At 46.3% G+C, this 125,166-nt stretch overlaps 5 protein-coding genes and 1 long non-coding RNA gene across 12 annotated transcripts; 3 read left to right on the top strand and 3 right to left on the bottom strand.

Annotated features, from left to right (window-relative positions):
* Positions 1–34,512: 34,512 nt before the first annotated feature.
* Positions 34,513–41,017, top strand: NRGN (neurogranin). 2 transcript variants are annotated; one of them, XM_080816796.1, is made up of 4 exons: positions 34,632–34,673; positions 39,294–39,520; positions 39,777–39,794; positions 40,200–41,017. In XM_080816796.1, the coding sequence occupies exons 1-2, from the start codon at positions 34,659–34,661 to the stop codon at positions 39,513–39,515; spliced, it is 237 nt and encodes a 78-aa protein (XP_080672922.1). In that variant the 5' UTR covers positions 34,632–34,658; the 3' UTR covers positions 39,516–39,520; positions 39,777–39,794; positions 40,200–41,017. The 2 variants fall into 2 exon arrangements, with proteins under 2 accessions (XP_080672921.1, XP_080672922.1); XM_080816795.1 differs by lacking the exon at positions 39,777–39,794 and having other exon boundaries at positions 34,513–34,673; positions 40,183–41,017.
* Positions 41,018–41,281: 264 nt separating this feature from the next.
* Positions 41,282–46,165, bottom strand: VSIG2 (V-set and immunoglobulin domain containing 2). Its single transcript, XM_080816448.1, has 7 exons — positions 45,942–46,165; positions 45,231–45,394; positions 44,414–44,621; positions 43,449–43,607; positions 42,419–42,538; positions 42,159–42,303; positions 41,282–41,465 (listed from the first exon to the last, which is right to left on the bottom strand). Exons 1-7 carry the CDS (start codon positions 46,000–46,002, stop codon positions 41,333–41,335), a joined length of 990 nt encoding a protein of 329 aa, XP_080672574.1. The 5' UTR covers positions 46,003–46,165; the 3' UTR covers positions 41,282–41,332.
* A 1,016-nt stretch (positions 46,166–47,181) lies between these two features.
* Positions 47,182–56,108, bottom strand: LOC308350660 (endothelial cell-selective adhesion molecule-like). Of its 3 annotated transcripts, none has more exons than XM_080816169.1 (7): positions 55,893–56,108; positions 52,282–52,394; positions 50,757–50,958; positions 50,340–50,495; positions 48,623–48,745; positions 48,231–48,357; positions 47,182–47,993 (listed from the first exon to the last, which is right to left on the bottom strand). In XM_080816169.1, exons 1-7 carry the CDS (start codon positions 55,960–55,962, stop codon positions 47,678–47,680), a joined length of 1,107 nt encoding a protein of 368 aa, XP_080672295.1. In that variant the 5' UTR covers positions 55,963–56,108; the 3' UTR covers positions 47,182–47,677. The 3 variants fall into 3 exon arrangements, with proteins under 3 accessions (XP_080672295.1, XP_080672294.1, XP_080672296.1); XM_080816168.1 differs by having other exon boundaries at positions 52,207–52,394; positions 55,893–56,106; XM_080816170.1 differs by lacking the exon at positions 55,893–56,108 and adding an exon at positions 54,982–55,172 and having other exon boundaries at positions 52,207–52,394.
* A 4,030-nt stretch (positions 56,109–60,138) lies between these two features.
* Positions 60,139–91,768, bottom strand: MSANTD2 (Myb/SANT DNA binding domain containing 2). Of its 3 annotated transcripts, none has more exons than XM_080816694.1 (4): positions 91,237–91,768; positions 67,798–67,897; positions 66,124–66,184; positions 60,139–61,675 (listed from the first exon to the last, which is right to left on the bottom strand). In XM_080816694.1, exons 1-4 carry the CDS (start codon positions 91,744–91,746, stop codon positions 60,823–60,825), a joined length of 1,524 nt encoding a protein of 507 aa, XP_080672820.1. In that variant the 5' UTR covers positions 91,747–91,768; the 3' UTR covers positions 60,139–60,822. The 3 variants fall into 3 exon arrangements, with proteins under 3 accessions (XP_080672820.1, XP_080672819.1, XP_080672821.1); XM_080816693.1 differs by having other exon boundaries at positions 67,798–68,053; positions 91,237–91,765; XM_080816695.1 differs by lacking the exons at positions 60,139–61,675; positions 66,124–66,184; positions 67,798–67,897 and adding an exon at positions 71,076–71,914 and having other exon boundaries at positions 91,237–91,767.
* Positions 82,757–83,610, top strand: LOC308351900 (endothelial cell-selective adhesion molecule-like; the record flags this gene model as incomplete). Its single annotated transcript, XM_080817854.1, has 3 exons — positions 82,757–82,923; positions 83,181–83,206; positions 83,405–83,610. 3 exons carry the CDS (start codon positions 82,757–82,759, stop codon positions 83,608–83,610), a joined length of 399 nt encoding a protein of 132 aa, XP_080673980.1.
* Positions 91,769–91,804: 36 nt separating the features above from the next.
* On the top strand, positions 91,805–108,162 carry LOC308351217. 2 transcript variants are annotated; one of them, XR_013967562.1, is made up of 5 exons: positions 91,805–91,953; positions 93,547–93,711; positions 95,504–95,556; positions 96,547–96,645; positions 107,264–108,162. It is a non-coding gene; the product is annotated as an uncharacterized lncRNA (long non-coding RNA). The 2 variants fall into 2 exon arrangements; XR_013967563.1 differs by lacking the exons at positions 91,805–91,953; positions 107,264–108,162 and adding exons at positions 100,609–100,703; positions 103,224–104,260.
* The last annotated feature ends 17,004 nt before the right edge of the window (positions 108,163–125,166 follow it).

The following is a 125,166-nucleotide window of genomic DNA, read 5'->3' as shown; positions in this document are numbered from 1 at the left end:
AGGCAGAGAGGCAGGCAGAGAGAGAGGCGGAAGCAGGCTCCCTGCTGAGCAGAGAGCCCGATGCAGGGCTCCATCCCAGGACCCTGAGATCATGACCTGAGCTGAAGGCAGAGGCTTAACCCACTGAGCCGCCCAGGCACCCCAGTCTACAAATTTTTCACAGATCTTGCCACTCGTTACCTCTCTACTCCTTTCCCTTATCGACTTTTCTCCATGTTTCTGAACACCATCTAATGAATATATCTTGTGTACTGCCCTCTTCCTCCTACTAAAATGTATGTTCCATGAGGACAGAGGTTTGGTATTTTGTTCACTGCCTCGTTCCTCTATTACATGCAGCAGGAAAGAGTGAAATGTTTCTAGTGGCTCACACAGAAGTGGGAGGAGAAAGAAGAGATATTTATCTTCTTCCATCAAATTAGCTCTGATTGGGTAATACACCCATCCCTGGATAAATCACTGAGACCAGGGAAAAAAGGATACGCTAATTGGCTCATCAGAACCCACTCCTGGGAGTAGAGGGTCAATTTTGCCCAAAAAAACGTGGTTGAAGTTCAAAGAAGCTTGAAGTGCCTTCTAGGAGATAGAGTAATATTGTCAGGAGGAAGGGATAGGGGAAGCTGGGCAAGCAACCAACAAATAGCCACCACAATGATTTAATCACCACATGGCTTCACATTACACTGTGCTGTGGAGTCAATTATTTGCCAAAACACTAGGAAAGTATCAAAAATGACAGGAAAAACTTAAAAACAACAGATGAGGGGCTAACAAACACGGAGGGATCTGAGTCGCCCGCCACAGAAATTGCAATGGTAATGGTACTCCTTGGACTTACGCCATGAGAGCAGGGGAGTCTCCCAAGAGAAAGAGCTTTGGAGTCTAGGAGAACATGAAAAACCATGCGAGAGAGAAAGAACTGAAACCGTTTTTAAAATATATGCCAAATTTTGTTCTGTGGGAGGCTAAGTGTGAGCGTTTGTGACCCTGAGTTTTTCATAAAACATTTTTTTAAAGATTTTATTTATTTATTTGACAGAGAGAGAGATCGCAAGTAGGCAGAGAGGCAGGCAGAGAGAGAGAAAGAAGCAGGCTCCCTGCCGAGCAGAGAGCCCAATGCGCTCAAACCCAGGACCCTGAGGTAATGACCTGAGCCGAAGGCAGAGGCTTAACCCACTGAGCCACCCTGGCGCCCCTTTCATAAAACATTCTTAAGAACACCGTACCTATTTAAAAGGAATTTCTGTGGGCACCTAAACAGGACACCATCCACTTTTGTTGCTGGTCTTAGAGCAAACAACAGTGACTTCCCTAATTTCTCAGTAAAAGTAACCCAGTAGTTTCTCCATACCTCAAGCTAACTTGAGTTTTCTAATATATGGAAGCATTTCAGCAGGTATCATATTTTCTCCAAACTGGGTTTTGTCCTATGAAATTATTTCCATGTTCTTGTTTTATGGGAGAGAAGGGAGGTTATAAGAACCAAGTACTAATTTTCTACATGGAGCTCTCTTGGCCTGAGGATATTTCTAAAGAGCAGGTTAAAATATAAGACTAGGGGGGCGTCTGGGTGGCTCAGTGGGTTAAGGCTTCTGCCTTCAGCTCAGGTTGTGATCCCGGAGTCCTGGGATCGAGCCCCGCATTGGGCTCTCTGCTCGGCGGGGAAACTGCTTCTACCTCTCTCTCTCTGCCTGCCTCTCAGCCTACTTGTGATCTCTGTCAAATGAATAAATAAAATCTTAAATATATATATATATATATATATATATATATGAATAGGACCTTGGCTCTTTGCATTTAGTCCTATTTTCCCTCTCCCATCTGTAATGAACATATCTGTAATGAACATATAAGGATCCATTTTGTATAAATTTATGATGGGGATAAACTTCTATCTAATCGGAAGAGCTTTTTACAAATATAGCTACTGGGGTTGACAATCACTTACATCTGTGAAGCTCTCAGAAGAGAGTAGACATGAAAAATGCGATACTTCAGAACGTAAAAAATATTTTTGTGAGTAAAATATGCTTGGGAGTACACAATCCCTGTTGTATAGAGACAAAATATAAAAGTCTGCTGGATGGTGATGTTATTGTAACAAAAATCACAAAAGCTTCCACATTCGTTACCAAATACCTTGGCACAGGACTGTCAACACTCCACTATCAAGAGATCACCACAGGAAGGAATATGCTATCCCGGGGGGTCAGAGATCATGGAAAAGGTACGAAAGTCTGCTGTCATTCTATCCCTGAAGACACCTGTCTCAGAGGGTTCGACCAAAAACTCAGGCATTTTATTCCACTGAAATTATAGTATTAAGAAGCAAGGCTCAGTTTGATAAACCAGGCATTAAGCCAATTTTGGAAGCTGCCAGAAAGACTTGTTTTTGAAATCCTCGAGATAATTGAAAACATGCTTGCCTGGAGACGTAAGCAATTAGAAGGGGAACATGATCAGTGACTGCAGTGCTATCCCCATGATGAGTTTAGAGGCACCTGCTTTTAGATTGTTCGAGTCCCGTAGTGAAGGCTGTGGTTTGCTGCCCACGCTTCCCCCTCCCTCACCGCAGGTTTTCAGGACTAAAGGCTACTTCCGTTCTAGAAAATGCTGTCAGCATTAGGGAGCTGTTTCCCGCTTGGTTGCACCCTCCCTGGAGACAGCTTGCATCTAATGACTACAGCGGTCCAGGGACATGGCCCCTGGCCTCAGAGCGAGACCTCTGTGCAGGGCCCGCCCAGGTCTCAGCCATACCATTGGCTGAGCCTCTGTTGCAACTTTAGCCCAGTTCAACTTCCTCCTCCATCCGGTCCTGCTTCCTAACAATCCTTACAGCTATTGTTCAGTAAACTACCTCTGCTCAAACTCTCAAAACCATCAGTCTCAGAAACCATTTCCAAGGAACCTGACCTATGATAGTTAACTCGAAAGTCTCTGACATACTGGCACATATATAAACTCTTGGCTTCCTCTAATGTCATCTGTATGAAAATTCAATGATGGGCATACTAGCTGGTCAGGGGCTAATCTATAACAGAAAAATATGCATTTCTACTTCTTCTCTAAATGAATTATAATTACCAAAATTCCAAATAATGATACTACTTACTGAACTGTGTTTCCTCCAAAATTCATGTGTTGAGGCCCTAACCATCAATGTGATTATATTTGGATATGGGACCTTTGGGAGATACTTAGGTTTAGATAAAGTAATGAGAGCAGGGTCTTCATGGTGAAATTAGTGCCCTAATAAGAGGAGACCTCGGAGATATCTCTCTCTCTCCCCTCCCCACCCCCACCTTCTATCCATTATAATGGAAGAGATAATGGTGAGGACTTAGGACTCATCGATTAATTATCAGGTAGTATAATGGGAGAATATGGCAATGGTCATTTAACTGCCACTTTGAGCCTCATATCAGATTTTTCTGGGGGTAGCCTTTTCTTAACTATCGAGTATCACCCCTACCTTCCCATTAGAACCTAGCTTTCCTCTTTGATTTCTACTCTTCACCAACATAGACCAAAAGTTGAACCATCTCTAGAGATAAGTCCAGATTGGCTTAAGCCAAGTAGCACCTTCTATTATTGTTTCAGACCAGACACATGATTTAGGCCCATCGATTAGGTGAGCAGCTCTCAACTGGGGGTGATCTCACCCCCCAGGAGACTTCTGGCAATGTCTGGACCCATCTTTCTTCTCGCAATCCAAGGTGGAGAGGAACGATACTGGTATCTAACAGGTAGAAGCCAGAGATGCTTCTTAACATCCTATTGTGCTCAAGATAGACGCCCTCCTCAACAGAGAATTACAGACCAAATGTCACTGAGTTAGGCATAAAAATGTCCTGTAGCTGTAAGGGGGAACAAGCTTTAGAATAAAGCTGACGGGGGTGCCTGGGTGGCTCAGTGGGTTAAAGCCTCTGCCTTTGGCTCGGGTCATGGTCTTGGGGTCCTGGGATCGAGCCCCGCGTCAGGCTCTCTGCTCGGCGGGGAGCTTGCGTCCCCCTCTCTCTCTGCCTGCCTCTCGGCCTGCTTGTGATCTCTGTCTGTCAAATAAATAAATAAAATCTTTAAACAAGAAAAAAAGAATAAAGCTGACGTAGTAGGAAGTAGATCAAAAAGACAGAAAGACACTGTATCTGGTCACTGACCTACTTGATGACCTGCTGAAGTCCAAGGCTTTCCACTTGTATGATCCTATTAACCCCCCCTTTTTTTTTTAACTTTTTGGTAATCCCCTTTATTTCTAATAGTTTTCGGCTGTAACTGATATTCTTCTAAACGCATCACTCTTGCCTAAAAGAATAGGAAGGAGAAATGCAGACATAAAGATAAAGGGGAAAAGGGCAAAGAACTCAAGATAGGGACTGAAGAGATTAGCTTCGAGAGCCGGATAGGCAGAGAAAGACAATATGCTGCCGTCCGCCAGGGAGGGCTTTTGACCCACCAGTTGGGATTTACTGGAATTAATATTGTAGAGGATGAAAGTACATAAATCATGATCCTTTCCTCAAGGGAACATAGAGATTTATCAAAAAGATAAGACCTACAAAGAATACAGGAAAGATAGAAGAAGGATTTTTAAAATGTAACACAAAAAGCACACCCCATAAAAGAAACATCTGATAAATATGATCACATTAAAATTTAAACTTTCATATATCAAAAAACACCATAAGCAAAGTGAAAAACACAGCACAGAATGAGAGGAGATATTTGCAATTCAAAATGCATAAAATTAACAAAGGGTTAGTATCCAGAATATAACTTCTACTCGGTATAAAAACTTTGCATGGGAATGGCACACTAAATTCCTGATAGTGATTATTGTGGAGAATGGAAGAGAATAGGATTGTAGAAGGGGGCCAAAAGGATCTCAAGTACATACATGCTTTATTTCTTAAAAAAAAAAACACAAAACAAAACCTAGAGTAAGACAATGAATGAATACAAATAAGACAATTTAATAAAGCTCGGTAGTAGGAACATGCATGTTTTTTATATTAGCCTCTATTCTTACCTCTATGTTTCAGATACATTTACCAAAAAAGTTAAGAGTTCCTGCAAATCATTAAGGAAAAAAATTAGCGAAATGGGCAAATATATGAACAGAAAAGGAAATCCAGTTCCAGTAAACATATGAAAAAAAGATGCACCTCCCCCCCACTAAGGGAAACGCAGATTAAACAATGGTGAGATGCGATTTCTCATTCGGAGGTTGGCAAAACTTTAAAGTAGATGATGTACAAGCCCTTGAACTCATCCTGCTTTTGGGAATGCACGCACATTGGAGCATTAGCAAATCAACTTGTTGACGCTAAGCCTACTTGTTAATGTTTATGGAGGTTGGTATTTAATACACCATGTTTCTCCTTTGCCTGCTGATCTCTTTTAAGCTCTGACAAAAAGGCCCATTCAAGAGAAATTTCAAGGCTGGTGGAGGAGGATGGCACATGTCTCCTTCCTTCCTTTCTTTCTTTCTTTCTTTTTTCAAGATATTATTGATTTATTTGGGAGAGAGACTCAAAGCACAAGTGGGAGGAGGGGCGGAGGGAGAGGGAAGAGCAGATTCCCCGCAGAGCAGGGAACCCAACACAGAGCTCCATTCCTGGACCCCAAGATCATGACCTGAGCCAGAGGCAGATACTTAACCAACTGAGGCACCCAGGTGCCCTGGCACAGGTTCTTTTCTGTTTAACTTCTCGTTGGCTTCTGTGCCTGTAGCCATCCTTCAAGGCTGCTGCTGTCTCCCCGCAGGGCAAAGGTTCAGAAGCAACTGAACCGGAGCTTTCCAGGACTCCTGGCTGGCCTCACCGTGGGGGCTCAGAGATGCCCTCTTCCTCAGATGCCTGAGTTTCAGCTCCGGGAGGCCCTTTCATTAAGTTCCTAACTTTTAGTCATTCCGACTTCCTGTCTTTGTTCTGCAGACCTAGGAGCGGTAGCTGCTTCCCGCAATTTCTATCCCCCTAACAGCTGAGTTTTCTATTCTAGCTTTTTATGTAACAATTCTTTATACTTGATTAACAATTCTTTATATTAAATTCTATTAAAATAAGTATAGTAGTTTTTAATCCTCTGATTTATTTGACATAGAGAGAGAGAGAGACAGCAAGATAGGGAACACGAGCAGGGGGAGTGGGAGAGGAAGAAGCAGGCTCCCCACTGAGCAGAGAGCCTGATGTGGGGCTGGATCCCAGGACCCCAGGATCATGACCTGAGCCGAAGGCAGATGCCCAACAACTGAGCCACCCAGGCGCCCTCCTAATTTTATTTTTGAGTTTTATAACATTGCTGTTGTTTTTTTAAATCTTTTATTTTTTATTAACATATAACATACCCCAGGCCTCAGGGGTACAGGTCTGTGAATCACCAGGTTTACACACTTCACAGCAGCAAATGAATTTTTTTAAATGAAAACATAGTGCATTGGGAACTGGGACAAAATTAACAAGTTTTGGAAACTGGAAACCAGATTCAGCAGAATGGAAAGAGCCAAATCCCAAACCCAATGTGAGGAAGACTGAGAATGAAGACAATTTGCACCACAAAATTCATAAAAGTCGCAGAAATTGGCAATATATCAGTTAAGTTAGCACAGGATCTAGAGGTGAAAGGGAAAAGGCTAAATAAAATCGAGTAAAAGCTGTTTGAGAAGCAGGTAGATCCTTAGGTTCCTTTTCCCACCCGATGCCCCCTCCCCTATTCTAGCCGAAACCTAGAGGTTTACAGTTCAGAGAGAACAGAACAGCCTCCAGACCAGACCAGAAGCTACCAGGCCCACTGGACAGAGACACTATGCCTAAAGAGGCTGTAAGGTGACCATGTGCATACTGAATTGTGAGTCCAGAGACTTCCAGCCTTCTTTCCCAACCACCCCACCCCCAGTCCAGAAAACAGGTAGAAAGATCCTACCCTTCCACAGGAGATTGGAAGGTCCTTCTCTGAAGAATCTGACTGAAATAATTGACATTAGGAGTTCTCAACAAACAACCCTTCAAATCACTTTGACACTCAAAGCCAACAAGACTACCCACATGATAGAGAGCATGATCCAACCAGTTTTCCAGTTCTTCATTCTTGACTAAAACCATTCTTGATCAGCCAAGGATTATGAGACATAGAGGGTAGGCAAAGCCTCTAACATAGAAACAGACTTTTAAAATTAAATTAAATTAACTTTTCAGACAGACTATACAGGGAGAAGAAATCTCAAAAAATAGATATATCATGATACTCTCAGGGAGAAAGATATTACATTCCATTTTTACATTCCATTTTTAAAAAGAAGAAGCATTCAGATAATTTTTTTTAAAGATTTTATTTATTTATTTGACAGACAGAGATCACAAGTAGGCAGAGAGGCAGGCAGGGAGAGAGGAAGGGAAGCAGGCTCCCTGCTGAGCAGAGAGCCCGATGCGGGGCTTGATCCCAGGACCCTGGGATTATGACCTGAGCTGAAGGCAGAGGCTTTAACCCACTGAGCCACCCAGGTGCCACACATTCAGATAATTTTAATGAGATGCTTAGAAATATCAAATTTGGGGCACCTGGGTGGCTCAGTGGGTTAAGCCTCTGCCTTTGGCTCGGGTCATGATCTCAGGGCCCTGGGATGGAGCCCCACATTGGGCTCTCTGCTCAGCAGGGAGCTTGCTTCCCCCTTCTTTCTCTGCCTGCCTCTCTGCCTACTTGTGATCTCTCTCTCTCTCTGTGTCAAATAAATAAAATCTTTAAAAAAAAAAAAAAGAAATATCAAATTTGATGGTAGAATTTCAAAACTCAATGGAGTTTGGCAGTTCCTCAAAAACTTAAACATAGAATTGCCATATGACCCAGCAACCCCATCTCTAGGTACATAGCCAAAAGAATTAAAAACATATGTTTTCACCACAACTTGTACATAAACGTCCACAGCATTATGCATAGTAGCCCAATAGTGGAAAAGACCCAAATGTCCAACAACCAATTGGTGGGTAAAGAAGATGTGGTATATCCATACAACAGAATATTATTCTGTCATAAAAAGGAATGAAGTATTAGGGCGCCTCAGTGGCTCAGTTGGTTAAGCGTCTGAATCTTAACTTCAGCTCAGGTCATGATCTCAGAGGTCATGGGATCAAGCCCTGCGTCAGGCTCTATGCTCCAGGGGGAGTCTACTTGAGATTCTCTCCCTCTCCCTCTGCCCCTCCCCTGCTCATTCTCTCTCTCTCCCTCTCTCTCTCTCCTCTAATAAATAAATCTTTAAAACAAAAAAGAATAAAATTATATTACTACATGCTAAAACATGGATGAGCCTTAAAAGAAAATAACTATGCTAATTGAAAGAAGCCAGACACAAAAGGCCATGTGTTGTATAATTCCATTTCTATGAAATGTCCAGAATAGGTAAATCTATAAAAATAGAGAATAGGTTAATGATTTCCAGAGGATGGGAGTAGGAGGGAATTGGGATTAACTGCTAATAGGTACAGAGATGTTAGAAATGTCCTGATCGGGCCCCTGGGTGGCTGAGTGGGTTAAAGCCTCTGCCTTCGGCTCAGGTCGTGATCTCAGGGTCCTGGGATTGAGCCCCGCATCGGGATCCCTGCTCAGCGGGGAGCCTGCTTCCCCCTCTCTCTCTCTCCCTGCCTCTCTGCCTACTTGTGATCTCTGTCTGTCAAATAAATAAATAAAATCTTTAAAAAAAAAAAAAAAAGAAAGAAAGAAAGAAACGTCCTGATCTTCTTGGGATGTTAGAAATGTCCTGGAATTTGATAGTGGTGATTGTTATACAACATAGTGTATATACTAAGAATCACTGAAGCATGCACTTTAAAGTAGTGAATCGTATATTTTGAGAGGCATATCTCAATTTTAAATGGTATTAAAATAAAATTCAACAGAAGGATTGAAGGAAAAGTTTGGGTAAATCTCTGAGAAAGACAAAGACAGAAAATAGGAGAAAATTAGAAATTTAGGGGAAAAGGGAGGAGGGTAGCTCTGGCAGCTAGAGCAGCTATGCTGATTCTCACTGTAGGTCTATAGGATAGATGGACCAACTCTGTTCCACATGTTTCTCATCCTCCTTGGGCTAGTATATATATACTTCTGTCATGGTGATGAAAGCAGCTCATAAGAATATACAAAAACGGGGGCGCCTGGGTAGCTCAGTGGGTTAAGCCTCTGCCTTTGGCTCAGGTCATGATCTCAGGGTCTGGGGATAAAGCCTCACATCGGGCTCTCTGCTCAGCAGGGAGCCTGCTTCCCCCCCCAACCCCACCACCTGCCTCTCTGCCTACTTGTGATCTCTCTCTCTGTCAAATACATAAATAAAGTCTTTAAAAAAAAAAAAAAAAGAATATACAAAAACAAGTGGGAGGCACCAGGGTGGCTCAGTTTGTTAAGCATCTGCCTTCAGGCCAGGTCATGATCTCGGGGTCCTGGGATCGAGCCCCACATCAGGCTCCCTGCTCAGCAGGGAGTCTGTTTCTCCCTCTCCCTCTGCCCCTCCCCCTCCTCATGCACATACATGCGCTCTCTCACTCTCTCTCTCAAATAAATAAATAAAAATTTTTTTTTAAAAAACCCCAAAACGTGTGATTCCTCTTCAGGCCTAAGCTTGGAGCTGGCATCCTCTCACCGCCACTCACATGTCATTGGCCAAAAAAGTCACATGAGCAAGTCCAAAGACAGGAGGCAAGGAAGTACGCTCCACCCCTAATGAGGACCCAAAAGGATATGGACAGAGATAGGGATGAAGAATTGAGCTGTACTCAATCTAGCATCCCCACACTAAGCTTTTTAATAGTCACTTTATTAAACCCACCTCAGTGACATGTGAGTGTGCCACTTGTTTCCTGCTAGGCTCTAAACTGATGTAAGAATAGATATCAGGAAGGACTGAGAAAACATCTCCCAAACCAGAATTCTGATATCCTAATGCTCTCATCATTGAAAAGCACAGGACTAACCTCCCTACCAGGAGAAAATGGAATACTGATAATCTATTCTAATAATGGCATCCAGTGGCATCACAGTGACTCAACTTATCCTACAAGGTGGCAAGGAATGAAGTGCAGGTGGAGGACAATGGAAATCAAGTCACCATGGCACTTAGTCTCCATGGTGACAATCGTGATTATAAAGACGGTGGTGTTGGCTGGCTGCTTCTGATGGCTCCCCAGAGAGTAAACAGTGAAAAGGACATACTGAAAGCCTCTTAATACCCAATTCAGAACCAGGTAGACGATCAGAAAGTGTGTATGGTAGCTCTAAAGGACTCCATCTCTGAATTGATACGGGTGAAGACCAAGTCTAGACAATAACTTTAATGGTTACAGAGTTGCAACCCAATTAAATACTCAAATCCTTCAGTTTCAGTCTCTTAGACTAAGCGGAGGGTGCTGATGGGAAGCAAGTGGAACCCCAAGACATGGGATGGACACATTTATGTAGACATGATGTAGACATGTCTACACATGTCTACACATTTATGTAGACATGTCTACACATGTCTACACATTTATGTAGACATGATGATGTGATGGGACTAAGATCTTGACTGTTCAAAACTCGCTAAACCTCCCTGAATGTCCTGCAGTCCTTTTCCCACTGAATAAAAACTTTTCAGTGACCACACCAAGGAAATTCAGTTCCCCTCGGGACTCACATCCTCTACCCTCATCGCTTCCAGATCCTCGAGGAAAGTTAAAGAACAGCATAGTTCAGACTGTAAAGTACCAGTCCTAGGCCTTGAGGGGGGAGACCATACGCCAAAAGAGTTGCAGGACTTCAGGAGTCTGAGGAGCATGTATTTAAGAGGATTCTAAGTTTGTTAGACCAAGAAGAACACACCTTAACTTGATTACCTAAATTTTTGAAAATGAATGCACAACTGGGAATGAAGATTTAGCGTTATGGTTTGAGCACTTGGGAAGTGGCATTACTAGACAAGTGAGTTGGCCAAACTCAACTATAAGCTGCAGCCAGTAAGATCAAAATGTCAGAACTTCCCTGGCATATACAGATGGAGGAAGAAGTCTAAATGCTACAGAATATGAGAATGTTAAGATGAATATGTTCTATGCAACCTGTTCACCACCCCCTATCCTATTCCCCCAGAGGATACTCTATTCTTCAGAGCATTAAGAAATAGCTGAATTAAATTAATCCTAAAACCTGAAATACCCTCTTATATCACTAACCAGAGTGTGTTTATGAAAGTCAGGTAAAAAATGGAGTTTTTGTCCAAGTCCAGCGAGACCATAGATCAAGGTCAGGTTTGAGGTCTTAGAAGGCATATTTTGAAAAGATATACTCAGTAACTGGAAGAATCTTCATCGTGGTTCCCTGACCCCTACAGGGTGAGGTCTATTATGGCTAGAAGGGAAAACCAAGTAGAAGGTCCTAGAACTGCCCTACCTCAACCCACTCCCCCCCTGCCACAACAGTAATCCAAAAGCAAACCCAGCATCCTGAAAGAATTACAGAGTTAGAGCCACCATTAAAACTTGAAAGAGGCAGAGGTGTGATTCCAATCACATCTCCATTTAACTTCCTCACTGGCTCTTGCAAAAGCCAGATGGTCCTGGAGAATAGCTATAGATTATCACACACTTAATCAGTGCTGCCATTTACAGCCAACTCTGCATGTGGTTACTTTGTTGGAACAACACAACAGAGCCCTTGGAAGCTGGTATGCAGATACAAAATTAGCAAATTCTCCCCCACTCTCCATTTCTATCACCAAAACTAATCAGAAGCAATTTGACTTCATGTGGCAAGGACAACAGTATACTTTCACTGTTAATGTTCCTGCTCTTTGTCATATAGTCTTGGAGACACCTCAATTAGAATCATACTAGTCCCTTACACTCTTACCATGTTCAAGGGTTTACCACATCAGTGAAGTTCCCAAGGATCTAGTGGTCTAGCGCATGTCAAGATATACTCTCTAAAGGAAAAGACAATTGATGGCATTTACCCATTAAAAAAGAGACACACTGGGCGCCTGTTTGGCTCAGCCTTTAGGCATCTGCCTACAGCTCAGGTCCTGATCTCAGGATCCTAGGATGGAGCCCCGCATCTCGCTCCCTGCTCAGCAGGAAGCCTGCTTCTCCCTCTCCAGCTCCCCCTGCTTGTGTTCTCTCTCTCTTGCTGTCTCTCTCTGTCAAATAAGAAGATAAAATCTTTAAACAATAAAAAACAAAAATAATAAGAAATTTTAAAAAGAGGCACAATATTCGGCAGGACTCTGGATTTTAGCAGCAACCTATAGTACCTATGAGTGGGTTTCTCCTACTCATTTATCAGGAAACTCCTAATAAGGCTGTCAGTTTTGAACTACGTCTAAATAAGGAAAGAGTTTGCAACAGGTTGCTGAACAAAATACTTCCACTTTTAATTGTATAGGGCAATGCTGACTACCGGTGAGGGAATGGGGCCCATGGGGCATCCTCCACATGGATTACGTCGCACAGCTATGGTCAAGGATGGTTTCTTGAGGGAAGAAGAGGTATGGGATCGTATGCTGGAGAAGCATGAGTCCATTTCAGTCAGGGAAAACAGCTAAAAGGCTTGTGTATTTCCATTTAGCTTTGTTTCAGAAAACCCAATCTCTAGAAAAAGTATCATTTCTACATTGGAGAGGTCACATGAAGTTCAGAGTTTCCTGTCCTCTGGTGACACAGTCAGGATTAGGAATCATGGGCTTGCTTCTACCCAAGTTCCTTGAAACGCCAATGTGATAGTATGAGTGTTTTAAAGTAAGTCTTTGCCACCATCTCTGTTGATATGCCCAACACCGGGAGGTGACCCAAAATGCGGAAAATGAATGCAATACCCCTGGGTAAATCTTCACCAGGATAGTGGCTACGGCCTCTCCTACCCGATATATTTATTCAAGGATGATTTTTAAAAATTGTTTTCCATTCTATAACGACCACAGTCCCTAGAAGGGCAGACTCCTTCCTGGAACCAGCCCGTGGCTGTCTTAGAGGTGGTTTCTCTCTGGAACTTTTCCTTAAGGGTCCCCAAATCGGCCGTGAGGCCGGAGGGAAGGGGAGGAGCGGAATGGGTGCCCTGTCTGGTTCTGCCCTCCCTCTGGCGTCGGCGGGGTGGGAAATCGGCGGCACCGTGCCCCCAGCCCCCTGACCCCTCGGACTCCAGGGGAGTCCAGGGAGCAGCCAGAGAATCATGGGTCTCATCGGCGAGGCCAGCAAAAAGGAATCTTGAGACCCCAGCTGCCGCCCGTGCCCGGCACCGATGTGCCCACGCCCCCGTCTCCCGGGGAAAGAAACTGTGTCAGAAGCAGGCGTCTGCCACTCAGTCCTGTGATGGCTGAGGAGGCGGGCCAGGGCGTAGTAAATATCTGGCAGCCCCAGCAGCTTCCCCAGTGGGGATGGAGAAGCGAAGGATGCAGAGAGCATCATGGAGGCCCAGGCAGGCCCGAGCATTGTTCTCGCTCCTGCTCCCGGGGAGAAAGGAACAGGCCGCCGAACACCTGCCTGCCGCCGGCGCAGCTCCCCTCCTCCCGCGGCGGGCGTGCGGCCCCGCGCGGGGGGCCCGGCACCCGGGACTAGAGCAGCGCCGAGGCGTGGGCACAGCTGGGGGCGGCGGCGGCGGCGCGCCCACTCGGGCGGCGGCGCCCCTGGTGCGGGGAGCCGAGATGCTGCCGGGGGGAGCGGCGGGCGGCGTCATGATTTGTTGCTCCCCAACCGCACGGTTGTTAGCGGTGGTGTTTTCGTCGCCGCGGTTTAGCGCTTGGCAGCGCCTCGCCTCCCCCGGCCGTGTTCGCGGGCTCTCGGGCCCCCGGGACCTCGGCCGCCCCGGCTGGGCTCCCGCTTCCTCCTCCTCTCCCTCCGCGTCCCCCGCGCGGGTCTCCGTCCCCGGGAGCGTGCCCCCGAGGAGGGGGCCGGCTCCAGGCTAAGGTACTAATTGTATTAACGAAAATGGCAAATACACATCCTTCCCATCTGGCAGCACAAAAGGAGAGGCTGTGGGAATGCAATTACCCACTACAGGAGAGAGTAAAATATTTGTCAGGTTTAGCAATGAAATTAATATCCCCAATTACTAGAACTTCACTAATGAGATGAATACGAATTGCCTTTCCTAGTGCAAAAGGAAGAACCTGTCGCATAAAACCCTGAGTGCGGGTTTGTTTTTTTGTTTTTTGTTTTTTTTTCTTTTCTTTTTTTTTCCCCCCCTTGCAGGAATCTCTTGCCATTGAGACAGGCTTTCTCCCCGGCTGAGGATTCAGGGTTGTGAAGCTGGAGATGATGTTCTGATTGTTGGTGACGCACACCCTGACATTACAAACTGGGGTTGTGTGTAGGGGGGTACGTCCATCTGGAGCCTGTGCTCCCGGGACTCCAGAGGGCTCTGGAGAAGTCCCCAGACCTGCATGACAAGATGGCCAAGCCCCCCACGCACCCCGTGCCCACCCAGTCACTTTGGCGTCCCACCTGTGCGCCTTCCAGGTCGGCTGCAACAAATGGTTGTAGCCAGATATTTCTGTAATTTCCGACATTTTTTTTTTCCTTCATGAAATTTGTATATAGCAAAAGCTGGGTTTGCTTTAGGCAGAACATATGCTTCATATTTATTGGAATAAGTTTTCTGGTTCCTTAGCATTCTGTTCACTGATATTCCGTATGTTAAAAATATCTCACTTTTTCCCCTGATACTCAGTAGTAGGCAGCCACAGTTTTCCTCTATAGTTTTTCTTGGTAGAAACCAGAATCTGTTCTCCACCGCCCGGGGGAGTATTCTATACCTTAGGACAGGGATGACCTGATTTCCCACCCATGAAGAGAAATACGATTTTCTTACTCTCGGCCAGTCTCACAGATAAGGATATCGGGCAGCCTGATTCCAGGGAGCAAAGAGCCTGATTTTAGAAAGGAAAAAGCTAAGGCCAAACACGTTGCCTGTCACTTAGGGGTTCTGGAATTCTGATTCCTCTTGCAGGTCTGTAGTGTGTTCCGTGTAGGAAGCACAAAGAAGAGGATATGAACACTTCAACGAGTGGGGGACTCAAGGAGATTACACATAAACTCAGCAGGGGCACCCTTCCCGGGAGGGGTGGGCTATCATCCCCTTGGGACCTCACATGCTGAGCCCACAGCTATAACAAACTCTGTGATTTCCCAGAGGTCCAATGGGGAGGCCATCTTCCCCGATGAGTCCCCGGGAGCCACCAGGAACTACCATTCTGCAATGGTAAATTACAGCAGTGGTAAATTTCAGCAATGGGAAATTGATTTTTATGACAACTCCAGCAATAAGTGAATAAGTGAATAAGCCAGAACTATCCTCACTTGAAAAAGACACTTTTTGGAGTTAAGATGGTGAAATCAATATCCAAACTCATATGTGTGTGTGTGTGTGTGTACACATTATATACACACACATAATGTGTGTGTGTGTTTGAGAGAGGGGGAGAGAGAAACAGTGAAGAGACAGAGAAAGACAGCCAGAGAGAGAGAGACAGACAGACAGAGATGCAGAGAGAGACAGAGACGGAGAGAATGAGATGGTTGGGTGGGGCTGGGGGAAGAGGGAAGAACAAACCATTCCTTAGAGCAGACCCCAGTTGAACATACCCCTCATGTGCTGAGAGAGTGGATAGAGGATGGAGTTTTCAAGGCCAAGGCTATTCATCTACTGGCCCGAGCAGCCCCTCGGACACCTCCTGGGAAGACCCTTTCCCTCAAAACCCATTCACACAGATGCCTGCAACTTGTTGCCTTGTCTGAGCGAGGAAGCTGTCCAGGGCTGTCCAGATCTACGTGTCATGGCTTCGCAGGCCCACTAGCAAATTAGGTGCCCAACCTGGACCCTGACCTGTCTTCTCTGGGCCCAGCCTCAAAGAGATTCCGTAAGCAGACCAGACTCACAAACTCCTTCTGTTTCAAATATTCTTTTGTAAGCTGATGCTCTTTCATTTAAAATGCCTTTTCTAAAATAAACAGCATATTCGTTCACTCACCCAACACCTGTTTGCTGAGTCCCTGCTCTACCTGTCTCCCTGCTGGAGACACAATGGGGACATAGAGTCACAACCTCAGATCAATCTGTAAAAACCGGTTCTATCCATAATAAAGGTAAACTAATTTTTGCGTGTGGGAGAACTACATCCCGAGCTCCATCTTGGACTACCTGGAAAATAGCATTCCTTGCCTTGGCAATAGCAGTTGGAACTCCCACCTGGTCCCTAAGCAACTGCAACCGTAAGTAAGAAGTGCAGAAGCCAGTATGTGCTGCGTCCCGACTGTATGTCTGGCTGCGCTAACACTTTACATACATCTACGGGATATGGCTCTCTGAGACAGACACAATTGCTCTCATTTTACCGATAAAGCATCCAACTCTCAGAAGCCAAGTGAAGTTGCTTAAGGTCATACAGTTAGTAACTAAGCTGGAATTTGAGCCCAGGCTGCTGCCACCAAAGCCCATGTTCCTTCTAATGGTCATCAACTGACTGCCTCAGTTCGGCTTTTGGCCCAGAAAGGTGGGGCAGCTTGGAAAGGTGAGGACTGAAGATACCCTTCCACGGCTCCGATCACGGTGGGCCACGGGGCCATGGGGAAGTAAAGCGTACAGATGTATACATGATTTCTCTGTCGAAATCAAGCTCTGACAACACCAGCCACCTTCCCTGGCATGGCTTGTCGCTGTTACATGCCCAGCCACCTACCCTGGAATCCTCCAGACTGACGATATATGCAAGTTCCCAAGACTCAGCTGGAACTAAGAACCCTTTCCTTCCACGGTATTTTCTGAGGGGGATGCTGCTGAAGACAGGCAGGAGGGAGCCAGAGACTGAGTAATGAAAGAGTTGCTTATGTAATACGAAACCACCCAGTCTGGGCCACATGGACCTCTCTGGGAGTCAGGGAGCCCGAATTCCAGAGTTCTGTTCCAAGATCTACCAAGCATCGACCTGTCCCCTTGAGCAAATCGCCCACACCTTCCCCCACTTTCCCCCATGTAACCTTGATGTGGGGGGGAAGGAATGTTCTTCCTCCCATTTCCCACTGAGAGGCCCCCAGGGATGCCTGCAGCACCAGGAGCTGTGTGGCAATTTGAGAGACATCCTTTTCTTTCTAACCCCCAGCCAAAGCCTCTTGCCTCCAGATGCTAACTTTTCCACCGTACTCCGCAGCGGTGATGGCCCCATTGGTCTCTCAAATGTCTTTAGACTTATTTGACATACCTAAGATGTCTTCTCCCCCAGGGCCCCCACAAGGGTGATCATGGCTTCTAATTATCAAGCTGTGTGCAAAGGAACATCAACAGCAGCTTCAACTTAAAATGGAATGAGTCTCGGCCTGGATACCTGTTTTCTCGTCATCCCTTCTGCCACTAATGAGATCTCTGTCTTGGGAAAGTCACTTACATGTCTGGAACTCAGTTTCTTCATTTGTAACAGAAGAGGATCAAGTTGGCTGTCTCTGAGAGTCTTGGCAGTTTCCTGGTTTTGATCCCCTTACCTAGGAATCGCAATCATCTTCTACAGGTATCCTCCACTGTCCTGAAAGTTTGCCTTACGTCACTTTGCTTTTACGAAAGATGTACGGTAACGACACCTGTTTTCGCTCACTGAAAGAAATTCAAAGAGGATTTCTGCTTCTATGACAGAAGGTGAAAAGCGAAAATAGTGTTCGGGGTGTGTTTGTCCCAAAGAGGCAATGTGCACACCCGCTCCCCCAAACAGTGAGAACGGCCCCACCAGAGCTTTGACCTGTGACTGTGAGCACCTGTGCTTGATCTTGATTTATTTTGTGCATCCAAGAGGCACCCTAAGATATCAGAAAGCCCTGAGAAAGGTTATTTTGGGGGTCTGCAACCGTTAAAAATTTTTCCATATAAATTGATGGTAATTGGTTCTTCACTTTATATCATTTTGATTTAGGAATGGCTTCATAGGAACGCTCTACTTTTGGGTAGCAGGGGAAACCTTACTACCTTTTATTTCATGACCTTAGGAATGACAAAACTCCATGGGTTAATCGAAATGGACACACAGGAACATGCCCACAAATCCAGGCCCTTCCCCAGTCATGTGCTAGTTGATCCCCTAGTGTCAGCTTCTGAGAAGCACCATTCCAACCACTGCCATCAGATGTCTTCACTCCAGCTGCTGCCCATCCCACCCTGGCACCTGCTCCCCAGGACCTTTGCCCCCATCCGCTTCCTGGAGAGTTTCTTCTGCACAGCAGGTGGCTGCCCACCAGACAGCCGCTCTCTGGAAGTTAGAAGGCCAAACTGGAAGAGGACACTCGCTCCTTGCCCAGCCACCCGCATCCCAGCTTCAGGACAGCTTTGCTCTGCTCCACACGCCCTGCGTGGGTTGGCTCCTGTTGCTAGGAGAACCTGACCATTTGCATTTCCTGCTGTTTTTATTTTAGATTAGCAGCCGCACTGCTGCAAGAACACAGGGTATTTTAAGAAAGACAGAAAAGGGAAGGGTGATGGGAGCACCTAGCATGGGACCTCCTTCCCAAAGGGGGCCGAGGCACTCAGACCAAGGGGACACCCATCCCAGGTCCCCGGCCCCACCCAGGCCTTTTGCTTCCTCTCCCCTGAACAGCACCACCTCCCAGTCCTGACACCATCACGAGCACCTACTTGCCAGCCATACAGGAACAAAACAACAGCCTTCTTCCAGCACGAGATTGAGCCGTGTACTCAACCGAACGCACACAGAGCACGGGTCTCCCCATCTTTAAACAAACAGGTAAAAACACTTCTAGATTCCCATAGGGATTTCCAACTCTGTCAAAATACCTCATCTCCAAAGAGCGCACACATGTCTTCCTTTCCCTTGCTCCCTCTCTCCAGGCCTGCCTTAAAGATGGAGGCTTGGCTTTTCCTTCAGGGCCGCCCAGAAATCAGTGTTATCCATCTCCTTTAGGGTTCCCGACCCCAATTCCAATGGTGGGGGTTGGGGAGCAGGCCCCCACACACTACACCAAGTAATTCTCAGAGAGCCTGCTGGTGTCTGAGAGTTCAATTCTGACACCAACTATCCAGAGATAACATCAGGTTATCCTGTGGCTTAAAGGTTCAGTCCTACAAGACTGCTCCCCATCCCCCCACTTCAGATGTCAGTCACAAGCCCGAGGCTGACACCTTTGCTTCTGACCAACCAGCTACAGATTGGAGGCTCCAACAACCTCCTCCTTAGATTTAATGAATATGCTAGAACAGCTCACAGAACTCCTGGAAACGCTCACTTACATTTACCAGAGTATAAAAGGGTGTGATAAAGGATGTAAATCAGCAGCCAAATGAGGAGATGCATAGCGTGAGCTCGTGAACAAAGGAGCTCTGTCCTCCTGGAGCTTAGGGCCCCACTCGGCTGCATGTAGGGGCATTCTGGTTCCCCAAGCATGGAAGCTTCCCTAAAAAGAACCCAAATACTGTCCTCTTGGTTTTAATGGAGGCTTCATTATACAGTCATAATTGGCTAAGCATTGCCTATGGTCCAATTCGACCTCCAGCCCCTCTCCCCAGAGGTTGGGAGAAGGAGGCTGAAAGTTCCAACCCTTTAATTACAAGGTTGGTCCTTCTGGCAACCGGCTCCCACACTTGGGTGGGGTCCAAAAGTCACCTGTATTAGTAATGAGATACCCATTATACCCATTTCACCTTCATGGCTCTGAAATGTTTTCAGAAACTGTGCATGAAGACCAAATATATCTGATGAATACATTTTGGTCATCTGAATTATATATATATATATCTTATAAATTATATCGAACCATCCAAGATCCCCTGTTGTTTAATTAATCTCTCCCTCCCCTTCCTAAAAATAACCTGCCTCTTCTCACCCTTACTTTTGTTTCAGATCAGGAATCTATTCTCCTGTCTTACCCTCTAGACTGTTGAAGTCCCAGAGGCCAGTATCTTTGCAATTTGTTTAATCCCCTTCTTAATTCTAGATTATCTGCTCACAATAGATGCTCATTAACACTTTTAAAATGTGTTCATCCCCTCAAACAGGTATCAAGCCCTACTAGGACTTGCACACCCTAAGTAATCATGAAACATTCTCTATCATTTAGGAGCTCTTGGCCCAATGGAGGAAAACAAGTCAACAATTGTAAACAAGGTGATGAATGTTGTAATAAAGATAGGTCCAGAACGGCAACGAGTTTCCTGAGGCGGGGGGTGAGGGTGGGATATGGGCAAGGGGAGTCAGGAACGGTTTCATGGAACTTACTCTTGAAGAGGGATCAACGTCCATCATGGGAAGACCACTTCCGTTAGGAAGAGCATGTACAAAGGTTCAAAGACTAAAATAAATAAATAGGATTGAATTGAATATACAACCCAGGCACTCAACAAATGGAATCTTTCACTGGCCCAGTTCACTTCTCTGACACCCACGTCCCAGACTCATCCCCATTGGCGTCTTCCCTCAAAAAGTAACAACATTGGGGCACCTGGGTGGCTCAGCGGGTTAAGCCTCTGCCTTCAGCTCAAGTCATGGTCTCAGGGTCCTGGGATGGAGCCCCGCATCGGGCTCTCTGCTCAGCAGGGAGCCTGCTTCCCTTCCTCTCTCTCTCTGCCTGCGTCTCTGCCTACTTGTGTTCTCTGTCTGTCAAATAAATAAATAGAGTCTTAAAAAAAAAAAAAGAAAAGAAAAGTAACCATGTCTTCCTTCTCCTCAGCCACCTATTCCAGGTTGTGGGGAACAAAGTGCTGCCAGAAAGAAGATAATTATGAGAGACCAAACAAAGCTGTTCCTAGACACAAAGCCTCCTGTGAGCCACATTCCTCAGGGAAACAAGAACCTGGGTAGTTAGCTTCCTTTCAAATAGCCATCGTTATCAGAGGCTAACCCTGCCCACCTCATGTGGGACCACCAGCCGCTGAAGACCCAGCTGTCAACTCCGAAGTGGCTGACGGGACTCCATCCGAACAAAGGAGGCGCCTGGATTTTCGGTCTCTTTCTGTAAGCATCTTTGTCTGGGCAGTGGGCATGGAACCCTTGGCCAGATGGCAACATCTCCTCCCCCAAATCTGAGATTCTTGACCTTTAGCGAGACAGAGACCGCTGCAGAAATGTCTAGGGGTCTGCCAGTCTCTCCTTTTTCTTATTAACAGAAACACTGATTTTATATGGAGCTGCAACACAGTCAGTTAAAGACCGTATTTCCCAGCCTTTCCTGCAGGTGGGTGTGGACAGTAAGTTGGAGGTGAATTTCTGGGATAGCTTACTAATAGGGGGACAGAAGACTGGAGTGGATCTTTTCTGCCCCCTCTGCCCACCCCAGCTTTCTCCTGCTCCCTATCCAGAAGACAGATGCTCAGCTAAGGCTCTAGCAGCCATCTTGGGCTATGAGGTGACCTCAAAGGTAGATACCACACGCTGAGGATGCCTCTGTTGAACATCACACCAGCCCTGATGGAAATTCACTACTGCCCCGCAAAAGCCTTTTATGCGTGCACACACAGTTCTGCAACTATGCAAAACACCCTGCATCTTCGGGGTTTTGTGAACCCTGTAACCAATGCATGGACCCCAGGTTAGAAGAACCTTGCTTTAGACTCCTGGGGAGAGCCAGCTCTACCACAGTTGTTAGATCAGGACTGTTAAAATAGAGGGAGCCTAGGAGGGGGTTGTGACCACGTCCTCGGTAACCTGCAAGCCCTCTACTTCCTTCTCCAGTTCCAGCACCAATACCTCAGCTGCCTCATTCCTCTTACCAGCTCTAAATCAGGCCCCCCTCCCTCATTGCTCCTCTCCTCCCCTCACTCCCCCTCCCCACCTATTCTGCCTGGGCTCCCAATCCCACTGCAAAGTCTCAGTATACCAGCAAGGAAATTAGCATTTGTGTTGGGATAAAAAGTGACACTGCTCCGCTCTCCCTGTCATTCTGCTTTTAATTAATATTTAACCTCCGAGACTGTGCCGCAGACGGAAGTGGCAGGAGAACACAGCCAGGGCTGGCTCTCCCTCTCAGCACCGCCTCCCCGACTCCCAGCCTCACTCCCCGCACCTCAGGGCCCAGAGGGTCCAACAGGAAGTGACGATGAGGCGCACCAGTGGACACCCCCGGAGGATACCCTCGATGGTATTTTATGGATTTGCTCCCTCGGATCTCCCATCCAAACAACACTCCTGCCACAAAATGGAACTGCTACCCGGTGCCCGGAGCTAGACCCAGGCGTGGCCTGCCCAGAAGGATGAAGAGACAGGCAAGGGGGAAAGAAAAGCAATGCAAATGTGCCCCTCAACAGATTATATTTAATGCACTATTTTTAGTTGCCTTCAATCCCTCGGGGCTGTCAGGGCGGTTGCAGCCCCACTCCCCCGGGGAGAGGAAATGACAGGCATTATTACCCAGCCCAGAACACTGGTGCAGTGCGTGGTGGGTGGGGGAGGTGCTGCCTTGCCAGCTCCAAAATTTGGGAACTTTACTTCCAACGGGAAATTGAGGACACCCAGAGAGATCAGGCTCCACACAGAAGGGCCCACAGGACCCCCTCCTCCGTCTCCAGCCAGCCTGCCAGACCATCCCCAAATACGTGTCCACTGGGCCCGGACCAGGAGTGTGGGAGTCTCCTCAGTCCTCAAGTGTCTCGAAAACTAGGTTATACAACATCCCTCACTGCCAAGTTCTTCCTTCTCTCTAATCTTAGCCCTGCCTTCGGTCTAAGCCCATTTCCCCTTGCTCTGCATGCAGAGGCAAAGGAGGACAGCTGGTCGCCATCCCCCAGCCGGGGAGCCCTTCTTTGTCTTGAAGAAAATGATTCAGTTTCCACTCGGCCTTCTCCTCTCCAACCTGAGTCATCTCCAGCGCCTTTAACCTTTCCGCACATGTCATGTTTTTTCGCTGATCTCCTAGTCACTCTTCTAACCCTGCTCTGGTTACATATCCAGCTTCCTCCTTGGAACCTGAACAGAGGCGGGGCCTTCGCCAGGGAGCACCTGAAGGTGAACTTGAATGGAAGAACTTAGCGCATACTGTCTCCGAGAAGTTGTCTGATTGTCCTCGTTATCGTGCCTCTCCACAAGACCAAACCCCACTTACAGGTTTCACCCTTTCCTTCTGGAACCTCCCTCTCCCTCCTCCGCACCCAGCCAAGCCCAAAGCTCGGAAGAAGCGGCACAGACATTTTCATTGTGGTTTAGGTCTAAATGAGATGCACATATAACATTTTTTTGGCCAAGGAGTTATCCTTTGCTTTGTAAATTACCCAGTGGCATCTAAGTGATAGCTTTTACTGTTGTTGTGTGTGCCAGGCCCCTGGAGAATGCTTGCTTTTTTAACCGTAGCAATGCAAACCACAGCATTGTCTTATAATCATTCAACCCACAAACACTGACCGAGTCCTCTTCAGGCACCATGCTAGATCCTGAGATGTCAAAACGAAAGGCCAAATTCTGGCTCTACAGGCATTTGCAGCCTAGTGAGGAAGATAAGACATGAACAATTACCAGGCTGTGCGGCAGCCACTAAAAAAACCATTACATATCCTCCGGGCATAGAGAAGGAGGGACTGACCACAACTCTTTGCTGTCTATGATTACACCTTGTTAGGTTTTGGTGTGACCGTGCTTGTGACCGCCAGGACCCCGGCCAAAGGTCGGCTGAGTCTGTGTTGTCCACAAGTATTGGTCAGCAAGGCGGGCACGTACCCAAGAAGGGCTGTGCAGAACACCTGCACAGAATTTGCTATACAGATGCAGAAGAGGAGAAGGTCTCTCTTTCTTTTGTCGTTTCTGACCTGGCTGCAGCCTTCTCACCAATCTGAGGGTAAAGCTGACACAGAGAGACTCTGAGGGAACCGCAGTTGGAAAAAGGAAAGGATAGCAGTAACCTACAATAGGATTCCAAGCCCCTGGGTCCAGACACGACAACCCGGTCAAGCAGCCCACTAATTCCTTATTTTTGTTTCAGCTAGGAACTCCAGAGGAAGCAGAAGCCTGAAAAGAGCCCGCAGTACAAAGGTGGCGTCTCCTGGAGTGGGGTTGAGGGGTAGAAGGTCGTTGCCCAGTGTGCGGATTTGGGGTAATCTTTCCTGACGGCTCCATGACTCTAATAGATCGAGGAGAAACCCATCTAGGGAAGAGAGGTGTCCAGGCAATGGCATAGCTTTGGGGTTAAGTGAACTCCAGTGGAATCCTAGCAGAAGTGCCCACCAGCTCTGTGACCTTGTTCCAGTTGCTTCACCTCTCTTTCCCCACAAGGTCCTTGACTATAAAACACGGATAAAAGTAATTGCTTCCCTGGAGTATTACTAGCACTGCCTGACTTCATGTACTAAATTGGGCCTACACTCCTCGGTCAGCCTGGTCAAGAACAACTTCTTTTCTTTTGTGGAAATGTTTTTCCCCACTCTAACCAAATGGTTCTGGAGGGGACCGCCAATCATAGAATCCAGCTGGCTACCTGGTTGTGCAACAGGCTGGGTCAATTTTAGTTCTTCCTCCTCCTAGCCACAGGGATTGGTATAGGGATGGGCATGCGGCCCGAGTCTGGTTTATCAGAGACCTCTCCTAGGAATTGTTAAGTTATTATTAATGAAATTGGGATTGAAGAATGATATTTCCTCTTTAATTTCAAGACTGTAATGGCTTAAGTTCAGAGCTGCCTGCAGCCATAGTTCCAGTAGGATGAGGAGGGCAGCATTATGCAGAATGAAGCAAAGACAAGAAATTAAAAGGCAAGAGGAGAATCCTATTAATATTTTATATTCCTGGAATCGGTGTTCCTGAAGCTCCCCCTCTGTCCTTGCGGTGAACTTATGCTTATGCTAATGGAACCTGGGTTTCTATCCCTTACAACCAAAAGAGTCTTGATCAATACAATATGTGATGCCCTTGGTATAAAACAGATGACACATAATAAATGCTCCAAATAAATATTTGGCACAGAACATGCTCCAGGAAAATGATTTGAGAACTTTCAGACTTATGACATGTCCACTTTACTTTCAGGCAAATTCAAAAGTTCTTGCATTTAGGTACTGGTTTACAATAATCATAATAAGTGCCCTCCCAGGGTCCCCCAAGGTTTCTGCTTATAGGGGCAAAGCATTCCCTTGTAGGGGTTAAAAGTAATGCCCACTTTAAAGGAGACACACCTTCATTAGCCGGAGAACTGGTAGAGAACCTTCATCCTCAGGATATCTAATTAACCCTTCGGAATATCAGCTCGACTGGACAGGCCCCTCCATGTGGACCGCACGTACTGTGCAGCAAGGACGGAGGAGAGGAGAGGAGAGAAGTGTGCTCTGAAAGAGCTCTGAAGGCTGCACAAACAGAGATTCTGGATGAATATCTGCTCTGCCTTGAATCTTTCTCTTTCCAGCGCTAACCTTGGAAGGTTTTATTTTTACCGAAAGCGGGGGGGGACCTCGCTTCGCTGTATGGTCTGATACGGTTAATCCCAAGTCCCTTGAATAAACTCATATGTTGATGACTTCTCCCTACCAAACCAAACCAGTGGCCTGTTGGGTGGACGAAGGTCAGCCTGTTGCTGCCATTTATGAGGAATCAAGGGTCTAAAACCTGGAACTTTTTAAAAACCAGCACAGATCAGCCATCTCGCTAGAGATAAAATGCCTGAACCCATCCACTCCTCATCTGTCTCTGGGTTCTCGTCTCTGTCTTAAAGGAATTTTCCTTAATTGTCAGTAATTCTAATTATAGCAAACCCACACACCAGTCATGGGACAACTGAGAGGTTTGATGTGGTAGCAATGCTGTGAGGCCAGGGACAAAGGCTTTGAGCGTGACTACAGGAACTATAAATGGTCACTTAGAATCCTACAATGGTTCCTTTAATTAAGCAGAGCCAATCCAGGACAACCGATTAGGAAGTCAAGCTGCACGAGATCACGTACACTTGTGCCTGAATTACTAGCTATTTTAACTTAGAATTTTCAGGTCTGTCATCAAAGAATCCCTGGAAATAACCTGCGCATGCAGTCTTCGTCTTGTCAACGACAGGTGCCCTGATCTGCACTTGAACCTCTCTTTATTATGATGTCATATTAGGGATTCATTTGTGTAAATCACAGACAGTTTGAATGACAATGGCTTAAATATAAAGGAAGTACTTTTCCTCGTGATTTCAGTATTTGACTTGCTGCATGGTCGAAAGCTAGAGGATACCGCTCTGTATTTAAGGTCTGTATTTAAGGCAGAAAGAAGGGGGCTGGTGGTGCCAGCTGCATCTGCCTCCTCCTCTCGGGAAAGCAAAAGCTTTCCCAGAAGATTTCTCAGCAGAAATTTGCTTATATCTCATTGGCCATATCTGCCTCTTGTGACCAGCCCTAGCTGTCATAAAAACTGAAGTAGAAACAGGCTGAGACTGATTATGGCACAATGTCAGGTCCAGACCCATGACTGCTCCCAACAAAACTGCCGTTCTGTTAGCAAGCAAGAAGGGGAAATGCGTAGATATTGGCTAGGAAACCAACAGCGTCTGCCATGATGGTTTTAGTAAGATCTATACACATCCTCACATAGTATCCCAAATGTGGAACTTTTCTACTGTTATGATCTGACATATGTTTAACAAATCATAACATAGCATAGCTCCGTGACGCTCTTCCCAGTAGGAAAAAAAGCGCTCTCTCTTTTTTAAGGACTAGGCTTTATACTCTTTTGCTTCTGAGGAATAGCTACGCCATAGGATTGTGTCTACGGTATAGAACTTGGACTCCGTCTTCGAGGTATTTGTGAACACTGAACACCTGTAGGAAGACTACTAAAGACCTCAAGGCTTCAGGGTCAAAAGGACAGGATGGTTTTACCTGGCATGCCTTCTGTGTAAGCAACAGGAACATTTCCACTAACAACCCAGTCCCAAAACAGCTCATGTTCCAGCACTCCCCACTCACCCCACTCCAACACACAATCCCACGGCAGGCAAAGCAAAAATAACAAAAGTGTACCAACCCCAAATAACTACCAGTGCTTACCTCGTTAAACTTAAATGCTCCGCCCAAATTACAGAATAACAAAAGCTTGTAGTTAATAATCCTTTACTTTCAGTGCTTCGATCTGGCCAAAGAGGAAAAAAAAAAAAAATTCAAGCAAAGCAACATCACTGTCCAAGGTTAGAGGCAGGGTTAAGCTAAGTAGAGCTACTCTCATTTTTACATTAGGAAAGACATTTGAACCTACGACTAAATTCCCGTGTCATCTAATTTCAGGGGTGTGTGACATGTCTTTCATGTTGGGTGATGACTTTGAGGAAGCTTTCTCCTGCAGATGGCCTGCCACCCAGGCTTTACAATGGCTGAATTCTAGTATTTGTTCCCCCATATCCTGGCCCCAAAGGATGACAGTCTGCTAGGGAAATTCTGTCAATGTCTCCTTCCTTTGGAAGTTTATGGTTAAGAGACCTTTCCATACTAACACTTATTTTTCTCACAGAAGCTCAAATGGAAATTCAGTAGAAGATGATCTTTGGTAACACCATCTCTAGCCACATGGCTGATCTGTACTGGCTTAAGGAAAGTGAAAAGTGGTAGGCCCTTAATTCCTTATAAATGGGAGCGGCTGGCTGGTCTTCATCTACCTATCAGACCCCTGGATTGGCCTAGGAGGCAGAAAACATTAACATAGAGACTTATGCAAGAGAATTGGGATCAACCATGGTCAGATCACTCAATGAAAGAAACTTCCCCCTTAAAAAAAAATAATAACAAAACTCTCTAAGGTTATCAATGGGAAGAGAATCTCTCCATGGAACAGGGCAACAAGACCACACAATTGGACTCTCACCTGCTGAGAGACATTTCCTCGTAAGATGCCCCACAAACAGCTGCTGCCACCAAGTTGGCCTTTCCACCTTGGTCTCCCCTGAGACTGTGGATAGACCTCTTCCTTAAATATCCCCTTTCATAGCTCAGACAAAGTTGAAATGCTTAACCAAGATAAAGGAAAGAAATAATAAAACAGAAATAGAAACACTAAACTCAATAAACTGGTTTATAGGCATGGCTCCTTCCCAAGCTCTTAGGCCCTTCTCATGCTCCATTTCCCATGCTGTTCCCATAAAAGGGTCCCCTCAGCATGGACTTCCGAGGAGCACAGGGGTCTATGTCTCAGCTTCTCAGGATGGAAGGCCTAACACTGAATCTCAGAGAGGTGAAGAGCTGCCTCCCTATTTAAGGCCCACCCACCGAGTGCTTGCTGAAAACGCACCTGGCCTCTAAGAAATTAGATCATAACTAATCACAGAAATATGCACTTTTTTCTTTACCCCTTATTTCCTTTTTTTTTTTTTAAATTTTATTGATTCATTTGAGAGAGAGAGTGAGAGCATGGCAGGGGGAGGGGTAGAGGGAGAGGGAGAAGCAGGCTCCCTGCCGAGGAGGGAGCCTGATGCAGGGCTGGATCCCAGGATCCCCGGGATCACGACCTGAGCCAAAAGCAGACATCCAAGCAACTGAGCCTCCCAGTCCTCTCCACCTTGTTTCCCTGTGACGGTATTATTCATTCACCCCTTCCTCATTCAATCATTCAAACAATATTTACTGAGTATCCACTATGTCCCAGACACTGCATTAAGGCTACAGTGGTAAAGAAAATAGTCTCATCCCTTTCCTTAGGGGACTTCCAGGCTAATGGACATATACTTTAAAAATAAGTATTAAAGAATTTGTATGTTTCAAGGACACATACTTAAATGTTTATAAATGAAATGGTAATAGGGGAAATCATAAGGAATACAGGTTATATGAGTTCAGTGACATGCTGGGAATTATTGAACGTGGGTAATGGGTACAGCGGGGTTCACTATATATTACTTAATTTTTGCAAGAGTTTCAATTTCCTAAAATAAGACAAAAGGTTAAAAAAAAAAAAAGAGTACATTTCTAGATGCCAAATGAATGAGAGCCCTGGCCAGCGGATCCAGATCAAAACCAGCCCTCCAGGCTCTCAGATTAGACCTTGTGAACATGAAGAAGGGAAGGCTGGGATCCTGGCCTCATACACAGGCTCCAAGAGATGCACATTCTGAATGATTGTAAGAGGCTCTCCATCTCCTGGATGAGAGTTTATTCTTTCTGCCCTGAGGTAGACGATGACAAGGAGGATGGCCTCAGCCTCCCTTGACACATATTGCTGGTGGAATCAAGAATGTCTTTTATCTGAATGTCTGGCTGAACCACAAAAATAAGGGTCCATAAATGGACGAAGGAATCAGGTAAGAATTACACCTCATCTAAGTCTTTTTATAAAAACTAATTCAAACAGACATTTGTCTGGACCCAAATTGGGGTAGTTATTAGGTTTATGCTGGAGTTTGTCATTAAAATATTATCAAGATGGCTGTTCCCTTGTTGTAAGAATGGTTGTGTTGGTCCAATGTTTACAGATGGCATGTGTAGGCCCAGAAGGTACACACACCATCACTAGCTGTGATTCATAAGGAAAGGTGGGGAAGCAAACTGAGGAAAGGGAAGTGGAGTGGAACAAAATAAGTAGACTTTTGGGACAATTGAGGAAGAGGGAGTAAACCACATCCGAGACTTTGAACCACACCGGCCCAGAGAACAAGGGGGTAGAGGTGAAAAAAAGCAGCCTCCGGCCAGCAGGAACAGCAGGGCCTTGGGCAGGAACAAGAACACATTTGCCGCATACCTACAGGTCCTGGAGGGTTTTGAGATGTTGCCATACGTAAAATCAGGATGCTGAGCTTCAAACATAAAACCTCGTTGGGACAGGGGTCCCTGGGTGGCTCAGTCAGTTAAGCCTCCTACTCTTGATCTCAGCTCAGGTGTTGATCTCAGAGTCCTGAATTCAAGCCCACATGGGGCCTTGATCCTACTAAAAACAAAACAAAAAACATCCTTGTGAGTTGGGGGGAGGAGATTGGGATTGCTGTTCTCAGGGCCTTTCTGCACCAGGGTAGCTTAAGCACAGAGACACTAAATGCAATGCATGGCTCACATTTTCTCCTGCCTAAGATGTCCTTCTGCCCATCTCTAACCCCCTCATCCAGGAAGCCTTCCTGGATCATCCTAATTCTCAATCATTTCTCCCACACCTCAACTCCCATAACGCTTACTCTGCATCATTCATTTGCATCTATTATTTATTACTTAAATTTATTTCATATATATACACAAGTAGATACATACACACATCTATATCTACACATATATCTATATATACACGCACACGTATACATATGTACTTTCATCATCAGACTGTTGGAGCCAAGAGAGAAGAGACTATGTCTGATTTGCAAACCACTATAATGCCCACTCCCAGGAGCCCACTGCAAGGCCTAGGTGTTGCATAGAGCAGCTTAGAGGTGAAAACACAGAATTCAAAGTTAGAACTCCTGCGTTTTAGCCCTGGTTCTGCAATTCACCTGAGGGCTAATTCTAGACGAGTCATTTAACCTCTCTAGGCCTTACTTTATCCTCAGGAAAAGGGGTTAAAAATACCAATACCTTCCCATGCAATTCTCATGAGCACCAAATTAAATCATGAATTTGGTAGCACTTTAGAAAGCTCTATTCCAATGTAGAATAATGTTATTATTCTGTTCTGAGTTTTGATCTAGAGTTTTCCCTTGAATGACGATATAAGCTTGGACAAGTTCTTCAGTCGTTTTGCTCCTCCATCTGTAAATAGGAAACATAAGGCCGAAGTCACAAGTTTGTTGTAAGAATGAAATGGAAGCGCAGAGCTGATGTGGTGAGCACAACACATGACACTCAGGAGGGCTGGTTCCTTCCGCTGTCTTTCCAAGTATCTTAAACCTTCTCTGTTGTGTCCCTAGGAGTCCCCCGCACACAACAGAAGTTCCAGAAGTATTTCCTCTTCCAGGTGATGCTACTAATGATAGTGATACTGCTGATGATTGCTACCAACCCTAGGTGAAAAGCACTCAAGGGTCAGCGAATGCCCAGCAACCCCGATTTGAATGCACCCCTTGAGCCATCCATGTGCTTTCTTTCCCTCTCCTTTAGGATGGGTGGGGTAATGGTGGGAGGAGGCCTCCAGTCTGGCAGAGGCCCCTTTAAAAATGTACCCGGGCTCCTCCTCTGCCAACCAAGTTGCTAAAAATACTACTACAGCAAAAGCTGATATATTTGCAGAGAAAACTGAATTTCCTGCTACCCCCACCCCCTTCATTCACATGGGTGAAATCCTGACCTAAGAAGCCCCCGGATCAGCTCCACCAGAGGCATTGGCCTCCTACTTTCCACCCCCATCTTACCATGGAGTCCCTCTGTGGGCTTGAGCTGGGATGTTATGTTCAGAAAATGCCCACTCCAAGGAAGGGAAGCCGCAAGTATTGGCAAATAGCTTGCCATGTGCCTTGGCTTTTCTCTCTGCTTACGAGGACCAACTCTCTCCAAATCCCCCACCATCTGTCCCCAGATGGAACCGTATTGGACCCCAGAAGCTTCCCACTAATCCATCCCTTATCTTTTGTCTCAAATCTCTTCCTCTGCTGGCCTTGGCTTTGACTTTGTGCCCCTCCCCCGCCATGCTCCCTGATGGGTGCAGCCCCCGTCCCCTACATGCCCAGGTTCCCTCTCCAACCTGGCCCTCCAGAGTTCACCTCCTTTCCAGGCTGCCAGTTCCTCTCCTTCAGTAGCCATGGGGGCCGCAGAGTTTATGAAATTCGAAGAAGCACGGAGGACAGCTACAGGGCTCAAGTCCAGCTGGTTAAAGGTGACCCTCCAAAAGATGACCTTGGCACCCAGGTCCTTAGCCGGGCAGATAGTCCCTCAAGGGGAGTGTCATCTGGTACTCCTCTGCCAAGCTCCTGAGCTTTGCAGCGTGAGGCAGCCTGCTCCTTAAAGCAACCAGACCCAGACATTCCACACAGCTCCTGTCCCTTCTCCTCTCTCATCTATTTGAGCAGGGGCTCAGAATTCCACCCAGCCCAACTTGCTGGCGAACCCTCACCACCTAATCCAAAAGAGGAAGTCCTCACCAAGGAAGCATCAAGCATGCCCTTGATACATGATGGCGAAGGGGTCCACTGCCATGCATATCTTTGGATATCAGTGGGTGGCAACGGGCCCACAGTACGTGTCTCTGTGGATGTGTGAGCAGGGCTTGTTTCTGTGCCTCTGGGTCCGCGCGTGTGTCATTTAAATGAGGCTGTACATGTAGCTGCTCCTTCCTCTGGATTATTTGAGTTTGTGTCTGTCCTCTGATTCCCGACTCTGCCTTCCTCTCTGTCTACCTTTTGCTTACCTTGGAGACTGCCCATCCCCCATGGCAAGCTCAGTGGCCAGTTCTGCGTGGGCGCCTCAAGTGGGCTGTTGCTGAAATGCTTGTTTTGAGGATAGAACTGACAGTTGCCATTTCTGCTCTCCCATGGGCCCGCCAGTGTTCAGAGACGCCCTCACCCCACACAAGGGCGGCTTTTAGGAAGAGGGAAGGGCTGTGCTGCCTGTGTGGGAGTTTAGGGGTGCATGTTGTAAAGAGAACCCCCCCTTCAGCTCTGACCAGCAGGAAGAAGGGCCCAGAGGCAGCGCAGCCTGCAGAGGGATGTTGCCTAGCAACTTGGGAGACTTTACTGCAAACTCGCTAAATCCCGAATTCCTCAGCTCTAATTTGGGAAGAGAAAAGCAGAGTCCAGGCCTGATATCCATTCTGTCCCCAATTTCCTCCTTCCTTTTCTCCTCTGGATTCTAGATTTGAAGTCCAACAGGAACTGGTATAAGCTAAGGCCCCAGATGTGCCCATCATTTAGGCAAGGGGCTGAGTTACCAGGACATCCTGCCATTTGGTGGAGGTGGGGGGATAGAGCATGTGCCAGAGACAGATTGGGGAACAGATTTTCAGTTACAAGGGTGGGTGGGTCCCAAACATGCTGGGAGAGACACCCCGATACCCCAAGCCCTGGAATCCCGGCCAGCATCCAGCTCAGTTTGGGGGACCAAGCTGACTAACCCTGTTCCCACCGTGAGTGGCCACCAGAATTTCCCTCCCACTCATTTTCCCTTTGCCAAGCAAAGCCTGTAGCCCAGTCAGGTAGGAAGGAAGCACGCAACAGCCATGCTGTGACTGGCCAGGGGCTGTGGCTTCACTGCAGTGCTCTTTCAGGATCCCCTGTCCCAAGCAGAGCCACAGGACACTGTCCCCTCCTTGCTCTGTTTCTGCTCTGTTCCTCCTTGCTCAGCCTGCCTGAGCAGCCTTCCCTCCTCTGGGACCTTAGCTGACAGAGACTTTATTTTCCTCAGACGTGGCCTACTCTATCCACTTAACACAGCATGCAGCCAGCTCTTACACCCTGACAGGCTGGGGGGCCCTGGTCACCACAGATGCTGCTGCTCCACCATGCCCCTCCCATATCTCCCTTTTCCAGCCTCTCACAAAGCCCACATCCTTCCTCCACCAGGGACCCCAAAAGACAACGATTTTTTTGTATTTCCCAATATTAGGGTTTCGGGTATTTTTCTTCTTCCCAGGGACAAGGTGAGAGTAGCCAGTTTTATGTTTTATTTTGAAGCAATGGATCAAGGTTAGGGAGGCTTGCCTGGGTGGTTCAGCAGGTTGAGCAAGGGACTCTTGGTTTTGGCTCAGGTCATGAACTCGGGTGGTGGGATCAGCCCCACATCGGGCCCCCCCCCCTTAGCAAGGAGTAGGCTTGTCCCTCTCCCTCTGCTCCTCCCCACCCTTGCTCTCTCTCCACCTCTCTCTATTTCTAAAATAAATTAATTTTTAAAAAGACATTAGGGAGATTCTGGTCTGCGGAGTGGGAGGGAAGGGTATCTCTCCCAAGTTAGTATCTATGCATAAATACATACATTAGATAGATGGTAGATAGATAGATAGATAATAGGCAATGGGGACATCGCGGGTAGGGTGATTACCCACCTGTGTAGGCGGCATACCGTCTGCATTTATCTGCACAGCGTGTGTACAAGGTCTGTATAGTTATTTTTTTCAGGTTGTGTCTGTAGAGTCTGCATGTAGCAGTGCGCGGTTTAGCCAGCTGGGCAGGGCCACCTATGCACATGTGGGGCTTGTGAGCTTTTGTGTTTAATGTGTGCTCACCCCTCAGGTTCTGTACTGACAGCTTTCTTGGTTCCCTAGCAAAGCGAGGATGGGACTTCTTAAAGGCACGTCTTAGGGGGCTTTTCTTTGAGGACTGGAGGGGGTGAGGGGGGAGGAGTTAGAGGGAGCCATATTTGGGACTCTAAGTTGTGGAAGTGTGGGGAGGTGGGTGAGGGGTGCGTGGTTTTCCACATATGGGTGGGAGGGGTGTTGTGCCCAGATGTGTGTGTTTGTGCCCGGGATGTCGGGGCCTCCTTCTGCCTGCGGCGGCGTACATCTGCCTGGCAGTCTGCCGCCTCAGCAAACAAGGGGGTTGAATTTGGGAGGCTGGGGTGTAGGAGGAATGGATGGAAGTGTGTAGGCGGAGGGGTTGGGGCAGGAGCGGGAGCGAGGCGGAGGGAGCAGGGAGGGGGCGTGGTCCTCCCTGCAAAATCCCCGCCCGCCGTGCCCGAGGCTTCTCCTGATTGGCTTCTCCGCCGAAGGGCTCAGGTTACATTCGCGAGCAGAGCGGAGCGCGGGAGAGAGGACCCGAGAGCAGAGCGGCTGCTTCGGCGCTGGTCAGCGGGCACCCCAAGGCCCCAGAGTCCCCACCCAGCACCACACAGACCCCACCCCCGCCCTGCGCCAGGCTGTACCCCAGCCAAGGACCCCCAACACCAGCATGGACTGCTGCACCGTAAGTTAGAGGGCCGGGGGGACCGGCACTCAGCTTGATCTGGGGCAAGGGGCTCCCAAGAACCCCCTGGAGGGAGAGTAAGGGATGGAAGTGCATTTGAGGGTGCAGAAGACCCAGGAGCAATAAGGGGTGCCTGCTGAGACGTGGGTGGTGGGTGGTGGAAGGTACCCGCCTGACTTGGAAGCCCTAGGAAAAATGCTCCCTAACTCGCGGGGGCGTCTGGACGCCCATCCGCCAGGCAGTCCAGGTTGGACCGGGGACTCTGCAGGGCTCCGCAGCAGCGAAGCTGCAGGTTAGACGAGAAGAGGAACTTCCCCCAGAGAGACGCTGTAAACTGTAGCGAAGCTGCGGCGACTCCTTTCGGTCTCCTTTCCCCTAGCTTTCGCCTTCACCCTATTCCCCATCCCACTGCCGCCGCCGTGGGTGGGCAGACAGGATGATCTCCGTGACCCTCGTGCACTGCACAGCGCAAGGCGGGGGGTGGGGGGGACAGTCAGTTCATATTGGTTAGCTTAGGCGTGATGATGGGCAGCAGAGAGCCTAGTCAGTGTGGTTCTGGGGAGGGGTTGGCCCGTCCCCCAACGCCTTCTAGCCCCGGAGGGGGCTGGGTGAAGTGACCGCGAGAGAGCCCTGCTGGCGAGGCAAGGAAGTGTCTGCAATTTGTCAGCGCCCACACGGAGACCTGGATGCTGCGAGTGCCTGATGCCAAAGTAGGTTGCTGTTAAGGTGACTTGGGTATGAGAGCGCCTGGCCCAGGACCTGGCTCCTTGCACACTAGAGGAGTACAGTGCTCATACATATATCAAATGTGTTTATTTTTAATTTTTAATTACTATTTATTTTTAGCCCCTACATATGGAGAAAGGCTACTCCAAAGTCCTTGCATTCTTTGTCATTCAGTCAACCCAGCTAATGATACAAGAGGTTATGACTTTACCTGCTCCCCACCCTCCACCTTATGGCTTACAAAAGAAAAAAAAAAAAGAGGTTTGGAAGGAAAGAATAACCCAGTTTATAAGAGGTGAAACTTCCCTATTTCTGGGTACCAAGAGGCAGAAAGAACTTAGAGGTAAATCATTGTGGTTGTTATTATGATTTTGATTCATTAACATCAATAATATTGGTCAATTTGTGATTGTTTACCATGTGTCTGACTTTATATTTAATCATCAAAACAACCCTGTGAGGCCCCGTCCCAGATCTGCAGGGCTAAAAGACGAAGCAAGAGACAGCACCATGGTCAGGTTGTGTGGGGCGGGGGAGATAAGAAAAAAGAGAAGAGGTGACAGGGGCAGATGGCTGGGGCAGAGAGCTGGTACAAGGCTGGGACTGAGCATCTTCCTACCCCATCCCCATTCTGTGGAGGTCGACTGAGAGCTGGAAGGGACCTGGGACTTGCAGAGAACAGAGTGCATCTGGGGTCTAGAGGCAGGACTGTCTTTTTTTTTTTTTTTTTAAGTAAGGTCTATGCCCAACCCCCTCGATGTTAACCCCCTCTTGCATGAGCCAGCCAGTTACCCCAAGGCAGAGCCCTCTTTATCTTTCATTCTGGGGCTCTCCCTGCTGACCATCTGACCTGGTGTATGGTAAACACTTACTCCTGCCTTATTTCCTTCTTGCCCCTTGGTAAGGAGGCTCAAACAGAAATGAGAAAAAAACAGTTTTTTGTTTTTTGTTTTTTTTAAGACGCAGAGCTGCTGATTCAAATGTACCAGTTGCTGATTTACACAGTCACATATATATGACTTCCCTCCATTCACTTAATATGAAAAGCAAAGAGACATTTTTTTGGATCCCACTCCTTTCTTTTACTTAGTCTGGTTGACGTGGTCTGCTGAACTCATAGAAATAATTACCTGCCCTGAGGCTTCTGAATCCCATCCCAATTTGTTAGCTCTGTGGCCTTGGTTAAGTTACAAAATGTCTCTGAGGCTGTTTTTGATCTCTGAAGTGGGGATTAAGTGAGGTAATGTGTGCAAAGCACAGGGCCTAGCATATAGTAAGCAATAGGCAGGAATAATTTTCTCAAAAGATTTTATTTATTTATTTATTTGAGAGAGAGATAATGCAAGAATGGGGTGAGGAGCAGAGAGAGAAGCAGACTCCCCACTGAGCAATGAGCCCTATGCAGGGCTCAGTCCTGGGACTCCAGGATCATGACCTAAGCCAAAGGCAGATGCTTAACTGACCGAACCACCCAGGCGCCCAGGCAGGAATAATTCTTAAGGCCTTTAGGATTGGGGACCTAAAGGATTTATCCCTCTAGGCCAAGTTCCAGTTGCAGCTGAAGAAACTGAGACCCCCCACCCCCCCACCCCAAGGTGAAGTGGTATGCCCGCTTGGGACCAGAAGTCATGGTTCCTGTTTGACCCTCTAGAGCACATTTCCACCTCTGGTTCATACGGAGCTCTCAGGCTTTGGAAGACACCAGCCCAGAGCCGCGACCCTTGGATTCCATTTATTCTCTCTCTGGTTCTGCCTGTGGACAGGCCACTTAGCAGCTCTGCCCTGAGAATTCAGCTGGAGGGAGAAGGAGCTGATCTGGGGGAGGAGCGATGTGTTGGGTAGCTCTGCCTGTTGTTCCAGGTTTCCATTCTGGATCTGGCTGAGGTGGGTAGAGACAGCAGTTTGGCCAAAGCGTTGTTGGGGAAGAGACCCCTTCCTCCATAGCTGCTGGCCAAGGATAGATGGGTCAGGGATGGGTTGGATGGTTTGTTTTAAATCACTGTTCCCTAAGGATATCCCAAGAGAGGCATGAGCTCTGAGAATCAAGGAACCCAAAAGAGTCGTTTCTGATTACAGGTGGAGAATAAGAGGTCAGAGAGAGAGAGAGTGCTAAACCTGCAGAAGACAAAAAGAATGTCAGTCCTGTCCACAACCATATTGGTTCTTAATAACTCTGTTTAACTGCATTTAAATCAGTTGTGGGCATCTTGAGCACAAATGGCAGAACTGTGAAGGTCAGCATTGTGAAGTATGATTTTTAAAGCAGTAGAAGTCCTTGGGTGGGGGTGGGGGACGGATAAAGACAATGCCCAGAAGCCAGAGGGTCAGATCAAAAGAGAAATGCTTTTTAACTCCATAGTAACCGTCTGCATCCCAACCCACATTAGTGCTGTGCATAATATTAGGCAAGAAAGGGGCTCAGAGACTGAGGCCCTCTCCATTCCAGAGCCTTACCTCTAAAATCAATACCATCAAGTCCCTAACCTTTGCTTGTCTCAGCTAGGGTAGGCTGTGGGAGACAGAACCCTGAACCCTGAGGGTGGATGTGATTATTGTAAGCTGAACCATATGAAATTGAATTTTGGGTTTTTTTGGCCAACAGAACAGCTATTCATATCAACTTCTTAATTAAAAGAATCATCATAATTGCTATCATTTATTGAGCAACTAGATTGTGCCAGACAGTGGATGTATATCATACTGTTTATTCTTCCTCACAACCCACAGAGTAGATACGAAGATTTTGATTGTAGGTGAAGGAGCTGAGACAAGAAAGCATTAGGTAACAAGAGGAAGAGCTTGGCTCATTTTCTTGACTGCCTTTGCTTATCCTACAGAATAGGGGTTGAAGATATACTCTGGACTCTGACATGCTAGGGTCTAAATCTTAGGTCCACTAGTAACTACCTGTACGACTTCATGCAAGGTTTATAAACACTTGAATCATCAGTTTTATTAGAGGTAAGCTAGGATGACAATAAAAGGTGCGTCATAGCTTTGCCGGGACTAAATAAAATAATGTCTGTAAAGCATTGTGTTACTGTGCCTGGAACAAGAGAAGTACTTAATGGGTGCTATTGTCATAATGCCTTTCTTCTGGAGCACACAACACCAAGGGCTTCTTGCTCCTCCTTATCTTTCCTTTGTCCTTTTTTGGAGTGAAGCCTTTTCTCTGTAGCTTCTTCCAGACCACCTCCTCTCTGCTGTGTTTGAGTACCTCCAGGGGAGCACTGGAAAAGGAAGAATCACTGGCAAAGCAGTCTCTGGGCCTCTAGCCCTAGGTGGAGGGAGGCTGACTCACCAGGGGTTAGCCCCACCTGCACCCTAATTCCAGCTTTGAGCCAGGCCTGATGTGATCTTACCTAGGGAAGGGACTGGCTTGATCCTTCTACACCCTGTCCCAGGGAATCTTGGACTCAGAAGGGGTCCTTCTGAGCTGGAGGCACCCTCCGAGGACGTGGGAGGAGCAGCCACGTCCAGGAGTCCCTGCCGCTGTTTACTTTGCTCCTCCCAGCCCACCCTCCATCAGCTCTGCAGCTCTCCAGCTCAGCGGATGGTGATGGACCCTTCCCTCTCTTAGGGCTATTTGGCTGTCTTGTACCCCATTCCACCATGCACGACTCTTTCCTGAGTTGGAAACCCAGCTGTTCACCTGACCCTGACCCTAACTTTTTGCTTGCCTCTCTCCAGAAGGGACACACACACACACACACACACACACACAGCAGCGTGCACGGCCCTTGCTCAGCTATTTCTCCACGCCCGCAGCTCCCCTCTCTGCGCTTCCCACTCGCGCGTCGCCCTCATCCCGGGCCCCCCACGGCTCTACTCCTACCCCACCCTCGCGGGGTCTCAGCCCAGTCACCCCACGAGTACCCCCTGCCCCGCCCCCAGGAGAGCGCGTGCTCCAAGCCGGACGACGACATCCTAGACATCCCGCTGGACGATCCTGGCGCCAACGCAGCAGCTGCCAAAATCCAGGCGAGTTTCCGGGGCCACATGGCGCGGAAGAAGATAAAGAGTGGAGAGCGCGGCCGGAAGGGCCCGGGCCACGGGGGAACGGGCGGAGCTGGAGGCGCCCGGGGAGGCGCGGGCGGCGGCCCCAGCGGAGACTAGACCAGGTGAGGCGCGCGGGGCGCGGCGGGCGGCAGGTTCCCCCCTTCCCAAATCTGGGGCCTGCTGAGAGCGGCCCCACTCCCCCCACGAAGGAGCCTGAAGACTCCGGGCGGGCTGCGGGGTGGAGAGGGAGCTAAGGGTGGGGGACTCACATCCGAGACCTGGGGTGGGTGGCCGGGAGGAGGCTGAGGGCGCTGCGGGTCCCGAGAGCTCACCTGTTCCTCTCTCTCCTCCCTCCCTTCTGCCCCGCCCTGGACGAAGAACTGAGCATTTTCAAAGGTAATGAATACGACTCGGAAGCGGGTGGGAGGCCTGAGGTTGGGGGGGGGGAGAGGAAAGGACCAAATCCCCCACCATTCCTTCTGTCCGCCCTCACCCCCTCCCAGCCTGCGGGTTTTGTGATACATCAGGACGCCTGAGGCTGCGACAGGGACACACCTGGACCAACACAGAAACGCAGCCACCCGCGTTTGGCTGCACAAACCCGGCCCGAGGCTATAAACACAGTGCGGCGCACACACGCACTGGCCGCGGGCTTATTTCGGCTCAGTGGCTCGCGTGGGAGTTCTGGGTGACCAGGGCCCCCTGGCGCTCCCCGCCCCGGTGTCCTGGTTCAGGAAGGGAGAAGGAAGGGGGAGAGGAAGTCCCGGGGAGGGCAGGTGCTCAGACCTTCTCTGTCCTCAGTTGCCGAGGAGAGATGGATGCCGCGTCCCCTTCGCAGTGACGAGACTTCCCTGCAGTGTTTGTGATCCTCTCCTTCCCACCAGCCTGCCAGCTTCAGGAGCCCTCCCTGCGTCCCCAGAGACCCCCTCTCCCAGGCAGGCTCCGTCGAGGAGTCGCTAAGTCCGTGCCCTTTCAGTTAGCCCTCCAGTCTAATATGGTCCCCATTCGCCCTTCCTTCCCACCCTAGCCCCAAACCCCGCGCTCTCATATCTTCCTTCTTTTGCTTCTCGCCCACCTCTGACCGCACCCCGCATGCAGCTCTGCCTCCGCAGCCTCCGTGCACTTCCCTGCGCGCACTGCGGAGGGCGCCCTAAGCGTCGCCCAAGTACACTCACTTAAAAAAAAAAAAAAAAGAAAGAAAGAAAAGTCCTTTCGTTCTGTACTCAGATAAAGAGGGCGCTCTGCGTGTCTGTGCTGTTCGCGCCCCAGCCTAGCCCCAGAACTTTGGCTCTGGGGTGAGGATAGAGGGAAAGAGGGTTTTTATGGTGTTGAATACCTCCTGCTCCGATCGTGAGGGAAAGTACCAAGTACCTATTTCGCACCCCAGCCCACGCCTGCCTGTAATCTGCTTCCCCTCTCCAGCTCTCACGTTGTTTATGCAAACGCCGATCGCCTGGGAGGCTCGGTAGGAGGAGTCTGCCGCGGCCCCGCCCCCGCCCTGCTAGCCCCGCCCCCCGCCGGGCTCCTGGGGCTGTGGCCCGAAGGATTTTTATCTCCGTGTGTGCATGTGACCGTGCTGGGTTGGAATGTGAACAATAAAGAGGAATGTCCAAGTATTCAGAGGGTGCCGGAGGGAAGGGAATTTGCGTGCACAAGGCCATCGCCTGAAGCTTGAGCAAATTTCAGTTGATCAAACCAAGAAGTAGAGGCGAGGAGGGGGGAATAGGGGAAGAGGACCTTGTTAAAACCTACTTTCGTGGAGCCAACCAAACTTCCCACCTACAGCACCTCTAGGACTCCAAGCCCATTCCTCCTTCTGGTGATACTCTTTGTGCCGCCTAGAGGAATTTGCTATGCCGGCAGAAAGAAGAGGGAGACATTATGGTGCCCAAAGGCTTTAATTCTTGATACTCCCCCGCAAGGATGGGGGGGGATCAGACAACCATAGGGAGCTTGGACTTGGTGGTCGTCACACTGCTGGCAGAGGGTGGCCTCTCCAGGAGCCCTTTGCTGGAATCAGCTCTCACGGATGTTTGCTCAGAAATCCCAGGCGCAGTGGCATCCTCCCTGATAGAAGAAAATTTTTTTTAGTGAAGGCTGGGGGTATCCCTCAAGGGACCCCCACCAATTCTCTGGCCTAAAGACTTGAGATTTTTACTGTGCATGACAATCATCTGTGGAATTTGGGTTGAAATGAAGATTCCATGCCCCATCACGTGCGCGCGCGCGCGCGCGCGCACACACACACACACACACACACACTGCTTCAGGAGAGGTAGGAAGTAGCCAGAATCTGAATGTTTAAGAAGCTCCTGGTATTTTTTTGTCCAGATAATCTGAAGACCACACGTGGTGAAATAATGCCCTGAGCCCTCTTCTGGACCCCACGACTGACCGCTCACGTGGGTGACCAAGGCAGCTTTTCCCACAGAACTAAACTCAGTTGAAGTCTCAGGACAAATGCAACTCTTGTATATGTATATGAAAAAGCCTTAAAAACTGAAAATTCCTTTAAGTATGAGGAGGGTGAGGGAAGCCATGAACCAAGTCCTCCACCCTGTGCCTTGCTCACACGCAAGTGCACTTGCTGTACCTGCCACCCCCACCACCAAATCCCAGAGCTGAGCAGCACTCCTTACCCCCAAACAACCTGAAAGATGTCAGAGTTTGAGGGCTGAAGTCACCTACTCATAACCCAAGCCCTTTTCTCCTTTTCCCCTTTTCTGTGACACCCCTCCCCCGCCCAACCCTCCTGCTCACCGAATGTCACTACCCCCATATGTCTCCTTGGGCTTCTTCCTCCTCTCTTTCTGGAACTTTACCAGGCAGAACACAGCGACTGACAGGAACAGCACACCCAGGAGCACCCCAATCACAGCCCCAGCCGTTCGGCCTTTGGATGGGTCTAAAAGGGACACAAGAAACTCAGAGGAGCAGACCTTCCTTGCCCCTGCTCAGATGTCTCATGCAGCCTTCCCAGCCCGGGCCTGCCAGCCAGACCTCTGCCCAGCATCCCCTACCAGTCACAGAGAGGGTCAGCTCACAGGACGCACTGCCCATCTGGTTGGTGGCCACACAGCGGTAGGTTCCAGAATTGGTCAGGGAGAGATTGGTGAGAATGAGCTGGCCAGACACCTCATCTAGAGGGTAAAGAGGAAGGGTCCCATCATTCAACTCACAGGGAGCGCCTACTATGATGAAAGCATATTTCATTTCATCCTTACCACAATCCTGTCAGGAAGGGACTAATCTCCTTTATTGGGGGGACGGTGGCTGTGAGAAGGAAAGTGATCATTTGAGGTGACCCAGAAAGAAAGTGCCAAAGCCACTGCCACTTCTGTGCTCTTTCCACCCTGCAAAGCTGCCTTTTCAGGGGAGGGGGAGAGGGCACACTCATGGAATTGGAGTGAGATGCTTACTGGCTGATGGCAGGTTCCTGACTGGGATGGAGGGAAGGCTTGATTGCTAGAAACGGTATCTTCTGGGGTGGCCCAAAGCTCCCCCAAATGTTTCACTAAGCTGCTTACCCTCCCTTTAGAAGGCAGAACACACACCAGATGATCTGGGGGGCTCTCCGTATTGATAAAGGGGTACACCGGGGCTGGGGTAAGGGACAGGGCACTGGAACAAGCATGAGAAGGCTGAGAAGCCAAGGCTCTTACCCATTTATCCAGTTCCTCCCAAGACACTGACTAAATGATTCAAGCCAGTCCCCGCTACTCTGCCTCAGCTTCCTCTCTGGGAAGCTTGGAAGTGACCCTTAAGAAATCCTCAAAAGTGGGAATCATAAAAGACCCCCCATCTTCCATTGTCTTCCAACATCCCAGGAATCCATGTAACTTGAGAAATGCTTCCAGGAGCACAGAGTTACAGATGGCAAGAAGACAGGTAGGAGGGAACAATACAGACACCAGGAAAGAAGGGGGAAAGGTACAGCCTGTCTGTCTCAGACCCACAGGCACAGAACTGAGAAGTGAAGGGACATGGAGTTTAGAGATCAGATTTGCCCAGGTCCTCAGTCCCGTCTTCCCCAGTGCCCCGGGCCCTTACCTTGCACCATGCTGCCAGGAGAAGGTGTAGGGGAAGATCCAAGGCGTACCCAGTTGTACACTGGCCGGGGGGCTCCCTGGGAGGAGCTGCATTTCAGTGCAGCAGAGCCCCCCACAGAGGTCTGACCACTCTTACTGCACAAGGGACTACTAGGGGGCACTGCAAAAATCACAGAAAGTACCTTAGCCATCTTCTAGCTCCACCCCGCCTCCCCATTAAGTGCTAGATTTCCTGCTCTGGCACTCCCACCAAACAGTAGTCCACTTCTGTCCACATTCCACTGCATCCCCAGGACATGATTGCCACTACTGGAAATTCTGATTGTTAGAAAATTCTCCCTCATGTTGAGCCAGAATCTGTGTTAGTATAATAGCTACCCATTTGGTCCCAATTTCTGCTCACAAAGAGAAATGAAAAATCTCTCCTCCATAGGACAAGCCTTCAGATACTTGAAAGCAGTTGTAACACACCTCCTAAGTCCTCACTTTTCCATCTAGACATCCCCAGCCTCTTTAATAGTTCCTGTCTGCTCATCTCTGAGCAGGTTCTGGGTTGGAATGAGCTGGAAACTCTGCACAGAAGGTTGGTGCCTAGTAACAGGGGCCCTTGTTCTTGTCATGGCCACTCCCTTTCTCTGCCACTGACCTAAGGAGAGACAGAATCTGAGCTACAAATGGGACGTCCCCCCAAAGATAGGGTTGTTGGGGGGCATAACTCAGATCTTTATATGGGAAAGGCTTTCTCTCTCTTGAATCTTTTGTGACTAGGGACTGAGGGAGGAGGCCTCTCCCTCCATCTTTGTGGAGGATGGAGGACTTTGGGAAGGAGGTATTTCTCCTTGGGGTCCCCAGTGCAGTGTGTGCTTGGGGTAAAAATCAGGGGTCTGGGGTGCAGGGAGGACGTAGCCAGGCCAGTGCAACCTTTCAGGGTACACGGGTGGCTGCTGGGTCCCCAGCCTGCCTTACCAAGCACAGTAAGGTTGATTAACCCCAACCCATTGGTGTAGAAATCTGGAGGGTTGTTAACTTGGCAGAGGTAGGTTCCGGTGTCTGAGGGGTCGACATCAGTCAGTTTCAGGGTGGCCACCCCTCCTGTGGGGGGGTTCTGAAGCAGGCTGGCCCTCTTTGCCTTAGAACCAGTTGGATACAGATGGCCATTGGTGAAGTACAGAATCTGGGGAGAAGCAGAAGACACACATACGGGTCTTTTTCTGCCTGGTGTCAACTCTACAGTCCTTTTTCGAAAGCAGGTATAAGAAGGTATTAGAGGCCCCTCCTTTTATACCAGACAGGGGAGCTAATGCTCTGAAGCCAGAACAAGCAAGGTCTATCTGTCCCCCAAATACCATCCCTTCCCAAGTGCTAAATGAACTAGTTTTACTGCTTTCAGCTAAGCATGGCTCTCAATTTGCAGGGATTGGGGTAAGGGGGAGTAGATTAATGCAAATATTCCTGGAAGGGACATCATTTGATCTTACTAACAATCACCAAAGCTGAGTGTCCGTGGGCTTATTAACTGAAACTGGGATAGGAGAGTTGCTTGTAGGAGTTAGGGGAGAGAGGGAGAGAGGTTGGATATACAGAGCCATATATGGGATTCGGAGTCATGCAGACTGTGGTCCTAAGAACATCTTGAAAGAGACCACTCATTTTTTCATCCAAGCATCCTGGGTTTGCTGATCCCCAAACCCAGCCTCCCTGACCAGCACCCTCATCCTGGGTGGGCCCTCTGTTCCAGCCTCTCCCAGCCAACCCCACTCCAGCGCAACAGCTCTCAGCTCACGGGATGGGCCTCAGAGATGGGCTTCCCAGCCTGCACAAAGCTCCACTCCAGGGCGAAGTTGTCTCCCACCGACGTGCTGTAGCTGCAGGTCAGCTCTGCGGTCTTGCCCGCGGGGGTGCTCAGGGGTTCGGCGGGGACCTTCACCTCCACCGCTAGCCCGGGGCCTGCGGGACGAAGAGGGAGGGGAGGCCGGCGGGAGAAGCGCTCGCGCGGCGCCAGGCCCGGGGTTGGGGTGGAGTGGAGGCCCGGCCCCAAATCCCGGTGGGGGGTGTGGGGGTCCGGCCCAGCGCGCGGCTCCCAAGGCCCAGGGTTGGGTAGGGCCCTCCGTCCCTCCTACGGAGCTCAGCTCCCGGCCCTCAATCACTCCCTTCTCGAAACCTGAGGTTTCCGGAGGGAGGAGCACACATCTCGGCCGGGTTTTTGTGGGTAAAAGGACCGAGACTGGGCCAGGTATGAGGGTGTGTTTGTCAGGAAAAGGAAAACAATAGTCCGACGGTGGTTAAACCCTCCCGGGGAGGCCGGACTTGCCCGCCGGCTTGCGTGACTGTGTCGCCCGCCGGGTCTTCGACGCCCTCTCCCCATCCCGGCCGGCAGCACCCCCGGCCGACCCCGCGGGACTGAGCCGCCCCACCACCACCCCCCAGCCGGGAGGCCAGGCCTCTGCCCCAGTTCAGCACCCCCCCCCGCCCTCCCGCCCTCCCCCCTCCTCACCGCCCAGGGAGACGAAGCCCAGCAGGGCCCCGCAGAGGATGGGCCCAGGAAGCCGGGCCATGACCGAGTCCAGCTGTCTGGGGGGTCCGTCTGGGCGTCTGGGTCTGGGCGAGGGAAGGCAGCGCCCAAAGGGCAGCCTCCTCGTGCAGGGCAGCAGCGAGACTGGCTATCTCAGAGCAAACAAGGGGAGAGGCCGCTGCCCTCAGGTAAGGAAATGCTCCTCCCTCCTCCAGCCCCAATACTGGAATCATCCTAGCCACACTCCCTTCTTCCTTCCTCTCCCCCACCTCCACCCCCCCAGTTTCTGAAGCTGTCAGGTCTCGGGGGAAAAGAGCAGGGCTTGGGTGGGCACCCCATGGGAAGGGATCAGATATGGAGTGATCTGTAAACAAAGAGTGGCCCCGGAAGAAGAGGGAGGCATTTTAATAACCTGAGTTGGCAAATGGACATCACTACTTTGGGGTTCCGGAGTGTGCGCCCAGGCAGAAGACCCTTTCTGACCCGTTCAGAAATTCTTATCCTTCCTAGCCCTTCTTTTGTCTGAGATCCCTTCTTTGGCACCTTTATCAGGCTTGCGGAGGTACGAGTCTCCATGGAAACCACAGCCACCTCCCCACTCCCGGAGCCACTCCTTGTCTCGGCAGAGAAACTGAGTCTTGGAGGAGACCCCACCCTTGATAGGACAGGGGTGGCAGAATTGGAGAACAGGCCTGCACCCTGTCCTTCATCCAGCTTTCCCTCACTGCACTGGAGGGCAAGATGTGTTTGTTAAGGACTCAGTGGTCTGGGAGAGGGAGGAACAAATCAGGTTTCTCCCTCCTGCCCTTAAGAGGAAGCTGGAGATTGAGACCCACACCCCAAGTCTGTGAGCACCCTTAGCAGAAAGGGCACCAGGTTTCAACCCTTTCCTGCTCCGAGTGGGTCAGGGTCTTCCTGGCCTCAGACTTTTTGGGCCCTCCCCATGATACCTGAGAGCTAATGACCCTTTCATTTATTTTTAAGATTTATTTATTTTAGACAGAGAGAGAGAACGAGGAGGAGGGGCAGAGGGAGAGGAAGAGAAAATCCCTAGCAGACTCTGGAGCTCGATCTCAGGACCCTGAGATCAGGATCTGAGCCTCAACCTGCGGCACCACCCAGGTGCCCCCACAAATGACCCTTTTAATGGCTCTAGAAGAGCTGTTCCAGGAAGCTGTGTGGAAAAGCCCTCCAGGGTTTGAAAAGGCAATATGACTCGTACTTTCCATACAAACACAATGCATCTTTATTGAAATTTGCAAAATAAAAACAAAAACACACATTTCAAGTTAGTTTAAAAAATACCTTCCCTATCCCCTGTCCCAACAAAACCCAACCAAGACAGCAGGACAGGTTATATGAATGCAGGGAGCTGAAGTGGGAGTGAAGGATGCTGTTAGATAGGGAGGAGCACAGATCAAGGGAGCCTGGAGGACTCACTGACCGGCAGTCGTCACCGAGACCAGCATTCCCTGCATCATAGGGAGGACTGTGGAAGTGGGTGGGCGCTCTTCCTAATCTGAGGTCCACTTCCTCTTCTTCTACCTCCTGAATGTTTGGATCTTAACTGAGACTCAGTTTTCCCATAGTAGAGAAAGATGTGGGTGGAGGACTGGAGGTCTGGAAGGTGGTCCCCCAAGACTCAGGCCTCTGAGCTGGGGCTGACCCTTATAGGAAGGAGAGAAACCAGATGGCTTGGGTAATAAGTGGCTGGACCATCACACCAGAGACCCAGCCTGACTCTGGGCAGGCACCATTACAGGGACAGCACCCATGCGGTTCAGAGCAGAGGAAGAGACTCCACCGGGGCTGGGGGATATTGGCTGAGGTTGGGCCCCATCTGTCCTGGGCAACCTGGGTGAGGGCAGGACCTGACTGGAGAGGCTGAGCGTCGGGGTCAGTGCACCAGGCCTGGGAGGACCTTGGGGGTGCCGGAGGGCTCGTGCTGAGGTGACAGAGGAAAGGGTCCCGTTCTTGGAGATTGTGTCTGAGCCCTTGGGCCAAGGTAGGGTCCGGGGAGCAGTGGCGTCCTCCCTAGTGATCAAAGAAGTGATAAGAGGTCAGAAGCTGGAGTGGGGAAGAAGGGAGGATTTCTCCATGCTTTGTCTTATTCCCTGCTCAGACACCGTTTCACTCTCCCCTCCCTTAAAATCCCCCCAATGGAATGATGTTTCTGTCACTGCCCACCTTCCCCTTAGATGACAGCAGCGTGAACTCCCAGCCAAGGGAAACTAGGAGAACCCCACTGGGGCAGAGACCAGACACACTTACTTGATATCATTGGCCGGCTCCTCTAGGGCCTTGCTTCGCCGTTGGTACAAGAGGACCAGCCCAGCCAGCAGCCCCAGTCCAACCAGAGTGCCCACAACAGCTCCAGCAACAACCGTAGGCCCTGGCCCTGGAAAAGCCTTGGTGTCAGGGGCAGACATCCAGGGGAGACACTGGTCCCCAGCCCCTCCAATCCCTCTACCCCACTGCCACCATAAACATTTTTTTTCTTCTTCCTGTCAAGCAGTGACCAGACATTTGTAGAAACATTGACTGGGACAAGCTCTTTGTCCTGTTAACAGTGAGAGGCCTCAGCAGGAGGCCTCCTCTCCTCTTGCAACCCCACCCCCACCGGTGTCCCATCTTCTCCTTAACCACACTTACCCCTCACTGACCTGTGCTCACTTCCAAGGTCACATTGCACTGGGCACTGCCCACCTCATTGTGGGCCCTGCAGATATAGACTCCAGACATGGGACTGGAAAGGTTTGTGAGGCTTAAGGATCCACGGATGGCATCTGCGGACACAATTGGGCCATCAGTCCAGGGACCCTTTTTCCCATTGGAAAAAATTCTGTCCCTTCTGGAATGTCCTATTTGACTCTCTGGGAGACTCATCTGTCTGTTCCCTCACAGAGGTAAAAGTTGTGACAACCAGCATGCTGCTAACTCGAAGACCCTCCCCATTTCCACAGGTCAGTGTCCCTGATTGATATCTAAAAAGATTCCAAGAGGAACTGGTGCCCAGAAAAACCCAAGCACCATGTTTACTTTTATTTCCGATTGTCGGTGTGGTGAGAAAGAACACAGTAGGCTAGGAATCAGAAAACCTGACGTCCAGAATAGGACATGTGACTTTAAACAGGTTACTTGCTATCCCTGGGCCCCAACTTTTTGATCTGTAAAAGGGGTAATATGACCTCCTTGATGGTGTTGAAAGGATTATATGAAATAATCATTATTACAGTTAAAGTTTATTGGCCGCTTACTCTATGCCAGAGACTAAGTTCCTTACCTGAGCTAACTTGAGAAAATTTCACAACAAACCTATGAGCTTGAGCACTATTTAAAAAATACAAATGGGGGCGCCTGGGTGGCTCAGTGGGTTAAGCCTCTGCCTTCTGCTCAGGTCGTGATCTCAGGGTCCTGGGATCGAGCCCCGCATCAGGCTCAGCGGGGAGCCTGTTTCCACCTGTCTCTCTCTCTGCCTCTCTCTGCCTGCTGCTCTGCCTACTTGTGATCTCTGTCTGTCACATAAATAAATAAAATCTTTAAAAAAAAATAAAAAATACAAATGATTTTTGTGGCGCTGGGTGACTCAGTCGGTCAAGCAGCTGCCTTCGGCTCAGGCCATGATCCCAAGGGCCTGGGATCTAGTCCCGCATGGGGCTCCCTGCTTAGCAGAGAGTCTGCTTCTCCCTCTCCCTGCCCCTCTGCCTACTTGTGCTCTCTATCTCTCTGTCAAATAAATAAATAAAATCTTTTAAAAAAATACAAATAATTTTTATTATAAAAATGGTCAAATGAAAAGTAGAAAGAGGGACAAAATGAAATTCCACATACCCATGTAGTTTGCTAACATTTTGCTATACTTACTTCATTTCCCTCTTTTTGTGAGACACTTAAAAATAAATGCTCACCATGAGTCTCCAAAAAATAAGGGCATCGACTACATAACTATAATACCACGGCCACATCTGCTAAGTTAATAATCCTTTAAAGGAATTATCTAATACCTAATAATAATTATCTAATTATCCATATTGAAAATGTCCCAGTTGTCCCAAAACATTTTTTATAATTAGTGGGTTCAAATCAGGGCTATGACATCCCGTTTTACAAATGGAAGCACAGAGCCAAGTACAGCTAGTACACGACAGAGCTGGAATTTGAATGCAGATTATCTAGCTCAAGAGCCTCTTCAGTAACAGAAGTATACAGCATGTGAAAGCCCCCAACACAGAGCCTGCATCTGCTGGGCCCTCTTTTTCCATCCCTTCTCCCCACTCCCTGCTTCACCCCAGAACTTTGCAGCACGGCCTCCCCTTTCACCCCAGTCCTTCTAGTGCCTCTCATCTTCCCTCCCCCAGCCACAGTCTCAAGTTCCCTCACCTAAAACTGGTGCAAAGAAAACCTGGGCGGATGGGGGTGCCCGCTCCCACTGGTACTGGGCAGCTGGCTTACTCCTCGGGGACTGGCAGCTCAGGGTCACGTTGGTCCCCACACGGGGCACGCCCAGGAGACCACAGGATGGAGGAGCTGGAGGAACTGAAGCAGGGAGACAGGTTAAAAGCTCAACCCCAGGGGACAAACAGATCCCCCCCAACAAACCCACCAGCACCCCACATCTCCCCCCCCCGCCACCCCTCCCATCCCTCCACCCCCCTTACCCCCCCGCCCCCCCACCCCCGCCTTCTGTCACTCTGTCTGCCCTCCTCTAATGTTTACACTCAGCCCTTTGGGAGACAGACCTGCCTGGGCTCCCGTGGGGCTGGGGAAGGTGTTGCCAAGTGTGTGCTTCTCACTCACCCAGCACACTGAGTTCTAAAGTTTTGCTGCTGTGGCTCCTTTTGATGCCTTGGTGGTCTTGCACATTCACAGAGCAGCGGTAGGACCCAGAGTCTTTCTCCTGGAGGTCCTGCAGCCGCAGTGACACATTCTGGGAAGGCATGGAGTAGACCAGGGATACCCCACTTTTGCTTGACGTGGTCCCACTGATGTATGCCAGCACCTGGTGTGGGACACGATGCCTCCCCGTTATTCCACGTGTGCCCTGTGCCCACAGGTTCAGCTAATCCCCCTCCCCCAGACTGGCAGTCTTCAAGTGCTCCTCCCCCGTAGTCACCCCCTCTCACCTGTCCCAGCTCCCCATTCCCCCCCCCTCCGTCCCCTCTCTCTCCCTGCCCCTGGGTCCTTGATCCCCTATGCTTTGTCTCTTCATCTCCCTCTTGTGGTGTTTAGAAAGGTGGTATGAGGGGCACCTGGGTGGCTCAGTGGGTTAAGCTGCCTTCAGCTCAGGTCATGATCTCAGGGTCCTGGGATCGAGTCCCGCATCAGGCTCTCTGCTAGGCAGGGAGCCTGCTTCCTCCTCTCTCTCTCTCTCTGCCTTCCTCTCTGCCTACTTGTGATCTCTCTCTGTCAAATAAATAGAATCTTTAAAAAAAAAGGAAAGAAAGAAAGGGAAAAAAAAAGAAAGACGGTATGATGGGTGAGGGATGACGTAAACAGAAGGTATTTACGAAAGAAATTTAGATTACAGGGGGTAGGTCAAAGATTTTTTTTAAATCTTTTTATAATCTTTTTCTTGAAGATGTCCCCCCCCTTCCCCATGTATGAATTCAGGCTTCGTGAAACCTGGATGTACCCCTGCAATTTAGATTTCTCTCATATGTACTCCTGTTTATCAAATGACCTCTAGAAAATACTTTCCAGAGCCTTGGGAGGAGCCCGAGCAAATAAGGGGCTCTGAAAATGAAGTTTCATTGGCTTCCAGGTTAACCTCTGAGAAGTCTGATATCAGGAAGGAGGAGGGTAGATGTGAGGTTGGGAAAGGAGACTGCCCCTATAGGGGCAGTCTGACGGATTCGGGAAGAGAAGCGGCCTGTGACAGCGCCCAAAAGCACAAAGAAGGTGAAAACAGGAAGATGCTCAGCTTTTTCAAGTTGTGAGAAACTTGCCTTAACCCTTCCCTGGTCCTCAAACCCCAATCCTCGCTGCCCCTCCCCCAAAGCAAAGCAAAAGGCCTTTCCACTTTCCTGTGTTTTGTGTCCTGGATTTCTAGGGTAAGTTGGGGAAAAGAAAATTCTTTGGGGGCAGCCTCCAAGGTCAGAACAAAAACTGAGCTGGTGAGGAGGACCTTACTTTTTCCTGAATATTTCTTCCCCGTCCCCCATCCCTGGCCAACCCTCCCGCTCTGGCCACTTCTTCCCCAGCTCAGCCACAGCACGTAGCCTCTGGCTGAGATGCTGCCCTCCCTCACCTGGTTCAGATCCTTCCCTTCTTGCTCCAAGAACCACATCACCGTGAGCAACTCCCACCGCTGGGACGAAGATACCTGTCCTTGCACGGTGTACCACGCTGGGAGCACCACCTCTGATCCTTCTACTGCCTTCAACCTGGTGAGGCCAGAGGGCACGTGGAGCTCCAGCTGGGCCTGTGAGGGGGACGCTGAGGACAAGAGCACAGAGGCATGAGCTCGGAGGACTGGCTCCTGGCTCCTCCGCCTAAGGATCTTGCCCAGCGCAGAGGGAGGAGAGGACGACCCACCAGGGTCCCACCTCTGTAGGCCTCGAGCATTGCCCAGGGCCTGCTGACCTAGTGTCCTGCTTTGATCAGAACGTATTCTCCGTCATCTCGGCCTGCCTGTGGGTTCCTAGCAGGGGTAGGGATCAATTTCTGTGCATTTATTTGTATCCAGACGAGCAGATTTCAGAGCACCAAGAAGAGGGGGCCGATTTCCAGGGGAGGGGAGAGGAAGATCTCTAAGAGTAAGGGCATGTTGAATACTTTTAAGCTGCACTCTACGGAGCCTACTTGCTCCCTCAGTTTCCCCCGAGAGGGAGCCAAGAGGGCGTAGCGGCGCTGGTCAGGATCGCCAGCGTGCCCCGCTCCTGCTTCTCAACCCGACGGGCGGAGGGGGTTGGGAGGCCGCCGGATTAGCGATTAACCCGCGGCTTCTTCTGAACTAACAGCTCCGAGCGAGAGACCGGAGCCGCCCAGCGCTCCAGCTGACCGACTGACGGCCGCACTCCCCCGCCTCCCGCTCCGTCCCGACCCAGGGCCTGCGGAGAGTGGGGACCCAGAAAGGGGCCCTTTGGGGGGTCCAGGCGATCTGGGAGGGTCCTATGAGGTCGCAGGAAATCACCGGCAGAACTGGAACACGAACGAAGGCCCCCTGGCAGCCAAGTACAAATCTACGTGTGTTTGGCCTTCGGGAGGTGGACTGGGGTGTCGGTTTCGAGGAGAGGACAGTGGAACCAGTGCTTGCTGATGACGTCCAGAAACATTCACTTTTTGCCCTTCAGAGAGGCAATGGAGCAGCGGAATCCTAAGCCCTTGGGAGGAATAACCTTGGGCTTGGACCCGCCAGGCCCCAGGAGGCTAGCCACCGTCGCCCCTGGCCTCGGCACTCTGAGTCTGAGACGCCACCTCCGCGTGATGACCAGGCGGCCAAGGCGCGGACAGAGGCCGCACGCAGGCCGGGCTTTCCGCCCTCCTGGAGCCGGGCTGCAGGCCCCTAAGGGCCCCGGCGCGGATCCGGCCAGGATGCGAGCCACCCCCACGGCTTTCCGCCTGCGCGTCTTTCCAGAACCCCCACCCCTATTCCTTGGCCTTCTCGGCACCCCCCTATCCATTTCCTGGCGGGTCCCTGCGGGCCGGGCAGGAAATTTGTGCCCGGTGATAAGCCAGAAGACAATGACCGGGGCGCCGCTGGACCGGAGGCTCTACAGGAGAAAACAAACTCTGCCTCAAGGAGCCCGACTCCCCCCTGGGGACCGGGGCGGACCTGGCCCGCACGCGGGTCTCGGGAGGCCGGGACGACAAGAGGCCTGCGGGCGGTGCCGGATCTCCCCCGGCCTTTCTGCAGCGCACTCCCGAGAGGCCGCAAACAGTTCCCGTCGGGAAACCTGCCTGGGGCCCGGGAGACGCGCGAGCTTCCTTCGCCGCAGGTGCCCCCGGCGACCTCCCCCAGGTCCTGCATTGACTTTTTCACTGCGAAAGGTGGCGGCTGTAAAAGAGCTAGTGATGGACACACTGGGGTCTGCGCGAATGCTCCCTGTCCTACGCCCCAGTGGGAAACTAAGAGCTGAAACTAGGACACCCTAAGGCCTGGGTGTCCGCGGCAGCAGAAGCCCCTTTTCACTGGCAGGGTTCGTGGTACCACAGGCAGAGGACAACCGAGTGTCTGGGTCCGAGTGAAGGACACAGGAACAGCCCAAGAAAGGGACCCTTCTGGCCCACTCCGAGACCAAAGTGATGGGCCGGCAAGGCCCAAAGGAGCACACAAAAAATGGGCCTGCTCCCTGAGGCTACTATTTTTAGTCTCCTTTTCTCTGAGAAACTCCCCCCGCGGGCTTCTCACGCCCCAGGGGCAGCAGCGCAGGGCCACCGAGGAGCCCGGAGCTGCCGGGCCTCCCCGACAGCCCAGAGCAGCGGAGTCCAGCAGAGCTGGTGCCTGCCCCCAGCGCCCTGGGCCCCAGTGCCAGTTAACTCTTGAGGGGCTGGTGGAGGTCAGCAACCCCCTGGGCCGCCTGGTGGGGACGTTGAGCCTGGGCTGTCCTTGTGAAAACTGAGGGCCAGAGCTAGGATAGGAAGAGGAGAAGTTGCAGGAGAGGTGCAGACGCTGCCCAAGCAAAGAACTGGGACTTTTCTCCCTTGCTTGGCAAAAGCCCCAGCAGAGAGATGGGGGAGTTGGGGATAGAATGCAGAAGGGAGAGGGGTGCTGAGGTTGCCATTGGGAGAAGGCCGCCAAGAACTGAAGGGATCCGGAGCAGGCCCACCAAGCCTACAGGGACAGAAATCTGTCCAGGCTTTGGTGTGGCAGGTGGGCTGCTCGGAGTCCTCTTTGTCTAGGGACCCTAATCACTTCATGCCCCAACACCCTTGCAGAGGGTCACGCTAAAGGGGGCATGGGTTAGAGTTAGCTGGTCCCTGTCTCTGTCTCCATCACTGTGGATGAATTTCACTCTGTCTCTCTGTATCTGTGACTTCTAACCTGAGTGAAATGAGTTAAATTTGACCTTGACAAACTCACCCTTCACCCTTCTGGAGATCCTTGAAAAGAGATGGCAAGACAGCCCCAGAGGAAGACGCTTATAATGGGTTTAGTTCTTGCTGGGCCTTTACTCTCCAGATGTCACAACGGACCATCCCCAGCTCCTGAGAGCTCCTGGAAGCCTCCAACACTCCTTGAGCACTTGCTCCAAGGAAGCGCCCTTCTTCTCTGACTCTTTGAGGAAACTTCTCTCTATTTCCTTTGTCCGTTTGGCTCTGGGAACCAATGGGGGTGGTGGACCTCATTGGGGGGGGTCACAATTCTGCTCCTTTAGGCATTCTAACCCCTCCCCCATTTCCTGTGTCCCAAGTGACCTCACGGTCAAACTTTTGGGGCACCTCCCTTTATTCCCAAGGCAGGAAGCTGGAGGGGGGTAGAGGGAGGATCTGGGCTGGGGAATTGATGTGAAGTGCGTTTGCCAAGCCTGGGATCCAGGGGATTCCTGGGGTTCTTACATATCAGCTCCTGTGTGGAGTGGGGGACCTGAGGGGGCTGGAGTTAAGTCCTTAAGCTCTTTAGCCTGTGTCTCATCTAGCCGCTCAGCTCATCTGGCCCTGCTGGGTGGAGGTGGGGAGTGCTGGTGAGGAATGGTTCGCACAACTCACAGAGAGAGGTCTACCCACATAGATGCCCTGACCCTCTCTCCAACCAGGCAGAGTCCACACCCATAGTGGTAGCTGTCCGGACAGAGCGGAGATAGAAGTCAACCCCAGCCAGTGATGCCCTGGGAGGGTAGAGGGAGGAGGGAGTGTGGGGGGAGGAGGGCAAGAGTCAGAGGGGGGTGGCCCCATCCATCCAGTTCCTTCGTCAGTGCCCAAGACCACCTCCCTCAGGGTCGGATTCATCCCATTACCCATCTCAAGTTCCCTCCCGGGGCACGTTTCACTCACCGAGGGTACTCAGCCCCAGGAACAAAAACCGCAGCAAGCTGGTCGCAGGGGGCCTGGGCAGGGAAACCATGGCACTCCCTGGCCCCGACGAAGTAAGGGGCGCCGGCTCCGGGACACACCGAGCGACAGGTGCTGAGGCGGGTAGGCAGCTGGGGCGGACGCAGGAGCCGGGCCACTGACACCGAGGGCGGCTCTAGCCAGAATCTGTGCGCGTGTGTCCCGCCGGCGGGGTGGGGACCGACGGGGACAAGGGGGGCGGGGCGTACGAGGGGGCGGAGAGGTCGCGGTCTTCCCGGGCGGGGCGTGCGGGTGACCCGCCACCGGGGGGGGGGGGGGGGGCGGGGCGGCTCCCGCGCTCCGACGGCCGGATCTCGCGGCCTCCACCCTGGCAGGACGCAGGGTGGGGTCCGGTAAGTCTCGGTGCCCCCACAGCCGGCCGGAGGGCCAGGGGAAAAGGGAAGGGACCTGAACTCCCACAGTGGGGCCATACCCTTCCCCCTCCGCCGCCGGGGTGAGGGGAAGACGGGGAACCGAGGGAGGTTTGGGGGACTCTCCGACGTCCAGGAGCCGCCCGCACCCTGACACCTGAGCCGGCCGAGACTCTGGCCACCGCTCCGAGCTTGGGGGTACCGCGTCCTCTGCCTAAGCCGGGCGGCCTTCCTGATGGAGGAAAAGGGGGGCTGCGTTGTCCCGGAGCCACTGGGCTTCCGCAGGTTGTGGGGCGGAGCGGCGGGAGGGGGCCCGGTTCTCCGGAACCGGACGGGGAAGAGATGCGGCCCGGCCCGCCTCCGCCCAGCCCCGCAGGGGCCCCCGCTGACTGCTCCGGGGAAGGCCCGGAGCCGCGCCGGCCGGGGCGTGCGGGGACCGTCGGCACCTGCGGGCGCCGGAGAGGGGCTCTCAGCACGTCCTCGGAAACTCCCTAAAACCCAGGCTCCAGGTCACTGGGTCTTGTGCCTCAGCTCCCGAACAGGGAAAGGACCGGCTCAAGGAAGCCCCAGGAGCTAAGCAGGAAACTGAGGCAACAGGAGCCCGGCTCCCAGCGAAAAGAACGGCTTATGGGCCTTATGCTGATTGGGGAGGTGGGGGCGGCGGTGGGAAGGTAGGCCCGACAAAGCCCCCCGTTTCTTTATCCCCGCATCTTCGCTGCCCCCCATCCGTCGTCAGGCCGGTTCTGATCGTTTAATTCCCGGGACCAGCTCTCGTTCGCTGTGAATTTAATTTAACCGTCTCCCCCACGCCCCCCCACCTCCAGTTGGTCCAAAGGCACCTCTGCGCCCTCTGGCGGCCGCAGCTCCCCCACAGCCGGGCTCGCACCTGTTCTTGCTTCTCAGGCCAACAGCCCAAATACAGATGCTTCAAACATTGGGGCACAGCTTAACCACTTAGCAAAGGTCACCGGCGGCAGAAAGCATAACAACAAATTCTTGGCGCTGCCTGCTCTGGGTGGCAGTTGGCTGGGAAGAAAAGCAGCCAGGCCTCCGATTCCATTTATTCCACACAGTCCCGCTCTGTTTTAACACCGGGTGTGGTCCGGGTGCCTGCGTGAAACGTCTTTTTCTACAGAGTTGCCCCACACACCCTCTCGGATGCCTCTGCCTAGTGCGACTTGCCTGACTGCTCTTCAAATACCTGCCATGCAGTGGCTTCGAGAAATGCCTATGCAAACACTAGACCGCTCATGCAACCCTGGAATCCAATAGTTGGCAGCTGAGAGGCAGCAAAGGCAACAGAAACAGATAACTGCTAATCTCATACCTTACGCAAGGACCTGCAAACTTGGATTGTCAAGGAGAGAGAGAGGGGGTGTGTGTGTGTGTGTACTTGGGGGCTGTTGGTTTAGTTTTTCTATTCTGTCACACTCAAATTTTCCTTTAGTTTACGCTGCAAACCACCTCCTGTAAACATCCCTCCTTCATTTCCAGACTAGGGTGAAGTTACCCCAAATTGGTAACTCCTTCCAAGAAAGGTAGCACAAAGTCTCTTGGTTGTATCCCAGGAACGCCGAAGCATCTAATTACATGGGCTGTGCTTACTCCTACCAAGGGCTATATATTCACTCTCTGTACACGCACGCGCACACGCGCGCGCACACACACACACGCACACAGTTTTCTCACTCTCTGTAGCTAACTTCTTTGGAAAGTAGATCCCAAATAACATCTTCTCCATGTAACACAGGGGCCATCCCGTTAGGACTCTTTCACTGCCCTTACCCCAACCAAAAGATCTCCCATTCTAACTCCTATTCCAACCACTTCTTTCCACTGACCCCGCGTCAGTCAAAGTGACAGAAATTAGCAGAGCAGCTCCGTTCCTTTCTGAAAGTTTTTGCCAGAATGCCTTTTAGGATGAACACTGCTGTCTACTCTTGTGTAAAATGAGAATGTTAGCAGATAACCCGTGAGTGGCCTGGAGACTGCTTCCACAAACGGATTGAATGAGAGAGCCAAGTTCATGGCTTCCTACGTTAGGACACATGCAAGTCACTAGTGTTTCTTCCAATCGTACTTCATCTCATTTCTCAAAACATGAACATAGTGTCTCCATCCCCCTTGACTCAGTTCTAAGGCTTCATTAAGGTCCATGTTTTATCTTTAATAATGCTCAAATTAGTTACATGATACCCTGCTACCCTCTCTTCAAGATTGTTCTGGCCAAAGAAACTGGATATTCAGTTATCAGCAAGCTGCTTTCTTTCCTTTCCAAGCTTCCATCTCCCAGTGCTGTTTTGTCCTCTTGCCCCTATCGCTCACTCATCCCAAGCCGAGTGGTAAAAACACACTGGTTCTTGGATCCAGCCAGCCTTGGTCCTCTTCTCCATGCTGCTCACGGTGCTCTAGTAATGCCCCCTTCTCAGTAATGTTGGGTAGATCTGAAATACCCTCAGTAAATGGTCCCCCAGCTTAAGCAACTCAACAGCAACAGAAAGCAGGATAGAAAAAAAAATGCATGAAGCATGTTGGTTTTGGGGTTGGTTGGTGGCAAAGTTTGGGGGATGCCATATTCTACTCCTGGTAATGCTTTTTCCTGCAGCACTTATCACTGAATGTTAAGAAATTACTGCTAAAAGATGGTCAATGGAGCCTCAGCCTTTAGGTCTGTAATTCTAAGTTCCAAAGAAGAGCAAAGTCATGAGAATTTCCTAGGGCCCATACCTGTCAACTGTGCCCAGAGAGAAGAGGTGCTACACTTAAATTCCAAGAATATTTATACTCTCCCTGAACTAGCATCCACTTATATTTTTGTTTGTTTGTTTTATTAAGTAAGCTCTACACCCAATGTGGAGCGTGAACTCACAACCCTGAGATCGAGAGTCACATGCTCTACCAAGTGAGCCAGCCAGGGTCCCCAACTAGCATCCATTTTTAGCAGCTCATATCAGAAAACAGCCAACTCCTTAAACTTAGACTAAAATACGTTAAATAAGACATTAATAAAAGTCATCCCATTGATTATAAGCTCTCTAGCCATCGAAAAATAAGTATCAATCAACCAAGAGGTATCAGGATGAGAAAATCACTGATTTAAGGCCATTCGGGTTGTAGGAAGAAGACTATTTTTTTTTTATCAATATGCAATTTTATCTTCAATACTACAAAAAAAGTGGGCGAAATTATAGCTCTTACCTGGATTTGCAGTCCATCTAAAGGAGAGCACCTGAGACATGTTGGGGGAATCACTGAAGATACACCATCAAGCTAACAAGTCCGGGCCATGAGACCAAAGTGATCTTTGCCTGCCCTTCCAGTAAACTAGTTGTTAGCCAAGAGCGCTAACCTCTAAGTGGAGTGTTTGTTAGTTGATGCCAAGAAATCCCTGAAAGGTCTAAATGGGATAGCTGCCTTCCTAATGGACAGATAGGAAGCTTTATTGTGGATCACTTAAAAAAAAGTTTTTGGATGTTTCTGTTATATTTTCTGTTTTATAAACAGCATGATGACAATAATTCCCCACTTACACTCTTTGAGAGAGTGGCCCCTGCCAACTGAGCATTAAGATGAAGAATGAGAATCTCTTGCAAATTCACGTACGTAGGGTCAGAAGGAATATCCCATTTTTCAAGAAGAAATACAAAATGCAACATCCGGTGACTTTGGTGCCCTGGCAAATAATGACATTGGTCAGCGGGATGCAGAGAGTGAAGATATCCTGCTCCCTTTGTTCTGTACGTTGTGAGCAGCAGAGTCTGCATAGGGCATACCACCGGTGTGCCTATGCCCTGCTACAAAAAAGCTCAAACAGTGCTCCAAGAGGCCAAGAATTACTTTAATAATTTTTTTTTAAAAAGTTCAAATGGCAACACAACCGTAAAGTTGGTACATCACAGAAACAAAGGTCTTTGCAGGCAACACTGATTGGGAATAGCAAAACACTTGGCTGGTGAAAAAAATGAAACTCTAAATTATATACAATAGTAGCTAAGGGTGATACTGAAAAACAGTCTTATTTACTGTGACTCGCGATTTAACTTGCCATTATCTATTGCTTATTTATTCAGGGCTGTAAATAATACTTATATAGAGACATAGAGATGTGTAAAAATGAAACATTGTGAAAAAAATACAATTTTTCAATTTCATATGAAACTCAAAGTATAAGTTTTGTCCAATATGGAATGTACCTACATTTGTTTATATTAGGGCTCTAAAATCCATTTAAAAATTGTCTTTTTGTTTTTAAAAAAAGAACAGCTGACCCACCATGCAAGTTCGCTGTGTATCTTGTTTGCTCAAAATGAGCATTTTCAGGTGAGGTCTGTTTTTTCTGCCCAAAGTCTGGTATAATTCGGTTGAAGTTGTACTGGCCCGACTGTGGAAAGAGTTTCCGTGAAGAGTCTGATGGCAGCATCTGGATAAGGGGGCAGTCTCAGGAATGCAGAGTGGGTAGAGAAGAGGGAGGTAAGAGCCCAAATCCTTATGAAGGATGACGTTCAGTTGTTAAATTTTAAGGGGTATCCAATGGCTTTTTCCAGGCACTCAACTAAAGAGCCGGCGGAAAGAAAATCCCTCTCTACTTCTACGAATTTGATATAGATAGATTTGGGGGAGACTCCGGGATCCACAATACAGTTCTGGGACAAAAACCCATTAATACCAACCCAATCTTTGCTGAAGGTTTTGGTATTTGCTTGGAAATGTAAAAATAAGCATTGCTGGAGAGTCCTGACCTCAGCAATCCCGAGGTAGCAATAGATTATTCGGGTGGGTTCGATTTCCACCTGTAACGAGGCTTGCGCCGAGAGGGTCTCCAAGTCAACCCGGCCCTCCTTTCCTGGGTCCAGAGAATGTCGCTCCAGGTGTGGCGAGGGGGGCCTCTCCATACATTCTTCGTAGCCAATGGCATAAAGGCCTGGACTTTTGGGAATGCCTCCCGGTAATAAATACTGAACCACGTTCCCCCCAGTTGGTTTGGAGTGGGCAATGGGTATCCAGTCAATTTCCATGTGCAGCTCCAGGCAGCGAGCTTCACTAATGGTGATCTCTAAAAACTTGTAGTAAACATTTTTCCAGTTCATTTTCTGCACGCGGGTCATAATGATCCGTCCCTCGGGCTTCTCGGAGTTGAAGTATTCCCGCAGTCGCTTGCCAAGGGGCACCTGGGAGCTGATCTCAGCATAATGGTAACGAATATCCTCTTTCCAACGGGTGTTATAACCAATTCCAAAAATGGCCAGTTTGTTAGAAAGATGAAGCCTTGAAAAGTCCGTCCAGCTCTGAAACAGTTCCCATTTCAATTGTACTGATTCCAAAATCTGTACGATATTTTGCATGATGTCTCTCTTCCTAGAAAGGGAAATACAAAGTCAAATTCTTCAGGTGTCTAGCTCAGCACGGTGCACCAGCACTTTCTGCAATGATGCAAATGTTCTAATCTGTGCTGTCCAATATGGTGGCCATTAGCACTTAAGATGTGATCAGTGTGAGTGACATATGAAATTTTTAGTCATAATTTGAAATTATGTTTAAATAGCCATGTTGGGGCGCCTGGGTGGCTCAGGCATTAAGCATCTGCCTTCGGCTCAGGTCACGATCCCAGAGTTCTGGGAACAAGCCCAGTATTGGGCTCCTTACTCAGCAGGAAGCCTGCTTCTCTCTCTGCCCACTCCCCCTTCTAGTGCTCCCTCTATCGCAGTCTCTTTCTCTGTCAAATAAATAAATAAAATCGTATAAATAAATAAATAATTAATAAATAGCCACATGTGACTAGTGGCTACCATACTGGACAGTGCAGGCCAAGATGAACATAGTATTAAAATCTGAGAAACCCTCTTTCCTAGGAAATTTCTAGCAATTAATGATAAACTGCTTTCCATTACTTCTATAGCCTGGCTATGTTAAACTTAGTAACTATTGATATGTAAGCCCCCGGGGTTTCAGAAACCCAAATCAAGAATTTAACATTTTTTAATTTATTAATTAATTCCAGTATAGTGAACACACAGTGTTATATTGGTACAATCCTGGGACTCAACACTTCCACATAACACCCAGTGCTCCTCACGACAGGTGCACTCCTTCATCCCCGGCCCCCATTTCCCCCTCTGGGAGTCATCAGTTTGTTCTCTGTAGTTAAAGAGTCTGTTTCTTGCTTTGTCTCTCTCTTTTCCCTTTGCTTGTTTTGATTCTTAAATTCCACAGATGAGTGAAATCATATGGTATCTGTCTTTCTCTGGCTGGTTTATAAAGTGGCTATCATAATGCAAAGAATGGCTTTCCAATCTAAGTATCAAAGGCAGGCAAAGGATGCTCTATTCAAAATGGCATCCTGCATCACTTAAAATAACGAAGAGCTTAATTTCTAACCTGGAAGTTCTTAGAGTTCAGTAATTTTGGCCCATACGTGGTTGCTGTAGGAAATGCACAACCAATTATGTCTAATGGCCTGATGCAGAAACAAAACGATATTTTCTTCCAGTTGTCTGAAACTCATACTACTCCCAAATGTCGAAGAATTGTCAGTTAAGCACAGAATTAAGATCTGAGAATTCAGATGGAAAAAGTCTACATCAAGCTTAGAAGGGAAAAATGAATGAATGGGGACTACTGTAGAAAACATTTTCTAAAGGGAAGCAAAAGTATAGAAATTATTTCAATTTGGATTTGGAGAGTTAACAGAGTAAGGCTGAACGTGCTGGGAAGTTTTTGTTTCAAATGCTGCTTAACTCCTAAAATCTTAACTGATACTTTATGATAATTCATGCACTATATATGAGCATATACAATTACAAGTTTGTTTCTCAGGTATGGCAAAGACTTTGAAAGATGGAAGTCTGTTAATTGTTAACTTGGTAATAATCCATTACAGTCTACATCGGTCATAGGCTTAAGCTACAAAAATACTCAATGACCACCCTTATGTACGATCGAACGCAGGCAAAGAGAAGAGGGTGTACAGCTTCTTGGAAGGAGACAATGCTTGAAAGTTTCCTATTAAATCCTTGTATCTTCTAGGGGAAGAGTTTGGGGAACAAACTGGGGAACCTCCCACGTACTCATTCTCAGTCTGTCCTCTTACTCTCTTTGGCTTTCTCTGCAAGATGACAAAATGCTAAGATTTGTCGCCTGCTGCTTCTCGAAGCCAGAGACTGCCCTAGACTTATCTTCCACTCTTAGTTTGTCATGGAAATTCTCAAGTATTGGAGTGGCCATCTCGATAAAATCACTGCATTGCTGGAGAACTGTTCCTTCTCAGAGTACACAAAGGCACTCAGTGATCATTCATATTCAGCTTGGTGCTCAGGAGGTAAAGGTATAGGACCGTGTTTCTGCATGAATGCTGAAAGAAAAGCTCTCTTTTACAGCCACCATCCCTCCTTGTCCTGTTTTGAAATGCTACAATGATCTCAAGGACCAGGCTAAGGAGTTGGGATGGAGGGCAGAGATTTTCATCGATTCTGCTCACTGATCAACATCCCAGTGCCTGACATGAAGTAGACACTTGGTAAATAACTGTCAACTAAATGAGCAGGTTAGGTGACTCCACTTTATGGATGAAGGATGGTATATATACCATCCTTCATCCATAAAATATATATATATATATTTTTTTAAGATTTTTTTTAAAGATTTTTTTTTTTTAAAGATTATTTACTTATGCATTTGACACAGAGAGAGACAGAGAGAGAAAGCCCAAGCAAGGGGAGCAGCAGGCACAGGGGGAGGGAGAAGCAGGCTCCCCAAGGATCAGGGAGCCTGACACGGGGCTCGATCCCAGGACCCCAGAATCATGACCTGAGCCAAAGGCAGTTGCTTAACCAACTGAGCCACCCAGGCGCCCCGAAGGTTGGTACGTTTTAACTACAGGCTATGCCCGCTATCTTAGGCTCATCCCACTTATACTTAGAGGGAGAAAAACATACCCAATGCCCAGATGAAGTTATTTTATTCAGCATTGTCTTAGCCTTAAATCATCCATAAGGAATAGTTCTGAGGAAACTTGCACTGGAAAATAAATGGCCTATTAGGAACCACTTTAAAGCTTCTCACTGTGTGAGCTAAAACCTGGAGCAGAGGCAGCAAAGTGGTCCGTTTCTACGGAACCTGCTGATCTGATGTCAGCCTGGAGATCCCTGGGCCTAAGACTCATCACGTTTTCAAAACTACGGAGCACAGTAAAAATGAGACCCGGTTATTTAAATGGTTCCAGAGAAGGGTCTATTTTAGTTCCCGATTTCTGAAATTCCAACCACAGGAAAAGTGCAGATGGTAGGGACACCCATTCTGGGAAGTCTGAGTTTATCTCCAGTTAGGTCACCTGGGCCTCTCCTCAAGGTCCCAAGCCGTTGAAAGGGAGAGACGGGACATTTTAGTAAAGGAGAGACGATGGCCTTTTTGGAGACTCGGGGCCTGAAGGGATGGACTAGTAATGATGCATTTTTAAAAAATATTCATCATCAGAGTTTCCCTTCCTTTGGGACATTCTGATGTCCCAACTGGAAAACAGACCTACTTCCTGAAAAGAAACAGCCTCAAGCTTACTGACTTGAGTCATAAACTTCTTTGTTGAGGCGTGGGGAGTGCTTATAATTTTGAGAAATAATTCTTGATCCCTAAACTTTCACCCTCTCCCCCGACACAGGAGCAGCCGATACTGGGAATTCTTTTGTTCTACAGATACTCTGAAAAAGACGGGAGCATTTGCAAAGTGGGTGGTAGTAGCGGTGGTTGGCTCAGTGAAAACAAGTTTCCTTTTTATATCGCTTGTTGCTTATCACAGCTCTTTCCATCTCGCCTGTTCCCCCTTTGTCCACCGTCCCCTCAAACATCAAGCTCACATACGCACAATGAAGTACAGAAGGAAAAAAATGGGTGCTATCAGGGCTTCCGGATGACCAGATTGGGAAAAAAAATGGCGTTCCTCTACTTTCCCCCTAAATTGATCTTTTAATATATTTCATAGACTTAGTGAGGGACTTCCTTAAAGTTAATTAAAAGAACCACAGGGACGCCTGGGTGGCTCAGCCATTAAGCGTCTGCCTTCGGCTCAGGTCATGATCCCAGGGTCCTGGGATCGAGCCCCACATCAGGCTGCTTGCTCAGCGGGAAGCCTGCTTCTCCCTCTCCCACTCCCCTTGCTTGTGTTCCCTCTCTTGCTGTCTCTCTCTCTGTCAAATAAATAAATAAAATCTTTGAAAATAAATAAATAAAAGAACTACAAACATAGCATCACTGAAACTCAGAGTCCTGTGGTCTCCTTACAGAAGAGAGAACTGAACTCAGGTGACGTAGCCAGCAGAAGGACCCCAGCCCGGGATTCCATCTTTCGTCTGTCAATGTCTTTCTTTTCCAAACGGATAAAAAGGCCACCTAGAAGCTTGCTTCTTGATCCCCGCAGCGGAATGGCATGCAAGTACCCCTCTGGCCTTTCTGGCATCGCAGCCAACCCCAGATTAACTCAGGGCCCTGCGAGTCATCTCTGTACCGTAATGAAACACCTACATAGCCACATTTGAGTACAGGCAAACACCATCAACACACTTGTTTTTGTGTTAACACATTTATTTCTTCATATCGTATACAAAATTCTCAATGTAGATGAACTACTGGCAAACGTAAGCGAAACAGATGAGACACTGTGAATACAACTGCTCCCTCAATGGTATGGCTGTATTTTCCATACATGTCTAATGACAGCAGTGACTTTCTACATCTTTCCAACAGTCATTAAATTTAGGTATTTAGTATACTTAGTAGGTATTTAGTATACTTTGTAGAAAGAAGCATCTACTTACTGTGCCTCTTCAGAAGACTCTTGTTTTATTTTTAATGTTCTCTTTGTGACAGGTATTTCATCTGAAAAGCAAGGTTTTTGAAACAAATTATATTTTTCTAAGTAGCATACATTTAGGTAGAGAAGTCACTGTGTTTACTGTTCATTTCATACTTTCCAATGCAAGGCTGTAATTCTAGTGTCAAACACTGTCCAATGCCAGATTTATAAATATAACTCTTATATAATGAGATGCATACATTTATATGCAAGATCAGAAACCAGCCCTACAAGTATAAAATTCTTCAAGGTCACCAGTGGATTTCTAGCTAGGAGCTTAAAGCTTAATTTCATGGCAAACATGATTTTTAAAGGAACGAGAATGAAAAATGATACTCTCCTACTCGGATTTTCTATGTAGGTTTTACAGAGCAATTATTCCCCCAATATCACAATCAATATATTCTGCATGTTATTTTTTCCCAAAGGTTTGGGTGGAACTTAACTCTCTAGGGCAAAACCCGAGTAATGGGATGCCAAAGCAATTTAGACCTTATTACCGTTTAGAAATTAAAGAGTAGCGATCACTTGGCATCGGCCCTTTTTAGTCTCCCAATCTTTAAGTTTCTCACATTGTGTTAATCTTATAGCTTTATAGCCTCTTTCTTCTCTCCTTTTCCCTTTCAATATTTGAGATATTAAAAAAATATAGCATTTGTAAGAGATATTAGCCTTTAATCCTTTTTCTTTTGAAATTAGCATTTCTCTATCATCAGGAATTCTGTAACACCGGGCCTGTGGACTTTTACAGTGAGCTAAGGAAGCACGTTTACAGTGCCAATCCTACTTATGCTTCCTTGGAGGCTGTCTGAGCAGCTCACTGGGGAGTCAGAACATTTACTTAGAAGTGAACACTCATCACATAACTTGTTACTGAAGCACACTGCCTGCACCAGAAACTGGGTTCGGACTTCCAAATTATGAAAGCCCCAAACTGGAGCATTTGTTGCAAAAACAAACAAAAACAACTACATATACCTCTTTTTCAATTAGGCCATCCTAATTTGAAATCGATGGCCAAGAGTTTTGTTTTCCATTTTTAATGCTAATCTAAATCATTCCAGCTACTGCTCGGATGGGATCCTTAGTGAATTCTGAAGGAATATGATCACTGATAAAATTAAAACATCAGCTCTTTTCAATATAAACTGAGGCTTCTTTTGTTGTTGTTGTTGTTCAGACTAGAGTCTGGCTGGGGACCTTTTCCAATTCATAAACAGAAAAGTATTTGGCATAAAGCAAGGAAAAGATAGTCATGTCCAGAGAAGTTGCACCAAGAGTTAACACTCCTGGCAACTGTCTTAGAATTCAGGAGGTGCAGGATATTTTAAATTGCATAGGATTTCACTTGTCCCTGATTAGAAGTTCTGCATCTTTAGGAATTTTGTTCGTAGCCGCATCCAAATGACTCACACCAAGCTCTAGCTGGCAATTTAGGGCCAAAACAACGATGCCCACGTTGCCCCAAGGAGGCTAGCCATGTGCCTCGTGTGGACAGTGGGAGCAGCACCAGAGGCTAGGACAGCGACTAAGGGTGGGTGCACATATGAAGGGGTACATACACACAGACACACATGCGCGCGTGCGCATGTGCACGCGCACATACGTTAAACATCATATGTATTGGCTTTCTTACCCAATTCCTGATCTGTTGGATAGCCATGGAGATCCTGACTGTGGTTTCCCCAGTCCTCCTGTGAATACTCCTCCATAGTGCTGCCATCTGACTCCAGCTCCTGGTACAAGCCACTACTGTTAATAAGTACAGGCTGGCAGGGCTGAGCATCCCATCCTCCCTGACCAAACACCTGTTCCAACTGTTCAAATGTGTAACTGCTCTTTCTTTTCCCAACACCATGTTCTTTCACCCGACTGTAACACCTGCGAAGGGTCTAAGACACAAAGTCTTTTGTTATTCCTTTAAAGCTGTACTTCCTCTTCCAGGTACGGACCACAGATATTAATTACTATTAGACAGACACAGACAGACAAACATAGACACATTGTTACAGGAATGCTAGATTTCAAATTCATTATTATATTAGAAAAAAAAACTAATTTAGCATTTACTCAAACATGTTATAATTCAAACAATTATTTTGCAATTAATCATCCATTAAACAACAAGAAACATTACAACATTATTGCATGTACCCCATACATATATTTTTATACCCCCACCCCCCCTTTAAAAAGAATAAGAAAAAAAAAAAAGAAAAAGAAAACAAGAAATACCAGCCAGCCAATAGGATGCACACCTGCCACAGAAGAGAAAAGAGCTGCTATTGTGCCCAGAATTTGGAAAAAGTGAGGGAAGGGAGGACAGAAAGAAGAATTTCCCAAAGCAAAGAATATAACCTTCCTTACTCCTAAGAAGGAAAACAGGGTCAAAACAATTGTCTAAATGAATCAGCTAGTAAAACATATTACTTACGAAGTCCACAGTCCTTAACTAACTTACTCTACCTTTAGGGAGGTTGGCAAAATTTGAAAGAGGTCAAACTGATTATGCTACAGATCCCCAGTCTCAAACACCAACCATCCAGAAACAATACACTCATTCCTACATCAAAAGATTAGCCAGTACTCATCAATGCAACCAACACAAACTGCCAGCTAAAACCAACAAAGGAGGCCAATAATTTCCTTTTTGGGGGGGGGGCGGGGGTGGAAGTGAGGTGGACGGGGTATCATTTTACTTCCTTCTCTGCCTTGTGCCACACAGCAAATAAAAAATCACTACGTGAGTCCACAGAGAAAACCCGGACGATTTTATTATCTTGCACAACCCTTCCATTTTCTTCATGGTCTTCCAATGCATACTTCCGATCATTAGCCCTGTTTCCTTAACTCTGTCTTACATGACGTTTTAAAGGATAAATCAAGGACTCAGTCCCAGCATCCACATTTAGTTCAGTGCTATCCAGTGTCTATCCCATCTCTGCTGCTTTTGTTCCTTCGAACCTCCCTTCTCCTTGACTGGATTTCACTCAGAATTTTCTTGAAAGAGACAAGACCCTTTTACCCTGATGGCTCTCAAATACTTTCTGACTCAACTCTACAAAACCTGTTCACCTCAGACTTCATGTATACGTGTTAGCCAGATTGTAGGTTTCTTTTAAATGTGAGATTACTTTCCATAAGCCAATATATCACATATTCTCACCAAACTGAAACAACTCTTAATAATCTTTACAGAACCTCCATGAAAGTTCCGCATCTTTAAATCACAGTTGACAAAAGACAAGACACCGTCAAATACTTTGCAGATCTGTCCTTTGAGACCAGAAATCCAGATGGGCAAAAGGAATAATCAAAGCAGGACACACAGGATGATCTTACTCAGACATAAACAGAGCAGTGAGCAGTCTCCCCATCAGAAAACCAGCCAGCTTACCCCCTGCATAAACACCTGCCTCTCCCCACCTCTTTCTAGAGATCTCTTCTGGTGCCTCCAACGATGAGGTTTCTGATTAAAGAACTTAAAGAACTGACGTTTCTGATTAATACACTCTTTAAAAAAGTGTTCCCTCTCTTTCTCTTTGTAAAAGATAGTCACAACTACATAACAGAACTTTCTAGAAAAAAATCAGGCAGGAACTTGGGAAATGTGTCACAGGGCAACCCTTCCAATGGAAGGAGACAAATGCCTGCAGCAGATCTCATTTGACTTTCTATATACTCCCCTTTCCCAGTGCCCTCTGCCCTCCTTGCAGGGATTGGAATTTGAATTGCAAACATCTCCTGCCAATTTATTTTTATCTCACAATGTCTAGTTTCTGCCTCCAAGAACACCCCAACCGCTCTTTTCAACTCCTCCAAGGACCGTACATGGAGAGTCCCGGCCATGTCCCTTTCACCCTTCCAAGACCATAAATGGAGATGCCACCACTCACTCCTTACTGGCTGCCTAGAGAAAAGCATGCAGAAGAGCCCAGTGGGATCTGTCACTGAGGGTTATTTCAGAAGTCAAGGAATAAAACTGATGTTCCTTTGAAGAAAGGTGCCAGCCTTCTCAGGATGTGATACAGGCATAAAGCAAAGCCACCAATCATTGACTATATACATGATGGGAAACCACAGAAAAGATTGGCTTTCTCTGAAACCACCAAATTGAGCTTACAATTTTACTTGGCTTATGTAACTGTGAATAAGGAAACTAGTGATATCTAATGATTTTAGAGACTGAAGAGTAGTCAGGAGACATTCTATATTTCATCAAAAAAGGCTAAGAGATCTTGCCACCTCTTTCTTCATAGTTTACTTCTGTAATACACTTTAATTGTGTAATGTGCTGTTATGTAAAATATCTATCAGGGGCCTGCAGGAAAAATGTTTGGTAATTCCTAAATCCATACGATAGGAATTTGATATGTTGAAATAATGTTAAAAAGATTTCCAGATTGACTTTAACTCTCCCAAGACATAAGTACACATAAGAGGTACCTTCTGAGTTCAGTAAAAGATCCACAGATCCAAGGAGAGGCTGTTTGAATAGGGACACATCAACTAAGATAGAAAAAAAAAAAAAAGGTGAGAACTCAAACATGAACTTGACCACCACTACAGGAAACACTGGAGTTCAGTGGAACTGCAGGGACTTTAGAAATGGATAAAAGGAGCATATGGAGACCTTCCAATCAGAAAAAGTTACACTTCCCACTCTCTAAATGATGAACCAAAGCAGGCAATTAAATAACTGTGTGTCTGTGTCAACAGTCCTAAATAAGCCAACTTAAAAACCTACTCTAAATCTGAGATTAAGAGAATGCTCCAGAATCTAGGAAAAACAAAGTCTCACCTCCCATTTCAGACAGCCATGCCAAACCCAACAAGAATCTCAGTTTAGCTTTCTTGGAAGGCCATTTCCTACCCAACACAAATACCCACCTCACTGCCCTTCCTTCTTTCTTTAGCTCACTAGTCTTAGAAATGTATGGGAAATTAACCTCTAACATTTTTTTTTTTTTTAAATTATGATCTCGGGGAGGTGGTGGGGGCAGGGAAAGAATTTGCTTAAAATTATTAAAGACCAGTCTATTCACGATGGAGAAGAGTAACACTTTCCTTATTACTAGAAATTTCCTGGTAAATCAATATACAATCTCCCCTCTGGGGAAGAGGAGTGAGATAATACTGTATCTTGAACGAAGTCAGAGGGATAGAGGTCAGGAGGAGTCAAGAAAATCTGGAAAGAAGAACTAGAGGATAGGTAACAACTTGATCAGGTGGTCAAATCAGAAGAGTCTGGAGGTATTCGGTTTGGAAGAAACGCCAAGTGGTTAATGACTCCAACAGGAAAAGAACCAGAGAAAAAGCTTGAAAGATTGTCCCATTACCAAAGCAGGGAGGAAGTAAGACGGCTGACAACCAATAATGTATAGACAGAGGGAAAGTTTTGCCAAAGTTTAAGACTGGAGTGAAAGGAAATGAGAGAATAAAGATGACATTCATTGTGGATGAATGTAAGAAGGGTCTACAGGGGAGGGGGTGTGGGTAAACAAAGGCAGGAGTTCTAGATTGGCAGGATTGGGGGTTTAACGGCAGCAATGCAGAGAAAGACCCAGGGTTACAGTACACGTAACATTAAATACAGTGCACAATGCAGCTATCTTGCCAAAGTAAGTAAATCCAGTATTGGGTTGTATAAGCAGAGGAATCACATGTAAGCTATGAAGGTGGCTCTTCCTCTCTATTCAGCACCGGTGAGGCCACAGCTGGAGCACAGCATTCAGTTCTGGGCATCGAACCAGCTACAAGAGAGGGAAATTGTAGAGTTCAGAAAAGGGCAAATAAAATAATGAAAGGCTTGGAAAATAAGATCTATAAGTAGGGCCAGTGGTTTCCTCAAAGCCCTTCCTGACATCACACGAGCTACTTTGGGGGTAAAAAATAAGGTGTCTTTCACTTCCGTGTCCTCCAATTCCTCCTTTGACTTTCAGGAAGCGGGAGGAAGTGAATTCTTCCCTGCTATGGCAAAGCAGGAAGCAAACTAAATAATCGTATGGGCATATGTCAACCAATTCTGCTACTGGCTCAATAATTGTCTCAAAATTTGCCCCATTTCATACAATCATAAAATAATCACCATGACAAAACCACTGTTCTAACCGAACTGATGACAGGTGGGACAGGGTCTGTAATAAGGAGGAATGGAAATAAGGCATAATAGGCACATAAATGTGTTGTTTAGGAAACACTGGCACGATCCATCTAAGATGTCGGATGAAAAACAAAGTCAAACTGCGAGGCAGGACAGTTTAGTTGTAATAGCAGGAAACAATGTTATAAGAAAACACAAGCAGTGAAACAGATTTTCAAATGTAGTTGTGGAACTGGGAACACTAGAAATGGATTACATAGTTGATCTTAACCCTCTGGCAACTAAATAGGATAAATCTGAGATGTTTTAAACCCAAATGGTTACATAAAGAATATACTTATTTGCAGTCAGAGTCTTAAAAATCACATTTTTGACAAATACAAAAGATAGGGGAAATCATCCTGGTGGCAAATCGCCAAACTAATCATTTATAAAAGTGTTAAAAACAATACCTCAGCCTAAGCACACAGGAGTTTTGAAGCAAAAAGGTCTTTGCGAAATACATCTATCTTCTTCCTTTAAAGTTACTGCTTTAGGGCACCTGGGTGGCTCAGTGGGTTAAGCATCTGCCTTTGGCTCAAGTCATGACCTGAGGGTCCTGGGATCGAGCCCCACATTGGGCTCCCTGCTCAGCGGGGAGTCTGCTTGTCCCTTGCGCCTCCCTCCCCACCCCCGTCCCCCTTGTGCTCACTCTCTCTCTCAAATAAATAAATAAAATCTTTTTTAAAAAGTTATTGCTGTAGTGTAACTGTTACAGCAAGCTGCTCTTAGTCAATGAGGCAACAACAAAACCACTGAGTTTCTTCCAGTATCTTTTAGAGAAACTCAAAAGTTCTTTAATTTGTTTTAGTTGCTTACTGGGAGCACAAAAGGTGGGAAAAAAAACAAAACAAAAAACAAACAAACCCCGAAACAGGAGACATAAGCAAATAAACACATTTCTGCATACAGTAAGAGAGATATTATAAGTATAGCATATATTACTACAAATGCATGTCTATTACACAGAACTGTAACTAATGATTAGGAAGTCACTCAAGGTGAAATCCATCTGGGGGCCTGCACAAGTTTTACTACCTGTTTTCTCAGGTTTTCCATCAAAATCTGGCAAGTGCATTTGCCAATCACCCAAACCCTTTAAAATCAACCCCAAACCCCAACAGATCAAAACCAAGACCAAAAATACAACACTTTCACACTCTCCCACTTCTTAGCGCTACAGAGGAGGTTTTGGCAAGTGAAAGATCCTTCTATTCTTAAATTTCTCTTTTCCTTTTCCTCTCCAGAACAGAGGTTCTTAACTTTTTTGGGTCATGGATCCCCTCCCCAGAAAAATGCACATATGAAACTGTTCCATACAATTTCAAGGGGAACATGGACTCTGAAAGCCCATACAAGAATCTTGGGTTAAAAAGCTGCTCTGTACCACGGTGTTGTTTCTTCCATCAAAGAATAGAACATGTATTAGTCAGAAGCCCTAAAATAAGGTAGGCTTAATTTGTGTATTAGGTATTACAAGAAAGATTGGGACAACCAGTTAAAGTACAATTTAACCAATTTGCTCCGTATCCTGCTCCTTTAGATAAAGCAGCATTAATATTTCCTTTAAGAGATAAATTAGCCAAATTCCCCTGCTTTTTGAAAGAAGCAATTCCTAGCAGTAAAAACATACAAGGATATCAATTTACTCATCACAAAAATATAGGACTTTTCTCCCACCTGCTAGGGAAGAAATCTTTTTCCAAGGTGGTAATTAGGCGATATTAAATGATTCATAAATTATACTGATTATTAACTGAATCACATAATATGTGATTATTCATTATCTGATTCACTTATCAATACAGACGCTAGATAAATTACCTAAGGTAACAACTTACAACAGGGAAGTTCACACATCTAGAAACAAGTGTAATAAGTCTTGACTACTTTCCTTGGTAGTCACAATGGCTAAGCTCTAGCATCCTCCAATTTTAATACTGCCTAAAGACCAAAGGGTCTCAAAGAAATTGGCAATGTCTACACTAATTAGTCCTTAACCCGATGGGACTAAGTCTGATCTATTATTCTGCTGGAGTTGTTCATATCATGGTTGGCAGTGTCTTAATTACTAAGAAGAATGACCCTCAAACTTTGTCCTTAAGTCATTTGAACACTTGATACTTTGTGTCTTTATCACTATCCTTGCCAGATAATCTCTTTGGTAAAACTTTCTATAATACACTGATTGACAGCGGGTGGGGGGAGATGCCCAAGGCTCTAAGAGCAAACCAGGTTCCATCTTCCAAAATATTATGGATGTTTTGAATGGAAAAGAACCTCAGAAATCATGTAGTCCACCTTCCTCACTTGCCGAATGAGGAGACAAGGACCCAAGACAAGTAAGTATTCCCCGAAAAGGATTTGGGGGTGGGGGGAGGTACCAAATGCAAATATGAACGTTCCCTAAGAGAACTATTCCCTTAGATCATAAACTCTGGGAGGTAGAAATTATGTCTGCCTAGTTCACAGTTCCCATGAGCCCAGAATAGTGCCTATCACGTAAGGGTTCAATAAATATATTTATTAAGTAAATGAATTAAGGTAACTGTAAATCACTTGCTGGAAGAGCAAATTTTTTCTTAGCGGAGAAAATCAGGAAACTCATTGTATAATCACGGTTTTGTATTATATGTAGAGAATCCATAAACCCAAGGTAGCTAAGGCTCCGCCTTGAAAAAAGCAGGAGCAGAAAAGGGTATGACACATAGATACAGCTCTAATCAGCAAAGCAAATGGAATAGCTGTAGAGGGCAAGGGCGATTTTAACATCTACCATGCTTGCTGTTGTGGTTTCCTTTGGGTGCGGGAGGGGTCCACCCACCCAACAGGGCTCTGTCGCTCTGTCCAAATTTGATGATTTCTTATGCCTTACACATTAAATAAAATATTCAAGGATATAAAGTACAGTTCTGTCAAAGATAGAAAAGGAAAAAAAGACTCAATTGTTTCCTGGATTCTGATAGGGCCCGACAGAAGAAGGACCACCAGAAACCAAGAGATCTTACCTCTCTGGAGCCCCAGTCTCTGTGGGGAACTGGCCAGGATTGGACTTTTTTTCAGCTTGCGTCACATTCCAACTCGCTACGAGTGACTCACTGCTGTGTCTATAACTGGTCAGTCCTGGCTTCAGCAGGGAGAGACTCTTCGGGAGATTTTAATCCTCAGTGAGCATCAGCTCCCCTACGTTTTCTAGGTTTCTCCGTGCTAGCAGGTGAGGGTCTTGTCCATTCAGATTATGAAGAAAAACCCTCAAGGAGGGCGATAATAACTGCTGAAAACACATCTTCCATTGCTCAAGGAACTATGTTCACAGGACTATCCATTTTCAATCCTATACTGTAGGTAAGTCATGTGGGTGTTCATACAGTATCTCGTCTTGGCAGCAACACCATACAAGAGGACCTAGGAAGTGTGGTCATGTTTAAGGGCTTCTTTGGGATATGAGAATCCTTCTAGGCATGAAATCCTCAAGTGCTGCTCTATTGAGAACAAGACAGGTCAAAAAATTAGGGCTTCCTGAATTACTGAACTCTTTCGGACATAAGCAGCCACAGAGAGTTACAGTCATCGAAGATGGTCACATACCACTCTTTGTCTAGAACTTCCTCCCCATCTAAATGGGGGAAAATCAGTTGTTTGGTAAAGAATTCACCTGGATTAGGTTATTTTCACCTGCCCTCCTCCATCACTTCTGAAGCTGCTGTATTAGCATCTCTGTTAAATCATTTTCTCAGTACTTCACACCCTGGGGCAGAACCTCAAAGGGATATTCAGATGATATTTAAAATGTTAACTCTTGTGAATATGTGAGAACTAAAAAAAAAAACAAAAAAATATTCAAGAGAGTTATCTAAAATATTTCTAGGATTGCAGGGGAAAACCATTCATCTGTAAAGGCCTCCCACACAAACATCCTGCATTGCACACTAATTGGTCCATAATTAACATAATTAACACACACATACACATACACACACACACACATTACAAAAACACCTCACACAGCTTTAGCATTACGATGTTGTACTGCTTCCCAAACACAGGGTACTTTCTGCTAGTAATGAGACCAGTGTTTAAAAGGAAAATGGAGCAGAGCAATTCTCCCCCCACCAAAAATACAGTAAGTCACCTTACTCCTTTCATGTGAACCATGAAAGTTTTGTACATATTTTCTTACCAAAAACTACCATCTCTTATGCAAAGATAATCTATACTACAAATTCTTTCCCTTAGCAAATTTGGCATATTTGGTTGTGACATCTAGACAAAATCATCTAAAAAGCAAGGTTATTAGAAATCCCCCATCATGGTATCTGGGTACAAGCATTAGTCCTGACTGAATCTGGGACAAGATTCAGACAATTGTTTTTAAAAGGGTAAATATTGAATTAAAGTTGACCTTTAAGTAACACGGATTTGAACTACAAGGGTCCACTTATACATGAATTTTTTTTGACAAATACATGACTGTAAATGTATTTTCTCTTTCTTATGATTGTCTTAATATTTTTCTTTAGCTTATTTTATTGTAAGAATACAGTATATAATACATACACAAAATATGTCAATCAACTCTTCATATTATCAGCAAGTCTTCTGGTCAACAGTAAGTTATTAGTAGTTAGGTTTTTGGGGAGTCAAAAGTTACACCCAGACTTCTGACTGCACAAGGGGTTGGTGTCCCTAATCCCCATGCTGTTCAGGGGTCAACTGTACTTCAAAAAGTGGGGTTTTTCTTTTGCATTTCCATGGTGTAAACTACAGACCATAAACACATGCACAGAACACATCTTCATATGCTGACAAATACCTTTTCAATGAAAGCCCTGAAAATAAGCATGTTTTAAGTTTATGCATTTGTCCTTTGGCAACCTGAACTTATTTAGGAAGTTGTTAGAAAGAAATTCAAGCAATCATAACGCTTTCTATAGCTCATTTGGTAGCATTTTTATATTTTACTCTTACCTTTATGAGGCTTGCTAAAAGTAATAGCCATATGAAAAATGTAGTCTACAAAAATCAAACATTTTCCATATGTGGCTCAATGTCCCATGCAATGAAGGTAAAAACCATTAACTACCATTTTTCTCAGTGCCTACTGTATACCGAGATTTGGGCTAAGCAGTTTATATTTATTATTCCTAATGTTTACTTTAATCCTGAAAGAGAGGGTCCCAGGAAACAGTCTGAGGAGCCAGGGCAGCAGTCTTACGGAGGAGAGCTCTTGAGAACGCCTGTGAGACACTGACCGGAACAGGGTTGGGGAGACAAACAGGTTGTAACAGAGGCCTCAGCTAACCTAAAGTGAGGTGAGGGAACTGGGATGAGCCTTCAGAGTTGTCCTGAACTGGGGCAAGGAGGCTGTACCACTGGCCAGCCACTGGATTCAGGCTGCCCCTGGAGAGGGAGCCTAACCTTGGGAGAGACCGCTCCCTTGGGCAAAGAGAACTTCCTTCCAGGAATTCACCAGGAAGCCATGGCCAGTCATTGCTCCAAGCAGCCTGTGGTGGTCGGGGCGGGGGGTGGGGGGAAGTGGGAGGACAGGGGATGGGGGAGCGTGGGTAGACTGACTAGTGTCTCACTCCTGGAGGAGGGTCTGGGGAGTGTATCACAAGTATATGAAAGACACGTGATACATCCCTATTTAACTGAATAGAGAACTAAGGGCAAGGTAAGAGCTTATCCAAGGTCTCTATTAGAGCCTCATTCACACAGATTTAGGATTCAAAACTAGGACCCGGTATTCCTCTCTTCAGCAGACATTGAAAAGTAGAGAAAATCACTGTATTTACCTTTCTGCCATAGTTGCCAGAAGTTTATAACAGAGCTCATTTTAATATTTAGCGGAAGTAACCGTATTTACTTGGGTTACTCCCTGCACTGAATTCTTATTTTCTATTTTTAGCTTTCTTTCTATGCATATTTACTTTCTTTGACCCATTTACATTATATATTACAAACAGCCCATCTCATCCTCATCATTCTAAGAAGAGTACCTAAACCATTTACACATTAGGTGAATGACGGCAGGCTTAGGTAATGAACACTCCATGGCCTCCTTTTGGTAACCCACATCCTTACCTGCTTTCACTGCCAAAAAGTAATTCTATTTTGTAAATTCCTTCTGCAGTTCAAACTTAACTTCCTTTAAGAGGAGTTGGTAGTTCAATAAATACCATCATTTATATAAAGATTTGAGTGAACTGAGTCTTTGACAAAAAGACTATTTGTGTTTCAACACCTGTTGTAAATTCTTCTTTGGGTCTTCCAAGTCAAATGTTTTTCACTGTGCTTATAATCTTAGGACACCATGAATTACCTGCAAGAATTTTTAAAACGTGTGTTTTCCTTCCATGTTGCTATGTGTTTTTACTATTGCATTTGTTTATGATCACACTATTGCCAAAAACTTAGTTCAACTGTCAACATTTTTAAAAAGGTGGGCTGATGATTCATAAAGGGGTTAACATAAACAAGTGGTTAAGAGCATGGATACAGACTGCTAAGTCCAACTTCACCACCTGCTAGCTTTGTGACTTTAGGTGAATTCATCTCACTGTGCCTCAATTTCTCCATCTGTTAGGTGGGGCTAATAATAGTACCTCTATCATAGATTTGTTGTGAATGTTCAAAGAAAAAATAAAGAGCACTTAAAATAGTATCTACTGAATAGCTTGTCCTCAATAAATGTTAGCCATCCTAACAAAAATGACAGTCACACCACATGGAGACCACTTATAAATAAAGGTTAGTTCAAATAGAAAAAGACAGCCCCAAAGTTTTATCACAAAGCACATGGTAAGAATAACAAACTGTAGCAGTCCGTATCAGAATCTTGTCTGGAGCAAGTTTCATCTAAACCACATCACCCAAGGTTAAAGGAATGCTAGCTTGATTTTCTGATTCTTAGTTTTATTGGTATGTAGAAGTATTTTAAAGTTATTTTTGTTTGATAACATGTGAGATCTGCAAGTGTTATACCTAGATTTAGGTTTGTTACATATTAAGTAACATTGTTGCATAAACACACTTTAGATTATTCAAGTTTCAGAAACACCAGGCTATACTAGCATAGCTTCTTTAACTTTTTGCTCCTCTTTCCTCTTTATATATATAAACCAATCAACTAACTATTTTCAAAGGTCTGTAGTTTTGGAGAGAATATGGTGACTAACACGGACATATAAAGAAAAGGGGAGAAAAAGAATCCTAACTAACTACAGGAATAGGCCTTACTCATCGAGCAAACTGCTTACAAGAAGCAGTAGGCAGAACAGCATGAATCAAATAAGTATGAATGACCCATATATTTTCTTGGAGTTTAATGGAGCAAAAACCATGTGGAGCTCTCATTCCTGTTTTGGTGCATGAAAACTTACTGGAATTAAAATCATGGAGCACCTGGGTGGCTCAGTCGGTTAAGCATCCGACTCTTGGATTTGGGTAGGTCTTGATCTCATAGCTTGTGAGATGGAGCCCTGCTTCAGGCTTCAGGGTCTGTGCTCAGTGGGAGTCTGCTTGGATATTCTCTCCCTCTGTGCCTTCCCCGCCCTCCCCCCCTCCCCGCCTCTCAAATAAGTCTTTTTTTTCTTTTTTTAATTAGATTCACCACTTTTTGCAAAATAACATTTCACAGATAAATAATTATGCTACCATGAAGTTAAAGTATCTCCACTGATTTTTCTTAATTTTATACTGTGGTTGTAATATAACCATATAAAGGAGAAATACTCTTTCATACTGTTCAAAAACAGGCACAACTCTGATCCCTCAAAGTCCAACTATTACCCATGTCTCCTAATTTGCAAAAGAGAGAAGGGACATTACCTGGTTATGCAAAAGACTGAATAAGGGTGTTCATTATCTAATGACTGAATGAATATGAACAATGTTGTAGTTCACTGCTTCATGGGGCAAACTTCAGTGACAACTGTACATATCACAATAAAAAGGTCTAATATAAAACCATATACTCATTCTTAATACAGAAAAGGCAAACTGAACCTCTATGACTAACATACAGTGAAAGATAAGAGTCAAACATTCCAAGGCGCCTGGCTGGCTCAGTCAGCAGAGCATGCGACTCTACATCTCAGGGAGTTCAAGCCCCAGTCAGGCATGGAGCCTATTTAAATAAAAAAAAAAAAAGAAAGAAAGAAAAAGAAAAAAAGCTCAAACATTGTAAGATCAATAAGGTTGATATCTAGTAATATATTTGATCAGCCTTCTTTCTATTGTGCTAATTGTTTTGAATTGCATTATTTTAAATATCATATTGGTTTCTATCAGAATGTAAGCTCTTTGAAAGGGGTTTTCTTCGATTTTGTCCACTGATACATTTCCAGCACCTAAATCAATGCCTGGCATGCAGAAGCAGCTCAGAAGATTTTTTGCTAAATGAATGAATGAATGAATGAATGAATGAATACAACTTCCTTAAGATTGTATATGGCGACTGAGAGATCAAATATAAGGTTGAGGTTCTCTTTGACCTATTGCACACTCTTCTTTCTAAATCATAAACCAGCTCCTTCCATTTAGAGAAAGTATCTGTAAATTTAAAATAATAATAATAAAAGCAGTTTTTGATAGATACGAACTTTATTCTGATTTTATTAATATCGATTACAAACATAATTGACTTATTCGAATAAATGAAATCTGAAGGTAGATATTAGAAACAATTATTGTGAATTTCAAAAATTCAGGCTATTACAATAAAATAGTCTTACATAGGCTGAGAAAATGCAACTAGAAAACAAATCTAAGTAAATAACTTCCATTCTATTGTATCAATTTATATTGAATGAAGTATTACTTGGTAGCTCAAAATACGTAATTTATGAATACAGCCAAGAACACATATATAAAAATAAAATAATGGCTGTTATTCCTAAAATATCTGAGAATAAACACAGATTTGTATTTTACTAAGGAATAACAATACATCCCACTAAGTGACAAGATAACACTCGCTTGATTAGTGCCAAGAAAAAAAAAGGATTTCCATTGGCTCTCAAGGACTCTCTCAGCCACAATAGGTAAGAATTAAAACATTTAAATACATGCCTTATTCCAATATCCATTTTCCAGTGATTCAGAACAGCAGGGGGAAGACTCCGCATAGATTACAAACTCCAGATAATTTGTAACATATGCATACGAGGCACAGATTTGCATTCATTCCAGAACACTGAATGAAGTTTTTGTGGATGGTCATTAGCAGGCAGACGACCAAACTGCATGAACCCACCACAGAAATAAGATTAAAGAGAACCTAATAATCATAGCAATCCTAACAATCAATTGTTTCAAATCTACAGCTTTGTGGTACTGGTCTTTGTTTTTCAAAGTCAAGACATTTTTCCTCCCATATTTAAACCTTTTTAAACATTACATAGCTATAACCTTCAAAAAGGGGCGGCGGGGGGGGGGGGCGCTGCTATTCTACCTGATACGAGCATGCTTCAGAGGGCCTGTATGACAATTAACATCTGAAATTGGAGATGGGACTTTTAGTTGTTGTCCTCTGGTAATGTTAGAAAAAGGAGGAAAAAAAAAGGGGGAGAAGGATCATCAATTCTGAAGCTCAGGGAGATGAGAATCCAAAAGAGTCTAGAATATATCCTCAAGGTAACACAGAGCTATGCTAAAATGGTGTTTTAGTTGGATCTCATTGGTTCTAGAATGACCAATTCTAAAAACGTAGGTTATGAGGCACTGTGATGATCTCTGAGGCTACGACAAAGATCCCGTGTAAGCTGGTAGAAGCCGTGTGCGGGGTTAAGATCTATCAAACCCTAGAGATTCGAATTTTCAGATTTCCCAAACAAGCCCTGCTGACTTGGGTGTATCTGAAATCTACTGTCTTCTCTGTTTTCATAACCACTGTTTTATTGCACTTCTTGTCCAGCTTACTGCAAAAAGCCTCTGAATGATCTGTGCTTCTGGTTTATGTCTCCAGTCTCATTTCTTATCACTGCCCACCTCCTTCTACCCTCTTTCCACCAACCCTAGGCTCCAGCTATCTAGAATTACACAGCATAAAACATTTCACCAGAATATCTGGGATGTGACCTATTCCAAATTATGATGTTTCTGAAGTTCTGATATCTTTAATCTAAGAGTAAAATGACTGGAAATATCTTGATCTCACCTCACTATCTTCTCATCTTTTATCTAACTGCAGGTTAGAACCCATTAGTGGCCTGGGTTGGGAAATCGAATTTCAGCAGGATGTGATCACCTTTCTAAACACCCCAAGTGGGAGATGAAGAGACAAAGCATAGGGGATCAAGAACTGTCCTGGGGAAGAGGACCCAAGGGCAGGGAGAGAGAGGGGAAGGAGACAGGTCAGAGGGGGTGACTACGGGGGGAGGAGCACTTGAAGACTGCCAGTCTGGGGGAGGAGGATTAGCTGAACCTGTGGGCACAGGGCACACGTGGAATAATGGGGAGGCATTGTGTCCCACACCAGGTGCTGGCATACATCAGTGGGGCCACATCAAGCAAAAGTGGGGTATCCCTGGTCTACTCCATGCCTTCCCAGAATGTGTCACTGCGGCTGCAGGACCTCCAGGAGAAAGACTCTGGGTCCTACCGCTGCTCTGTGAATCTGCAAGGCAACCAAGGCATCGGGGCACCTGGGTGGCTCAGTGGGTTAAAGCCTCTGCCTTCGGCTCAGGTCATGATCCCAGGGTCCTGGGATCGAGCCCCGCATCTGGCTCTCTGCTCAGCAGGGAGCCTGCTTCCCTTCCTCTCTCTGCCTGCTTCTCTGCCTACTTGTGATCTCTCTGTCAAATAAATAAATAAATAAATCTTTAAAAAAAAAAAAAAAAAAAAGGCCACCAAGGCATCAAAAGGAGCCACAGCAGCAAAACTTTAGAACTCAGTGTGCTGGGTGAGTGAGAAGCACACACTTGGCAACACCTTCCCCAGCCCCATGGGAGCCCAGGCAGGTCTGTCTCCCAAAGGGCTGAGTGTAAACATTAGAGGAGGGCAGACAGAGTGACAGAAGGGGGGGGGTGTGTTTGGGGGTGGGTGGGAGGGATCTGTTTGTCCCCTGGGGTTGAGCTTTTAACCTGTCTCCCTGCTTCAGTTCCTCCAGCTCCTCCATCCTGTGGTCTCCTGGGCGTGCCCTGTGTGGGGACCAACGTGACCCTGAGCTGCCAGTCCCCGAGGAGTAAGCCAGCTGCCCAGTACCAGTGGGAGCGGGCATCCCCATCCGCCCAGGTTTTCTTTGCACCAGTTCTAGGTGAGGAACTTGGGACTGTGGCTGGTGGAGGGAAAGATGAGAGGCACTAGAAGGACTGAGGTAAAAAGGGAGGCCGTGCTGCAAAGTCGTGGTGGTGGAGGAGGAGGAGGAGGATGATGCAGGGAGTGGACTGGAGAAAGGGAGCCTACCAGACAGACAACGTGTTGGGTGCTTTCAGATATTGTATACTTCTGACACTCAAGAGGACATAAGCCCTAGAGGTTTCGGAGCTAGGTTACTTGTGCTCACATTTAACAGAACATACCAGAGTATACTGTACATCGTTAACTAGAGAGTCATTTCTGTGAAACACTTTCAACAGTGAATAGCACGTGGCAAGTGTTATATAAATCTTAGCTATAATCATTATAATTTTGTGAAAGTGTTTCAGTTACACATATGTATCATGGGAATATTAGGCCACAGGGTAAAATATTTGCCTTCTTATTTTATGTTCAGAAGATGTACTGCTTTGGGAGCGCCTGGGTGGCTCAGTGGGTTAAAGCCTCTGCCTTCAGCTCAGGCCATGATCCCAGGGTCCTGGGATCAAGCCCCACATCAGGCTCTCTGCTCAGCAGGGAGCCTGATTCCTCCTCTCTCTCTCTCTGCCTGCCTCTCTGCCATTTGTGATCTCTGTCTGTCAAATAAATAAATAAAATCTTTAAAAAAAATTAATAAAAAAAAAAGCAGTTGTACTGCTTTGGTTTTTCTTTCCAGTATATAAGAATGAGATATATAACAGACATCTGCACAACTATAATCCAACACTATAAAAAGGTTACTTATCAACACATCAAATTGTCTAGAATTGGTATGTGCAAACTACTGTTATTCCAAAACTACCTGCTCTGCACTTCTCTCGGTTCTTTAGGATACCACCAACCAGTCATTTGTACATTCTAAGTCCTACCTTCACCAATACCATGCCCTATGGCAAACTGTTCCTCAACTGAAAGGCATGACTTTTTATGAGACTTACGCACTAAACACTGTGCTAAGGAGGCACCTGAAAGCCATGCATTTTTTCTTAACAACTTATTACTTAAAAATTTTTTGGGAACTACAGCATTTAGATGTTTCCAGTTTAGGATTCATGAAAAAAATATATTTTACTGTATTTGCAGTTTGCACTGTCCTAGGTTCTGCTGTTTCTGGCCTTTAACCTCAACCGCTCATCTCTCTCTACTTTCTTCTGCTCAGTCTGGTCCCACTTTACCTCCAAGAGCCACCTCCTGACAGTCTATGATGACATGCCTTTCCTGTGTGCGTCCAAAGCACCGTGAACATAATGCCAATGTGCTGCACAGACCTGACTCACAACACCGTAACTGGTGCTTTCGTAGTCTGACCCCTTCACTGAAAGGGGACACTTGATGGTGGATAGTACCCTGCTGCACGTCTAGAAGCTTCCATGCAAGGTACTCAAATATTTGTGAGTGAATTAAAAAAAAAAAAAAAGTTAAGTGCCTAGTTCAGACTTAAGTATTTGAAGAAACCCTGTGATCTGTCAGTTGAGTCTGATGAAAGGGAATGGGCAAGATCTCCAAATCTTCCCACGGATTCTTGCATTCTAGCCAAGAGTTAAGCTCCAAAAGTTTCTCCTGTTTCCTAAGGGCAGTGGACTCCAACGGCCCAGTTCCACTATATTTGCCAAGAAAGGTATCAGAAAGATGCTCAGAGTTCTAAAGCAATGGCCTCCCACTGGGGTATCTTCTACTCTTTCTTAAATGATTAATGAAGGCCCCTTAAAACCTTGGGGATTCCTGGCATTCCCAGTCTAGGTCCATATTTCTTAGGTGTAAAGCTTGGCCCCTTAATTTAGAATAACCAAAGCAAAATAGGTTAGTGATACTGTATCTTTACACGTATCTTTACATCTTTAAATATAAGTGGAATATTGTCTGATCATTAACATTTTCAAGATGCATTTGATAAAAACCTACAGATATGAATTTGTGTGGATTTTTCTGATTCAGAGCACATTACTGAGTAAATTAATCTTCATCTTATTCACCTCATACTAGATTTCCTATTTCCTATATCCTATTAACTTCTGTAGACTTTCATATAGAATGAAAAAATTTTAATGTCAGCTTTATATTTCTTGGGCGTACATAAACAAAAAAGTTTAAATAGCATTGTTCCAAAGCTGTTCTGGCAAATACAATAGCCAGTGGCTACACACTTATGGCTATTTAAATTAATTAAAATTAAATTAATTAATAATTAAATAAAATTTAAAATTCAGTCATAGTAGCCACATTTCAAGTATTCCATAATCAGCTGTGGGTAGTGGCGACTGCACAGTGACTGATGGACAGTGCAGACAATAAGACACTCATATCACAGAAAGTTCTATCAGACGGTATCATCCTAGAGACACAAGAATAGGACAAACTTTGCCTAAGCCACCTGAGGTTAAAACACATTATTCCTTGCACTAAAAGCTTTTCCTCCCTAGTACAGTGGACCATTTTTCTTGACTTCTTGATAGAAGTTACTTTACTTCTGAGCAGAAGTAAAGTAACAGGGAGGACAAGAAAAAGGAACTCTGTGCTTCCCCTAAAAGTTTGAGTATGTAGCTAAGAGAACTGTTTCATAAAATAGACTTCTTTAGGACTCCAAATAACAACTTTTTACCTACACTGTTCAATATGGTAGCCACTAACCACATGTGGCATTTAGAATTTAAAATTAAAATAATTTAAGGGGTGCCTGGATGGCTCAGTCGGTTAAGCGTCTGACTCTTAATTTCGGCTCAGGTCATGATCTCAAGGTCGTGAGATCGAGGGCCACGTCAAGCTCTGCACTCAGCGTGGAGCCTGTTTGTCCATCCCCTTCTGTTCCTGCCCCACTAACTCGAGTGATCTCTAAAATGAGTAAAATATTTTTAAAAAGATTAAAATATTTAAAACAAAATATAACTTAAAATTCCGTTCCTCAGGCACACTAACCACATTCCAATGTCTCAAGAGCCACAAGTGACTGGTGGCTATCACAGTGAACTGCGTTAGCCATAGAACATTTCCATCATCATGGAAAGTTTTATTAAACAGCACTGTACTATGTGCTTTCGAAGTTCTTTTTTCCTTTTACACATCCTCTTAATGAAGGATCCATAATAATTTCACTCCAGTCTTCACTAGATTTCCCAAAATGCCAAGAAATAAGCTTGGAAGCCTCTTCTTCCTAAGTTTTAACATGTGCTTGTTGGATGCTTACCTCCTAAACGGAAAGACTGTAAGAGTACGGTCAGTAGTCTAAGATGGTCTATTCTCTAAAGATACACATCAAGCCTGTATCAGATTCACATGCAGACAAGCATTCTGGAACACACAAGCTTCTGGGTGACAGTGGCAAGGGAACAACAAAAAAGGAATATGTCAAAAAATGGAAGCAAACAAATCTGACTAAATCCTTCTTACAAACTATTTGAGCCGTATTCCATATTTCTTGGAAATCTTTCAGTGATAGTACAGAGGTACCATCTTGGCTGCAAACATCAGAGGAAAGTCCTCAGAGATGGGTGGAGGCTATTAAAATGCTTATACAGGGACAAAGATATCTTCTGGCTCCATGTCACTTTACCCTAGTGGTTCTCGCAAACAAATAATGACAAGGCTTGAGAGCCAAAAGTGAAAGACCAAATGTACTATATGTTATTTGTCTGCTAAAGTACGAAATTTGTTCTAAAGGTTATGACAATGACTGATGAATAAATCTAAGAAATATCCCTAAAGAAACTGATCATTTTGTTGGCTAGGCAGAAGACTCCCGACCACTTTTAAATTTGTCTTATGAGCAACCCGTACCGATCCAGCAAAAAAAAAGCTTTTTAGGTCATACAACACCTTGCATTTCATCTTGAGGCAGAGCTAGAAGTACACATCTGTTTCAAAGACATAAAGCCAACTCTCAAGAGGCAAATTTTTGGAGAACACCCAAAAATATGGGACTTGAGAATGAGTTTTGCAGTGCATCAGATTAACTGACTGAAGTGTGAATACAGCATCTGGCCCCGAAGTGAATGCTTTCATGAATGCCAAGTCTAGATAGATCTTTCAACTACTACAGTATGGACTGTGATGAGATCTCTCCCTCCTTTGAAGTCATCACATTTATTGTCTGCTTTAGTCATATGACACTTAATCAAATACTGCATCACATACCAGCCCTTGTGTTGTAGAGCTTTTTAAATCTTTGCTGCGTATACACAGACTTCAGCTGCACCGGAAGCTCTTGGACTGTATATTACGATTTTTCAAAATTTATCCTAATATCTAGCATACAGCCCTGCACATAGAAAGCACTCAAGTATTTGTGGATGGAGAGAGGGAGAAAAGTACTCTAGAGGAAGAGAAAAATCATGCAAGGACCAGACAGAAAACCACCTTATTATGTGTTTATCTGACTCTAAAATTAGAGTGGACAATGGAATTGTTAGCGGACAAACTTCCCTCTGGCAAACAAAAAAAGCAACAAAACTTCAGAACCAAACAGTCTGTGGAGTAAGGCAGTCTCAAACACACCCATTTCATCTAAAGGACTGAACAAATACCAGTAACTGGCCATGTCAGACTTCAAAATGAAGCCCTTTACAGCAATAAACAATGTTTCTACGTGATTTTAAGCTAAAATCCTGCGCACTTAGAAATACACATTCTCACTTGGATGGTATTCAAAAATAGTACTCTGGTAGCAAAATCCAAGAGTTATTAATTTCAAAATTTACAATTTTAATAGACAGGAAATCTAAAACGCAGTCCAGAAAAGGGAAGTGATGTGCTTTCAGTTTATTCAGGGAGATGGCCAGGGAAGAGGCTGGGCTACCACTCAGCTTTCTGATGCCTTCTTGTGATGAGATGGAAGGCTGCTACATTAAATGCTGAAACTAGGATTAAAGGAAAGTTTCATGGAAAAAACGAAGTTACTGTATATCTCCTCCCTCCTTTCAAATTTATAAGAAATCATTTAGGGAGTTTTCATAATTGAGTTTTAATAAATATTCCAGATATATTCAGGCCAGAAATTTAATTGACACAAATGATATTCCTTCCCTGAGAACCTTTGACATGAGCTCACATTTAAGTGAGCACATTAGTCTGTTGAGTAAGTTCCTTATGGTCCGTATCCTCCTGTACTACTTCTTTTCTATTTTACAAAATCTAAAGCAAAAAGGATGGCTGAATTTCTTTTTGCAGTTCTCATCAAGACAATAAAGTTAAAGAAGAGATTTCTGAACCACGCATGGCATTTTAAAAACTGGGATCTAAAGATTTGTTTTCAGGGATTTGAGATTCCCTGACGATATTTTTAAGGTTGTGTTATTTTCATAAACATATTCTGGATTACTTGGACATCCACCTCATAACTGGGTAAGGCTATGATTTCAGTGACAACATTTGCTTCTATGCTTAACATTACATTTAACCTAATCTTCTGGAGGGACAGAGCTTAGTTTTCAATGCAAAATTTTTCAAACGGGGTTTCAAAGTCTATGTCTTTGGATTAAAGCTTGAGTAACACTAATCTAGATTTCTATACATTCCAAAATTCTCCTTTTAGATTTTATTTGGTAAATTTAATAAATACGTATCCAGTGACTATTATGTGCTAGACCCTGGAGATACATTACTGAATAAGAGAAACCAGAACTTGCCTTATGGTACTTAAAATTCTGGAAGGAAAGACCAACATTCTTATAATGAAGTAATCTGGTTCCTTGGTTGAAATCACTTAACAAGTACAGAAAACACACACACACACAGTTATCTGTCCCCTTCATCAACTACAACTGTTGATCAGAGAATCCATTATCATCAACATATTTTCCAAATATTCTAAGAGATTGAGGTCAATTTGGTCTTACCTGTTTGAAAACAGGCAACTGACCCTCTTTTAAAAATTCTTCAGAGAAGCCTAATCTGTTCTTGCTTTAGGTTATGCTTCTCATAACGAGACAAAGATGCAACCCAACTGGATATTTCCTGGTTACTTGAGAAACAATTTTATGGAGGGATTTCTGTTCAGTGAGGTTTTGACAGCACAACACTTTTTCCATTTGGGAAATTTCTATGGGCAAAATCGATCAAGCTGAAACCATTACAAATGCCTAAGTACACTTCTAAAGTCAAGAAAAGCTAATGGGTGGATGCTAATCAGCACGGTGCAAAAACTCTCCCAGAAATTTAACCTTGATGACCTTGAAATTGAACTTACAGCTATTCTTTAATAGAAAAATGAAACAGTGGCTACTGTTAGGTACTATTTTAGTCCTGTCTATAAACAATTATTTTAAGGACATCTTATTAAGCGGGGAGGAGGGGCAGGGAAGAGGGGACAAAAGAAGACCTAAAGGTACATGTTATCAAGTAAACCAATTCAATTTTGTAATTGAGAAATGGGTGCCAAATTCCTTGAACAATAGTAAGTTTGAAATATCTGTTTCTGACCCAAATTTCCTAAGAAACATTAGCCCAGGATGAACACTACTTGAGCCAAGATCTCCTCAACTTGGGAGCAATCTCTGATTTTAGTGTGATTGCGATTGTTCTCACTGGATTTTTACCCCCAAAGAGCTCTGAAAAAGTGTCATCCCTATCAGAAAAGAAGTACACACATAACTTCGACTTTTAACAAGAAGTAGTTCATTGAAAACTGGGAGAAAGAATCCTAACAGAATGTTTTAGCAGACACTATGATGAGGGAACTAGCTTACCTATAAAACCACTCCCTAGCTGCCAATAATACAAATCTGAAAGCCTAGATTAAAAGTCAGTAGCAACAGTGAAAAGATAACCTGGCTGGTGATAGAAATTTCTAGCCCAAATTAAGCCTCTATAGTTAAACATTCAGATACACAAAGATAGCCAGATGCACAATGAGAGCTGTACTTGTCACCACATCCGGCAAAATAACTAAAGCAGGGAAAAACTGGCTTTCGTGAAGGAGCTTAGTCAGAAACATAGCAGGGCCTCAAGCCAATCTAACTCTGGAGGCATCGACACTCCACAAATTCCAGACCAACTCTCAGCCAGGCTAACTTTAATTGCGCCCCTAACTCCACGATAACAATACACTATCTGACTGCAACCAAGCCTTTCCAATTCTCCAAAGCATCTCAAGTCTTATTCGTCCTTCGAAGCTCAAGTTAGAAGCAAGGCGAATGACACAAAGGCCAGTCGTCCAAAGGCGCTTTTTGCATGGCTCTGCACTGCCACTCATTTGAAAATTCCTAAACTGGGGGCTCACCGGCCCCCCTCTTCTACCCTTCCTCAATTCCGCCCCGGCTGGTAAGCCTCTGCCTGGGAGCCCCTCGGCCTGGAACAAAGCGAGGGGCCCCGGCGGTGGGGGCGAGAGGCGCCAGCGACACGGGGACTGCCGCACAGCGTACAATGAGAAACTACCAACTTCAGAGCGCAGGAACATCCTCAATTGGCAAGAAAGAGGGGCGGCGGCAGGCACGCCCAACTTCAAACTCAGGAAACCTACGGGCTGGCGGCCATCTGGAAAAAAGCCCCCTTCCCAGGGAGAGAAGAAAAAGGCGGAGGAGATGCGAATCGCCCACCGGGCCCCGGAGGGGAGCCCTGCGCTCAGACCGGCCCCCGCCCCCGAGGCCCGCTTCCCCGCCTTCTCTCTGCCTCTGGTTCGCTGCCCCAGGCCGGGCGGCCGGTTACCTTGATGCGCTCCCGGCACTGGGACGGGGTCCGCTCGTAGCCCAGCTCGGCCAGGGCCCGGGACACGCGCTCGTACATGGCTGGCCCAGGGGCCTTGCTGCCGAACACCGTGCCGGCTCCCTCCAGCTGCTGGTACCGCGCCTCCACCAGCCGCTCGTTGCCCCATACTGCGATGAGCGCGTTCGTCTCGGCCGGCGTCCACGACATGCCCCGGCAGGCGGCGGCGGCGGCTGCCGCAGCCCCGCCACCGCCGCCACCAGGGGAGAAGGAGACCGAGGACGAGGCGGCGCTGCGGCCCCCCAGCCCCAGCCCGAGACCCCCGGACGCCGCTGCCCCCGAGCCCGCTGCACTGCCCGGCCCGAGCGGGGAGGCACCCCGAGGCGTGGAAGGGTCGGACAGCGATGGATTTCCGTCGCTCAGGCCACCAGGAGAAGCCGGGGAGAGCACCTCCATCTTCGGGATTTTTAGCGGCGAGTTGGCGGGCAGCTCCGAGCCACAGGGCGCAGCCATCTTCCAAGCGGCCGCCGCTGCACCGCCCGGAAGTGACGCGCCCGCGCATCCGGCCGCCGCGGTCTCCGGGGCTGCCCTCGGGCCTGGCTCGCCTGTGGGCGGGCGGCTCCGGGCTCCTGCTGCCGAGCGGGCGCTGTCGGCTCCCCCAGGCCTCTCTCCGCGAGCCCTACCGCGCCGCGCGCTCCTCTCCCGGGGCGAGGGGCGGGGGTGAGGCGCGCCGAAGCCCCGAGCGGAGGAGAAGGGTGGGGGCATGAGGGCGCTGGTGTGAGGAACAGATTGGAGCCTTCCCACTTCCTCTCCAATCTCAGCCCCCGGGAGGAGGGGTGAGGCCCGCGAGGGGGCCCGGAGTTAAGGAGGACTTGACCATTTCGTTCGCTCGCTCGCTCTCCTCTCTCCCTCCTCTCTGCGTCTCCTCCCTCCAAGCTGGCCTCGGGGTGCAGAGGCTGACGTCCAGGGCGGAGACTGGGGAAAGCTGCGGAGGGTATATCCAGGAAGGGCCAAGGCTGAAGGAGTGCATTTCTGGGGGAGGCTTTAAAAAAGCAGTTGTGGACCGGGGTTACAGTTGGTAGCTGTGGCTTTTCAAGAAACCCATGCGCTTTATTTGAAGAACAGCAGCTCCGACTCCAGTTAAGCTCTGTTTTCCAGTCAGCCTGGGTAACTCTGACGGTCGGTAGAAGAATGAGATGTCATTATCGCGTTTGTAATTTGTAGCTTAAATATGTTACAAACTCTGGAGCCCGGCAGAAAAGTTACTTTCCGGTACCATTCCCCATCCTCCTAATTTGGAAGTTGCATCATTTTCCTACTGTATTTCACACTCTGGAGTGTAAGGAGATTGAAAAAAAGACTGTCTATGGCAACCCTTGTGACCTCTAGTAATTAGTTTATTAAGCGTTACTGAATACTCCTCCAAGTGCTGCAATTTAATCAACATTAGCACGCCAAAGCCAATACATAGCTGAAAGGTATTTCAATACTCTTGAAAGCCAAAACTCTGTTTATCTTAGATCCTTAACTTAAAAGCCTCAGTGGACCTTCTTTCAAATATGAATAAACCATGCGATTTTTTAAAAGCAAATATACATTAGTCTTTTTTTTTTTTTTAAATAGATCTGAGGTCAGCTACATTTAAACTCGGAGTCACGAGAGAGAGAGAGAGAGAGAGAGAGAGAGAGATGGTTAGAAAGCTAAAAAGTAGAGGAGTCTGTATTTCACATCACAATGCCACCATAGTTTTAAATTACCAGTATGAGGAATCAAAGTTGTTCCAGAATTTATGCCATCTTTTCCTCTTTTTCTAAGAAAAAGATATAGTCAGCACCCTAGTTAAGAGTATGGATTCTAGGGTTGCCTGGGTGGCTCGGTGGGTTACTCGGCTGCCTTCAGCTCAGCTCAATGGCCCCAGAGTCCCGGATGGAGTCCCACATCTGGCTCCCTGCTCAGCAGGAGTCTGCTTCTCCTTCACCCTCTGCCCCTCCCTGCCTCTCTGCTCTCTCGCTCTCTCTCAAATAAATAAATAAAATCTTAAAAAAAAAAAAAAAAGGAAAGTATGGATTCTAGAGTCGATGCCTGGCTTCAAATTCCAGATCAGCAACCCCAGCCAATTTACTTAAGCAATCTCTCAGTACCTTGGTTTCTTCATTCATAAAATGAGGATGACCTGACAGCATTGTTGTGAGTAAATGGGTTAATACAGTTAATTCTCTTAGAATGGTGTCTGTTTCATAGTAAACACTTTATGAGCTATTACCTCATTTTGGCTATGCAGTAGTCCCATCTTCTGTGCGGTTTCACTTTCAGGGTTTCAATTACCAGTGCCAAAGACAGTCGCGAAAGCAAATAATTCTCTGATCTACGGTCCAGAAGGTCAACGGTAGTCTGAGGCTACTTCACCATGCCTCTGTCATTCGGCTCTCATCATCTCATCATGTAGGCAATTTATCATCCCATGTCATCCCAAGAAGGGTGAGTACAGTACAATAATATATTTCGGTATAGAGGAACCACAGTCACATAACTTTCATTACAACACATTGCTATAAGTGGTCCATTATTATTGTCATTAATCTCTAAACATGCCTAATTTATAAATTAAACTTTATCATATCTATGTATACACAGGACAGAGCATAGTACATGTAGAGTTGGGGACTGTGTGCACTTTCAGGCATCCGTGGGGTTCTTGGAACAATCCCCTATGGATAAGGAGGACTGTTGTACTTTTAGTTAATAGAGAATCTTTCCTTTGTCGCTTTCCATCACTAGTTTCCAGTGTCTTCACTGTCAGTTTTTTTAAGGGCTCTGGTGGCATCTCAAACACTTGTCAAAGCACAATTCACTCTCATTCAGCCCAACAGTAATTTTTTTTTTAATAAGATCAGAGACTCTGAAGAGTTTTAATATCTCTGCTTATCCTGCTCTCATTTTCCCACAAGCCTGAAAAAGATCCTCCCTCCTCCTATTGTTAATTCTGGATGATTCTCAAATCAACTCTGACTCATGCAGGAAGCTTTCCTAGATAAAGTGGGTTGACTGGGAAGTCTCCCTTCCCACAAACTTCTGTTTCTAGACATTATTTCTCTATACCCCTCCCCTTTATTCCCACACTCATCAGTCTATCCAATGAAAAAAAGTATCAAAAATAAAATTTCCAGTAACATCCTGAGGTTAAAATTAATTCAATAACATAAAAGCTATTAATATGTACTACACAGTGTGGAGACATTGCTATATAGGCAACCTGCATCACGTGCTTGTCTTGTTGGCTTACCATGGCTGATCCTGGATTCCAGGGGCTGTGTGATGGGCTTGTTCAAGGCTTCATAGTTCAATCAGAATGTATGGAATGTGTTTGAAGTACTGTACCTTTTTTGTGGATTCAAATGATAGCATAAGTAGATTAAAACCTATTTGAGAGATAATGTGCACAATGTCTCAAAATAATATGCAAAGGAATACAGAACAATACATGGTAATCGACCTATAAACTGTCAAGTCCTCCCTTTAATTGTATACCTCCCTTTTCCACTTCCTCCACAATCTGTGCCCAGAATTTCTCAGCTTTTCTCTCCTTTTTTTCCTTCATTGGTTTTCTTCCCCATGCTGTATCTTTTATTCCCATGACTTATTCATCCCATAACTGGAAGCCTCTTCCACTCCACCTTCACCTGTTTTGCCCATTTCCCCACCTCCCTCCCCTCTGGCAACCATCACTTTGTTTTCTGTATTTACGAGTCTGTTTCTGCTTTTTGTTTGTTTGTTTGCTTTGTTTCTTGGATTCCACATATATATGAAATCATATGCCATTTGTCTTTCTCTGTCTGACTTATTTCACTTAGCATGAGACTGTCTAGGTCCATCCATGTTGTCACAAAGGGCAAGATCTCGTTTTTTTTTTTTGTTTTTGTTTTTGGCTGAGTAATGTCCATTTTATATATATTTGCCACCTCTTCTTTATCCATTCATCTGTTGATGGTCACTCAGGTTGCTTCCATATCTTGGCTATTGTAAATAATGCTTCAATAAACATAGAGGTGTATATCCTTCAAATTAGTGTTTCCTTTTCTCTTTGAGTAAACATCCTATGTAGAATTACTGGATTATATGGTATTTCTATTTTTAATTATTTGAGGAAACTCCACACTGTTTTTCACAGTGGTTATACCAATTTATGTTCCACCAATAGTGTATGAGGGTTCCTTTTTCTCCACATCCCCACCAACACTTATTTCTTGTCTTTTTTGTTTTAACCATCCAGGCAGGTGTTTAAGGTGTTATCTCATCGTGGTTTTGATTTCCATTTCCCTGATGGTGAGTGATGTTAAACATCCTTCCATGTGTCTGTTGGCCATCTGTATGTCTTCTTTGGAAAAATGTCTGTTCAGGTTCTTTGCGCAATTTAAAAATATATATATTTATTTGAGGGAGAGAGAGAGAGCATGCCAGAGCAGGGGGAGGGGCAGAGGGAGTAGAAGGGAGAGAATCCCAAGTAGACCACCTGCTGAACACAGAGCCTGTAGCAGGGCTCAATCTCACAACCCCGAAATCATGACTGAGCCAAAATCAAGAATCAGAGACTCAATTGACTGAGCCACCTAGGAGCCCTTCCTCTGCCCATTTTTTAGTGGTGTTATTTGTGTTTTTTTGGTGTTGAGTTGTAGAAGTTCTTTAAATGGTCTGGATATTAACTCTTTATCGGATATATCATTTGCAAATATCTTCTCCCACTGGGTAGGTTGCCTTTTTATTTTATTGATGGTTTCCTTCACTATGCAAAAGCTTTTTATTTTGATGTAGTCCCAGGAGCTTATTTTTGCTTTTGTTTCCCTTACCTTTGGAGATATATCTAGAAAAATGTTATGGCTGTTGTCAAAGAGATTACTGTCTGTGTTCTATACTAGGAGTTTGATGGTCTCACATTTAGGTCCTTCATCCATTTTGAGTTTATTTTTGTGTACGGTGAAAGAAAGTGGTCCCGTTTCTGTCTTTTGCATATGGCTGTCCTGTTTTCCCAGCACCATTTGTTGAAGAGACTGTGCGTATATTCTGTGTCCAGTGCTTGTATTGCCAACTTTTCTAGGAAGCGTCTCTTAACCAGCTGGACAGAAGCCCTCTGTCTAATACCGACTCCTACAATTTACCGCTCTACTTTAACGTGTTCTGTTTCCAAAGCTTCGTTAATTCTGTTGTACACTCTCTTGCTGTGTTTTATGACTGTTGGTGTGTTTGTTGCTTCAGCTTTTTTTCCCCTTCATGCTCCACATCAAGTCCTGTTACCTCCACCTCCGAAATATTTCCTAGATCTGACTACTTCTCAGCTCTAGTCCAAGCCTCCATCGTGTCTTTACTGGACAACTGGACTTCCTGCTTGCACACTTGCCTGCTGACACAGTAGACAAGGTAAATTTGGTTTTATACAACCTTTTGCTTGTGAAATATAACATGAATATAGAGGAGTACATGAAACATATGTGTACAACTATTATATGGATTATTATAATGTACAATTACTATATGGTTTATTTATTGTATGGTTTATTATTATATGGTTTATTATATGGTTTATTTAGAAAGCAAATACTACATTTCTCCAGGTCAGAGAAATAGAAACACTCCAGAAGCTCTGCCCCATAATCCCTGCCCTGTGTTAATCCCTATCTCCCTTTTAATGATAACCACTATACTGACTTGTCTTTCTTTATACTGTTATCACAGTATCATGCTTTGCTAAAAGTTTTCCCTGGTTTTGATTTTTTTTGGTAAGCGAAATCGCATGTAGTCTGTATCTCCCTTCTTTCATTCAATATTATGTTCTTAATTAAGATTCATCTATTCCATATGAAGCTACAGTTTATTCATCTTTGTTGTTGTAAGATACTCTTATTTTATGACTATGTCACATTTTATTTATCCATCCTCCTGTTGAATTTTTGGGCTGTCTCTAATTTAGGATATTATGAATAATGCTGCTACAAACATTCTTGTACATGTCTCCCAGCGCATATGTGCAAGAGTATATGCCTTCCTCCCTCTCTCTCTCTCCCTCCCTCCTTCCCTTCTTGTCTTCCTTCTTTCCATGTGGATACCCAATTATTCCAACTCCATTTTCTGAAAAGACCATCCCTTCCCTCCTTCTCTTGCAGTGCTATCTTTGACATAAAGCAAGTGTCCATATGTGCATGGGTCTGTTACTGGGCTCTTTAGTTACATTGGTCTATTTGTCTATTTTTCTGTGTTCCTTGCAGCACAATAATGAGTCACCCTGGCTTTATAATAAGTCTTATGTCAAGTAGAGAAAGTCCTTCCTCCTCCTCTTCCTTTTTCTCCTCCTCCTCCTTTTTCAAGAGTGATTTGCTATTCTTGATCCTTAATATTTCCATATATATTTTAGAATTAGCTTGTCAGGTTCTACAGAAAAAAGCTGTGGGTATTTTGATTGGTATTGCACTGAATCTGGGGGCCACTACGAGAAAAACTGACATCTTTATAAGTCTTACAGTCCTTGGAAATGATATCTCTTGGAATATTTCCTTGGGATGGTACCCTTTCGTTAGTCTTTAGTTTCTCTTTAAGGTTTTATAGTTTTCTACAAAAAGATCTTACACATTTTATTGCACTTATCCATAGGTAGTTGGTATATTTTTTTTAACACTCTTGTAAATGGTGTCATCTCATACATTTTATTTTCTAATTGTTTTTGCTGGTATAAAAAAATACAACTGATTCTTGCATGTTTATTTTGTATCTAGTAATCTTGCTGGAACAGTCTTTTAAAGTTGTAGATGACTGCACTTCATTTCTTTGCTGAAAACTCACCAGTGGCTGCCTGTTGTAGAAATATAATCCAAACTCATTGCAGCAACCATGGTGTTTTTAAAACATATTCACACATTATTTGACATCGTCCAACAAGAAGTTGAGTCTGTGTTCCCTCCCTTTGACCTGGGTGAATCTTTGTGACTCCCTCAATGAATCAGACATGGTGGAAGTGACACTGTGTGATTTTTCAAGGCTTTTCAAGGTTTCAAGATACCCTGAAGCTTCTGCCAGTTTCTCTGGATATACTTGCTTTGAAAACCTGTAGCCTCCTTGTAAGAAATTGGCTACCCTACACCCATGTAGAGACCATGTATCTATAGAGAGAAAGCCAAGGGGCCAGAAATGTTCCAGCCTCCAGTTGATTGTCCATATAGCCAGACATGTGAATGAAGAAGCTTTGAAATAATCCTCGTCTCAGCCACTATCTGACTGTGTACGCATGCGAGAGCCTTCGCAAGAACTGCCTTGCTGGCCCCAGCACACCCAGATTCATGGGCAAAATTCATGATTGTTGTTGGTCTGTGCCATTGATTTTTAGGGTGTTTTGTTAAGCAGTGATAGGTAATGAGAACAGTGGTCTCCAAGGCCCTTTTTACTCGAAGCTCAGCCTACCTTCTGCACCAACCTCATCTCCCACCTCAGGCATATTCCAGCCACACCAGCCTTGTATGTGTGCTATCAAACAAGTCAAGCTTATTTCTGTTTGGGGGCCTTTGGAGTTAGCATAGATCCTTGTCTTAGAACAATTTTAACTCTTCAAGTGACAGCCTCCTTCTTATAATCCATGTCCTCAGATGTCACCTCCCCAGAGAAGCCATTAGTGCCTCTCTATGACATTATCATCTTATTTTATCAATACGCATTTTCCAAAATCGTTTATTTATGCACGTTTTTCTTTTATGTATTTATCGTCTGTCCTGCCCCCAAATGTAAGCTGTTTGAATCCAAGTAGTGTCCAATTTATTTGCTTCTAATAGAGCCAACACATAGAATGGTGCCAGGCGGGCTTTTACCATCAATGAGGATGGAGTAACAGAGACTAATACCCTCCTATCTTAAATAAGTAGAACACTAGACAAAATATGTGAAATAATGGATTTCAAGACAATGGTCCAACCACTTACAAATCTAACAAAAATCATCATATGAATGCTTATGACAGCTTTAGTCATAATTGCCCAAATCAGGAAGCAACCAAGAAGTCCTTCATCGGGTGAATGGAAAAACAAACTGTGGTACATCCACACAGCGAGTAAAGGAAATGAGCTATCAAGCCACGGAAAGACACAGAGGAATGTGCATTGCTAAGTGAGAGAAGCCAGTCTAAAAAGCTACATGATTTCAACTATATGATGTTTTGGAAAAGGCAAAGCTATGGAGACATACAGAAAGAACAGTGGTTGCCAGAGGCTGGGCAGGAAAGAGGGAGGGAGGGAGGGAGGAAAAGATAGGTGGAGCATAGATTTTTAGAGCCATGAAAATACTCTGTATGATACTGACATACATGTAGATAGATACCGACCTTACTCATTTGTCAAAACCCCTACAGCTCTACAACAAAAAGAGCAGATGCTAATGTAAACTTTGGCCTTTAATTAATAATAACGTATCAAGGGTGCCTGGGTGGCTTACTTAGTCCATTAAGCGTCTGCCTTTGGCTCAGGTCATGATCTCAGGGTCCCGGGATTGAGCCCCCCTCCCCCAGCAGATTTCCTGCTGGGGTGCGGGGAGTATGCTTCTCACTCTCCGTCTGTGCTTTCACTTTCTCTCTCTCTCAAGTAAATAAATAAAATCTTAAATAATAATAATAATGTATCAATAGCAGTTCCTCAGTTGTAACAAATATACCACAGGAAAATAAGATGTTAGTAATAGGAGCAGTTGCAGGGTGGGAAGGTCTCTCCATACTTTCTGTTCTGCTTTTCTATGAACCTAAAGCGGCTCTAAGAAAAAAGGTCTCTTAGTAATTTATTGAAAAATAAGTTTCCATTGCAATATATTAATTTTTAAAGGGCTGAAATAATACACAACAGGTTTTAATACTGGTAATATCTAATTCTGGTTTTCATTTTGTTGTTGATCTTTGTCTTCTCAAAAAGAAATGATGGTTTTGTGATATTTGAGAAAACAAAAAAATTCAGTTATTTTATCTTTGTTATTTTTTAATGAATTTGTTTATTTGAGTGTGGTTGACACACAATGTTATATTAGTTTCAGAGGTACAAAGGAGTGATTCCGCAAGCTTAAGCATTATGCTCTGCTCACCACAAGTGTAGCTACCATCTGTTGCCAAACAACACTGTTACAATACGATTGACTATATTCCTTATGCCGTGTCTCTTATTTCCATAATTTACTCATCCATACCTAGAAACCTGTATTCCCCATTCCCCTTCCCTCATTTTGCCCATCCTTCTACCCCTCCTCCCCTCTGGCAACGATCAAGCTGTTCTTTGTTCTTTCTGCCTTTTAAGACCCAGTTATTTTAAAAAGAAGTATTTGAAGAAGTAATGCAACAACTTTCCCTCTCTCCCATTGCTATAGCACCTGTGGGACACTGTAACACTGAAGGCGGACTGTGTCAATTTGTTCCCAAATGGGGACAGAAGGCCTAGCTCTTAGGAAATTCTGGAGCATCGGTAAGATAATGATGAAGTTCCCTTAATGAAAGATAGCTGCTAAGGAAGGTCTCCCAGTCCCCAGCCCTGACCCAGACCAGCAGTGACAGCCTTGCCATCTCTATCTGACTCGAGACTATCAGGACTAACCTCATGCCCTTTTCCCTGTTGAAGTCACTCCACATGGGAAGCCCAGGAATACAAGGGCATCTTAAATGCATTCAAAATTAATAATGCTGGGATTCTGTAAATTCTCTTCTCTGATTTTGTTACCCACCCCTTCAAACTCCTGTGTCCTCTGGTGTTTGTGATCAGTGGTAAGAAAAACTCCCTAATGTCCTTGGTTTCTTCTCTGAGCCTTCTTCATACCTTCTTGCTCTAACTCAACCTTGGCTGTCCATAGCTTCGACTTCAGCCCTTTAAGTGAGGGCTGTTCCCTTCCATTCACTTGTTACTTTCTGTCTTTATCGTACTCATTGGCAAAATCACAATCCTGTTTAAATCCAGCTGTCTGCCTATGCACCTTGCACCATATAACCACATAACCACTGCCGGTGGTTGGAGAAGTACACCAATCAGGCTGACTGGTTTGCTTCTCAATCAAATGCTGATTGCTGACCTCAAGTGGCCCCTTGATATGCTTGAGCAATCATTTCATTTCTCTCATTCATTCTCTCACTCTCCTGTATGACTACATTATTCAGTGTCTTTGTTTGTCTCATATTAAATATTTGTGAGGAAGGAATCCAATTCCCTCCCTTTTTTTTTGCATCTGGATACCCATTGGTCTCAGCACTATTTGTGGGAACTACTATTTGCTCCCAAATGAATTGTCTTGCCTCCCACCTGTCGAATATCAATTGACTGTAAATGGGAGATTTATTTCTAGACTCTCAATTCTACTCCACTGATCTACATATCAATCACTTTGACATAAGCACTCTGTCTTCATTATTGTAGCTTTATAATAAGTTTTGAAATTGTGAAGAGTGAGTCTTCCAATTTTAGTCTCATTCGAGATTGTTTTGGCTACTCTGGGCCCCTTGTGTCCATATGAATTTTAGTATCAGCTTGTTAATTTGTGCTCCCTGTCCCCCGCCAAAAAAGCCAGCAAAGATTTGATAGGGATTGCATTGGTCTGTACATCAGTTTGCCATCTTAGCGATATTAAATCTTCCAATCAACGAATAAAGAATATTTTTCCATTTATTGAAGTCTTCTTTAATTCCTTTCAACAACTTTTGTGGTTTTCAGAATATAAGTTTTATACATTTTTTGAGTTAAATATACCCTAGTAGTTTATTCTTTTTGATGCTACTCCAAATAGGATTGTTTTCTTAATTTCATTTTCAAATTGTTCGTTGTTAGTGTCTAGAAATTCTGTTGATATTTGTGATTGATTTTATAGCTGGCAACCTTGTTGAACTTGTTTAGTCTGATAATTTTTTAGTGAACTCTTTAGGGTTTTACACATGTAAGATCAAGTCATCTAAAAACAGTATTTGGCAGTACATGGCTGGCTCAGTCACTGGAACACGCGACTCTTGATCTTGAGGTTGTGAGTTTGAGTCCCACGTTGGATGTGGAGATTATTTTAAAAAAATATTTAGGGGTGCCTGGGTGGCTCAGTCAGTTAAGCAGCTGCCTTCAGCTCAGGTCATGATCCCAGAGTCCTGGAATCGAGCCCCACATCGGGCTCCCTGCTCAGTGGAGAGCCTGCTTCTCCCTCTCCCTCTGCCTGCTGCTCTGCCTACTTGGGCTCTCTCTCTTTATCTCTCTGTCAAGTAAATAAATAAAATCTTTAGAAAGGGCACCTGGGGGCGGGCACCTGGGTGGCTCAGTGGGTTAAGGCCTCTGCCTTCGCCTCGGGTCATGGTCTCGGGGTCCTGGGATTAAGCCCCACATCGGGCTCTCTGCTCGGCAGGGAGCCTGCTTCCTCCTCTCTCTCTCTGCCTCCCTCTCTGCCTACCTGTGATCTCTGTCTGTCAAATAAATAAATAAAATCTTTAAAAAAACTTAAAAAAAATTTTTAATTAAAAAAATAGAGATGTTTTCACTTCCTCTTTTCCAATCTGAATGTCTTTTACTTCATTTTCTCACTGAATTATCTTGGCTAGAACCTCCAGTACAGTGTGGAAGGGGCGGGAGTGGCTATCCTTCTCTCATTTGTGATCATAAGGGGAAAAGCATTTGGTCTTTCATTGTTAATAATGATGTTAGCTCTGAGTTTTTGGTAGATGTCCTTTATCGAGTTAAGGACATTCTGTACTATTCCTAGTTTGTTGAGTATTTTTATCATGAAAGGATGCTGGAGTGTTGAATATTGTCAAAGTACTTTTTCAGCCTCTATTGAGATGATCATGTATGTGATTTTTGTCTTTTCTCTATTGATATAGTGAATTATGTTCATTGACTTTCAGGTGTTTGAACAACTTTGCCTTTGGGGGAATAGATTCCTTGGTTATGAGTTGTAATTCCTTCTATATGTTGGATTCAGTTTATAAAAGTTGTTTTTGTTTTTTGTTTTGTTTTGTTTTATAGGATTTTTCATCTGTATTCACACCAGACAGTTAGGCTTCACTGATCGCCGGCTGATTTCTCTCGACTGTTTTCTATTATGAAGTGGGGCCCAAATTGCCCCGCAGCGGAATCCAGTTAAGTCTGGTCCTCTTTGCAGGGGTAGTTGGTTTTTTGTGGTTTTTATTTGTTTGTTTTGTTTTTTAAGATTTTATTGAGTAATCTCTACACCCAGGCGCCTCTACAGCTGGGCACCCCTAAGCTTTGGAGGTTAGTCCTCACCCCAGGAATGCTATTCTTAGCTGACCCTTTCCCCGCTTCTCTCTGGTAAACTTACCGGCCTACAGTTTAGCTTCTTGTCCTCATGGAGCTACCAACTTTTTCACTGCTTACCATCAAAACCTCCGTTGTTTTCAAGAGTGCCTTTAGACTTGAACTTCCCGCACTCTGTTCCATATAAAGTCAGTTCACTTGGTGAAGGCCTTGGCACTCTTATGGCTTACCTCTCTCCCTGGGCCAAATCTTTGCACTTCTGTGTTAGAGCTGGTGGCAGGGACAGTGGTCCAAGTGTCTCAGAGTGACCTGCCTCTCCAGGGCACAGGGTCAGGGTCATAACCTTCTGGTCTTCTTGGCTTGCCTCTGGCCATGTGGAGTCTCTGTTCTATGAGTAAACTGAGCTGAGAGAGATTGGGTTCCCAGTATTCTAGGCCTGTCATGCCTGGGTAAAGCCTCTGACCTATGAATGGGGGCTCAGGGAAAGAAGAGAGATTCCAACCTCTTGGCAACATATCCCTGGCATTTAATGTCTGCAACACAGAGTTGGGAGGTCTGGAAGCTTCTGGTGGCTGCCATGCACAGGGAAATAACACAGTCTGTGACAGGGAGCTGGGGTTTGGGGGGTTTGGGCCTTGTCTTCAAGGCCACTGCTGCCATGCTGAGTTTCTATCAAGCTGAGATGGGAGAGTAGTCAAGAGAGGCGGGGCTTGTGGCTGAGGTGCCACAGACTCTATCGTTCAAACAGATCTAATAAATTGTTCTTGAATAAATATTTCTTCATTTGCTATTTGCCCTGAGGACAATTTCCAGAAACTGAAAGTTTTTTTAAGAAAAATTTTTCGCTGGTTATGGCTATTTCGTGGGAGAGAAGATCCACAGAGCTCCTCACACTACCATTCCAGAAGCCATCCTCTCTCTCCTTCCCTCTTACACAAAGTTTCTCAAAAGTGTTGTCAGTACTTCCTGTTCAATTCCTGTCTCCTTCCTCCTGCTCCCTGCCAACCTGTTTCTTGAACGAACTCTAAGCAGGCTCTGACCCTCCACGGACTCAATGAAACCACTCTTGTCAAGGTCACCGTTGCCCTCCTCGTTGCTATATCCTGTAGGTGGAGTCTCATTTTCATCCTACTTGACCTGCCAGCAGTATTTGACACAATCGATCCCATCTCCCACCCTCCGATGTTTTCATCACTTTGCGTTCAGAACACTACACTCTCCTGCTTCCCGGTTTTCCTCCCACCCCCTTCACTGTTCCTCCTTGGTCTCCTTTGCCGGTGTATCAGAACCAGTCCTTAGACCGCTTGTCCTTCTTATTTGCACTCATTTCCTTCGTGATCTCCTTCAGTCTCACAGTTTTCAGTAATTCTCCATAGGCTGATGGCTCTCAAACGTAACATCTCCAGGCCAGGCCCCTCTTCCAAACTGCACACTCATGTAATACGCTGCCTGCCTGACATTTCCATGCAGTCACCTAATGGGCTTCTCACACTGTGTGTACAGAATAGCTCCTGATCTTCTCCTCCAGACTTGTTCCTTCCAGTCTTCCTCATCATCCCAGTTGCTCAGCCTCAAAAGGATGGTACTGTCATTGACTCTATCTCACTCTGTGTCCAAGCTATCCACCAGTCTTGTTAGACCTACCTTCAAAATTATTCAAAATATGACTTCCTGCAGCTTCCACCACTGTTCCGAGCCACTAGTATCTCTTGCCTAGATGATTTCAAGAACTGTTTGCGTGGTCTTCCTGCTTCCATTCCATTACCTCTCTGACTTCATCTCTTACTGCAGCCTCCAACTCCAGTCACACTGGCTTCCTTGCTGTTTCTAGAATATACAAAGCATGTGGGTGAGTGTCTGGGGTTGGCAGTAGCTTGCCTATTACCACACATTAATGCCAGGAGCGAAACACATTCTTCAAGACACTAAAGGTTGTATTTAGAACCCCCTCACTTCTAGATTCTGCCATATGCGTCTCTTCCTCTGGCTGGCTCTAATTTGTATCCTTTCATTATAATAAAACTACAATCATAAGTCCTGAGTTCTAGGAATCGTTCTAGCAAATTATTGAACCTAATGGTGATCATGAGAGCCCCCTAATTTGTAGCCAGCCAATCTGAAGTAAAGGTGGACCTAGGAGTCTCCAAACTTGCAGCAAGTACCTGGAGTCTTGGATGCACTTGGCAGCCTGGAGGACTGTACCCTTAACCTCAAGTTTGGCTACTCATGGTGGTGGTAGAAGAGGTTAGGCAGGAGTATCAGTATCTCAGCTTGAGAGAGATAGTGGCGTCCTACAGGCAACAGTGGTTTAGTTTACTGAGTTTCCACATCCTGCGTTAGATCCTGGATGGCATCTAGAACCTCTAGGTAAACATCATAACCCCATATATTTTTATATCTTACCTTTGCAAGTTGCTTTCATATTTGAGCTTCAAAACAGGTAGTGTCACCCTCCTTTTACAGGTGAAGAAACTGAAGTGAAGGGGGAAATACTCGCCCAAAGTCATTAGACTCAAACACAGGTGTTCTCCTTCATTGCAGAGCTCTTCACACCAGGACCCACAAGCTGCAGAAGTGGGTTACATCACTTGCACAGAGGGGTATATTTATGATCAGTTCTCCTTTAACACCTTGTAGGAAACTGAAGGCAACTGGGTCCCTCCAGACGTAGGACTCAGGATTCTCTCCCACCTATGTGATCTTCTCCTTTGGGGACAGTGAGATTTAGGAGAAAATATCTAGAAACCTGGGTCTTCTCCAGTTAGACAACGACATATTGATCTCCTCCTACTAATGGCCCTCCCCAAGAGAGAAAATTTGTTACCGTCAGAAAGACCCAAACTGAGTATGTAAGGAATCTTTTATTTCAGAGACTTAAGAGAACCTGTCCCAGAGTTGGTATCCAAGTCTCCAACTACTAACATATGCAAGTTCTCAAAGGCTTTGAAAGATGATAAGTCATGCCTACAAACCAAATGGCAAACATATGACTAGCTGCTTTCAAGAAAATACAATTGGCTCTCAGGAAAATATGTCCAATCTCACTCATCATACACCAAATACAAATTAAAACTACAAGAAGATTTCATTTTTACCTGTCAGGTTGGCAGAAAAAATAATTTGGAAAATACATTGTGTTGTACGATCTGGAGAACCCTCATCTGGCATCATACAGTGCTGGTGAGATTAAAAATTTGTCTCACCTCTGGGAAGGGTGACTTGGCAATATTTCACCAATAGGTATTTGCGTTTGACTCAGCAAGTTCACTTTTAGGAATTCTAAAGATGTATCCACGTGTTAACTGTGAAGATGTCTGCTGTAGACTGAAAAGCATTGTCATGATATTTCATAACTCTTTCCATTAAGAGATGAGTCTTTCCTGGACTCCTTACATCTGGGATGGTCCTGTGGCTTGCTACAGTAAAATGTAGCAGAAGTGATGCTGTTCCAGAGCCTAACCTCAAGAGGCTTGTAACTTCCACTCTCATGCTCTTGGAATTCTGCCCTTGGACCAGTTGGTGGTTAGAGGCTGGAAAAACCCCAAAAAGGCTGTTAGCAAAGACTGGAGGAATGGTGGACAAACAGTTGCTGGAGGCTGGGAATGCAGTGAGAAAATCGTTATCAGAGGCCGAAGCGGGAGACGACTCATGTTATGTAGTGATGCAATCGTTGGCAAAATGTCGCCTGTGAAAACTTGAAAGCTAGAAAACATACCTCATAGCCTTTTTAAAAATATGATTCAGGAGATTTCCAGACAGAATGTTAAAAGTGCCATTTTGGCTTCTTCTAGCTGCGTGACAATGGACAAGAAGAGAGATGAGTAACAGAAGGAACTATGAAACTTAGAAGAAGATTCTAGAGGACATCTAGAAGCCCAAGGATTTGCTGGTTTGGAAAATATAACTCTTGCCCCAGTTCTCCCATCTGGTAAAAATTTCTCAAAGCGAAAAATCGAACCAGGGGTATGGCTATAAGGACCCTTGTTCAGACCCCTGAATGATTTAAGGTAATGCCTAAAGGACTGTTTCGAGTAGAGCTTTTGAGATCTTAAGATATTTTCCCACAGCAGCCTCAAATCATTGCCCAAAAGACCATGGATATAACACAGAACACCATGAAGCTCTCCTATTTTGATGGCATTATGTTAATTGGATCACTGGAATACCAGAGGGGAACAAATAAATCCTAAATGATTGGGGTGGGGCGGGGGGGGGTGGAGTCTACTATATTAGTAAAGCTTTTAGGAGACCAGTTGTCTGAAGAATCCCAAGACATCCACACCACGTTTGGGGACAAGTACCTTGCTTTTCCTACCCCTCCGAGATCCAGTACTGGGTAGGCCTCTTCAGACTTTGGTGATACACATTTAGGAATACTGCTCCCATCTGTCTATAAAGTAACAAGTTTTGAGGGGGAGACAGAGAAAGACTAGATGCTGCAACAGGTTCTGGTTGCATTTTAAGTGGCCTTGCTGCTTGGGTCACAGGACTAGTAGATTCCAGGGAGCTGGTTTTGTTTGTCATGGGTGTCCATGCCACGCAGTGTCTGGCAAGCTCCATTAGGAAATCTGCCGTGTAGACCTTTAAAGGCTCTGCTGCACATCCATTATTTTTAATGTTCCCAGCTGCAGATCTTAACCAATGCTGGATAGAGAATTGGTAAATAAATATCCTGGCTTCCTTGTTCCTCACATGGTATAACTCTGAGATGTGTCCTGTGCCATCTCCCAGAGCTCCCTGATGGGATTACACCCTGTTGCCCACAACCCACCGTTTACTGACTTCCTTCCTTTCTCTCCCACACTTCTAGTTTCCTACTGGTAATTCTATCTCTGAAATTAGCTCCTTGCCCTCTAATCTTTGTCTCAGTGTCTTCCTCTGGAAGGACCCTACCTAGCGGACCAACAATTTAGAACATCTTTGACTCTTTCTCGAAACAGAGCTTTTTTCCAGAATAGAAAGTTCCTATGATGCAGGACCCTGGTTTACTGATGGTTCAGTGGGCTTTCTGCTGTTCTGCTGGTTCATTCATACTCTGTCAGGTGAAGCTTTGCCAGAACCCACCTGAAGCCACGGGAGTGAACTAGATAGGCTTCTATCGTCATGGAGCTTCGGGTCTGGAGATACGAAGAGCTTTCATTCACTGATGCTTTCTAGTAGACAGAATATGAAGCATTTCCTATGCCTTATCTTTTTTCGGCCTCACTTTACAATGAAGTTAGCTTACGCTCAGACAAGTTCCTTGCCCCAAATCTTATCCCTGGTAAGTGGTGGATCTCCCCCTAGTCCAGAGACTGTCTGATGCCAGCTTATGCCTGTACTGTTTCCTTATTTCAGTTCCCTTATGTCAGTTCTGCCATTTGCTAGAAAATGTATCTTTTCAAGGCAGAGTAAGACCCTCTGCCCACCTCCACTCTTTGTCTCTCCTCCTGCCTTAAAAAGGATTAGACACTGGATTAGGCACTGGTTGCAGAGATTTGGGACAAGAATCAAGGGAGAGGAATAGAATGGCAGGAGGTCCTACTGCAACTGGGAACTGTTAACAAGTTCCCACAACTCCTTCAAACTGCATCTCTCTGCTAGATAACTTAGGCTTTTCAAGATGTGGGGGAAAGCTCCATTTTCGTCCCTTATGTAGGCAATGGAAATTCCTTTAAATGAGTAATTGAAAGAAGACAGAACCACGTTGGTGTACACACACATGCTAATAAAGGTTGTTAAAGGGAGCAATGGGAAAAAACAATTATAAATTAATTTCAAAGACCAAATGTTGGTTTGAATGAGTCTAGATATCTGCCTTGATCAACACTAGCTCAGTAAAAATTAGGGGTTTTGGTCTGTTTTGTTTTGTTTTTTGAGTCTAGTTGCCTGGTATGAGAGTCAAAAAGATAGGACATTCCATAAGTGTTACAGATGTGAACCCACTTCCATTTATTGGTGGCCTTAGATGGCCTATAACCAGGCCATAACCTTCCAGGGTAAACATTTAACTTTGGAGAATTAGTAGAAGATGCTTCACTAACTTCTAGAGTTATTCTTCCCTCACATGAACACTATCCCATTAGATTTGTAGTGCTTTTTAAAAAAGATTTATTTATTTATTTATTTGACAGAGAGATCACAAGTAGGCAGAGAGGCAGGCAGAGAGAGGGAGGGAAGCAGGCTCCCTTCTGAGCAGAGAGCCCGATGTGGGGCTCAATCCCAGGACCCTGAGATCATGACCTGAGCCCAAGGCAGAGGCTTAATCCACTGAGCCACCCAGGTGCCCCTGATTTGTAGCTTTTAAATCCATATACTCAGATACAGGTATGAATAAATTCACATATATTATTTCACTGTGTGATGGTTTACGTAAGGCCTTCCTAGTGCAAACGGGGTTGTTAAATTTGCATCTCAAATTAGTTCCTGCTAACTGAGCAACTAAAGCAAATTCCTTTGTGGAAAAAAGTTTCCAAGCGTGACCTGGTAATTGTTTTAATGGATTTTCAATGAAGGGTGAAGTGCCATGCAATGTGCCCCGAAGGCATTCCATAAATATGTTTTGAGTGACTCTGTTCACCCACATAGAAAACACACACACACACACACACAACAAATGTGTACTATTTAAATAATACTTTTTCTCCATAGTCTCTGTATTTACCACCCATATCCATAAATACTGAAGGTGAACAAGGGAGCTGACCCCGCGGCAGAGAACTGACTAGTGAAGGACTCTGGGCAGGGGAGCTTTGCTTAGTTTGAGACCCTCAGTGTGCATCTGGGATCTGAGCACTCCCAAATGAGGGAGAAGGCCTCATGTTGATCTACTGAGAGACTTAAGGATCCCTGCTGGCTAACAGAATAATATCCCACCTGTGGTAGAGAGCCTGATACTGGTATATACAGTTTCCTGTTTTCTGTGTAAGGAGTAGATCTGCTCTGACCTTGGCATTGGGGTGGATACTACTATATTCTCAGTATCTGCTGTTCCCACACGGGAGATGAGATGTATAAAACAGAAATCTTCACCTTCCTTTCTCCCAAAACTTTCATTGGGTTCTGCTGTAAGAGACGCATGCATATATCCTTTTTTTTTTTAAGATTTTATTTATTTATTTGAGAGAGCAAAGAGAGCACAAGCAGGGGTAGAGAGAGGCAGAGAGAGAGGGAGAAGCAGGCTCCCCACTGAGCAGCGAACCCTATGAGGGACTCCATCCCAAGACCCTGGGTTCATGACCTGAGCCGAAGGTAGGCATTTAATCCACTGAACCACCCAGACTCCCCACATACATATATTCTTGTTGTAAGTGTGTATCTCTTGCTTTAATTATTGTAGGATTTAGGTTTTGTTGACTGTTGAGTATCATCTGAGGCTCACGATCATTTGGGGTGTAAGAGAGACCATGCAAGTGTCCATTAGATTGCAAGCTGGAATTTCATAAGAAGGTCCCTGAGCAGATTCTAGGGTTAGAATAAAACTTGTCTTCTTCTTTTTTTTTTTTTTTTGCTTGTTTGTTTGTTTGAAAAAAGTTCAATATGAGCAACAGAATAAAGCACTCTCGGATGGTAGGAAATAGAGGGGTACCTCCCCAACAATGGCCAGGAGAAGGAAGCCAAACAATGTGCCTATAAAGTGATTTAGGGCTGCCCCATGTCTTTATGGCACCAGAAACCTCATTCTTCTAAAAAAAACCTCATTTCCTCTAAAAAAAAATGCATTCTTTGTATTTTTCTTAGTTAAGTAACCCATTTTCTTACATGGGCAACAGGGTGTACATCTTTCCCAGAAGGAAAAACTGGAACGTCTCATTGATCCCTTTCTGACTGTTAAGAAAGCTCAGGGAATTGCTCGAGTACCCTGGCAGCAGTTAACAAAGGTATTTACAAGCAACTGCTCTCCCGCCTCAATTCCCAAGTCTTCTAAGTAGAGAAACAGCCTTTTTGTCCTCGCTCTGATTTGAAAAAAGTTGTTTAGGCCAGGCTTCAAATAAATGTAGGGTTATTCACATTCCTGAGGAAAGGTCTGCCACCTGGTGGTAAGAAGTGAAATGCCACTTGCTCGACTCCAATCTCCCTCCCTCCCTCTTTCCTTCTCCCCTTTCCTCTCCTTCGCTCCCTTCTTCCCTCCCCGCTTCCCTCCCTCCCCCCCCACTCTGTCCATCCTTCCCTCCCTCTCTCTGTCAATTCAATTTGTGCAAATCCATGCACAGTTTCTGGCTTAAGCCTTACTCGCTTGCCACGTGCCAAAGGCTTCTAACCAATCGATGATAAAGGTACTGACACCTCCAAGAGAGTTTTTTGGACAAATATCCACCTTAAATCACCTTTAAATTGTTTCAGAACAGCTGGAAGGAGCAGAGTGAAGAGGAGGGGACTTATAAGTGTTAAGTTTCTTCTAAAGAGAGAAAAAAAGCATAATTGATTTATTCATACACATTCATTGATTCACTACTGAGTACCAAAAACTTGTGCTAATTAGTTTGCAAACAGAACGTATATGACAGCACCCCTGCTCCTCTAATGACAAAGAGATGAATGGATGACCAAACTAGGTTGGGAAAATAAATTAGGGTCATTCTTGCTTCCATTTGTAAGGTGGAAGAAAGCGCAGAATCGTTACAGTCCATTAGGGGGAGTGCTAAGTCCCCAGGAAAGTCACAGGCACTGGGCTAATTCTGAACCATGCCCACAATTCCTTGGGGACTTAGCCTCTCTCTCCCTTACAGAGAGAGGAGACCCCAGTACCCTTGGGAGCTTGAACTGCCAGTAACCATTTCCAGTATCACATGTACAGTACTTCAGTATTCAGCCCCTACTTTTGCTTCCCATCTTCTCGTCTCAAAGTATGGTCCCAACCGTCAGCATTGTCATCACCTGGGAAACTTCCAGAAATGCAGATTCTCATACCCTACTACAGACCCACTGAATCCGAAGCTGGGAGTGTTTTAACGAGCCCTCTGGGCATTCTGATGCAAGTTAAAGTCTGAGAACCACTGGTCTAGTAAACCATCTGGGCGTGGACCAGGGAGACCAATGAGAATGGAAAGGAGGGAAAGGAGCAATGGATCCTACAAGCCACACAGAGTGAGCCCCACAGGGTTAGAGGAGGCAGAGGGGCAGCCACAAGGAGGGACCACAGAGTCATTGTAGAGGTTTCTGCCAACTCAGGTTGGAGTCTGTGTTGTGGACACTAACCCCCAAATTTACTCTACGTCAGATTGGTTATGGTACCATGATCTTCATGCTAGAAACTTCATGGACTCCTCCTTCAATTCATGCTGCTTTAGAGAGGGAGCCCAGACAGTGTCGGGCCAGGCAGGCTGACCCAAGGCTGTGCCCACCCCTACCCAGGCTCAGCTCCAACTCTCTTCATTCTCCTAGGTCCATGGAAGGCCGGTTGGGTAGCTCCGTGGCAGTGTGGTATAGTGGTATGCCCTCTCCAGCAACTCCTCCCACCCCAACACACAGACACACTAGTATGGGGATGCCTGCATTGAATGCTAACTCCACCACACTCCTGGGGACACTCTCCAGGCTGCTCCCTATGTTAAATGGAGAGAATACTACCTACTAAAGGAAGTGCTATTTAAATGTACAGTATTGCTGTATATATAGTACTCAGGGCAGGCGTTTGTCCTTAACTCTGTGTGTGTGTTGCTACCTTTTCCCAGTCTCTTCCCACCCCCGCCCCCACCATCCTGTCATACCTGTGCCTCCCGACCTGGCATTTCCTGCACAAAATGGGCACCTGATTAAAAAGAGTAGAAAGAACAACTGAAGCCTGCTTCTGCTATTTTTCCTCATTTTCCTGGAGCTGCTGGCAGAAAAGTGGCAGCTCAGAGCCAGGGGTGCAGACTTTGCCTGTCTCTTCTGAAAAAAACAAAACAAAACAAAAACACTTTTTTTAAAAGGGGAAAAAGGAATAAGCTGATTCGGGCATCTCCCTGACCTCCATTCCTCCCCACACGTGGGCACACAAAGAGCCCAAGCGCCGGTGTGAGTCGGGGGACCGGCTCCGTATGTCCGCAGTCCCGGGTCACCTCGGGCCCGGTGCTGGTAACCCAGCTGCACACTGGAAGATGGGGCCTGGGAGGAGCACGGAGTCCCCCCCCCCCGCCCCGCCCACCTCCCCAGGCTGGGTGACTGTCAGGCCACATCTGCTCCAAATTTATAGCTGCTCCTCCGGCCGCCGCCGTCCTCTCCACGGCCTCTTTACCAAGTGCAGCCCCAGCTGAGACCCCTCCCGCGGGGAGGGAGAGGACACACCCGCGCCGGCCCCGGGCTGGGGGCGGGGAGCAGGTGTGAAGCGGGGGTCGCAGCCGCGCGCGCGGTCACCCTCCACCGCACCGCGGAGACCCGACCTCACTCTAACGTGCACACAATGGCGCGGGGGCCAGGAGCTCATTACCGGGACCGGCCGGGGAGCGGCTGATGAAAGAGGTGGGAGCCCGGGAGGACGGCCGCCCTACCACTGCGCGCAGACCCCTGCACGCTCGCGAGGGCGGAGGGGCAAGGTCTGCACCGAGGACGCTGGTCTAGCGGCGGCCTGGAGCGACCCTCGCCGAACGCCTACAGAGGGTGCCAAGCTGGGCCCCCAGGGCCGGGCGGGAGGAGGAGCCAAGGGACAAAAAGAGGCCTGCGGGCTGGGGAGGGCCGGGACTCTTCCAGGGAGCACGCTCCCGTAGGCGTCTCCCCCCCGACCCCCAACCCGCCGCGCACCGGTCCGCTGATTGCCTATTGTCCGTCGCCCCTCCACCCCCGCCTGGCGCCCAGCGTCCCGGCCCGGCAGCCTCCTCGTGCTCCCGGCTCGCGTAATTCATTCTCCCAGCCCGCCCCTTCGGCTCTAAATGAGCAGTTAGCGCCGCACACACGTGCCGGGGGAAGGGTCGTCCACTGCGGAGGGAGAAGTGGAGGCAGGAGGGGATGCAGCCAGAAGAGACTGCGCACGCACACATACGCACGCACACACACACAGCCTGGGTCCAACACTGTCCCTCACGCGCGTCAGTGGATAAGGGGTCTTCCCCTCACTCCCCACATTGACAGCCCTCTTCTCCAACCCGAACTGCTCCGGGGAGACTCCCGCCTTTTATTTTTATTTTTTCCTGGGCAGTGGATGCCTTTGTCTGGGTTCTGGAACGCAGAGGTAGAAAGTGCGAGGTCGGCCAGTTGTGTGCACCTTTAAGGTTGAGGTGAAAGAGTGGGGAGCGGCGAGGGTAGAAGGGCGCAGGCAGGGGTTTTAAGGAAGCCTGGTAGGGTGTGACAGCTCCTAACTTCTAGCTCCACACATCCTCATCCCGTGTGTCTTCCGTCCCAGGGAACTCGTCCTAGTATTTATGGCTCTCTTTAATGTTCCTCTCTCGGCACCATCACGTCTTCTCTGGGAGATGGGCACCTCTGGGAAAGGAGCTGAAAAGGGACCAGAAAAAGGTTTGGGAAAATGAGGTCTAGTAATAAAGGTTCTCACCACTGATGGTTTCGATCATGGGCAATTTACAGGTGAATGGAACCACAACCTGGCTGCCCACGAACCCAGGGGAGGCAACAGACACCTTTTGGCCCAGAAAGTATTTTTAAAACAGTGTGTATGTATATGTATGCATGTATGTGTGTGTGTGTGTATGTATGTATATATGTATATATATATGCACAAAAAAGTCTATTTTATAGATATATAACATTCTATTGTGGATAAGAGTATATTGTGGATAATAAACACTCCAAAATTAGAGAGAATAATAGAATTAAGCCCTGTGTATCCATCACCCAGACTGAGCACTTAACATTCAAAGGCAATCTCCTGTCATTTATACCCCCATTCTCCACTCACGATTTGGAAGCAAATCTTGGAAATCATATTTCTTCTGTAAATATTTCAATATAGTTCTAAAAAGCAAGGACTCATTTAGTACTGTAATGACAATACCATTATCAACCATGTATCATTATATATAATCAATGTTCAAACTTCCTCAATTGTCTCAATTATTTGTCTTCTTGGTATTGTTTTTCAGATTAGAATCCAAATGAATCTGTCCAGGGCAATGACTCTTTTAACCTGATGTTCTCTGCTTAATCTCTTTTTCCCCCTTGCAATTTGTTTGTTGAAAAACTGGGTCATTTGTTCTGTAGAATTTTCCACAGTCTGGATTTTGTTGAATGTATCCCCATGGTGCCATTTAACATGTTCTTCTGCCCCTATATTTTCTGTAAATTGGTTGCTAGATATAAAAGCTAGATCAATTAATGTCTGATTTTTTTTGCACGAATTCTTCATAGGCAATACTGTTTGTCCCCAGAGTAAATGGCTCCTTGTCTGTCGTGTTGTTGTTGTTGTTGTTGTTATATTAACAACCAGCAATGATCATTGCCTAGACTCATTATTTCATTAGGCTTTATCAAATTGTGACATTCTAATTCTGGGATTCCTTCTTCATTTATTATCTGGAATACTTCTCTAAAGAAAGTTGATTACTTAGTGTGCTCTAAAGGGGAGCAATGACTTAAAATTTATATATATATATATATATATATGTAATTATGACTTCATGGATTTCAATACATGTGATGTGTTTTACACCAACTATGTTTTGATTGCATGGGTATTTTTAAATTAGGAGATACCATATTGAAAATACTGAGCTCTGGCTTGTCCTGTAGATGATCTGTCAACCTGAACCCCTTTCCGGCCTGGCTGGAGTAGCCTGTGGTTGAAGGGGACTGCCCTCAGTGGGCATTTGTTCTCGCCCTGGTCTGCTTAGATCTTTTTTTTTTTTTTTAATCTTCCTGGACCCTGTAGGTATGAGTTTGTAAGCCTAATTAAACCCATGTTTCATCTTACAGATGAGAGAACTGATGAAGCAAATTATTTACCTGGGAGTAGCAGATAAGCTTCCCATGAGGGGAGAATATCTGGACTCTGACTTCCTTCCGATCTAAAATGAGTCAGACACCTTGGAATACCTCAGTATCATCTTCCTCCCAATTCCCAAAACCTTTGCAGAGGAAACTTGGGAAATATATGAAACACACCCCCCCCATTTCTCCTCCCACACCCACTCAGTCACCTTGCTTGCTAATTGGCCTTCCTGCCTCCATTCCTGTCTCCCTCCAAATCATCTTCCTCGATGGAAAAGAGGTTTTCCAAAACGGGAGTCTAACTATGTCCCCGTCTGGCTTTAAAACACTTCTGTAACTCCTCATTGCCTTTAGGTTAGAACAAATCTACCTTCTCTCCATAGCATACAAGGCCCCTCTTAACCTGGGTCTTACCCCATCTGCCTCCTTTCCTCCTGCTGTCCCCTGTTCTGGACCCTGTCCTTCAGCCGGATCAAATTACCCACACGCAGAGCTCTGCACACACACAGTGTAGTCTAGCTTTTGTTCTCTGTATTTGCTGTTTGCTTCTTTAGGCACCACTCCTTCACCAGCTAACTCCCACTTAGAGTTGAAGTCCCGCTTCAAGCTTTGATCCTCTTAGGAAAACCTTTCCTGGCAGGCCACAGCTGCATTCCATTGTCCCGCTCTTCTCTAATGCGGTGTCCTGTGCTCCCTTTAAGAACCTCCCCTTGCCAAGGTGGGTTTTTGTGTTGCTTTTTGAAGTTGGACTGGATTTTTTTTCTTTTGTCCCTCCTGCGTGGTTTTGGGAAGTCCCTGAAGTCACTGCGTCTATGTGTCCAACGTCCCAAACCACAGCACACTGCGGGCGCTCAGCGAGGATGTGATGAGTAAATGAAATTAAACAAGAGAGATGAAGGTTGGTGGAGTTTTGGGGACAGAAGTTCCCCCTTCCCTCGTAGGGAGGAGACTTCATGCAAATGACAGGTCCGTAGTAGACTCACTGGACTGATGCCTCGGAGACGCTGGCCGCTACCTGTGGCCGATGCAGCATCCTGGGCACCGAGCCCGGTGTCTGCTGCCCTGGTTGGGTCACGACCCAGGACCCGCCTGCGCTTGGCCATCTTTGGGCTGGTGTGTGTGCGCACACCGCGGGGCAGTGTGTGTGCGAGAGCGCGCGTGCCCGCGCGCGCACGTCGCCCACCCCGCCTCCTCCCGCTGGGAGGATAATTAAAGCGCCAAACGGTGGAGCTGGCGGGCAGCGTTCCCGGGGGCGCATTTCATCGGGGCTGATTAATGAGGCCGGGGAGTTAATGAGGAGAAAGCTAAACGGAGAGAGCGGAGCAGCGGAAGCCGTCTCGGAGGCCCTGGAGGGGGCTCTCCGAAGGCATCTCCCGCCCTCTCTTTTCGGGAGAGGCTTAGCGCAAGCCACATGGTGCCCCTGGCTCCCGCCAGCGCCTCCGGCCCAGGGAGAGGAGGGGTCGCCGCTGCCGCCGCGTGCTAGCCGCAGTGGGGAGCTCGCTTCTCCTTCCTCTGCGTGGGCCTAACCTGGCTAAACAGAAAGAGAGCCTGCCCTCGCCGTCTACAGCACAACAGAGGACCCCGGAAGATCAACCTTTTCTTTTCACGTTGAGGAACTCCGTGGGGCAGAAGTCCCAGACCACCTGCAGACTTCGTTCCCACCCGGCACGAAGAGCCAGCTCTGCCCTTACCAACCGAGGGACCTTAAACGAATTCCTAGTCATTTGGGCCTCAGTTGCTGCGTCTGTCAAATTGGGTCACGCTCCTTACTGCCCCCCCCCCAAAATGGCTAACCTCGATTGAGAACTTCGTATATGCCAGACCCTAGTCTAAGCGTTTGGCATGTTTAATCCCGTTTATGGTTCCCAGCAGCTCTAGGAAGTAGGCTCTGTTATAATCATCTGTGTTCCACAGATGAGGACACCAAGGCAGGAAATACGACACTAGTGGCCCGAGGTCACCGTCCTACTGAACAGTAGGGCTGGGAAGTAAATCTACGAGTCCTGAAGCACGAAGTGATGGTGCAAGTTCACAGGGTGGTTGTTAAGGATCTAATCCTCTGACTCCGGGAAGGACTTTGAAAACGAAAATGCTTAGCAAAACTGAGAAGAAGCCACTATGGTCGATATGAATTTTTTCATTTCCAGTTTTAAACCTGGGGTGGAGAGGAGGCAGTGAGGGATGGAGCCCCTGATACACAGAGAGAGAACAGACAGTATGATGGTCTCCCCAGCAGTCTGTGGCCTTGTGTCCTAACATACACCGATAGAGAAGAGCAGAAAATGACCTCTGCCTGAACCCCCCATACCTACCCTCCATGCACAGGCTTCTGTGGTCACCAGAAGTGTTCTGTGTCCCCACACCAAGTGTTCTCTGTGTCCCCACTAGTGGCATAGGAGTAGTAGCCTCAGTTTTCGAGGGTAGAGCACAGAGCAAAGGGAGGGGGCTGGACTCAGAACCATGTTCCAGCATGGATTTGCCCTTGACCAGCCGTGTGGACCTGGCTGGATTGCTTGAGGACTTCAGGCTTGCCCACTGGGAATGATAACTGCCATACCTATTTCATGGGGCTGATGGGAAAGGACAGTCACGAAGCTCTGCCTTGAAGAGCCCTTGTAACTTGATGTGCTCTATATCTGGAAATGGTTGGAAGGAAAGTCCAGGTCCCTTCCCAGGGGTTTGCCAGGAGTTTCCAGTAAGGGACAACAGTGCCCGAGCTCCCTAATGAATACCCCTCCCTTACCCCAGTAATCTGACTTTGGGCTCTACAACTCCATACTGATCTCCAGTCAAGAGTGATTTGAGACCAGAAGCCAGTCAGCTCCAACAAAGTCTTGGTGAGTTTGAAACAAGCAGTTTCCTCTGGATGAGTTTCTTCTGCAGAGTCAGGAAAATGGAGGCTGGCCAGGCCAACTAAAAACAAATCAATCTGTCCCCTCTTGTCAGACCCCTCCACCTTCCCCACCAACCCCTGGACTCTTAAGCCCCCAGCCCTCACTCATACTTCACACCACCCCCCTCACTGTGGGAGTGGGCCAGTACTGGCAAAAGGGGGAGCATCAGTAATTTTCTCCAAAGGAGCTTGTGTCTAGAGAAACCAATATTTAACATCCCCATTTACATTGAAAGCGTGATTCTGATTATGAGATGGTAATGAGGGGATTAGCCAGAGAGAGCCCCCCTGCCTGCTGCCCCCTCCCATTCTTCTCTCCATCACCCAGCAAGCTTATTCCTGGAAAAAGGGGGTGTGGGGGAGAGCGCGGACACTCCCACTGGGAGAGCATCAGAGATGCCAGAGCAGGGCAGGGGTCCTCCAAGACCCCATCTGAGGGCCCCTTATGTCTGGAATCAATTAGCCTTAGAAGGGGTGACGGGTGAGTGCAAGACACCTGATTCTGAGGGTCCTTGCTTTCATCCCTGGCCCCTAGCCTCTGCTGAGGCCCTCTGATTCTGCTCAGTATTTCAGATAGGTGAGTTTCTTCTATCAGGCTTTCCCTCTGAGTCAGAGGAGTGAACTAGAAAAGTCGGTTGAGGGAACTTTTGCTTGGCTCCTGGCTTCTCTGACTTCATCTCAAACCCAGCCTCCTCCCCTACATTCCCTGCTTCTCTGGAATGGCATCCCTTTTCTCCTTGTCCCAGACCCTGCCTTTTAACCAGGCAGCGGTTTATCTCCGGCTCTTCCTGTGGGGCGAGGGGTGGGGGATGGAGAGAACCCAAGGGGGTCACCCATCCTGAGGCCCCGTTTGTTGGTGGACAATTGCGCTCAGACGGGATAATTCAGTGTGTGATTGTGGTCACGCCCCGCCTTTTGTGCCCCTTTCAGAGCCAATCTCCCAGGCCCAGATGGGTTAATCCATAATGCAGACGAGCAAGTAATTGGCTGTCAGCCCAGCCCCCTGCACCCCCTCCCCTATTAGTGCCACTGCCCTAATGAAGCCCAGCTTGGAGAGCCCCCTTCTCAATGAGGCGCCAGCCCCAACCCAGCCAGGCACACATGTGTCTCCGCTGCTCTGCCTGAAGCCTGGCTCCCTTTAGGGACCCCCAGCCCAGCCTCCCCGGGGTGACCCAGCTGCCAGGGCTGCAGCGGCCCCGGGGGGAGGCTGTGATGGATGGGAGGGAGTTAGTTAATAGAGCCCAAAACACATGGGCCCTGTCCCCACACCGACCCTCCCCCCTCACACACACACACTTTTTTAATAGCTCTCCTCTGACAGCAGCCCTAGCCTTTTGAAATAGCCCTAGAATATTTCCCACTCCCTTCTCCAACCTAAGCTGTGCCAAAATAGGACCCAAGTGGGGGCCATGAAGCTGCTTCTTTGGACACTGGGCCAAGCCATTGCTGTCCACGGTAGCCCCAACCTCTGCCAACCTAGGTCCTCTTGTGTGTTTTGGGCAGAGCATTAAAAGGTGGGCTTGGATGGGGCACCTGGGTGGCTCAGTGTGTTAAGCCTCTGCCTTCGGCTCCAGTCATGATCTTGGGGTCCTGGGATCGAGCCCCCACGTAGCAGGGATCCTGCCTCCCACCCCACCCCCCCACCCCGCCATGCCTCCCTCTCTGCCTACTTGCCATCTCTGTCAAATAAATAAATAAAATCTTTGGAGGAAAAAAAAAAAAAAAAGGTGAGCTTGGCCCTGAGTCTCCAGTGTCTCGACTAATATTAGAACCTTCGCTAGAGATTTCTTTTCCTTGATTCTTGGATTCATTCCATCTGTTTCTCGATCCTACTTGTCTTCTTCTTTTTTTTTTTTTTTAAGATTTTATTTATTTATTTGACAGAGATCACAAGCAGGCAGAGAGGCAGGCAGAGAAGGGGGGCGGGAAGCAGGCTCCTCGCCGAGCGAAGAGCCTGATGTGGGGCTCGATCCCAGGACCCTGAGACCATGACCTGAGCTGAAGGCAGAGGCATGACCCACTGAACCACCCAGGCGCCCCCCCCATTTGTTTTCTGAACTGCTTCCCAACCAATTATTTTGGGAGCTAGAACCGTGGCAGATACCCACAGACAAGACCTCTTTTCTTTGTTGGAGCTGTTTCCACTCAGAATCGGCTTCCCCACCAGGTTTTGAGCCCTGTGTCTCTGAAGGATTCAAGCCAGGACTGGATGAGATCTGTTTAAGATGTCATAAAGGGGGGCGCCTGGGTGGCTCAGTGGGTTAAGGCCTCTGCCTTCGGCTCAGGTCACGATCTCAGGGTCTTGGGATCGAGCCCCGCATCAGGCTCTGCTCAGCAGGGAGCCTGCTTCCTCCTCTCTCTCTCTCTCTCTCTTTCTCTCTCTGCCTGCCTCTTTATTTATTTTAAATAAATAAAATCTTAAAAAAAAAAAAAGATGTCTTAAAGGGAGGTTTGGGAGAGGATATTTGCAAAAGGATCTACCATTCTTTGATTCCCTGCTTTTATTTCCTATTCCCTTGTCTCTGTTCCCTCCTTCGCCCCAGTGCAAAGAGTGGTGGCTTTGCTGATCCTTTTTCCAAACCAGTGGAGGAAAGGTGAGACTGGCTGCTGCCCTGGGCTTGGGCTACTATTGAGTGCCCCCTGAAGTGGGAGTTTTTGTCCTGAGGACAGTTCTGGACCCATAATCTGCCTGCCTCCTTCCTCTACCTAGCACCTTTGAAATGATAATTTTATATTTTCCACTGTTAGTGAACAAAATATTTTTAAAGGGAGAAAAGATGGAAAAATCATATATATGCCCTTCACACCTAACCAAACATTCCTTATATTTTGGCTTATTTTTCTTTCCATTTTTATATGCATATAGGAAATCATTCAACACAATGAAAATATTTGCCAAGCACAGTGCTTTTAATTTTTCTACCCTGGTCATAACTCCAGATACGTTCTCCTCTTCTATTGCCCTAGAATAGGCAAAACTTCTCATCATGGAATATTTGAGAATTCTCACATTTAGAAAAGGAGTCTCAGGGCCTATCAAGGTTGGAGCCCATGAGGGGCTCCAAAGTTACAGTGGGCAAATCCCTTTATGATTAATATCATGGAGAGGAAAATAAGGCCCCCCATGCTGATAAGTGCAGGGCTCAGGGGTGGAGGCAAGTGACCCTGAGAAAAGTCTAGCCCCATTTCTGATTAGATGAAGAAATAACACTGAGCAGTGAAATATCATTCAGAGGTTGCTTCTAGGAAATGTTGAATATTTATGAGCTATGCAATCAGGACCTAGGAGGTAAGGTTTAAAAATAAACAGGCAGTAGGAGGGGGGTAGGGAGGATGGAAGGGGAGAGAAACATGGGAAAAGGAGCGGGCCGCATGAAAGGAAGGAAGGAAAGGCAGCCTCGGTTCCCATTACTGGTCAGAATAGTGACTTCTCAGGGTGCCTGGGTGGCTCGATGGGTTAAAGCCTCTGCCTTTGGCTCTGGTCATGGTCCCAGGGCCCTGGGATGGAGCCCCGCATTGGGCTCTCTGCTCGGCGGGGAGCCTGCTTCCTCCTCTCTCTCTCTGCCTGCCTCTCTGCCTACTTGTGATCTCTGTCTGTCAAATAAATAAATAAAATCTTAAAAAAAAAAAAGAAAGAAAGAATAGTGACTTCTCTGCTGCTTCTTAAAATCTAGTCAAATCTCTACTCATCATCTAGATGGGGAATGAGGTCACGATGAGGCTGAACTTTTCTAGGTCAGACTGTCCTTCTGTGGGAGCCCAAAGAGATCTTGGTCATTCCCCTCCAAGGAATTGAGCTCCAGGATATGTCATGAAAAGGCGCCCCTTATGGTATGGAAAACCAAGGATCAGTATAGAACAGTGGAAGGACTCCAGAGCAGAGGAATCCCTGCAAGTAAAGGAGATGGGTCTAGTATTCGAGGTAAACGTAGACAAGTCTATGAATACACACAGGCAACCAAAGAAACATGAAAAATAAAGACTTGGTAAAGTAAGGTGGGAAACCGTTCACATATATATTTAAGGCAAAAGTATTTCCCTCTGAATGTAAATCATTAGAGGCAAGGGAACAGTCCTCTTTAATTGAAAAATGGAACATCCTCTGTTGGGTGCAGGGGATTTGAAGATCTTAATTAGTCTCTTCCTTTATGAATTTAATGTTCATGTACAGATTGAGAGATAAAGAACAGAGCCCATTTCTGACTTCCCTGAAATTGTAAAAGTATCAGGAATTACAGAAATGAGGAACTCCTGAGTGGCTCAGTCTGTTAAGTGGTTAGCCTTCGGCTCAGGTCATGATCTCAGGGTCCTGGAATTGAGCCCCAAGGCAGGCTCTTTGTTCAGCGGGGAGCCTGCTTCTCCCTCTCCCTCTGTGCTCTCCTTCTCTCTCTCAAATAAATAAATATTTTTTTTAAAAAAGGAATTACAGAAGTGAGCAAATATAAAGAGTGGTAGGTTTGATAATGGTAGGTACCAGGGACTAAGGAATTTAGGAACTAAAAACAGAATGGGAGAAAAAGACCTGGATGTCTTAATGGATTATACTCAACAATGTGATTGTAGAAGTTATTCTGTTACTAGAATCATATAGAAGAGTAGAATTTTGGGGGGAGGTACAGGGGAAGTCTTCCTTCTGCTGTCCTCAGATGCAGGTCTTTTTTTTTTTTTAAGACTTTATTTATTTAGGGGTGCCCGGGTGGCTCAGTGGGTTGGAGCCTCTGCCTTCGGCTCAGGTCATGATCCCGGGGTCCTGGGATCAAGCCCCGCATCGGGCTCTCTGCTCCGTGGAGAGCCTGCTTTCTCCTCTCTCTCTGCCTGCCTCTCTGCCTACTTGTGATCTCTGTCTGTCAAATAAAAAAAAAAAATCTAAAAAAAAAAAAGACTTTATTTATTTATTTGACAGGCAGAGATCACAAGCAAGCAGAGAGGGGAGAAGTGGGCTCCCTGCCGAGCAGAGAGCCCAATGCGGGGCTCGATCCCAGGACCCTGGGATCGTGACCTGAGCCGAAGGCAGAGGCTTTAACCCACTGAGTCACCCAGGTGCCCCAGATGCAGGTCTTTTATAAAAATGTAATGGACTAAGCAGACAATTGTAGGTTTGGCCCAAGTTGGAATACTGGATCCTCTACTAACCAAGTTAACTTTAGGCAAGTTATTTGATCACTCTGTGCCTAAGTCTCCTCATCTGTAAAATGAGGGTAACAACAGTACCTCTTCAGAGTTTTAGAAGAATTGCATGAGTAAAGCACTTAGAACAGCCCTGGCGACGGTGAGTTTACAGTAAATGCTATCTACCATAATTCATGTTTTCCTTAACGTTAGATGAGCATTGACTACACACTGCCCATTAAGTTAGACACCAGCGATACAAAAATAAATAAGAGAGTCCCTTCTCTCTAAGGGGAACTTGGACCTTGTTGGAATATAAGCAAATAATTAAAACATTGTAGGTTAAGTGATACAGTGGGGGAATTAAAAAAATGGTTTGGGAGGACACTGCAATCTATGTGGGAGAGCCGAGAAGACTTCATTAATCCGGTGACTAAAGCTGGATGGCCGGGGAAGAAAGGAACCCAGCAGGTGGAGAATGGAGGGGAGAGGCCTTTTCAGGAATAGGTGATGGGAAACACCACACTTGACAGAAGTAAGGTAAGTTGGTGGTGGGATAAGGATGGCCAGCAGGGAGGGGGTAAGTGTTGGGGTGATGGAGAAGATCTTGGAAAGGCAGACAGCATCCGGACTATGGCCATACCTCAGTGCCACTTGTGTGGGATCTATCCTGTAGGAATTGAGGGGCCATTATAATCCATAAGTGAGTGAGGGACATGATCAGATTTGAACATTAGAGCTGAGCATGTAACTCGGTACTTTGTAGGTGCTTATTAAATGGAGGTTGAACAACCATAGGACAACGCCCCAGAGCAGCAGTGTGGAGAATGGATTCTCAGTGCAAGACTGGGT

This window comes from Martes martes, assembly GCF_963455335.1.
Source record: "Martes martes genome assembly, chromosome: 10".
NCBI classification, from domain to species: domain Eukaryota; kingdom Metazoa; phylum Chordata; class Mammalia; order Carnivora; family Mustelidae; genus Martes; species Martes martes.
The sequence above is the reverse complement of the archived record's forward strand: the minus strand, read 5'-3'. Positions and strand labels throughout refer to the sequence as shown.

Coding starts and splice junctions, on each gene's coding strand:
- VSIG2 (XM_080816448.1), bottom strand. CDS start 46,002: ATGGCCCGGCTTCCTGGGCCCATCCTCTGCGGGGCCCTGCTGGGCTTC. Junction 45,395..45,941: donor GGGCTTCGTCTCCCTGGGCG/GTGAGGAGGGGG, acceptor TTCGTCCCGCAG/GCCCCGGGCTAGCGGTGGAG. Junction 42,539..43,448: donor TCCTGGCAGCATGGTGCAAG/GTAAGGGCCCGG, acceptor TTTACCCTCTAG/ATGAGGTGTCTGGCCAGCTC.
- LOC308350660 (XM_080816168.1), bottom strand. CDS start 55,962: ATGGTTTCCCTGCCCAGGCCCCCTGCGACCAGCTTGCTGCGGTTTTTG. Junction 50,959..52,206: donor AAGGGAAGGATCTGAACCAG/GTGAGGGAGGGC, acceptor GTCCCACACCAG/GTGCTGGCATACATCAGTGG. Junction 48,358..48,622: donor GACCTTGGAAGTGAGCACAG/GTCAGTGAGGGG, acceptor AGGCTTTTCCAG/GGCCAGGGCCTACGGTTGTT.
- MSANTD2 (XM_080816693.1), bottom strand. CDS start 91,746: ATGGCTGCGCCCTGTGGCTCGGAGCTGCCCGCCAACTCGCCGCTAAAA. Junction 66,185..67,797: donor TCCAACAGATCAGGAATTGG/GTAAGAAAGCCA, acceptor CTTGCTTTTCAG/ATGAAATACCTGTCACAAAG. Junction 61,676..66,123: donor GAGTCTTCTGAAGAGGCACA/GTAAGTAGATGC, acceptor TTCCCTTTCTAG/GAAGAGAGACATCATGCAAA.